Here is a 144,179-nt window from a genome sequence, read left to right as displayed (position 1 = left end):
CCAGACCTTTTTTCTTTAAATTATTTTTGTGTCTATGATGGATTATATTAATGGTTTCCATCTTTTGAAACTTCCTTGCATTCCTTTAATAAACTTCCTATGACAGAGTTAGCGATTCTCCTAGAATTGTACTGAACTTACTTTCTCTTTCAGTTTTCTTGATTATCTGCCCCAAGGAAGATTACTCAGAATATTGTAGAATACATAAGAGGTACTCATTAAGTGCTAGTTGAATAGATGACTATCTTAATACGTTAGTTTTCTTTTTCTTATTTTAGTAATACGTCAGCTCTTTAATGTCAGCTTTAGGTAAAAAGACATTATTATTATTGAAAATACATTTAGTTTAAAATGACCCATTTAATTTAAAATGAAATAAACCATTTAGTTTAAAATAAAAGAACTTGGGCAATGTATTTCTTGAAACTTCCAAAACAAAATATAGGGGAAGAGCTTCTTGGCATTGGCCTTGGCAATGATTTCTTAGGTATGACAGACACCAAAAGTGCAGGTAACAAAAGCAAAAACAGACAAATGAAACTATATCAAACTAAAAAGCTTCTGCACAGTGAAGGAAAAATCAGAAGAATGAAAAGGTAACCTACAGAATGGAAGAAAGTAGTTGTAAACCATATCTCAGATGAGTAATTAATATCCAAAGTATACATTGAACTGCTACAACTCAATAGCAAAAAAACCCTGCAAATAATCCTGTTTTAAAAGGAGCAAAGGACTTGAATAGGCATTTCTCCAAAGAAGACATATAAACTTGCCAGAGGTAAATAAAAATGTTCTCAACATCACTCATCATCAGGGAAATGCAAGTCAAAACCATGATGAGACAGCATCTCATACCCATTAGGATGGCCATTCTCAAAAAAACCAAGATAAGAAGTGTTAACCTGAATGTGGAGAAATCAAAATCCTTGTACACTATTGGTGGGAATGAAAATAGTGCAGCCACTATGGAAAACAGTATGTAGGTTCCTCAAAAAATTAAAAGTAGAACTACCATATTATCCAGCAATCCCATGCCTGGGGGTAAATCCAATAGAATTGAAATCAGGATTTTGAAGAGCTATTTGCACACTCATATGCATAGCAGCATTATTCACAATAGCCAAGACATGCAAACAACTAAATGTCCATCAAAGGATCACTGGATAAAGAAAATTTGTTATATAAATACAATGGAATATTATTCAGCCTTAAAAAAGAAGAAAACTCTGTCATATGCAACAACATGGATGAACATGGAGGTCATTATGCTAAGTCAATTAAGCCGTCACAGAAGGACAAATACTGCATGATTCTATTTGCATGAGAGAGCTCAAAGAGGAAAAATCATAGAAAGACAGTAAAATGGTGGTTGCCAGGAGCTGGGTGAAATGGGAAATGGGGTGTTGTTCAATGGGTTTCAGTTTCAGTTATGCAAGATGAATAAGTTCTAGAGATCTTCCATGGAATAATGTGCACATAGTTAACATTTCAGTATTGTACACTTAGAAATTTGTTAGGCGGCTAGATTTCATGTATTCTTACCACACACACACACACACACACAAAGTCAAAGGGGCAGGAGAAAACTTTTCAAGGTGATGGATATGTTTATTAACTTGATTGTGGTGATGGTTTCACTAGGGTAGGCGTATCTTCATACTCATCAAATTGTATACATTAAATATGTCCAGTTTTTGTACATCAATTATAGGTCAATAATGCTGTTTTAAAAAAATAAAGATTATCTGAATGAATAAAAATAAGTAATTTATGGGCATCCATTATTAATTTTTGGTAAACTTTAGGTTCAGTAAACTCCCAATATAAAGAATAGTAATTTTTCAAAGACATTTATTGAGGACAAACTTATGTATTTGAGATTCTGATTCACATCATTGATTGATAGATATATCATCTATCTATCTATCTATCTATCTATCTATCTATCATCTATCTTCCTATCTCCCTATCTTAATCTATTTTTACAAATAAAAGGATTTCTTTCCATTTTAACAAAATTCACCACGAGTTTGGGGAACAGAGAGTAATTCAGAAGGATGGAACCCTATTGCAGTGTGCAGACTCATCCCTCATTTTTACTCTGTTTCTCCTACAGACCACATTCTGTTCATTTTCAAAATGTATTTTTCAGTTGATGTGCCATGCTTGCTGACAGGTTTATGCTCTTTCTTCTACCTGTTGTTTTCTTCCTGACATATGTCATCATCTGACAAACTGCTGATCAGTCATCAAAAATGAGTTCAAATATAGTATTCCTGGTGACTCTTTCTCATGTTACACCCAGATATTGTCACTCTTTCCTTTGTTTACCTACTGTTTATGAAAATCTTATAATTTAACCTTTTACCTCTCCTATAAGAATGTGAACCCCTCAAGGAATAGAATGACAATAATTTTCATCTTTATTTTCCTTGATTATGGGTGACAACAGAAATACACACATGCATACACAAATGAGCCATATGATACTTCAAAATGAAAGTAAGAACTTGCATTAGGTCTTCTATATATAGCATATTACTCTGCGCATAGTGTTTGTTCCTCTGTCATTCTCCTATTCCTGTGTTCTCAAACATTCACACATCTTTGAATTACCTGCAGACCTCTTAAACCATGGATACTTCTTGTCTTTACCATGAAGGATTAAATTGTGCATTTTAAACAGGCACCCTACATTATTGTGACACAGACAATCCACAGATAACCCTTTGAGAAGCACAGGTGGCCTACACTAAAAAAATTGAATACATGCAGGTCTCCATTGAAGCATAAGATAAAATAGGTCATGCATGTTAAACCAAGATAGGGTCAGATTAATTTAGACCACATTTTTAATGGAGCTTTTGTGGCAAGGCTCTTTCACCACTAGGTGTCATTGTTAATAATGTCTCATTGACTTTGTGATAAGCGACAGGTGAAGTTTTTCTTTCTCCTTGTATATAGACTTCAAATTCATGAAAGTGAATAATTAATCTTATAATACTGCAAGGAGCAGGCAGAAATTTTTTCACATACATATGTACTTTTCTGAAGTCTTATTTTTCCAGTAAGCCTCAAATTCCTTTGTTCCTATTTGAGTGAGTTTTGATGTCTCTGAAACCAAATCTGCCAAATTAGGGAACTGTGACTACAGGTGACGCTGTCTACCTCTGTGACATATCAGGCTGAAAGCCTTCCTGCCTGTCTATCGATCTACACATTTAGATGGCTTTAACAAGCATGATATTTTAGCAAGAAACAATACAAAAAGGGGAAAAAATATCCTTCATTGTATTTAAGCCTCAGGCTTCTCAGGGTTTCAGCCTGAGGGAATTGCATTCTTCTTCATAGGATGCAATTGTTGTCTGGGCTGAAATTTCCAATAGACTGAGAATTATTTTCAATTACATTGAGTTAGACCTGACCTCAAGGTAGAATTTTACATTAAGTGGATAAGTGATGTAGTTATTACAGGAAAAAAGACACACAAGCAATAGGAATAGCAAATAAAATGAGTTGAATAGAGAAATTGAACTATTATCTGACATTCAAAATAAGGGGGTATTCTACATGCCACTTTCTTTGGAGCACTTTGGTCCCCTTTTGCAGTGAGCAGTACAGAGCTGGAAAAAGAAAAAGATTCTGATGGTTTCATTTTCTTAAAAGTGCATTTGTTTATGGATTTATATGTTAGTGACTTGATGCTCAGTTTTGATTGGCAATCTTTTCATATTTTTATCATAGCACTGCTTTCAAAACTTTAAAACCTTGCATTATCTTAAAACTGCTTTTAAAACTGATTGCTAAACTAAAGCTTTATATGCTCTGGCAAATTATAAAGCTCTTCATTTCCTGGAATTTTTATTCATTCTTTATTAATTTTTCAAATATTTATTATTCCATAGATATTTTTATAGCATCAGAAGTATTGTGGATTATTATAGTTACTTATTTTTTGCTACTAATACGTCCCATGTCATATAATTTATCTCTATAACTTTATTGAAGAATCACGTATAACTCAATCCAATGTCTTATAGTAAAGTTTTAGAAAAATTATTTTAATTAATCATAAAATGTCTAAATAATTGGTAAAAGATAGTTTTAGCTCTGTAGATATAGAAGTCTAACTCAAATATTTGGGAATTTAATTTTATGATAATTAAGATTTGGTTGGCTAAAAACAGTTCTCTGTATCTGTAATCCTTTTCAGTCATTCAAGGCAATGTCTTACTATTTATGTCAAAAAATTGTTTCCAAAAAGATTAATAATTCCAAGTTCTGTTCCATTATCAATCCATTAAAAGTAGTATAATTGCTTTGTAAATGAGTACTGCTATAGAGATAAATATTTCAGAAATACTTTTTACTCTGAAGTTTTGACAGAAACACATTTTTTTTCCATTTTATATATAGAATCCAAATAAATAGTCTATTTTCTGAAAAACAATAAAAACTCCTGTTGAATTTATTCAAATTTGTGTACACTTCAAGAGAGAGATGGATAATGCATTTTAACATGTATTATTTATTTATACATTTCTTCAGAATATAATTCAGTAATTTACTTAGTTTAGTTGTTATCATTGTTACACTTGTAAAAAAAACACATTTCATCTCATGAATTAATCAGTCATAAAATTTCATATCTATGTGTTTTAAAAATAAGCTAATTCTTAAAATTAAGTTCATTTTCCTAAGCAAAATTGATAAAATATGAATATTAAATAAGGAGGACTGCATTACACTTCTGTTTCTTCTCATGATTCACTATTTCACTGATTATGCAGTATCAGATAATTGAAAGGAGTGACAAGGATTCAGAGGTTTATGCTCATATAAAGCTCTAATAAATGTAAATGATAAGACACAATGATACCGACCAGGGTTCTTGGCCTTACCCAATCAATAGAAATTGACTAAAGGCCAGACAAGAAATTCAGGCAAGGCTTTGTTGTGGCCCCTGCTGCAGCAGAGGGGAGTGAGAACAAGTAATAAGTTCCCTTGCTCACTTGCTCCCTGAGGGGGGGACAAGCTTGTTCCTTATATGGGGTGAGGGTAGGGGTGTGTCCAGGGCTCAGGCTGGAGGGGTGGCTTAGGTGATTTGCCCACCCCTTAGGTGGTGTTGTGTGAAGGGGGCATGTGCAGTACTTTGCTTTTGCTCCCTATCCCCTGCTTTTGCTCCAGGCTCTTCAAAAGTGGCAGTTGAGTTTTTGGTCTCTTTGTATCTTTTGTCCAGAATTTACTCTAACTGCCACATGCATGCAGTTATTTTTAGTCCCATATAGTTTCTTTGTATTTTGTGGCTAGAGGAGGGGTTTGTCCAGGTGCAAGCACTGCAGCACTACAGCAAAGGGTCCCAGGTCCAGCCTGTCTCAACAAGAAGAGAAAGAAAATGCAGTCATGGAGATGCCTGAATATTTGTGGGTACAGAAGCTAGTGTACTTTCTTAGTCACAAGGAACACATGTTGGATTCTGAACCTCAAGAAATATGCAACGTATTTCAGTTTCAGGGAGCTCAGGCATGAGTTTATTGAGGTATATATTATACCTCATTGGTCAAGAAGCTATAAAGCCCTTCTTTGTAAGTGGTTGAACCAGGTGCAAACCATCCATCTAAATTCCAGGGGAGTTTCAAACTTTTAACAATGGTTCATTATAAATCACTAGCTAGGGCACCTCATCCTTATCTCTTCCAGGGGTAAGTACCAGTTATCCAGGCATATTCATAGATAAACATAGAGCTATCCTAGTTCCAGCTGTAAAATAACTCCATTCTTAAGCACAGCTTAAGCTGAGCAAGCCATTTAAGATCTCTGTGACTTAATATCCTCAGTATTTATATTTTAATATCATAATGATAAATAAGTCAAGTTTGCCAACATACAGTTAAGAGAATAAGCTTCTATTAGCAACTAGCAATTTCTACTTATGCTTTGTGGCTTTCTCAGTAACCCCAAATGAACTCTTTCCACTTGGATAAAATCAGAAGTGTTCTTCCTTGCCCTCGAAGCTGAGCTTTTGGAAATCTACCTATAAAAAGTCAAAAATACTTCTCTAAAGACAACCATTCCAACTTTATTCCTATCCATTTTCTTGTGTTGTAGACACAAATAGACTCTCTCCTCTTTCTCCTTCCTTCTCATATGCCATATCTATTTCTTGCCTTTAAATGCCTAGAGGCTGAGTAAAGTAGGTGTTGCATATATTTTTAAATAATATGAAATGGAGACTCGGGCAAAAAAAATAAGTTGATATTTTCAATATATGTTGCTTTCCTTTTTATCTTTTTTGACAGTATACAAAGTATTTTGCTCCTACTATTGCAAGGTTAGCAGTCATTACAATATTTTTTTTCCTCTGTATAAACTAAATATTTTTTCTAAACTGTCCAAATGTATATACTAGATTTCAGTTTGGCAATTGCTAATATTTAAGCTTAAATCATTACTGACTTTAAGCTGACAATTATTTTAATAAACGAAGGAATAAAAATTTATGTGATAGAAAATATATGTATAAATGATGTGATAGAGATTATGTATGAGTTCCTGTGATAATTTTTGACTGAAATATTCTAAAATAAAAATTAAAACATTTGAAAATAAAAGTATATATTATTTTAATAATATTAGGTTGACCTTGATTTATATTCATGTAAAGGGTATGTAGTTAGATTAGATAAAAACAAAGAAATTGTAACAAAAATAGCTGATAAAAAGATTCTTTTGCAAAGATCTTATGTATAAAACTTATACAAATACATCCATAGTGTTCCTTCTTATTTTTTAAATCTTCTTTCAAAATTCTATTTTCTTTCTTTTTTGAGTCATAGTTCTGTCATCCAGAATGTATGAGTGGTATATTTACACACATAATTCAAGACATATGTGTATTTGCTATTTAAAAAATAGCATTTTTACTTCTGTCAGAATATCTCTCTTAGTCATGATAGTAATTTAACATGGTCTCTTAATAACTTCACCAAAAAATGTTAAGGAAATAAAAGCAGCTAAAATATAAACGGTTAAAACTTTGAACTTAATGACTGCAAAATAGAACAACACTTTTAACAAGCAATCCAGATTATCATATTTATGATATTCATTTTTACCCTTATAATAATAAAGGTTGGTATGTTGACTTTTCAATGAAGAAAGTTATATATACTGTAATGTTAGGTGCAAAAAGTAATTTTAACTTACCTAAACTGAAATGCCCTATGTTTTGAGCAAATAAACATGGGAGTGAGGGTAGATACTATTCAGAGTTGAGGAAACAAGCAACTCCAAAGGCCCAGATTTGCATTTCAAGAACTGAGTATTACTGGAGTTTCTGGAGTACACTGGGTAAAGGAAAAGTAGAATAAGGTTAATTTGAAGAGAAAGCTATAGACCAAAATATGCAAAATCTTGCAGGCCATAACAAGAATGTGGAAGTTTTCCAAGTGTGGTGAAGAGAGCTAGATGTAAGGAAAACAGGAAGGAAGCAATCACAATAGTCCAAACAAGATATAATGTGACTTGAACTACCTTAGTCACCTCCATTTTGTAAATCTTCATATCAGAAAATCAGTATCTTATACCTATTCATTTATATTGTATGTTTATTCTATTGACCTTAGCAATGTTTTAATGACATGTATATTATATATTTTTATTATTCTGTATAATTTAACGATATACACTTTGGATGTTTTTAGTATTTTTTAGGGGAATATTGGATATACTTAGATTTAAAACATATTTTCCTAAGACATATGCTTTCCAGGAAATATCAAATATCAAAATCCAAATGCTCAAATGTTGGAGTACAGCTTAGGCTGCTAGACTCTCCTCTCACATTGAGGGAACCTATTATTATTATTACTTCATACTTTTCTAAGGTAAGTGAATTGTGTCTGATCTTGAGTATTCCTGATAAAAAGTGTGGAGCAAATAATATTTTAAAGTTCTAGAAAAGGAATTGAGTTATAAACAATCAGAATTTTGAAGATGAGAAAATGTTTCAAAGAATTTTTAGCTGAGAAGTTTCCCATTCACAGATTAATGAAAAATAAAATGAGTGTAAAAGGATTAAAAGTATAACAGAGTGAGCTTGATACCTAGTAACAGTTTAGTAAATATAAAATGGAGTAAATGAGGGAATTCCCTGGTGGTCCAGTGGTTGGGACTTAGCGTTTTCATTGTTGGCGGCCTGGGGTTTGATCCCTGGTGGGGGAACTAAGATCCCGCAAGTCATGTGGTACAGCCAAAGAATAAAATAAAATAAAATGAAATCAAATGAAATGAAATAAAATAAAATAGTAAATTATTATAAACTATTTTTACTAAACACAAAAGAGAAAATAAAATGTAATTAATTGGAAACATCAGCATATTGGTTTATCTGTGGAGTACAATTTTTAAGAGTGGGAATTTTTAGAAGGTTAGTTTGTAGAGAAAATGCTAGTGTGAGGATATAAAGGATTCAATAGAAAAACACTTAACATTATTTTAGTTAAATACTGTGTATAAATGTCAAGAATTGGAGAAATAGAACTAAAATTGTAGAATTGGTTAAATAGTGATAGATTTTTTCTGAATTCTAGTGCCTAGCAAAATGTCTGAATTCTAATAGGCATTCAATATTTGTTGAATTTATGATTCAATTCAATGTCTGCAGTTGACAGTATTGTACACAGAGAAAAGAAAAGTGACGCAAGAGAAAAATGAATATCTACTTGATATTCAAGAGGTTTCAAAATTGCTGCAGCCTTAGATATCCTATAATACAAGAACAAATTAGATATACATGTTGTTATCTAGCATTTATGTATCTAACTTTCTCAAAGAGCTCTGCAGTCATTTTTAAAATGTATGCTGTAATCATGCTAGCACGATGAGTTTATCACTAGGAGACAAGGAATCAACACAATTTCATGCTTTGCTATCTGTGCATGAACTTATTAACAGATGCAGAGTGACCAACTACCTACAGAATTGGAAAAAATTACATTATTGGTAACTGATCCTGATGTTCATCTGTTATTTACATAATGATCTGTGGAATGTAGAACTAGCAGGAAAGTTTGTTCTTTATGTACTTACTCACAGTTAATGAATTGTTAAAAGATGAACTGAGGCACTTTAAAATTTTTAATAGTTGATTTGAGCAAAAATTGAATCCAGTTGGGCAGTGCCAAACCAGGAAATGGTTAGGAGTGATGTGCCAACAAGAGCCAAGGGAAAGACATATAGAGAAGGTGCAGAAGCAAAGAAAGGAAGTTATTTGGTTGGCTCTAGCTTAAAGCCTACTTGGCTGTTTGTTATTGGTTGTCCTTAGCATTTTGATTTCAAAACTTTGAGGCATTTACAAGCTTAGATATTAGTTGGCTTATGTAAGCTGTCCCCATATTAGAGCCCCCTACGTTAAATGGCCTCCTAGTTTAATTAATTAATTTAACAGTAAAAGTTAAAATGTGAACTGCTCGTTGAGGAACTATTGTTCGTGAGATAAGCCTTGGTAACTGAAATTCGAACATGTCTGAATCTTGCAAAATGAAGACTTCCAGTATTAAAAATTTAAGCTTAATTTTAGATTTATTCCTCCAATAAGCTGTTCTCTATGACATAACTCCAGTCCTATTTGTGAGATGCCTCCGTTTTGTGAGTTTTGGTGTCATCCTTTAGAAACTAAATGTAACCACAAAGTAATTACCTCACCTGGCATGATGTCAGCTGAGACATATATATGTGAACCAAGATTGACCAAATGGACGCTTCCAAGAAGGATTTGTAACCAGAAGGAGTGACTCGAAGGTTCATATCAACTGGAAGTTATTCGAGGCTGTCATGTTTTCCACGAGTAGCAGTGGAAAGCATCCAGTGAGGGCTGTGAAGTCTTTTGTGGCAAAGCCACTGTTACCGAGGTCCAAAGGAGGTGTCTTGAGCAGGCGAGGCCCATGGTGTGAGTGACTGTATTCTCCACGGTCTCTCTTCCTTGGGTTGTGCCCATTTTCTGGGGTTGAATCTTCTGGACTTCTCTTTATCCTGTGAGCTTCCTTGCATCTTTCCAATCCTCTTTTCTTCTTAATAGATCCAGAATCATTATCAGTAATTGCCAGAAAGCTGCATATGTCAAATCCTCTCTGCTTTAGCCTTGCTCTTTCTTACCTCCTCATTTTGCAGCCCAATAATGTTGAACAATTTGTATATTTGTTGTTTTCAAACCAGTTCCTTTGTGCATTTCACTCTTTCCATCTATAATCTGTTTTTCTTTCTTTCCTTCCATTTTTAGTACCTCAACTTTTCATTAAGTGTTTATTGTTTTCCATTAAAGGAAATCCTGAGAACATCTTCTTTTCTGGAAAGCTGTTTCTGAAGCCCCAAGCAAAATGGCTTTCAGTTTTAAAATATTTTCTCTTCTTGTTTCAATGTCCTCCATAAAATGGATCAATGTAAGTAAATATTGGCAGTATTAATGTTATATATTCAAAGTGGTCAGGAGTTCCTGGCAAACAGTACATACTCAGTAAATGGCAATTATTATTATTTTTATTATTATTATTATTATTATTATTAAATGTATATGCAGGTTTAGAAATCAATACCTCACATTTAAAGAAGTTTCTTGTTCTATAGAAGCATTTCCCCACATGAATGCAATGGCCAATACATGACGTGACCCCATATATTTTTCATGATTCTCCTAATTATTTTTTATTTCATTTCCTTCCCATTGCCAGTCACCATCTAAGAGATCTTTCAGCTGTATATACAAAGTTTTTCAAATCCATGTAACTTCCCCAGAAATATACTGTAGATTGACACATTTAAGGCAGTAAAATATCAAAAATTCTGGGCCAGGACCTTACAATAGTATACAGTGGTTTTCATATTTTTATGTTGTGGAATGACTATAGGCTTAAATTACTGGGATACTCTACCCAAGGGGTAAAACAACAATTCAAGGACTCTAATGCGATTGTTGGTAGAAGATAATGAACAGTGGAAAAACACCCTTGGCAAAATAAATTAAAACCTCCAAGGACTGATCCCAGCTTGTGATTTTGCCTGAGGCCAGTTTTGTTTCAATGCTACTCTACATATATTAGCAACTGGGTCCCTGTTTTATCCCTAACTATGGGAACCATTGGTAATGGTAAAGCAAATATTAACTAAAAGTTCCGTTAACCTGTGAATGTTTTCCTGGGGTGATTTCTATTATTTTTCTAGACAATGTAAGACAGTGAGGTGAAAAGACAAACCTGAAAGCAGAAGAGTGACTTTTATTTTTATGTTCATTTTGACTTCTATCTTATCTCTAGATTTTTGTTTTGTTTTGTTTGTTTTGTTTTGTCATTGGGAATTTAAATTAGTCTTCATTTCTGAATGTAAATTAAGAAAATTAGATTAGATGTTCTCTCAATTCACAACTCCCTTTCCCAAATTTGTCTGACATTCTATATTGACCTATATGCCAAAGAAAAAGGTAATAGCATGAGATCAAAAAGTTCACAACAAACTGCAGAGGTGGTTACGGGGAACAGTATTCTGAAATGTGTACATTTAAGAGCATATACTTTTTAAAATATATAAATTCATATCTCTTCAAATGTTCTTCTCAATCAAAAACATCTCAATTCCACCTCTCCTCAACCCTAAACCTAAAAGAGAACTATAGTCCTGTATTCCTCTAACCCTGTAAAATAAAATACCCTTAAAGTTCATTAGGTTACATAATCACAGAGAATGTTACACTTAATGGATCTAGTCCACCCCTGCAAGTGGGTTTAGAAATATTTCTTCTATTTCTAGGTCTTTTAGAAAATCTGATGAGACTATGAATCCTGCTGCTCAGAAAAGTACATGTACCCAGAGAATAGACATGTTGTAGTTGATCTCATGGGGTGAGGTAGAGGGGTTCTGAAGGATCCATGCCCCACGGTAGCGATAGGACAGGCAATTTTGAATTCAAATATACCATTTGTTATTTCTAGCCACTCATTGTTTGGCACAATTTCAAAAGTCTATTGTTAATGCACTTACATCTTTGTTTTCCTAATTAATTTCTAACTTTCAGTTAAACAAAATTGAATACAATATGCTATGCAAATGGAAGTTAATAATTATCTTATTCTATAAGCAATAATAAATGACCTTTGAAAAGATAATTGAAAATTGATTCAATCATATATCATCAATAAATCAAATAATGGATTATTGCATTAGTGAAGTTATTTATGACATACATATTTCTTTACCATATTAACATACATGTTTCCTCTTACTGTACTCCTTCAAGTTGAAGCAATTAAGATAAAATTCTGCACATAATTAAACCTCCCTTTTTTCTTCTGAAAATGTTGTTACACACAGAATACAAATGGTAAAGGATAGATATAGAAAATTTTTCACTATTTTTTTAATTAAAACTTTTCATTTTCGTGAATTGTAACTTGAAATTTCTCAGCTGTTCATTGACATGGATTCAGGACAACTGTTTGTTGTCATAGATTGCAACTTGAAATGTTGTCAAGCCTTACGTCAAATATTTAAAAGTTTCAAATCAACATGAATCTAATAACTTACATTTACAATAAAATCAGCATGGTTTAATGTGTAGATGGAGACACTATATTAAATAGAATTTCATGTCGACTTGGAAAAGTTAAGCCTCCAAACTTATCATGGAACATTATATAATTTATAGATTCCTTGACATAGTACTAAAATTTCTCAATAATTTTTAATAGGATGCAAATTATGAGTATGTTTCAATGCATATGAAAACATATTTAATATGTATATCACAATAAAATTTTCTGGCAAAAATTTAAAAATTCCCTTTCAATATTACTTAAAATGCATAAAACTTATTTTCATGACCTGCAGATTTAAGATTCAAAATTGGGAAGAGTTTGTATATTCCAATTTAGAGATTGCGTGAGTGTATAACTAAAAGCATTGCAAATAAAAGTGAGGAATATCAATTTTGATAGTATTTTAACATTTCCTTTCCATTTTAAACACAAAAGGAAAACGTAATATTAAGAATGAAGATCTGACAAGCAACAGGGTTACATTTTTAAAAGGAGCTTCTTGCAACACTTTAATTCTTCAGTTTTCCTGATCACACTTACCACACAAGATATATTTTATAACAGATTTGAACAAAATGATCACTTTCATACAAACTGTAAAACACACTAAATTTGAAATGTGTTAAATAATCTTTGAAAATGATTTTTCATACATTGTTAGGCAATTTTTAGTTATAACACCCAAGGATTTTTTTTTTTTTTTTAGAAATAACATCTATTAATATGCTCATCAGTTAAGATTTAAATTAATTATAAAACTTTGGAAAATGCCAATTTTCCCATATTTATAGATATGTTTGAGAAAATAACTTTACATTTCAAGTTATGTATTATGCAAACTAGTGATAATGAGGACTTATGGTTACTATGGCAAAAAAAACTGAATTAGAAGGAAGGGTTCTCTTATTAAAAACACATAAAATGCTAGATACTTTCTAACACCACATAATATAGAAAGAGAAAAAATAGATAAGAACATCCCAGCTGCCAAAAATCATATTAAATGACCACAAACTGAAGCTGAGCAACTCACAAAATATCAAAAGGCAATAAGACACTGATTGTGGAGTTGAGATTTTAATTACATTGTGATGACAGGAGAAAATTCGTAGAATCCTGCCAAAAGGGAAAGCTAAAACTGAGTTTGAAACTGATCTAATTGTATAAAGTAGATCTGCAAATCACTGTCACATCTGTGAAACAGGGATTATAAATGCTCCACCCACAATCCTTGGGAAACTGCAAATAACCTTCTTATTGATCATAGGCTCAGAAGTAGGCTGGGAAGTCTTTTATTCTCCAAAAAGTAAATACAGAGCAGACTTCAGTAAACATATATGCTGTACCCAAAATCTTACTAAATGCTTAGTTTAGTAATTTCAACCAAAAGCATCAATCTTAAAATGACATCAAGACTAGATATCCCATACATGTCTACACAACACAACACAGATTGGCATTCCATCAAAACAAACTGTTTGAAGTTGAGTCAAGAAAAACAAATTAAAAATTAACTAAGGAAAGAAAACCTCAAGAGATGAAGTCAGCTGACATAAAATTTGGATAATTTTCTTACCAAACATAAGAAACAACATAGAGGTTTGAAAGAGTTTCCAAAATAAGAATGTTTAAAATATACATAACACAAATAAAGTAAGAGAAATCATAAGGTAATTGCATAATAGTAGAGAAAAGAATAGGCATGTTGGAATAAAAAAAATAATTATTTGAATGGGAAATTATGATAGACATATTAGCAGTTAGACTAATTTTATCTTAAAAAGAATTTGTTTTTAGAACATAGATCAAAGAAAAGTACACACACCAGAGCAAAAGTTTCAGAGGTGTAAATTATGAAAGAGAATTTGGTAAAATAGAAAATAAAAATAAAGATAAATTGAAAATGGGGAAAAAAACAATATTTAAAATCCAATAGTAAATAATTTCTCATGATTGAAAAGTCATGAGTCATCTCCAAAGGATTAAAATACATAATAATAAGCATGCATAATAATAATAAAGGTGCATAATAGTAAAAATGCAGATTACTCCTCCCAAAAATAAAATCTCAAAAGCTATTAGAAACAAAACAAAATTGATTACTTGTGAAAAATGACTTTTCATCAGCAACCTTAACTACCATAAGTAAAGGGAAAATATCTCCAACTAGCATTAATGAATGAGGGTGATGATATTTTCAGAAATGAAAATTCAAATTAACCACTGGAAGACCTACTATGTTAGTGAAAATAAATTGTAAGATAGTTCATGTATAAATATTGGGTAAAAATCTATATATTAATGTTTAAGTTTTGTGGTTTGACACTACAAAAGGAGTACATGAGAGGGTAGAATTTGGTGTTAAATGACTTTAAATATTTTTAAATATTTGAGTTACAAGAATAAAATGATTGAATTTTTTAATACATGTTTAGAATGAATGTCAACATTTATAATATTAACTAAACTAAAAATAAAAATTAAATAATGTCAATCTCAAAACAAGTTGGGAAAAAATCAAAAATGAAAAACAACTAAACCCCTTAAATATAATAGAAGGAAAGAAGGAAGAAAACAAGACTTAAAAAAGAAAGGTATGACAAAAAAATATTAAAAACATAAGGATATATCAGTAATCAAAATATGGAACTTACTATTAAAAAAGAGAGGAACATTCTATCTTAAATTCCTATACAAATATTTTAAAGGAAATATGTTGTCATTTGATATTTTTAAGTACATCTCTGAACACATGAGAAAAAAAGTAAGTGAAAGATAATGGAATAAAGCACGTTTGAGAAAAAAAATTTCTGGGTGGGAACAGAGAAGAGGGTATTTTTAAAACTTAATAAGAAAGAATTGTAAACTTGGGGTCCATTTTCTTCTGGAGACTTCATGACTCCCTTGAAATTAAACACTTGTGTAATCTTTATGAATACATTTATTTGGGTTTTTTTTGAGTGTGAGTCCACAGCTTTTGTCAGGTTGTCTCAAAAATTGTGACTTTGACTAAAAACAATGATTGGTATAAATGCAATATTTGAAAAATCAGTTATTAATCTGAGACATTTAACATTTAACTAAAAGGAGATGGTGCCAGGTTATAACAAATAGATTTCTGCATACCAGTGCTTCTTAAATGTTAAAGGCTTAAAGATGGCGGAAGAGTAAAACGTGAAGATCACCTTCCTCCCCACAAATACATCAGAAATACATCTACATGTGGAACAACTCCTACGGAACACCTACTGAATGCTGGCAGAAGACCTCAGACCTCCCAAAAGGCAAGAAACTCTCCACGTACCTGGGTAAGGCAAAAGAAAAAAGAAAAAACAGAGACAAAAGGAATAGGGATGGGACCTGCATCAGTGGGAGGGAGCTGTGAAGGAGGAAAGGTTTCCACACACTAGGAAGGCCCTTCATGGGCGGAGACTGCGGGTGGTGGAGGGGGGAAGCTTCAGAGCCACGGAGGAGAGCTCAGCAACAGGGGTGCAGAGGGCAAAGCGGAGAGATTCCCGCACAGAGGATCAGTGTCGACCAGCACTCACCAGCCCGAGAAGCTTCTCTGCTCACCTGCCAGGGCAGGCGTGGGCTGGGAGCTGAGGTTCGGGCTTCGATTGGATAGCAGGGAGAGTACTGGGGTTGGCTGCATGAACACAGCCTGAAGGGGGCTAGTGAGCCACACCTAGCCGGGAGGGAGTCCGGGAAAAAGTCTGGAGCTGCCGAAGAGGCAAGAGACTTTCTTGCCTCTTTGTTTCCTGGTGCACGAGGAGAGAGGATTAAGAGCATCGCTTAAAGGAGCTCCAGAGACGGACGTGAGCAGCAGCTAGCAGCATGGACCGCAGAGACGGGCATGAGATGCTAAGGCTGCTGCTGCTGCCACCAAGAAACCTGTGTGCAGGCACAGGTCACTCTCCACACCTCCCCTCCTGGGAGCCTGTGCAGCCCGCCACTGCCAGGGTCCCGTGATCCAGGAACAACTTACCCAGGAGGACACATGGTGCACCACAGGCTATTGCAATGTCATGCCTACCTCTGCCACTGCAGGCTCGCCCCGCACTCTGTACCCCTCCCTCCCCATGGCCTGAGTGAGCCAGAGCCCCCGAAGCAGCTGCTCCTTTAACCCCATCCTGTCTGAGCGAAGAACAGACGCCCCCAGGTGACCTACATGCAGAGGCGGGGCCAAATCCAAAGCTGAATCCCAGGAACTGTGCTAACAAAGAAGAGAAAGGGAAATCTCTCCCAGCAGCCTCAGGAGCAGCGGATTAAAGCTCCACAAACAACTTAATGTACCCTGCATCTGTGAAATACCTGAACAGACAGCGAATCATCCCAAACTGAGGAGGTGGACTTTGGGAGCAACGATATATATATATATTTTCCCTTTTCCTCTTTTGGTGAGTGTGTATGTGTATGATTCTGTGTGTGATTTTGTCTGTATAGCTTTGCTTTTACCATTTGTCCTAGGGTTCTGTCTGTCCGTTTTTTTTGTTTGTTTGTTTCTTTGTTTTAGTATAGTTTTCAGTGCTTGTTAACAATGGTGGATTTATTTTTTGGTTTGGTTGTTCTCTTCTTTGTTTCTTTTTTTTAAATTATTTAAAAAAATTTCTTTAATAATTTTTTTGTTTTTTATTTAATAACTATTTTATTTTATTTTATTTTTCTTTCTTTCTTTCTTTCTCCCTTTTATTCTGAGCTGTGTGGATGACAGGGTTTTAGTGCTGCAGCCAGGTGTCAGGGCTGTGCCTCTGAGTTGGGAGAGCCAAGTTCAGGAAATTGGTCCACCAGAGACCTCCCAGCTCCATGTAATATCAAATGGCGAAAATGTCCCAGAGATCTCCATCTCAACACCAAGACCCAGCTCCACTCAATGACCAGCAAGCTAAAGTGCTGGGCACCCTATGCCAAACAACTAGCAAGACAGGAACACAACCCCATCCATTAACAGAGAGGCTGCCTAAAATCATAATAAGGCCACAGACACCACAAAACACATCACCGGATGTGGATGTGCCCACCAGAAAGACAAGATCCAGCCTCATCCACCAGAAAACAGGCACTAGTCCCCTCCACCAGGAAGCCTAAACAACCCACTGAACGAACCTTAGCCACTTGGGACAGATACCAAAAACAAAAGGAACTACAAACCTGCAGCCTGCAAAAGGGAGACATTTAACAGGGACCTAGAAGAATTAAAGAGTAAACAAGCAATGATGAACAACACAATAAATGAAATTAAAAATACTCTAGAAGGGATCAAGAGCAGAATAACTGAGGCAGAAGAACGGATAAGTGACCTGGAAGATAAAATGGTGGAAATAACTACTGCAGAGCAGAATAAAGAAAAAAGAATGAAAAGAACTGAGGACAGTCTCAGAGACCTCTGGGACAACATTAAATGCACCAACATTAGAATTATAGGGGCCCCAGAAGAAGAGAAAAAGAAAGGGACTGAGAAAATATTTGAAGAGATCATACTTGAAAACTTTCCTAATATGGGAAAGGAAATAGTTAATCAAGTCCAGGAGGAACAGACTCCCATACAGGATAAATCCAAGGAAAAACATGCCAAGACAAATATTAATCAAACTATCAAAAATTAAATACAAAGAAAAAATATTAAAAGCAGCAAGGGAAAAACAAAAAAATAACATACAAGGGAATCTCCATAAGGTTAAGAGCTGACCTTTCAGCAGAAACTCTGCAAGTCAGAAGGGAGTGGCAGGACATATTAAAAGTGACGAAAGGGAAAAAACTACAATCAAGATTACTCTATCGAGTAAGGATCTCATTCAGATTTGATGGAGAAGTTAAAACCTTTACAGACAAGCAAAAGCTAAGATAATGAAGCACCACAAACCAGCTTTACAACAAATGCTAAAGGAACTTGTCTAAGCAGGAAACACAAGAGAAGGAAAAGATCTACAATAACAAACCCAAAACAATTTAGAAAATGGTAATAGGAGCATACATATCGATAATTACCTTAAATGTAAATGGATTAAATGTTCCCACCAAAAGACACAGACTGGCTGAATGGATACAAAAACAAGACCCATATATATGCTGTATACAAGAGACCCACTTCAGACCTAAGGACACATACAGACTGAACGTGAGGGGATAGAAAAGGATATTCCATGCAAATGGAAATCAAAAGAAAGCTGGAGTAGCAATTCTCATATCAGAGAAAATAGACTTTAAAACAAACACTATTACAAGAGACAAAGAAAGGCACTACTTAATGATAAAGGGATCAATCCAAGAAGAAGATATAAGAATTGTAAATATTTATGCACCCAACATAGGAGTACCTCAATACATAAGACAAATACTAACACCAACAAAAGGGGAAATAGATAGTAACACAATCATAGTAGGGGACTTTAACACCCCACTTTCACCAATGGACAGATCATCCAAAATGAAAATAAATAAGGAAACACAAGCTTTAAATGATACATTAAACAAGATGGACTTAATTGATATTTATAGGACATTCCACCCAAAAACAACAGAATACACGTTTTTCTCAACTGCTCATGGAACATTCTCCAGGATAGATCATATCTTGGGTCACAAATCAAGCCTTGGTAAATTTAAGAAAATTGAACTCATATCAAGTATCTTTTCTGACCACAAAACTATGAGACTAGATATCAATTACAGGAAAATATCTGGAAAAAATACAAACACATGAAGGCTAAACAATACACTATTTAATAAACAAGAAATCACTGAAGATATCAAAGAGGAAATCAAAAATGCCGAGAAACAAATGACAATGAAAACACGATGACCCAAAACCTATGGGATGCAGCAAAAGCAGTTCTAAGAGGGAAGTATATAGCAATACAATTCTAACTTAAGAAACAAGAAACATCTCAAATAAACAACCTAAACTTACACCTAAAGCAATTAGAGAAAGAAGAACAAAAAAATCCCAAAATAAGCAGAAGGAAAGAAATCATAAAGATCAGATCAGAAATAAATGAAAAAGAAATGAAGGAAATGTTAGCAAAGATAAATATAACTAAAAGCTGGTTCTTTGAGAAGATAAACAAAATTGATAAACCATTAGCCAGACTCATCAAGAAAACAGGGAGAAGACACAAATCAATAGAATTAGAAATGAAAAAGGAGAAGTAAGAACTGACACTGCAGAAATACAAAGGATCATGAGAGATACTACAAGCAACTATATGTCAATAAAATGGACAACCTGGAAGAAATGGACAAATTCTTAGAAATGCACAACCTGCCGAGACTGAACCAGAAAGAAATAGAAAATAAAAACAGACCAGTCACAAGCACTGAAATTGAGACTGTGATTAAAAATCTTTCAACAAATGAAAGCCCAGGACCAGATGCCTTCACAGGTGATTTCTATCAATTAGAGAAGAGCTAACACCTATCCTTCTCAAACTCTTCCAAAATATAGCAGAGGGAGGAACACTCCCAAACTCATTCTATCAGGCCACCATCACCCTGATCCCAAAACCAGACACAGGTGTCACAAAGAAAGAAAACTACAGGCCAATATCACTGATGAACATAGATGCAAAAATCCTCAACAAAATACTAGTAAACAGAATCCAACAGCAAATTAAAAGGATCATACACAATGATCAAGTGGGTTTATTCCAGGAATGCAAGGATTCTTCAATATACGCAAATCAATCAATGTGATACACCATATTAACAAACTGAAGGAGAAAATCCATATGATCTTCTCAATAGATGCAGAGAAAGCTTTCGACAAAATTCAACACCCATTTATGATAAAAACGCTCCAGAATGTAAGCATAGAGGGAACTTACCTCAACATAAGAAAGGCCATATATGACAAACCCACAGCCAACATCATCCTCAATGGTGAAAAACTGAAACCATTTCCACTAAGATGAGGAACAAGACAAGGTTGCCCACACTCACCACTATTATTCAGCATAGTTTTGGAAGTTTTAGCCACAGCAATCAGAGAAGAAAAAGAAATAAAAGGAATCCGAACTGGAAAATAAGAAGTAAAGCTGTCACTGCAGATGACATGATACTATACATAGAGAATCCTAAAGATGCTACCAGAAAACTACTAGAGCTAATCAATGAATTTGGTAAAGTAGCAGGATACAAATTAATGCACAGAAATCTCTTGCATTCCTTACACTAATGATGAAATATCTGAAAGTGAAATTAAGAAAACACTCTCATTTACCATTGCAACAAAAAGAATAAAATACCTAGGAGTAAACCTACCTAAGGAGAAAAAAGACCTGTAGGCAGAGAACTATAAGACACTGATGAAAGAAATTAAAGATGATACAAAAAGATGGAGAGATATACCATGTTCTTGGATTGGAAGAATCAACATTGTGAAAATGACTGTACTACCTAAAGCAATCTGCAGATTCAATGCAATCCCTATCAAACTACCACTGGCATTTTTCACAGAGCTAGAGCAAAAAATTTCACAATTTGTATGGAAACACAAAAGACCCTGAATAGCCAAAGCAATCTTGAGAACGAAAAACAGAGCTGGAGGAATCAGGCTCCTGGGCTTCAGACTATGCTACAAAGGTACAGTAATCAAGACAGTATGGTACTGGCACAAAAACAGACATATAGATCAGTGGAACAGGATAGAAAACCCAGAGATAAACCCACGCACGTATGGTCACCTTATCTTTGGTAAAGCAGGCTAGAATATACAATGGAGAAAAGAGAGCTTCTTCAATAAGTGGTGCTGGGAAAACTGGATAGCTACATGTAAAAGAATGAAATTAGAATACTCCCTAACACCATACACAAAATAAACTCAAAATGGATTAAAGGCCTAAATGTAAGGCCAGATGCTATAAAACTCTTAAAGGAAAACATAAGCAGAACACTCTATGACATAAATCACAGCAAGATCCTTTTTGACCCACCTCCTAGAGAAATGGAAATAAAAACAAAAATAAACAAATGGGACCTAATTAAACTTAAAAGCTTTTGCACAGCAAAGGAAACCATAAACAAGACGAAAAGACAACCCTCAGAATGGGAGAGAATGTTTGCAAATGAAGCAACTGACAAAGGATTAATCTCCAAAATTTACAAGCAGCTTATGCAGCTCAATATCAAAAAAACAAACAACCCAATCCAGAAATAGGGAGAAGACCTAAACAGACATTTCTCCAAAGAAGATATGCAGATTGCCATCAAGCACATGAAAGAATGCTCAACATCCTTAATCATTAGAGAAATGCAAATCAAAACTACAATGCAATATCTTCTCACACCAGTCAGAATGGTCATCATCAAAAAATCTAGAAACAATAAATGCTGGAGAGGGTGTGGAGAAAAGGCAACCCTCTTGCAGTGTTGGTGGGAATGTAAATTGACACAGCCACTATGGAGAACAGTATGGAGGTTCCTTAAACAACTAGGAATAGAATTACTATATGACCCAGCAATCCCACTACTGGTCATTTACCCTGAGAAAACCATAATTCAAAAAGAGTCATGTACCAAAATGTTCATTGCAGCTCTATTTACAATAGCCAGGACATGGAAGCCACCGAAGTGTCCATCGACAGATGAAAGGATAAAGAGGATGTGGCACTTATATACAATGGAATATTACTCTGCCATAAAAGGAAACGAAATTGAGTTATTTGTAGTGAGGTGGATGGACATAGAGTCTGTCATACAGAGTGAACTAAGTCAGAAAGAGAAAAAGAAATTCTGTATGCTAACACATATATATGGAATCTAAAAAAAAAAAAAAAAAAGGTCATGAAGAACCTAGGGACAAACGAGAATAAAGACGCAGACCTACTAGAGAATGGACTTGAGGACATTGTGAGGGGAAGGGTAAGCTGGGACAAAGTGAGAGAGTGGTAGTGTATATATGGATATATATACACTACCAAATGTAAAATAGATAGCTAGTGGGAAGCAGTCGCATAGCACAGGGAGATTAGCTCGGTGGTTTGTGACCAGCTAGAAGGGTGGGATAGGGAGGGTGGGAGGGAGGGAGACACAAGAGGGAAGAGATGTGGGGATATATGTTTATGTATAACTGATTCACTTTGTTATAAAGCAGACACTAACACACCATTGTAAAGCAATTATATTCCAATAAAAATGTTAATAAAAAAGAAGTTAAATGCTTAGAATATTCATGTTTAATGCATTCCCCAGTTATAATTATTTAGGTTGTTTGCAGACCAAGCTTTAAATTTAGTGTTTTAGAGTCTCCGAGGGTTAATTGGTTATCTTTTGGTATAATTTAAGTGTCCAGAAGATGCCTTACAATAGTTTTACGTAAATTCTATGGCAGTCAGAGAAGTATGGACAAAAACAACTGCCAGAATGTGAGAATTCTGATCTGTTTTTCTTCTGCTGCTGCTGTTAGATGAGCTACCAAAAGAGCAGATAAGAAAGAGTATATATACATCTTGATGTTCACTTTGTGTTTATTTATCTAGTTAATAAAACTTTATTGAGACACTTCTAAAACTTTATTGAGACACTCTGAGATGCCAAGGATAGATATGAGTGAACAAAATCATAAAGCTCTCCTGCTTCCATTTGTATATAGTAAGAAAGACAGATATTGCAATTTTAAGTAGAAGTCTGGTAACTCTGTAGTTGTTTACTCATCCAATGCATAGTTATTGCATAGTTAAGGTTATAATTCCTTGGAGCTGTAAGTTTCAAAGTTATTTCTCCCTGCGCTAATGTCTCAATTTATAAGTATAATTTTGCCTCTCCTCACAGTCCTGGAAGACATTCATGGACAAATCTTGGGTTTTGTTATTTATGTCCCTCAGACCAGAATGCAGAATTGAACAGGATTCACATGGGAGAAAGTGGGATGAGAAATTTTCTTTGACTCAGAGAATAACAATAATAGATATTACTGACACTTGTTGATCACTTAGTGATGTCAGGCACAGAGCTAAATGCCACACGTACATCATGAGAGGGACACAGGTAAACAACCACCCAGTGTAACATAGAAAAGAAGAGGACACCTGGGATCTGATCTTTGGAAATTAACACCAGGGCCTCTGTTCCTCAGAACTCTGCCAGACTGAGAGAGGAAAATTAACTAGTGAACAGCTACCTGCCTTATAAGCAGGAAGGGTTTTTTTGTTTGTTTGCTTGTTTTTTAATTTACAGTTTTCTGACCCATAGATATTTTAGTAAAATTAAAATAAATGTAAAACACTAGAAAAATAAAACTAAAAATATACAAAATAAAAGCCCAATATCTTTTATATTTATGAGAAATACTTTTACTCTATTCAAAGGCTGTACAAGTGAATCATAATTTATCTACATTTTTCAAATAATATAGCATTTAAATATATCTCGTCAAGGACCTGCAACAAATAATTTGCAAATCAACACCAGTCCAGAGCTGTACCTTTGAGTAGCACTGCAATAAATCCATCTCATGGTGATTTAGATTTTTTTACTATATATATTTTATTTCCCCATTGGAGATAAGCTGAGAGTTGGGAATCAAGAAAACACATGTAAAATAGTATAAGCCTAATCTGTATGTGGATATTTTACTAATTACAAGGAGTTGATATTTTCTGCAATGATTTCCTTTTTATCACATTTAGCTTTAAATAACAATTTGGAAAAAGTCAATCAATACTAAGCTAAGAAGAATAAAGGAAAGGGTTATTTTTAGTGCTGCTTTATACTGGCTCCTATCTATATCTACACTTGAGACAAAGTTATAAGGACTGAGAAACTTACTCTTCTAACCAGACAGTGTGGTGGGAGAGGCAAATCCAAATGAATATTCCAAGTGAAAAGTCAGGTTCAGAGAAACTACCACTATGAATTTTTTACCGTATTATATTTACTCTCTGGAAAAAAGTGTGTTTGCTTTTAACAAGTGTAGACAATCTCTTGCAATACATTTATAATACATCATATCTTTGTAAACCAAGGGCTCTAAAATGTCATCTTTAGTAACCTTCTGGATGGTCTTCCTCACCAATGGTGGGACCTGTAGTGACATGAAAACATATTATTGTTGCTTTCTGGCATCAAACATCATTTACCAAATAGTCTGTTTTGTGCCTATATTGGTATTAGAATTTTTTAATTTTTACTTTAATCTTGGGAAGAGCATGCCCTAATATGTTTATAATTACAAAATATGAGCAGCTATATATGAATGCTATTGCAGTTTTACAAGAAGCAGGCATTTTTTTCTGGATTGATAATTTATATAAGATTAGTAGAGGAGAAAATTTAGCAGTTGTCCTTGAAAATATAATTCAGATTTTATTAATCCATAATTTGCAGACAGAAATACACTGAAGATGATATAGTTTCCTTCAAAACTGATGAAATGATGAGTAATTTTGATTAAAAAATAAGTTAATTCATATAAAGCAAGCTTTAGAAGGGAACTTTCTAAATGGAACCCAAGAAATAAGTATATTAAATTACTAGTAGCAGAAAAAGAAGTATGAAATAAAACTCCTTTCAAAGTTTTTATCAAAATTATTATGTTAATAATAGTTTTAGGCAATGTATTTTATATTTATCTAAGTATAATTTTATCCCAAGTGATATACAGCAAATATTTAGGATATATCTAATACCGTTTTAAGGAAATGAATGGTAATAGTAATAACATGAAACAACTGGGTAACATAAAAAGATTGTGATAATTTTTTTTTTACTGTAGAGATTTTATTTTTTTAAACAGTTTTAAGTTTACATAAAATTTGAGTTAAATGTAAAGGTTTTTCCATATACCCTCCTCGACTCCTCACCACCCAGTTACCCCTATTATTAGCATATTGTATTTATGGTAGTACAGTTGTTATAATCAATTGATATTTTACTATTAACTAAATGTCCTAGTTTGCAGTGGTGTTCATTCCTTGTCTTGTACAGTTCTATGGGATGTCTTGTATCCATCATTATGGTATCACACAGAACAGTTTCAGTGCACCTAAAACTCTCTCATGCTCCACCCACATATTTTTCCCCAGCCTGGCAATCACCCATCTTTCTACCATCTCCGTAGTTTTGCCTTTTCCAGAATTGCATTTAGCTGGAATGATCAACACTGCCTTAACATTCTCCTCAGCTTAATTAAACTGTAGACAGGTTTCTTTCTGACTATAAACCCCTAACATTCGTTTTCTTAGAGCATTTACTTTAGAAAACTTATAATTGTAAACTCTTTCTCTGCCCCTTTGAAATGTATGGACGTTTTCTCCCAGCCTCTAGCCAGTTTTACAATCCCAGAAAATGATTTTATTAATGATCAGGGAACCATTTCTTTGAAATGTAAACATGGAAGGAGATAGCAACCCTATCTTCCAGTCTCTGTTCCATGGCTGGGGCATAACTTACATGGGCACCAATTAGCAAACACAGATGGCCTAATTAAAGAGAAAAACTTTTGTTCAGGAATAACATTTACTCAGGAGTAACTCAATGTGTTGGACACACTCATTGATCAACCTTTCCTCTAATTTCCTCCAGTAATTTTCCACTAGACAGCCCCTGTGCTTAAAAATCCTCCTGAATTTTGTTTCAGTGGGGTTGAGTTCAGTCTCTCTCCTCCACTGCAATAGTCTCAATAAGTCTTCCCTGCCTGTTTAACTTTGTCCAGTGCAAATTTTACATTGACAGAAACATACAGTATGCAGACTTTCAGACTTTTCACTTTTACTTAGTAATATACATTGACGGCTCTTCCCTGTCTTTCTGTGACTTGATTTCCTTTGATTATATTTTTTATATGAATGTATCATTTTTTTATCTATTTACTTAGTCAAGGACATTTTGGTTGCCTCCAATTTTTGTCAATTAAGAATAAAGCTGCAATAAACATTCATGTGGAGGCTGTAGCTGGGTATTTCCCTTTCCCAGGTTGATTAGGCTCTTGTGAAACCTAAGTCAATTAAGCTCTGTCAAAATAGTTTTCCTTGAGGGAAGAGCTTTGTAAAGGAGAAGGAAACATTATGGGCTTATTTTAAAATGGTTACTTCTCCACTTTACCTGCAGGAAATACTGGGAATTTTTCTATGTTCTTTACCCTGAGAATTTAATAGGGTTTGTGGTAGTAAAACCTACAAAAGTGTGAGTTTTTAGCTTTCAAGCTAGGCCATAGTTTATAGCATTCACCCAATTACCCTTTCGGTGTTCCTCTCAATTTCTGGCTCCAGCAACAGATTCTGGTCCTGGTGAGCTGTGATTCTTTATATACAGTAGTCTTCCTTATCTATAGGGGATACATTCCAAGAGCTCTGGTGGATGCCTGAAACCACAGAAAACACCAAACCCTATGTACACTATGCTTTTTTCTTATACATACATAACTATGATAAAGTTTAATTTATAAATTAGGCACAGTAAGAGAATATCCAAATCTCTAGCATTGTTACCCTTGTGCTTTGGGACCTTTAATAAGTAAATAAGGGTTACTTGAACAGAAGCACTGCAATACCACAACAGCCAATCTGATAACCAAGACACTAAGTGACTAAGTGCTAAGTGACTAAGGTGAGGGTGGTGCGTACAGCACGGATACAATGCACAAAGGGCAGGATAGAGCAAGACAGCTTGAGATTTCATTATGTACTCAGAATGGCACACGATTTAAAACTTATGAATTGTTTATTTCTGGAGTTTTTCATTTAATATTTTTGGACCAAGTTTGACCACAGCTAACTAAAACCACAGAAAGTGAAACTGTGGATAAGGAGGGACTACTGCATTTGCCTATCTGTCCAGTTTTCAGGGCAGCAGGTTGCACTGTAACTTCAGTTCTCTGATGTATCTAAGAAGAACTGATTTCCAGTTTGTTCAGTGTTTTTCTTGTTGTGAGGAAGGAAGGGATTATTCCAAATTTGTTACATGTCTGACCAGAAACTAGAAGTCCTGATGACATTTTTAAAATAACAACAACAGCAACAAAAAAACAACTGTAAAAATTACTTAAACTCTTCTTGTATCTCATATACATATTAACAAGTAAATGAAATCAGTTCATAATACAAAATGCTATTCTGAATGATTAGCTAGGTTTTTACTAAGAATATATTAATCAACTACAAGGACCATTTCTAAACAGAAAATATGCTTCCATGGAAATCAGAACACCTTGTTGATACTTATCAATCTACCAAGGAACTAGTTATGTGACCTTTAGCTCTCTGATCATGGATTTTTTTTCCTATAAAATCAAGGGAAATAGTTTAGACTGCATCTTCTCTAAATCTGTGGTAAATGCTAATGGTCCATTATCTTCTGCAAGTGATAGTCTTATATGCTGTCATTTAAGAAGACAGCCTATCTATGAATTTGTACTACTTCACTACAAAATACTGTTTTAAGAATGACTACAAACAGTTAAAATGATTTCCTTTATTTCCTTGATTTTCAGGTCCATTTTATTTTCTTCATTCTCCTTTGAGATAGTTCAGTCAGCACTTTTACTATTTACAGACCAAGCTAAATATAGATGGATAAAAAAGGTTAACACAGAAAAGCAAAACATTTAGAAGAAAAATAGATCAGACATTTAAACTCATAGCTAAGGAAACTACATGAAGCCCTTGGGTTATATACAAAGGAAATGAAAAGAAAAAATAAGAGCACAGTGAATCTCATAACCACAATACCTTTAGACCCCAAATATTTGTCTAGGGAATAATGACCCTAAATAAATTTTAATTTTTATAGCCCTTGACCTAACCTATATGATTCATAGACACTTAAACCACTTTTTTTTTTTTGGAGCGTCTACTTGCCTCAGGAAATCAGTGGCAGAGGATAGTGGTACTGATACACTCTTTTAGAACTAGGTCTACTCTCAAATATATTTTATCTCAGTCTGTTTCTTTTTCTTTTTTCTTTTTTTATTTGTTTTAGGTTTGGGCTGTTTGGAGGGAGCACTGCTATTTAGACCATTTTAGAAATTGCTAAAAAACTTATTGATAATAGAACTAAAATTGAACACTGTGTAGAAAGGCAACTTTCAGACTCCTTTTGCACAGCAAAATTACAAACTGCATTGTAGATTTCAGTTTCATACACAAATCACGCAATATAAAATTCAAATTCACACTTGTAATACTCATATTGGAAAAAAATCTATTTTTTTCAGACTATACAATCAACTAACAGTCTTTGTGCTCTATTATTTGTGCACTTTAGGCAGTTTTCAAATACCAAACATGGTATATTAGAAATTATTGTTATTCTCTCTGGCAAGTTTAAGGAGTTAGAAAAATTCAGCACCTTAAAGGACCAACCATTTTCTCCCCTTTAATCTGTTTTCTCTTGATTTAAATATCACTTATATTGTGAAGAGAGTCATTAACTGCCACTTCTCATATTTTAAAAGAAAAAAAGCAGTAATGATTTAAGGAAAAGAGCAGCAAATTTGAATTTTAAATTGAGATTGAATGTTAAATAGTGGGAGTATAGGACATTTCAAATCTAGCTAACAATAAACCTTTACTAAGATTTTATTTGGTAGTAAGGGAAATTGCTAGCTTAGACTGTACACACATGGCATCAAAATCTTGATTTTACGTTGTTAGTTGAGTTCTTTGGATTTATATATCCTTCCTTAACAATGCTTGAAGGGATTTGTTAGCTTGCTACTTTGGGACTGTCTTATAAAAGAAAATAAAATAAGCAAAGAAACATTCTAACAAATGTTATATTCTTAACCAGAATTTTGGAATGAATGATATAAAATGTGCTAGATAGTATATCTAAATAGCAACATTTAGATATAGTAAACAGAATAATTACCTATATATTACCTATATAAAAACTTAATTTTTTAAAAAAAGCATGGTCCTCACATTTACTTTTAGCATCTTTTTAGGGCACATTACTCAGCTTTTGCTCAAGTAATAAAAAAATCAACAAATCTCAGAGGTTTAAAGCACTGAACATTTATTCCTTGGGTTCATTACATCAGTTTGCCTGTAGCTCTACTGGGCTTGCCTGGGATTTCATGGCCACATTTGGTTGAACCTGACTCAGTTCTACATGTCTTCTCATCCTATTATCACAGCAGAAACCCAACATTCAAGTATGGATTCAGGAAGAAGTGAGTAATCAAACCATGTAATGATATTTAAAATTATAGTTTAAACATGTCCTATGTCACATCCATTTACATGCCATTGTCTAAAGCCAATTATGTGGTTAGCCCAGAATCAGTGACTTGGTAAAATATATTCTTCCTGCAGAGACTCATGACAGCAGTGAGTAGGGAACTTAAAAGTGTGAACAAAATGCGAGCAAGTAGAAACAAGAATTGGTACATCATAGTTTGGTGTAAGACAGTTCTTACATATATGTATATAATATTGGTGTTATATTATGCAATTATTCTCTCTTACAGGTTATTCTATTTTATGTAAAAATGTTTTTTTTTTCTACTGATTTTGTCTATTTTTAAAAATCCAAATAGCAGACTTCTCAGTCTCTCATCTGTGGTTCTAAGATTTCTTTGATTAATACATGAAACTCCCTCTACTCCTGTCCCCAAAGTGTTCAGATATCCACATGTGCATATGTGCATACATAGGTGCACACACACATAAAACACACACAATTCTGAAATATAAGATAATTTGATCTTTTAAAAAATTCTCTGAGTTGTCCAAAGTATTGACAAAAGCTGAATAATCTACCCTTTCTTTTTGGCAAGATAAAAAGTTGCTTTCCAATAAGAATATAGCAAGAAAAAATTCCTCCATTGTACAAAAGTAATTAACTTTATTATACTACATGTGGAATAATATTAAATTCTTTCTTTGATTGTAATTTCCTGTTTACCTATTTTATAACCATCTTGATTTGAAACAAAAAAGTAATCCATTGTATCTAGATAGAGCTTTGCAGAACCAGAGAGCTAGCTTGTTAGTTAAATAAGATCCAGGGGAGATTAGTGGGCTGATAAAAGCATCCACTGGAGAGGTCCATGACCCTTAGGTAGGATGAATTGTTAAAAGACAGAACATTGTGCGGTAAGGTAGAATGGGGACTTAACCTATTGTAACATGCACAATAAGGTTAATGTAACCTCATTAAGTCACATTAACTGTGTATCCTAAATATGTCACAGGCTGCTGTGTTTCAGTTATACCAGATATTCAAGGTAAAGGCCAATATGCTGGTGTTAAAAATCTTACAAAGTTCTTATTTTTGCACAGGGATTGCTTATAAAATGTCCAGAGAAGACATAACAAAAATTACTAAGATAGCATGTTTGTTAGTTTTCTGGGAACAGGCATCAACCTTATCCTTTGTAAAATGCATTCAGGCACATGTATTACATTCAAATTAGGCAATTTTGTCTGAAAAATTAAAGCTACTTTGATCATTACCATTCTACGCACATAGCTCTTAACATTTGGCCTTATCTGAATCTTTAGCTTATTTGCTTTGCTCACCTTGTAGGAGTGTCTAGTATATCTAACTATCTATTTGTGTAATGCAAAGTATATATTCACATATGTATAATGGTATATGTATGTATACCTTTCTTGATTTCCCTTAATAACATGATATTATACCATGATCCTAATTTACATCATGTTGCATATTGATATAGTTAAGAGATTTATCAGTACCATGGTCTGAATGTTTTGTGTACCCAAAAAATCTATATGTGAAAACTAATTCCCACTGTGATGGTATTAGGAGGTGGGCCTTTGGGATGTGCTTAAGTCATGAGGGAGAAACTTTCTTGAGTAAGATTAGTGCTTTTATATAAAAGACCCTACAGAGCTCCCTACACCTTTCCACCATGTGAGGAAACAGTGAGAAAGAACTGGCTATGAACCAGGACAAGAACACTCAACTGACAATGCTGGCACCCTGATCTTGGACTTCCTGGCTTCCAGAACACAACAATTTCTGTTGTTTATAAGCTATCCAACCTCTTTGGATATTTTGTTATAGCAGCCATAACAGACTAAGACAAACAGTTAAATAATCTTAGGGATAGTGAAATAATTGTTGAAAGGCAGAACGTTATTGAATTTCAAAGATGAACTGCATTTAATTTCATGAGATAAATAGAATCTATCTTAATACATAGATTTATGCCTATGGACCCTTACACATTCTATAACAGCAGGCCTGGAAGTTGCTTGGCCATTTGCCAGTTAATGATTCTTTATTCATCGCTTAACAAAAGAAATTATTAAACCATTATTAGATGACACAACACAGATACAAGGTTTGAGTCTTTTCCTTACCATGAGAAGATTTAAATTTTCCAGAGAGAGAGAGAGAGAGGAGAAAGTGACCGAGACAGATAAACTAAGAGCATAAAGTGCTCCTATCTTGTTATATCTTTTTTTTTGTTTGAAATTACAGCTTCACTGAGGTAAAACTGACAACACTAATGTCATATATAAAGTGTACAACTTGATACATTTTTATATATGTACACATTCATGAAACATTTACCACAGTCAAGAAAACAAATATAACCATTATCTCCAAAAGTTTTCTTGTGTGTCTTTGTAATCTCTTTCCCCCTCCCTCCCTGATGCCTAGACACGGTCCACAAACAAACCATTGATATGATTTGTATCACTATAGATTAGTTTGCATTTTCTAGAAATTTATATGAATGGAATAATCTATTCTCTGGCTTCTTCTACTCAGCATTTTTATTCAGAAATTCACCCATGTAGTTAGAATGTCTGTATTCATTCCTTTTCATTGCTGTTATATTTCACTGTATGGTTATACAAACATCTATTCCCTAGTTCACAGATATTTGTATTGATTTCAGTTATTGGGTATCACAAACAAAGCTGCTGTAAACAGTCATGTAAGAGTCTTTGCACAAATGTTTTTATTTCTATTGGGTAAAAAAACTAGTGCTGTAGTGACTTCATCGTATAGTAAGTATATTTTTAACTTTTTAAGCAACAGTCAACTATTTTCCAAAGAAATTATATCATTTTTCATTCCACCAGTAGTGTTGCTTCATATGCTTGCCAACACTTGCTATGGCCAGTCTTTTAATTTTAGTCATTCTAATGTGTTTAGCAGTATCTCATTTTGGTTTTAACTTACACTTTCCAAATCTTTAGTAAAGCTGAGCATCATTTTTTTGAGCATTTTCCTTGTGATTATTTGTCATCCATATAGTTCCTTTTGTGAATTGTCTATTTAACTATTGTGCCCATTTAAGAAAAAAAGGATTTTTTTAATTGAGTTTTGAGGGTTCTTTATGGATGGAAACCTTTCCCACTCTGTGGCCTGGTTCTTCCTTTCTTTAACAGTGTTGTAGAAAGAGCAAAAGTCCTTCATTTTGATAAAGTTTAATTTATCAGTTTTTCCTTTAATGGATTGTGCTTTAGGTGTGCTGAGTTATCTTCTTAACTAAGAAATCCTTGTCAAACTTAAGGTCATTAAGATTTCCTAATGTATCTTGCAAAATTTATAGTTTCAGTTATTATATTTAGGAATATGATAAATACCAAACCACTTCTTATATCAGGTGGAATATGAGGGAAAAGATTAATTATTATTTTTCATATTGCTATCCAGTAGATCTAGAACCAGTGAATTACCTTGGCATATTTTTCAAACTAAACTGAACGTGTGGGTTTACATCTGGATTTACTATTCTCTTCCTTTCCTAAAATTAGTAATTTCTATCTTTTTTCCTAATCATTCTGGTTGGAATTTTACTCCTTTGATTAATCACAAATAATCAAATTTTGATTATATTAATTTTCTATATTCTGCTTCTCTGTTTTCTATTTATTGCTTTCTGTTCTTATTATTTCATAAATACTACTTACTTTGGATTATTTGTTCTTTTCTGAGTTTCATCACATGCAATCTAAGGTCATTAAGAACTTTCTAATCTTTAATATGTGTTTAGTGATATAAGTACCTCAACAAACACTGCTTAGCTATACTCCACAATTCTATGTTCTATTATATTTGAATTCAAAATAAAATAATTGCTCTAAATAATTTCTTATTCCCATTTTTTTATTTGGCTCATGAGTTATTTATATTTATTATATTTATTTTCCATAAAATGAGGATTTTCCAGACATCTTTCTATTACTTATTTCTAATATGGTTCCATAATGATCAGAAGCATATTGTATCACTTGAATTTTTAAAAATTTGTCAAAGCTTGTTGCATGGTTCATATTATGGTATGTTGTTAAATTTCTGATGTTCACCCTGAAATACATGTGCATTCTGCTGTATTGGATGGAATCTCACATAAATGTTAATTAGGTCAAGTTGATGAACAGTCATCTTCTATATTCTTTAAAGTTTCTCTGAAATTTGTTCTATGATTTATAGAGAGGAGATGTTGGATCTGACTATAGTTGAGGTTTATCTGCTTTTCTTTGACGTTCTATCAATTTTTTGCTTTCTATGTTATGTACTCTTGAGTAATTGACAACAGTATCCTTATGAAATTACTTTTTAATTCCTTGTCTGATTTAAATATTGTGCCTCCAGATTTCTTTTGATTGATGTATGTTACATTTTTTGCCCAGCATTTTTTTGAAAATACATTTTTTTTTTATATTTAAAGAGGATTTCTTTAGATAACATAATGAGTATTTTTTCCCCAGGGTGATAATCCCTGCCTTTTAATTGGAGTATTTACATCATTTCTATTTCATTTGATTATTAATATTATTTGGTTTTTCAGCCCTTCTTGGATTGTTTGGTATGATATGATAATGTCCTTTATCAGGTTATTAGATTAACACTTTGTTCTGTTTTTCTATTTTTTTATAGGTTTGAGAAACTTGATTATGATGTAGCTGGAAGTTTTCTTCATGTTCTTTTTATACTGTATAGGCATAATTGAGCTTGTTGGATCAGTTTATAGTTTTCATCAAACTTGAAATGTTTTCAGGCATTATTTCTTTACATAATTTTTCTTCTTTCTCTCCTCTCCTTTAAGGACTCAATTACATATAGATTAGACTGCTTGAAATTTTCCCACAGCTGTTTGATGCTTTGCTCTTTATCTCTTAGGTTTGCTTATTATTTATTTATTTATTTATTTAGGAGTCTTTATTTTGGAAATTTTTTATTGTGTTGATTTCAACTTCAACTAACATTTTACTCTTCATTGTATAATCTGCCGTAAACCCCACCCAGTTCATCATTTTTCATTGTCCAGTGTATCCTTTCTTGTTCTATCTTGTATTGCACTGCAGTAATTTTTGTGTACTTGCCTGTTGAAAATAGAGAAGGCTCACACATAGATGCCACAAACAAGAACACAAAAATATCATTGGTATTACTACAGTATGTTATGGTTTCTAAAGATTTGAAGATGATCACAAATGAAGAAACCATTCATAGAGCAGCTTCTTTTATGATGTGGGAGACATTTTTTTTCCCTGTCTTCTTTTATGAGAAAATGATGGAAGAAAGGAGAAAACGCAACTCTAGTGATGCTCAGAATGTTTAAAGATTTCAAGAAAAGATTACTTATGTCCACCTTAAAAATTATGCAATATATATGATTATTCTTAATATTATAAGTTAAAATATTTCATACCAATTTTTTTTCTTGGAATGTTGTACCTTTTGCTCACTGCTTTCTAGAACATGAACTTTTAATTATCTTAAGATCTGACAAGATTAAAGACTTCTCATTTATCTATGGCCATATGAATAATTTAAATAATAAATTCAATAATTTAAACTGACAGCAGTTGGGGTTTGTATTCCACATCACTCAGAAAAAAAATATCACTGAGGAAATGAAACACCACATGCTTTGAGAAAACCTCCAGTTCAAAATATCTAAAATTATAGAACATATATACTTTCTAGAAAAACTTTCTTATGCAAATTAATAATAAACATGCAGGGAATCTCATACAGATAAAAAACTTGAAAAATTACATTTTTTAAAGGAATGTATTGGCTCTGAATGTGACTTTTGCTTTACACTGCTAAATCTGGTAGTTTAGAGCTCCTGCTTTTGCAATCCACACATGGCAGGAAGGTGACAAAGGCTTGTTCCCTTGTAAAGTGGGAAGTTGAATCAGAGACACTACAAATAAAACAGAAACCTCTAAAAGATGAAGACATCAAACCTTGAAGTTATAGTTGGTGGGTATAAAGAGAAAATAAAAAGATTTCTGAGAATTCCTAACTAAAAGGTTATCCTCCAGTGAGGAAAATACCAGAATTCAAACTTCCTGTGTGCAAATAAGTCTAAATATGCCAAGCTTGGTATTGTATTTAAATAAATCTGCGTTAGTGCACATAGTGTCCTGTCGTAGGATTTTGAAATGCTTCTAGAGGAATGCACCTTATATACAAGCAACAAATAATTTTTACTAATTGAGAAAAAATTAAGTTCACAATAAAAGAAAAAATGAGAGACAATCCAGTCAAACACAAAATACCATCCAAAAATATAAAATTGAGGAGTCTAATTAAAAATTGGAAATATTGAAATAATCTGATTCAAGGTATAGCTATTCATGCTTAATGTAATTAAAGACATATAGGACAGTGTCAAAATATTCTAAAGAGTCAATAGCTTTTCAGAGATGATAAATGAAGTTTTAAGAACAACCAAATTGAAAATTTAAAAAAAAAAGTATGTAGCTGCTATTGAGAAATTAATTAATGGTTTTGTTAATATTAGAGAGAAAGTAGAAGTGGTGAAGTAGATGATTATCCTGAAAAGATATAAATGAAGAATGAAAAAAGAAAGGAAATTATGAAAGGAAAACTTAGCAGATATGTGGATTGAAAAGAACCAAACCTAAGTAGTTCTGGAAAAGGGTGTTTTGACTGGAAATTGTAATGCTAAAGACCAAAATAACTGTTGGTGAGTATGTTTTACATATGAACATGAGTTAAGAATTCTGAGAGTATTTAAGATGCATTATAGAGTTGAACAAATAAACAAATGAACTGCAGGTAATGATAGCCAAGTTTTTCACTCTCAGAGAAAGAAATTACAAATAGCAATGTGGGGGAAAAAGCTAGAATTAAACATGTGGTGGTGAATTAGAGTTGGAGACACACACATACACTTGCCAATATATACATGTTCACATATATAACTATGTCTATCAATCAATCAATCAATCATCTATCATTTATCTATCATTTATCTTTCTATCATTTATCTACCTACCCTGACTATCTTTGAGTTCACAGCAGCACCTCTAATTCCAATTCAACATCCAAGGAGTTTTATCCTTTGTATGTATTATGCTGTTTGTTTTTCCCAGTCTTCTCTTTTTCTATATTTGTAAAGTCTTTCTTTGACAATGAGAAATTTAATTTCCATCAACCCCAATATATTTATTTATTTGCTAAATAACCTTATATATCCCAACCTAGCTAGTCACTTCCTTGATTTCTGGTTCCACCATTGATTCCTGATGCTAATGTGGTCTTTTTTATGGCCCCACCATTTCTTTGGTCTCTAGCTATGCTGCCACCTCCAAGGGGAGAGAAGAAAATAAGTATTAGGACAAAGGAAAGAAATGATTGGAGAAGCAGGAGAGAATATCCAGGTTTTATATACCTATAAAAAAATTTTTTAAATTATCTTATTTTTCTAAGTTTCACAATCTATTCTGGTTCTATATTAATATGGCTCACAGAAAGTAAAACTTCATTATAATAAGAGGGTTTACCTCATTCTCCATAAAGAGTAGAATGTAGAATGTCCCAATTATATAGTCTGGAAAATGCAGACAATATTCTCTATCTTTAGTCTGTGCTGATTATAATGACATGGCCCTTGCATAGCATACCTGGTCTTTCTAAGACAAAGGACTAGGCTTTTGTTTTTCCAAATTTGAAACACAGGAGTCATGGCCAAGACTGGGAGCCTATGTTTCAACTGTTTTCAAGTGTTTCAGCCCCATGGATGCACCATGCAGTCAATTAAGTTCTGTTGAAGGAACCTGCAAATTCCTCTTTTTTCCTGATTTCTGGAAGCTCTCAAAAACTTTTCTGATTATCACATATACCTTTTGCTTCTGTCTCTGAGGAACTTCTCAACCTAATAATCAAATTATTTTTTTTCTCTATAAACCTACAAATTCCAAAATAAAGCTTTCGATATGATTTTTTTTTTTTTTTTTTCCCTAGGAGTCTGGAAACTTTAATGTAAGCTCTGAATAGCACTAATATAACAAAAGTCATTTACGGAAATGGAGATGTAGAAGGGATTGGCTAATTGCTTGGGATCAGAAATCATTAAGTATTCCAAAACAAACGTACATATTACAGATAAACATAAATTAATATCTAAATACATATTCTAGAATTTGCTCTTACTTTTTTTTTTTTTTTTTTGGTAGGGAAGTGAATATTAGTGACAGTCCTAATATTGTAGGGTATTTTTTGTGTTTGGAATAGAAGAACTATTAAGCAAAAACACAGTCCACTATATGACGAAGACAAACTTGCAGTAACAACCAGGTATAAGAGTTAGGTATTTACATAAAAGTAACTGAAATTAATCTGAACATATACCAGAGATGTAATACAAGATGGGAGCAGTGAATAGAATTCAAAACAAAGAAAGCAGTCATAAGTGAAATATTAGTAATTCTGTCTGAGATTCACTCTTTTACCTAAACCACTTTTTTTTTTTTTTGAGTATATGCTTCTTGGAACTCACAAAATTATTTTTTATTTTAATCCATTTTACATTTTAGTTTAACTCTAGGCTTTTGTTTTTATTTGAAAGAGGATTTCCTTGGGAAGAATAATAATAAAGAAAATAATGTAACATTTACAAAACTCACAGTTCTAGAAGCTTTTAAGAATGTCTGGCATTTTATTTGAATGCTATATACAGTGCCAAAGATCTAACAAAATATAGTAATTTACATAAGTTCTCAATATTAACAAAATTATTTTTAAATCAACTGACATAAAGCTTTGTTATGATTTTTTCATAATTAGTTTGCATATTTTTAGTTATTTTATTTTCAAATTATTAATATGTTTTGAAATGCCTTAAATGGGTATTAAATGGATAATGTGCAGAATTTGATGTCTTATGGACTCAATTTTTTTAGCATATTTAAAAATATTTTAATTTTATATGACCATTGAGACTGATTTTGGGGAAAATTGATGAATCAGATGCATTTATAGTTATTCACCCCCTGAGAGTGTCCTTTAAAATCTTCTATGAATAGAAGTAGTGAGATGGTGAATGCATTGAATTGGATTTTTAAATATAGTGTTGTTTCTGTTGTTGATTTTTCTTATGACAGTGAAACTTTACTTTTAGATATGCATCAAACCGATCATACATAAAGTGAAATCATGTATAAAGTGAAAATCATATATAAAGTGAAGCTTTCTACCTTATTTTTAATTAATCTTCAATATTTCTGATAATATCAATATATATATAATTCTGCTTATTATATATGGAATGATGACTTTGTTCTTATTTTACTTTGATTAATATTTCAAGTAGTAAAGTGGTTCTTGGGCTTTAATTCATAGTGAAGGACCTAAATTATCTGTAATAAATCAACACCTTTAAGACCTGATTCTTGTAGCAACTGCAACTTATATATACTAAATATATATTTTAGTAGCTTGATTTTCAGATCAGTGAAATACTATCTCTTAGCTACTGTGTCTAATATTCCTGGGCTAACTAAGAGACTTTCTAAAATGTCATGCACCATGCACAGGCTAAAGAAAGAGCTGCTTTAGCTATTCCTTTTTTTTTTTTTTTTTCTAAATTGCAGTACAGTTGACTTACTATTTTCATTTCAGGTGTACAAAATAGTGATTCAACATTTAAATACCTTATGAAATGATCACTTCTATAAATCTAATAAACATCTGTCCCCACATGAAGTCATTAAAATACTATTGAACATATTCCTTACACTGTATATTACGTCCCTGTGACTTATTTATTTTATAACTGGAGGTTTTTACCTCTTAATCCCCTTCACCTACTTTGCCACTACCCCATCCCCTTCCTTTCTGTATCTATGAATCTGTTTTCATTTTCTTTTGTTTGTTTGTTCATTTTGGTTTTTAGATTCCACTAAAGTGAGTGTAAGTGAGATCATGCAGTATTTGTCTTTCTCTGTCTGACTTATAGATAAAAACCCTGTCTCCACATTCTGAGGTACTGGGGGTTATGACTTAACATGTGAATTGGGGGGGGGCATAATTCAGCCCACAACACCTCCTAGGTCTAATCACTTTCTCATTGTCATCTGTACCCTCTTTTCTATCTGGTCATCCTCCTCACCTCTCTTGAACTGACAACCTGTGCAGGACTGCTGTCCCCTCTCTTGGATAATTTCATCACTCTGATGTGCTCTGACACCTTGCAAGAGGCCAGCCTTTTACATGTAAACTCTCCAAACTATCTGAGCTCTAACATCCTGTACTAGGCTACACCTTGATGTGCATGCCCTCTTTATTCCACTTCAGGTTGGTCTCCCCAATACAGTAACCCTCCAAATCCATTTTAGGTTTGACACTCCCTGCCAGGGAATTCTTTGTTTTAAGTATTGACAAAGAAATTCAAAGGTTGACTAACAATACCCTTGTTGACTCTTGAACTGCTAAAGTAATTCAAATATTCCTGAACCATACTCAAGAAGTGAATTTCCAAAGAAGTTTAGTCTCCAAGAGGACAATCCTCTCATTCCTAAATCGGATGTGTTCATGGAAAAAAATGAATATAATAGCACTTACCAGATTTTCAACCCAGAGGCTGCCAAATGAAGTAGCTTCCCAAGGAAACAGTATCCACTGTCAGGTCAGGTGTTCCTTGTGATTTCTGGCCCTCAGGAAGTCATGTAAGCTTTGGTAGCATCTTTATTACACACACCTACACTAACACAAGATTGAGTAGATAATTCCAGTTTTTAGTTTTTATCCTTTCTTTTTCCATGAAAGGTATCTTATTGTAATTGCCAGGTTGTCTGTTGCAGGTAAATAAATTTTCTATTTCATGTGAGTCGTTACACTTTATATTATGAATCCTGAATTTGGAGCTGGAAGCAACAACTGGAGGTAGTTTTGGTTTATCTCCCTTTTGTGTGAAGTACATTTTGAGTAGCAGTGGTCAATACTGATAATGTGTGCACAGAGAGTCCAAAATGGGCCCCATCTGCTAGGGGCTTTGTCATCTGACTCTGTGGTAGGGAGGATACAGGAACCAAAACACTTGAATGGTTACTGAAAATATTTGTCACCAAGTAAATAAAACAATGAAACTTACTTGACATGTGGACTCCTGATAATATGATATATTTGCTTCATTATTTAACTTGAGGTTTATATTATTAACTGATTAAGGATATCCCGGCAATATTGTAATCTTCAATAAAATATAGCCATAAGTGAACAAAACTCACCCAAATAATAGAGCTTGTCAGGAGATTTTAGTACCTTTCTCCATTAAAAAAAAAAATCTTTAAAAATTTTTTTTTGTAAAAAATAACATGCAAACATAAATATGCACAGACACAATAGTATAGTTTTCCAGCTATTTCTGCCTTTTGACATACTATGTTGTAGCTTTCAACTTTTTGGATATTATGTATAGAATGCATGCTGTGTATTCTCTGGTGTCTAAATATTTTCAGCTTGCACGATGTTCGTGATATTCATGTATACTGGTACTGGTTCATGGCATTTTAGGAACCGGGCCACACAGCAGGAGGTGAGTGGCAGGCGAGCAAGTGAAACTTCATCTGTATTTACAGCTGCTCCCCATCATTCGCATTACCACCTGAGCTCCACCTCCTGTCAAATCAGCTTCGGCATTAGATTCTCATAGGAGCGTGAACCCTACTGTGAACTACACATGCGAGGGATCTAGGTTGCACTCTCCTTATGAGAATCTAATACCTGATGATCTGAGGTGGAACTGAGGTACTGGGGAGTGGCTGCAAATAAAGATTATCATTAGCAGAGATGTCTGACTGCACAGAGACCATAATAAATCAACTTCTTGCAGACTCATATCAAAACCCTATCAGTGAGTAGCAAGTGAAAAGGAGCTCAGGGCTCCCACTGATTCTGCATTATAGTGAGATGTATAATTATTTCATCATATATTACAACATAATAATAATAGAAATAAAGTGCACAATAAATGTAATGTGCTGGAATCATCCTAAAACCATCCCCCCACCTCTGGTCCATGGAAAAATTGTCTTGCACGAAACTGGTCCCTGGTGCCAAAAAGGTTGGGGACTGCTGATGTATACAATTCCAAATATTTGTAGCTCATTATTTTTATTGTATAAATGGATCACATTTTTTTTTCTTATATGTGTGATGGACATTTGAGTTGTGTGCGGTTTTTGGTTTTAACTGATAATGCTGTTTTGCATATTTTGTGTATATACATGCCATGTTCTACTGGAGATACACTCCAGAAGAAAAAACAGGGTCAGAACAGGTGCATATTTTCAACTTGTTTTTCAATGAGACCTATTGGAACTTTGTTTTTTTCTGGGAAAATAATCTCTGAGCAGGAATCTTGAGAAGCCAGAATCATAGTGAAGAATGCATTAAGAGCCCTATTTTGTACTCTTAGTGCATCAGATTAGGGGGAGATGTGCATAACCAGACCGTATATTATATGGACAAGAACTTCTGAAGCATGTGGAAGTATATACATATGGAAGTAATGAATTGACACTTGACTACTTAAGCCATTTCTGATTTTATAACTTTAGAAAGCTTAACCTGCTATCGTCCATAAGGCATGAAAATTATTTTCAAATTTTCAAATTTAAAGAGCTAGGCTTTTGATCCTTTGATTCATTGTCATGGCGTTTTATAGGTGACAATGAATCCATAAAAGGTATGTTATGAATCTTGCAAGATAACAAAGGGTTTTAAATTACTTCAGTCTTTGTGTCATTTTAAATGAATTTGTACAGCTTTTAGAATATATTGCATGTTGTACTGAAATGGCAACTGGGATGTGTATCTACTAAGAAAAAGTGCAGTCTAGAAAACTAGTTCAAATGATAAAAATTAGTATAGCTCAGTGCCATTGGTCAACATGTTTCAAGTTCTAAGATCAGAAAGAAACACAAAAATGTCTCCTCTTTCTCCTCATAAACCTTTTGAAAATATAGATCTTATGTAAATAGCCACAGCAAATAAAATAAATTTACAGCTATGATTTATTTAATTCTTTTGACTCCAGACTTGCTTGGATTGAATATTTCCATTGATGCAACATACTATGTTAAAACACATATTATGAAATTAAAATTTATTAGTACAAACAAATTTTTAAGAGGAAACATCCCTCTCATAGAGTCAACATTTAACTTGAGATATTGACATAATTGAGTTGACTTTGCTAATCTTTCAAAAATTGATTAGTTCTGTATTTTTTTTTTTTTATAAATTTATTTATTTATTTTTGGCTGTGTTGGGTCTGCGTTTCTGTGCGAGGGCTTTCTCTAATTGCGGCGAGCGGGAGCCACTCTTCATGGCGGTGCGCAGCCCACTCACTGTCGCGGCCTCTCATTGCGGAGCACAGGCTCCAGACGCGCAGGCTCAGTAGCTGTGGCTCACAGGCCCAGTTGCTACATGGCATGTGGGATCCCCCCAGACCAGGGCTCGAACCCGTGTCCCCTGCATTGGCAGGCAGATTCCCAACCACTGCACCATCAGGGAAGCCCCTAGTTCTGTACTTTTTATCTTAATGTATCAGAGAAGTTATAAGCAAAATTAATCAGGTGTCATTATATTGTACATATGTTCTAAACACTTGGGAAACTTTTCAAACTATATACTCCTAAGCAGCTCTGACCATCAAAATTCCAGGTGAAATCTATTTTAAATATACAAAACATCTCTATGCAGTTCTAAGGCCACTTAGTAACTATATTTGGAGTAATGTTAAACAATAAAATAAAAGGAAAGATTTTGACATAGACTCAGTATTCCATACATTAATTGAATGAATAAACTAAGAAAACCTTGATTCTAACTATTCTTTTCTTATCTCACTTGTCTAAAAACTATGGATATTTGATTTTTTTCTAACATCTTTATTGGAGTATAATTGCTTTACAGTGTGGTGTTAGTTTCTGCTGTATAACAAAGTGAATCAGCTATATTTATACATATATCCCCATATCCCCTCCCTCTTGCACCTCCCTCCCACCCTCCCTATCCAACCCATTTAGGTACTTTGTGGATATTTGATTTTAATATTTCTGTGCCTCAATTTTCCTATGTCCAAAATGAAGTTTTTGAGCCTAGACATAGAATAGTAGCAGTTGTACTGAAAATTTACCAATAGATCCCGATAAATTTTTGACATTATTGTTAACCTTAAAATTGCCATTGCCTTAGTCATTCACTCATTCATTCAGAAATATTAATTACATATTTACTATGTGAAAGCACAGTAAAATCTTCAAAGAATACAGTTTGAAAAAGACAACTTCCTGCCTCCAGGATCGCATGGTCTGTCAGAGACAAACAGAAGTTCCCCAAATTGCAATATTGTATATACAATACTGCAATATAAAATTGCAATATTGTATATACAATATTGCAATACAAAATTGCAATACAATATTATATAAGGATATTGAGTGAACATAGATTATGAGGCCCATGAACATGTCGTATTTGTGTTCTGATTTTAATATCTTCCCTGATAATAAAACTAGTGCATATATATCAATCCACGTGGAATAATCAACATGTTGCACAGTGCCTGGCACAGAGTGAGAAAGTGGTGATTTTTGTTGCAAGAATAAACTTTAGTTAACATTTATTTCGTAGTTACTATGTTCACATTAACATTTTAAGAGATTTTATATATATTAACCAATTTTATTTTTACAACATTCTTATGCAACTTTTTCCATTTTATGATTAACGAAATCAAGACATAAGGATAATAAGCTATGCTTCTAGTATGTAGAATAAGGAATAGAAACTAGGTGAGTTAATTATAAAATGTGAAATTTATAAAAAGACACTCTGAAACTTAGTATCTTTAAACAACCATTATTTTGCATAATATGTTGTGGATCTGGAGATTTGGATGGGGTTTGGCAGTCATATCTGATGAACTGTGAGCCTGCAGTGGCTGGAAGACCCACTTTCAAGATTGTTTCATCAAGCACATGTCACACTGAGGTGCTCCCTGGATACTCTTTCTGTGACATGTCATCTTCTGGGGAAATTCTGTGAGGCTTGGGATTCCGACAGAAGAGTGGTTTCAGAATATTTACACTTATGACATGGCAATTAACTTCTAAGAGGCAGGGAAAGGAAGCTGCCAAGCCGGTTAAGTGTTACACATCTTTTCTGTCACATTATATTGATCAAAGCAATCATAAAACCCATGCAGTCTCAAGGAGCTGGAGAAATAGAGAGTCCTCCTTGAAGGGACAGTAGAAAGGTCACACTGCAGGAGAGCCTGTGGTATAGGGAATAATTTTGAGGCCATCTTTGGAAAAACATCTTCCAACACCAGGAATGTGATTATAATATCTTTATTCACAATATTCGAAGATGCTGTATTAAATTTATGAACTCATTCACATACTCTCCTTGGAGTTCACCAAGTCTTGAACATAATTTTGAAGGTGTTTTCTGGGACAGTGGTGCAGGCAAATAGTATTAACAGCAAAGAGAAAAATATGGGCAATGCAAAGAGAAGCAGAATATATGGCCTGAGGTTTTGCAGCATTTTTGTTTTGTTTTGTTTTGTTTTGTTTTATGCTTTGCTATTGTTGTTTTGGAGGAGGTTCTGAAAAAAAACCAAACCCAACAAAAACACAATGACTTTAAATGACCAAATGTGTTTTTTCTTTTCAAATGGATTTGATAATTACTCACTGATATTTATGCTAGCTCTCCTCAGTGAATTCTTCCTTGTAGCTAAATTAAATTTGTTATAATTACATTTCAATGTTTTATTTATCACAGATTTAAAATAAAGGAAACTGTCAAATATGTTACATTTTTAAAAGCTGACATTGAGTTATATGTGTGGTTTGAAAAAATTTTCTATTATCCTTAAAAACCCTTATAGTTCTGAATTACCCTTCTATAAGTTTGACTTTATAAATCTGACATAATTAAGGAAATACAATAAAAAGTTCAATTTTATTTTATTTTTTTATTAACAAAGTCCACTTAATGTCTTAAAAGTCATGCCAACATGTAAGTACTACAGGGAAAAGGATCTTTGGAACAGGGATAGATTCTGCATGGCACAAAGTAGTACTTAAAATATGTGTATAGAATAACTGAACCTGATTTATTTTCTCTGCCATGGAAAAAGGTAGACTTGGAGAATGATGTGAATGTTGACTTACACTCAGTAGGAAGACAGAAACTAGGAGATGGTGACCATTGCAGATTCTACAACAATATAATATAATATATAACATTATATTATTATAATCTAATATATTATATATAACATCAATATTATATAGTATATAGTATATTAATATTATATTATATATTATAGAATATTAATGTTATATTGTATATTATATTAATATTATATAACATTATTATATTAATTGTTAATAATATAATATATTATTAATGTAATACATATGTATTACAATATAATACATATAAAACATATAATACATATATACATAGTAAACATTTAACAAAAGTAGCATTCGTTACTAAAGACATATCTACTCAATATATTCTATTCTCCAGACATTTTGATAAGTTCACATTAAAAAAAAGAAAGGAGGTTTTTGGGGGGTTTTTTGAGGTTAATATTTTAATTTTATAAAATTCTCAAATATTTGAGTGATTACATAATTTCAGTTTTGGAGAAAGCATAGGGAGATGAGTACTTGCACATATTGCTAATGGGATTATAAATTGCTACAGCCTCTCTAGAAAATGATTTGGGAACAACTGTCAAAAGCCTTAAAACCACATATAACATTTACCAAGCAATTCCACAACTAGGAATTTATCTTAACGAAATAATTAGGGATATGGGTGAAAATTTTACTGTGAAGAGAGTTTATCTCAGAACTGTTTATAATAGTAAAAAAAAGTCATAAAAGTAGGTGAATATTAATTTAAGGTGAAAGATGTGCTGTTAAGTAAACAAAACCTGTTACCACAGAGCATATACAGTATAATCCCATTATGTGTGTATATTCATGTGTATATATAACCATATTTTACTACAAACTACATCTGGATGCTGGGATTGTATGAGTATGTGTCTGTGCATTTTTAATTCTCTTTTGCTTAGCTGTATTTTTAAGTGTTCTATACTTCATTGATATTACTTTTTTTGAAAGGAGGTTTAACAGTTAAACATTTGTAAAGTTTATATGAGAGCCTAGTTGAATATATGTATATTCATAATCACAAAATACATTTAAGTGTTGAATTATAATTAGTTACAAGGAAAACATTAAGAAAAATATATGTGGTGATGAGGTAGTAAAGTGGGAAAACAATATTTAACTTGAGACTTGTAGGCTGAGTTGGAATAAACTAAGTGCCACTGTGTATGGGACAGGGATAAGGGGAGATGTGTTACCAGTAAGAGCATTCTAGAAAGAGAACAATGTACAAAATCATTGAGCCAAGAAAGAACTTGCTGTTTAATTAAATACATGCTGATAATGAAAGGGTTTTCTTAAATTTCATTCTTATATTTTAAAATTTATATTTCCCCTTTACAAAGAACAAAAACCACTACATGAGAATAAATTCACTTTAGCAGTTTTTTTCTTTATAACATATCTATCTATAATATCCTACTTTCTAATTCTTTAAGCTATTTATAACTAACTTTTTATGAAACTTTTGCATTACACATTAATTGCAGAGTCCAATTTTCACATAACAATGGGAAAGGAATTAGGTATTATTTACCTGCATTAGTTCTCTCTAACCTATTTATATGATAAATATAACATATGATTCATATATTATATGTATTTATAGTAATATAATATTAATATATATTATTACACATATAATTATATAATAAATATTAAATTATAACATAGTGATTAACAGTGCTACCTGTGTTCAAATACTGGTTTTGCCACTTAGTAATTTTGTCCATTTTGGAAAGCTTCTAAGCTTCAACATGCTTTTTATATTACCATAAAATGATAATAATAAAGATGATAATAATGATGTTTATGTCTAGCTATAAGATGGTTGTGAAGTTTTAGTGAGTTAATGGGTCTAAGAAGTGACTTGCGCTTAATGAATACTGAAAAATTATAGCTATTATTGTTTTTTTATTGACATTTGTGATGATATATTTCCTTGTTATTTTGAAAATAAAATAAATACTGAGTATCCTAAAATCAATAAACTGTAACTCTTAAATATCCAGAAATTTTGAAGCAACATGTTTGTTGTAGCAAGTTAACAATGGTAATGATACCAAAAGTTATCAAGATTTTTTTGAAAACAAAAGTTGCAACTTCAATATCTAAATTATAATCTAAGATTAATAAAATTTATTTTGTCACATATTTATTAATTCAGTTTTTTAAAATGTAAAATGTCTGCTATGTAATATAACTTTGATGGTTTTAGATACTAAAATAGAAGTAAAAAAAGGTCAAATGTGATTCATCATTATGACTATCCATAAATAAAAATAATTTTTAAATAAAATATAGTCAATATTGGACACGTATAAAATATAGCCAATACTTTATAATAACTATAAATGGAATATAAGCTTTAAAAATTGTGATTTTTGTACAGATATTGTATTTTATTTGATTTTTGTACAGATATTGTATATCTGTAACTTACATAATGTCGTACAGGAGCTATACTTCAATAAAAAATAAATAAATAAAAATTGTTTTAAAATTTTAAGAGGCAAGGGAAATTTTAAAATCTTTGCCATCTGAATGCAAATAGTGGTATATCTGGGGCAAAGATTTAAGTACTTTTTCAATATTCCACAGTTATGAACAGTTAAAATTATGAATTTATATAATGAATAATGTTTTACCTTTGTCGATTGAGAAGCTATTATCAGGATTATTCGGGAATAATGAATTATACATTTAAGCATTGAAGGAATGTTATAACTAATGCTCAATTTTGTAAGTTTGACCTTCATACAACGTCAGAGTCTGGAGTTTTAAGAGTGTTCCTAAAGCTGAGTTTCAATTATTGATCAATTAATTTTTGGTCATTATTTGATCAATTAATGTTTTGTCATTTCATGGAGGAAAATGCCTGCTGGCCATTAGCTTACTTTTCATAACTTGTACAGGTTTTATTTTTTCTGTAGAACAATGTAATTAAATTGTTTTTAATTTAATTGTACGTCTATTTTATTTAACTTTAGATTTAACAACTTCTAAATCTAAAACTGAATATTAAAATTGTTGCTTCTAGTGATAACACATGTGGATTTCACAAACTAATATAGGAAGAAAATCTTTAGATATTCTAGATTGTAAATTGTGAGAAGAATCAGATGCTTAGGTGGACCAAAGATAGTCAATGGTATGTTTAATTTTAAGAAAAATAACAAATTAAACAAAAATATTTCAGAAAACATATTGCTGAAGATCCTGTCTTAAAAGTGAAGTAATATATTGAAATTCTCTGGGAATAGAACCCCTGCTTTCTCAATGTCACATTCTGGTTCAAGTTTCACACATTCAATGTTTATACACATTTGTGGAGTGCATTACATACAGAAGTAGGAAAGTACACTTCAAAATATCTGAGAGATACTTTTTGAAGGTCTGGAAAACTGAATGAAAATTATTTTTATCAACTGAAAATAAAGAGAAAGCTGCAAGAAATGATAGGGCCAAATACATTCTGTATCATATTTTTTGCCTTCATTGACTCAAAAAAGGTGGAGATTAGGCTCTTAACTAAGCCTGTACCCTGAGTCACTAAGCTGATGTTGAATGTTGAAGTATACTCTAATTTTAAACTATCCGAGCCTGAAGAAATCAATTGCTTCAATAATTCTATTTAATTTGTAAAACACAGATGATTAGTCTATGATCTCCCTTTCTAAACCCCACCTGCTTCCTCCTGCCATTATTTTCCTGCCAACAACACAGATTTGACACATTCCTAATGTGCTTTGATTATTAAAATAATTTTGCAAACTCTCCTCTCATACTGTTGCACAACCTCTCCTTAACTACACCCCAACTGTCCCTTCATCTAATTTTTGAGCAGACTACTTTATCTTGTTTAAAAACTACACACTTCCAAAGCAGGTGCACATTTCCTGTATAATAACTTAAGAACATTGATATTATATTTATTTTAATGTAGATTCCTAGGAATGCAATTAGTATACAGGGTATTTGACCAAATGTAGGTACCCTGATAGAAAGAATATTAACAACCATTTTTTTTCTTTTTTATCCATACATTAATAGATATTATTGCTAAAATGTTTGAAACAATACAAAATTATACAAAGAAAAGCAAATTAATTATTTTACTTTCATATTTGTAACATAGTGATATTATTTTGATCTTTTAAAACATAAATATGTTTAAAATTTTGTTCATTCTGTTTTACATAAGACATACTTATAAAATGTACCTATATATACCTATACATGTTACTTTTATTAGAACAAATATCACATCTGATTTTATATATTTTTTTAACATCTTTATTGGAGTATAATTTCTTTACCATGGTGTGTTAGTTTCTGCTTTATACCAAAGTGAATCAGCTATACATATACATATATCCCTGTAACTCCTGCCTCTTGCATTCCCCTCCCACCATCCCTATCCCACCCCTCTAGGGGTTCACAAAGCACTGAGCTTATCTCCCTGTGCTATGTGGCTGCTTCCAACCAGCTATCTATTTTATATTTGGTAGTATATATAAGTCCATGCCACGCCCTCATTTCATCCCAGCTTACCCTTCCCCCACCCCGTGTCCTCAAGTCCATTCTCTGCATGTGCGTCTTTATTCCTGTCCTGTCCCTAGGTCCTTCAGAACCTTTTTCTTTAGATTCCATATATATGTGTTAGCATACGGTATTTATTTTTCTCCTTCTGACTTACTTCACTCTGTATGACAGCCTGTAAGTCCATCCACCTCACTAGAAATTTCTCAATTTTGTTTCTTCTTATGGCTGAGTAATATTCCATTGCATATATGTGCCACATCTTCTTTATCCATTCATCTGTCCATGGACAATTAGGTTGCTTCCTTGTGCTGGCTATTGTAAATAGTGCTGCAATGAACATTGTGTTACATGACTCTTTTTGAATTATGGTTTTCTCGGAGCATATGCCCAGTAGTGGGATTGCTGGGTCATATGGTAATTCTATTTCTAGTTTTTAAAGGAACCTCCATACTGTTCTCCATAGTGGATGTATCAATTTATATTCCCACCAAAAATGCAAGAGGGTTCCCTTTTCTCCACACACCCTCCAGCATTTATTGTTGCTAGATATTTTCATGATGGCTATTCTGACTGGTGTGAGGTGATAACTCATTGTAGTTTTGATTTGCTTTTCTCTAATGATTAGTGATGTTGAGCATCCTTTCATGTGATTGTTCGCAATCTGTATATCTGCTTTGGAGAATGTCTATTTAGGTCTTCTGCTCATTTTTGTATTGGGTTGTTTGTTTTTTTGATATTCAGCTGCATGAGCTGCTTATAAATTTTGGAGATTAATCCTTTGTCAGTTGCTTCATTTGCAAATATTTCTACCATTCTGAGGGTTGCCTTTTCTACTTGTTTATGGTTTCATTTGCTGTGCAAAAGCTTTTAAGTTTCATTAGGTCCCATTTGCTTATTTTTGTTTTTATTACCATTTCTCTAGGAGGTGGGTCAAAACGGATGTTGCTGTGATTTATGAAATAGAATGTTCTGCCTATGTTTTCCTCTAAGAGTTTCATAGTGTCTGGCCTTACACTTAGGTCTTTAATCCATTTTGAGTTTATTTTTGTGTATGGTGTTATGGAGTGTTCTAATTTCATTGTTTAACATGTAGCTGTCCAGTTTTCCCAGCACCACTTATTGAAGAGGCTGTCATTTCTCCATTGTATATTCTTGCCTCCTTTATCAAAAATAAGGTGACCATATGTGCGTGGGTTTATCTCTGGGCTTTCTATCCTGTTCCATTGATCTTTATTTCTGTTTTAGTGCCAGTACCATACTGTCTTGATTATTATAGCTTTGTAGTATAGTCTGTAGTCAGGGAGTCTGATTCTTCCAGCTCCGTTATTCTTTCTCAACATTGCTTTGGCTATTCAGGGTCTTTCGTGTCTCCATACATATTATGAAATTTTTGGTTATAGTTCTGTGAAAAATGCCATTGGTAGTTTGATAGGGATTGCATTGAATCTGTAGATTGCTTTGTGTGGTATAGTCATTTTCACAATGTTGATTCTTCCAGTCCAAGAACATGGTATATCTCTCCATCTGTTTGTATCATCTTTAATTTCTTTCATCAATATCTTATAGTTTTTTGCATACAGGTCTTTCGTCTACTTAGGTAGGTTTATTCCTAGGTATTTTATTCTTTTTGTTGCAATGGTAAACGGGAGTGTTTTCTTAATTTCACTTTCAGATTTTTCATCATTAGTGTAGAGGAATGCAAGAGATTTCTGTGCATTAATTTTGTATCCTGATACTTTACCAAATTCATTGATTAGCTCTAGTTTTCTGGTAGAGTCTTTAGGATTCTCTATGTATACTATCGTGTCATCTGTAAACACTGACAGGTTTACTTCTTCTTTTCCAATTTGGATTCTTTTTTTTTTTTTTTTTCCTTCTCTGATTGCTGTGGCTAAAACTTCCAAAACTATGCTGAATAAAAGTGGTGAGAGTGGCAACCTTGTCTTGTTCCTGATCTTAGTGGACATGGTTTCAGTTTTTCACCATTGAGGACGATGATGGCTGTGGGTTTGTAGATATGGCTTTTATTATGTTGAGGAAAGTTCCCTCTATGCCTACTTTCTGGAGGGTTTTTATCATAAATGTGTGTTGAATTTTGTAGAAAGCTTTATCTGCATCTATTGAGATGAACATACGGTTTTTCTCCTTCAAATTGTTAATATGGTGTATCACATGGGTTGATTTGCGTATATTGAAGAATCCTTGCATTCCCGGGATAAACCCCGCTTGATCATGGTGTAGGATCCTTTGAATGTGCTCTTGGATTCTGTTTGCTAGGATTTTGTTGAGGATTTTTGAATCTGTGTTCATCAGTGATATTTGCCTGTAGTTTTCTTTCTTTGTGATATCTTTGTCTGGTTTTGGTATCAGGGTGATGGTGGCCTCGTAGAATGAGTTTGGGAGTGTTACTCCCTCTGCTATATTTTGGAAGAGTTTGAGAAGGATAGGTGTTAGCTCTTCTCTAAACGTTTGATAGAATTCACCTGTGAAGCCATCTGGTCCTGGGCTTTTGTTTGTTGCAAGATTTTTAACCATAGTCTCAATTTCAGTGCTTGTGATTGGTCTGTTCATATTTTGTATTTCTTCCTGATTCAGTCTTGGAAGGCTGTGCATTTCTAAGAAATTGTCCATTTCTTCCAGTTGTCCATTTTATTGGCATGTAGTTGCTTGTAGTAATCTCTCATGATCCTTTGTATTTCTGCAGTGTCAGTTGTTACTTCTCCTTTTTCATTTCTAATTCTATTGATTTGAGTTTCCTCCCTTTTTTTCTTGATGAGTCTGGCTAATGGTTTATCAATTTTGTTTATGGTCTCAAAGAACCAGCTTTTACTTTTATTGATCTTTGCTATCATTTCCTTCATTTCTTTTTCATTTATTTCTGATCTGATCTTTATGATTTCTTTCCCTCTGCTAACTTTGGGGGTTTTTTGTTCTTCTTTCTCTAATTGCTTTAGGTGTAAGGTTAGGTTGTTTATTTGAGATGTTTCTTGTTTCTTTAGGTAGGATTATATTGCTATAATCTTCCCTCTTAAAACTGCTTGTGTGCATCCCATAGGTTTTGGGTCATCATGTTTTCATTGTCATTTGTTTCTAGGTATTTTTTGATTTCCTCTTTGCTTTCTTCAGTGATCTCTTGGTTATTAAGTAGTGTACTGTTTAGCCTCCATGTGTTTGTATTTTTTAAAGATTTTTTCCTGTAATTGATATGTAGTCTCATAGTCTTGTTGTCGGAAAAGATACTTGATACAATTTCAATTTTCTTAAATTCACCAAGGCTTGATTTGTGATCCAAGGTATTATCTATCCTTCAGAATGTTCCATGAGCACTTGAGAAGAATGTGTATTCTATTGTTTTTGATTGGAATGTCCTATAAATATCAATTAAGTCCATGTTGTTTAATGTATCATTTAAAGCTTGTGTTTCCTTATTTATTTTCATTTTGGATGATCTTTCCATTGGTGAACGTGGGGTGGTAAAAGTCCCCTACTATGATTGTGTTACTGTTGATTTCCCCTTTTATGGGTGTCAGTATTTGCCTTATGTATTGAGGTGCTCCTATGTTGGGTGCATAAATATTTACAATTGTTATATCTTCTTCTTGGATTGATCCCTTGATCATTATGTAGTGTCCTTCTTTGTCTCTTGTAATAGTCTTTGTTTTAAAGTATATTTTTTCTGATATGAGAATTGCTACTCAAGCGTTCTTTTGATTTCCATTTGCATGGAATATCTTTCTCCATCCCCTCTCTTTCAGTCTGTATGTGTCCCTAGGTGTTTTGTATCCATTCAGCCAGTCTATTTCTTTTGGTGGGAGCACTTAATCCATTTATATTTAAGGTAATTATCAAAATGTATGGTCCTAGTACCATTTTCTTAATTGTTTTGGGTTTGTTATTGTAGGTCTTTCCTTCTCTTTTGTTTCCCACCTAGAGAAGTTCCTTTAGCCTTTGTTGTAAAGCTGGCTTGGTGGTGCTGAACTCTCTTAGTTTTTGTTTGTCTGTAAAGGTTTTATTTTCTCAGTCAAATCTGAATGAGATCCTTGCTGAGCAGAGTAATCTTGGTTGTAGTTTTTTTTCCTTTTATCACTTTAAATATGTCTTGCCACTCCCTTCTGACTTGCAGAGTTTCTCCTGAAAGATCAGCTGTTAACCTTATAGCAATTCCCTTGTATGTTATTTGTTCCTTTTCCTTTCCTGCTTTTAATATTTTTTCCTTTTATTTAAGTTTTGATAGTTTGATTAATATGTGTCTTGGCATGTTTCTCCTTGGATTTATACTGTGTGATACTCTGCACTTCCTAGATTTGGTTCACTATTTCCTTTCCCATATTAGGGAAGTTTTTAACTATAATCTCTCAAATATTTTCTCAGTCCCTTTCTTTTTATCTTCTTCTTCTGCGATACGTATAATTCGAATGTCAGTGCATTTAATGTTATCCCAGAGGTCTCTGAGAGTGTCCTCAAGTCTTTCCATTCCTTTTTCTTTATTCTGCTTTGCCATAGTTATTTCCACTATTTTATCTTCCAGGTCACTTATCCATTCTTCTTCCTCAGTTACTCTGCTATTGATTTCTTCTAGAGAAATTTTAATTTCATTTATTGTGTTTTTCATCATGGGTTGTTTCCTCTTTAGTTCTTCTCGGTCCTTCTTAAACATTTCGTGCATTTTCTCCATTCTATTTCAAAGATTTTGGATCATCTTTACTATCATTACTCTGAATTCTTTTTCAAGTAGACTGCCTATTTCCTCTTCATCTGTTTGGTTTGGTGGGTTTTTACCTTGCTCCTTCATCTGCTGTGTTTCTCTGTCTTCTCATTTTGCTTAACTTACTGTGTTTGGGGTTTCCTTTTTCAGGCTGCAGGTTCGTAGTTCCCATTGTTTTTGTTGTCTGCCCCCAGTGTGTGTAAGGTTGGTTCAGTGGGTTGTGTAGGTTTCCTGGTGGAGGGGACTTTTGCCTGTGTTCTGGTGGATGTGGCTATATCTAGTCTTCCTTGTGGGCAGGACCACGTCCGGTGGTGTGTTTTGTGGTGTCTGTGACCTTATTATGATTTTAGGCAGCCTCTCTGCTAATGGGAGGGCTTGTGTTCCTGTCTTGCTAGTTGTTTGGCATATGGTGTCAAGCACTGTAGCTTGCTGGTCATTGAGTGGAGCTGGGTCTTAGAGTTGAGATAGAGATCTCTGGGAGAGTTTTCGCTGTTTGATATTACATGGAGCCGAGTTGTCTCTGGTGGACCAATGTCTTGAACTCATCTCTCCCCCCTCAGAGGCACGGGCCTGACACACGGCTGGAGCACCAAGATCCTGTCAGCCTCACGCCAAACTAAAAGTTACCATGACCCACAGAAGCAAACAGTGCAAAGGACTCAAGTGCAGGAATCTCATTTGATTCCGGAGGTTCAAGTGGTTGGTGCGTTCAGATCTCTTATGACACCATGTAATGTCAACCTCATCAGAAAGCCTACAAGTGGTGTGGGAGAGAACTCAGAGCATAGCCTCTGTTTGATTTTATATTCTATGTTTTCTCCTTTATTACCTTATTAACTATACTTTTATCTTGTTTCCCTAGGTTTTACAATATGCATTGTTAAATAATCATGCTCTACCTTCAAATAATATAACATATCACATCTAGTATAAAACCATGCAACTACTTATGTCTGTTTCTCCTCTCCCAGCATTTGTGTAATTCTTGTTGATTTTACTTCTGTAGGTAATATATACACTACAATAGATTATTTTTGTTTTTAGTGAATCAAATAACCACTTGAAAAGATTAAAATAATGAAAAAATATTTTAAATGTACCCACATATTTAATGTTTCTAGGTTTCTGTATTCCTTTGTATCTGTTCATCTGCTATCATTTTTCATCTGCCTGTAGGACTTTCTTTAATGTATAGTGTAGTTATTGTTTTTTAATGCTGGTTTCTCACTAAAACAAGTTTGTTTTTACCTTCATTCTTAAATTATAGAAGTTTTTTAAGATATAAAATTTTAAGTCATCAAGAAATTTGCCATCTGCCTATGTTTGTTCATCTTGATATAATGCGTCTACTTTTCAGATTTTATTTTTATCTCTTATTTTGAAAATGGTGATTATGATGTATTTTAGGTAGTTTTTCATATTTCTTTTGCTTTGGATTCATTGATTTTTTTCCTTATTTCTTGTCTTATTGAACAAAATATGACACCCATTATTATATGGAACAAGAATTGTAAGAGTACATGCCTGGCTCTTGAACCTAAGGCATTCAGTTTCTCACTATTATTTATGGTTTAGCTATAGGTCTTTTGTGTATCCTATTTAATAGATCAGGAAAAAATGTTCCTGTAGAGTTTTTCATAAATAGGGGCTAAAATGTTGAATGGTTTTGTAGTTTCATCTCACAATATTATGGACTGCATAAATTGTTTTATGAATATTAAATCAGCCTTATTATATTCCTGGAAGAAGCCCTACTTTTTTCTGATATTACCATTTTATTGTTTACTGGGTTTAATTTGTTAATATTTTGTTGATGATTTTCTATTGATGTTCATGAGAGATATATTTCTGTGGTTTTCTTTTCCTGTAATGTCTTCAGTTTGGTAGTAGAGTAATATGGGCTTCATAAAGAGTTTGGAACTATTTTCTTATTTTCTATTGTATAGAAAGAGATTTTATAGAATTGGTATTATGTCATCCATAATATGTTAGTCAAATTCACCGGTTAAAGCATTTGGATATATATTTTTTTCCTTTATCTAAAAAGTTTAGTTAATAATTTGATTTCTTTTTCAGAGGTAAAATATTCAGGTTAACTATCTTTTCCTGAGTAAATTTATGTGGTCTATGTTCATGGAATTTGTTCGCCTCATCTAGAATACCAAATTTATGGGCATAGAGTTGTCTGTAGTGTTCCCTCTTATTTTTTCATATCTGTGAGATCATTAGCATCCTTTTAAAAATTGTGTCAAAATACATGTAACATAAAATTTTCATTCTTAACCATGTTATATGTACAGTTCAGTGGCATTAATTACACTCACTTCATTGTGCAAGCATCACCACTATCCATCTCCATCACTCATTTTATTTTGCAAAACTGAAACTCTATTTCTATTAAACAGCTTTGCATTTTTCTCTCTCCCCATCCTCATAACCATTGTTCTATTTTCTGTTTCCATGAATTTGACTACTTTAGATACTGCATATAAGTGGAATTATATAGTATTTGTCACTTTGTGGATTTATTTTCTTTTAAATGTTCTTAAGTTGTGTTTTAAGATCTGCAATGTGGTCTCTCTTAGTAAATGTTATTGAGATGAATGTGTATTTTACTATTCAATGGAGTATTTTATCAATGTCAACTAGATCAATGTGTTGATACCATTGTTCCTTTAATTTATATCTTTGGAGATTTTTGCCTGCTTGGGTTTTCAATTATTGGGAGAGATGTGTTGAATTCTCTTAAACTCGTACAGTAAGTTTGTCTATTGCTCCTTTCAATTCTAATTTTTTGCCTTACATATGTTGATGCTTCATTGTTAGATACATATATGTTTAAGATTGTTATGTCTTCTCACAGAAATGACTTCTTTATCATTATGTAATTACTACCTTATCTCTGATAATCTTTCTTGTTCTGAACTCACTTTGAAATTAATATAGCTATTCCAGTTTTCTTTTAAGTGGGGAATAACTTGGTATATATTTCATCATATCTTTATTTCTAACCTGAGTCTTTATATTTAAAATGTGTTTCTTGTAAACAGAATATAGTTGGATCTTGCATTTTTAATCCAATCTGATAATCTCTGTCTTTTAACTCATATTTATGCTGTTCATTTTTAAGGGATTATAGATATAGTTGGAGTAAAATCTACCATCTTTGTAACTCTTTTCTATTCATTCATTTGGTCTTTTTTCCACCTCTACTTTCTGTGCACTCTGATTTTATTTGATTACATTTTGTCTCCTCCTTGACATGTCATGCCATTTATCTGGTTTTTTTTAACTTTTTGTGTTTGTCCCAGGATTCAGACAAACCATAACACCATAGACAAACAGATAACATCATACTCTTTTATTTGGAGTTCAGTTATTTCATAAGAGCTACCACTCTTTTGTCTATTGTATATTTTATAAGAGCTAATGATTCATTTTATGGTGAGATACAACACAGTGACACTTGGATAGATGAAATGCTGAACTCTTTGTTATTTACAGATCTCAAACATAGAAGGCTGCCACACAAGGTCACTTAGAAGTTTGCAACTAAGGACAGTGTAACCAGCAAGCTTAGCTGTAGGGGGCAGTTTATATATACAAGTGGTTAGGGGTACTATATTTCACTAGGCTTCCTGAAGACTGGATAATTTGAATGATTTCATGATCTCCAGGGTAGAAAGTCTGTCCTTAGCTGTTTGGTACTTTGTCTCAGAATGTGGGATCCTGATAAGTGAGGCAGTTGCTGTGTATTCATTGTAGCTCCAGAGAATAGAAGCCTGGTAAAGGGAGTGTTTGTTGTTGGGGAGTGGCACATTTTGAAGGGGAATTAAAAGTTTTTAACCATGACTTCAAAACTAGGTCAAGACAGTACTTGTGAAATATTATATTACAATTGACACCTTGATGTCTTGACATCAGTTTTGAACTCAATGATTTGAGGTACTTGACTGGCCTGAATAGTAGAGGAGACCTCCAGAGAGTAGGGCATGAGTTGTCCTAAACAGCATAGAAAACATTTTGTTACTGCGGTAAAAAGAACCTAGTAGAACATGAGGAATTCTTGAAGCTTCTTTATTTGTGTGGTGTTAGTCTCTCCATTTGTTTGGTGTTAAGAAGGGGAGAAAAATCATTCATGACAGGAACCTCTAGGAATATTTTAGTTGAATTATGAAATGTGCTAAAGGTGTGGGTTATTTATTTTTTTGATGAAAGTGATTTCATGGTTCACATTTTTTGTTAGACTAGCCACTTGACAGATAGATGTTGTCAATCCATATGCAAGTATTAATATTAAAAACACTGTCTTGATTAACTAATAAATGATCAAAGGCCACTCTATTGTTAAAAAACTATTTTTACCAGGTTTCCCTGGCTTTGTTTAAGTAGGTTTGATACATGAGGTATTTTAAAATATGAGATATTTGAGTTTTAGACATGTGTCAGTTAGTGTCAATGCTTTTTCTCCCCCCCCCTATTTTATTTAATTTTTTTAGTGTCAATGCTTTTTAACAGTTGGGTTAAAGCTATGGTTTCTGCAGCCATTCATGCAAGTCCCAAAGTGGTGGCAGATACCAATATTATCGGTATGAATGTGGTATATTGATGACATTTGGCCAGGGTGGGGGAAGAATGATTAACATATATATAAATGGAAAGGCTAAGAGAGACTGGAATGTATCCATGTGATTTGAGGCTTAAGGGTAGTGGAAGGGAAAAATAGAGAAGATGAACACAGGGTCAAAATATAGACTTGTAGACTTTAGGTTGGGAAATTGCAATTTGTTTTACACATTTGGAATTACTAAAGAATAGGACTGGAGGGAGATATTGGCGTTTGAGAGGCATATGGTGAGGAGGTAGAATTAATTGTCCACTAGGTTTCTCCTCTGTGCGGCATATTGAGGAGATATGACAGCAGTAGCCACTTGAGGATACTGCTTGGGTGTCACAAGAGGAGACACCCAAGAAATAAGCAAAGGTAACAGTTTGAAAGGGGTCTTAATTTCCCAATATCTATCTATCTCACAGTGGGATAAATGTGTGGTATGGGATATGTGGAAGCAGGCTGATGGCAAATTCAATAATTATGGAGAGTCAAAGCATGAGAGGCTGGCTCAGTTAAAGGTATGTAATGTCTGTATAAAAATCTAAGGGGCTGGGGAAATGGGTTTGGATTTTCTTTGCCATGTAATCTTTTGGAGGGCAACAGATTAGACACTGTTAGCATAGGAAAGTTGGCAAGAGGAGATGGATATTGGATAATATGGAAAAGGGAGAGGAAAAGGAGAGAGAAGAATAAGTGGTTTGACCACTGAGAAACCAATAAATTCTGTTATACCGAGAAGAAAACACAGGATTGATATTTTGATAAAGTCACCTGTTAGGCAGGAATGATGAATGATACTAGCAAAATTTTAGCCTTGGACATATTGCAGAAGCATCGCATAAGGGCTTAAAATTATATGTTTGAATTATAGGGGTCAGACTTTACAGTTTTACAGGTAACACAAGAAAAGATTGAATTGTGGAGAAAGCAAACTTAATGTCTGGAAAATCACTCTAGTTTGCGGTTGGTTCCACCTTTTAAAATAGGACTCAGCAGTGCAATTCGTCCCTAGAGAACTGAGGGTATCTGAGAGTATCTTGGCTAGAGCAACTTGAGGCTGGAATATCCTTCCCAGGTAGACACCAGCTAGAATTGATGTGGTCATATATTAGTAGTTCTATAATATTATAATGAGGCTGCTCTGCTTATAGAGTATGGAGGCAACTTAGGTATGTGAACTTGACTTCAAAATACATGTTAAATCAAGATGTTTTGGGGGTATACTGTTAGCAAACGTAATGATGGCATCTTTGATACTGCCATAAATGGACCAAAGGACAATGACCCAATAGCCACCATTAAAGTACCAATTAAGAGTGGATGAATCTAAAAGCTCCTAACACAGCAAGGTTTTGTTCAGATTAGTGATGAGAGGGGTTCTGATACAAATAGATTTAAGATCACAGGGCCCGATTTTCGTGTATGTGATTAATAGGGTGTCAGGATGTTTGCCAATTAAAATATCCAAGGTTGAGGCTGGGGCCACAGCATTAATCTGTAGGCAGGTCCTCAATTTTAGCCATTATTGTGGACCTTTTATTTCAGTTGTTGGTTTGGTTAGTGAAGAGCAAGCTAGTGAGGTCTTTGGGCTGTAAGGCTTGCATTAGCCAAACTCAGTGGTTTGTGGGCTTTTGCATTTGCCCTGTTTGGTTCAAATAATGGCTTATTTGGAGAGTTTGAGTCTCCAGATCATAAACCAATGAAAACACTCAGATCAATAATAATAAGACCAAGAGCCAACAGAATAGTGTGGCAATGCATCTTATAGGGATTTTGTTGTTGATGTTTCTTTCTCTCCAGCATGAATTATTACCAAAGAGGGATTGTCTAGTTTTATTTTGGTGGAATAAGGTCTTATTTCCATAATTATTTTTGAATGTGATTTTAATTTGCCAAGTGGGGTTGCTTATCTCCCTTCTTGATTGTCATGCTGTCTGTAGAAATGACCTTGGAGCAATAATTCCTACTTTCTGAAGAGAATCAGAGAAGGAGGCCAGATTAATCATCCATCCTTTATAGCATGAAGAATGTGGAAGATTTTTCAATGGTGAAAATTTAGGTTCAAATGGGTTCCATAGCAAGTGGGGCAAATGCCAGGCCTGTAGGACAATCTCTCATTATTGGGTGTCATAAAAATATCTGTCCTTGATCTGGCTTACAGCTCCTGGGGAATGGAGCAAGACTGGCAACTTATATTCATTGAGAGAGGTTTTCTTAAAACGCCTTTTGTAAAGAATCTTCCTAAACATAAAGATGAGACCTGTCCCCCTTTAAATATAGAAAAGCTTGATAGGAAGTTGTGTAAAAATTAGCATGTGGCATAAGTCTGCCCAAAGGTCTGGAATTAAGAGAAATTAGGGCCTGGTGTAAAACTGAGACTCATTTAAGAGTACATTTCCAGACTGAAGTTTAAAAAGCAGTTGTTCAACTGGTTTAATTAAACCAGTTGCCCTGGGGCAATATGCCAGATGGAAATTTTATTGAATACCCTGTTCCAGGGTCAGTTGTTTCACGGTATGTGCTATAAAATGAGAACCCTGATCTGAATCAATAATGTTAGAATCCCAAAGGGGAGAAGAATGGTTTTAATATGGCCGGTTATTGTGGTTTCAGCCATTGCATGCCTAGTATGAAAGGCCAGTAGGAGGCCAGTATAGTTATCTACCATAGTTTGAGCATAACGCATGACTTCTGCTGAAGGGGAAAGCAGTCTGATATCACCTAGTTGCAATCTCCTGTAGGGAATATTTCCCCAGGGAATTATTATTTTTTTATCTCATGAATTGCCAATGACAGATTTGATGACAGTGTGTACATTTATTAATAGTTTAATTTGCCAGGGTTGTATTAGAGAAAGTCCTGTAGCTTTGTCCCAATCTGTCAGAGAAAAGACTACCCAGTGGCTAAATGTCTCATGGGTTCAGACTCCCCATGGTAACAAAAATAAGGAAGATTGAGCAAGGGCAATATTGGCCTGTTTATCAACTTGATTATGGAAGAGAGCCTTGGGAGTATTGGCCTTGGTATGAACAGAGAAATGAGCCACCCAAAGGGAATACTCCTCAGTTGCTGCCAAATGGACTATCCTCATAGTTCTTTACCCTGCATGAAGAAGTTGTCCATTTCCCATTGACTGGAACAAACAGCAAGTCTGTTAGCTAGTCCCCAGGAATCTGTAAAAAGGTGAACCATTGATAACTTGGGCATGGTCTCTAATTCTTCTAATTAGGCCAAGCCAAGGGTGCTATCCCATGTGAAGGAATAGTCAAGGGGAATGCAGTGCCCTCTAGGGAGCTCCATCACATGTGAAGTTGGTAATGCCATCAGTGACTCTCTTTTCTCTTCAGATAGTTGGTCCCAAGGCGCTCCTGATTTTACAGTGGGGTTGAAGATGGGGGAAGCCACCTCCTCCTATAGTGTGGAAAGACCTTCGATGTTGGGTTTAGCCTTATCCTGAATAGTGAGGATTCTGTGGCCATGTTGAGCCATATAGGTGGTAAGTTTTTAACCCACTGAATTATGGGCACTGAAGTATGCAGAGGAACATATTAGGGCCCTGTAGTGGTTTTTGTTTCCAGGAGTGTCCAGTGTATTGGGGCGTGTTGCCCCCCAATGTGTACCAGGTGTCTGTCACATGCAGTCACCAGGTTCAAAATCCCGTAGACTGTCTCTGTCCCTAGGCTTCAAGAGACATAGTCCTTGGTGACCAGGCCCCCACTCAAAAGTTAGACCCCAGCAATTCCAAAGGCAAGTCCTGTGGAGTGGCCAACTGGGCAAGCTCCCAGGCACATAATAGTTGAATAATGTATGGGTAATCTGATAGATGGACCTTATTATGATAGACAAATAAAGAATATGTTTTCTCTAAAACCCAACGAGACCCAGCAGATGTAGGGCCTGTTTTAAGATAGTTGGGGCTTTTAGTATCAACTGTTGATGCTTAATTCCCTCAGGAATCTGTCATCCACCTACTGACCAGATAATGCTCTCAAATTCAACAGAAAATACTGACTTTTGGATTTTATGCGGATCTGTAACCCAACCTCTGGTTTGAGGTCCTGCCACCATCACATCCAAACTGGACTGGATGACCCCTAGTTATCTGGGTTTTAAAAGAATATTATTTATATAATATCAGCAGAGCAAAAGTCAAAATAGGTATATCTTCCAGTTTTTGGAGACAAAGATTATGGGCCGCAGCAGGGGTATTTAAATATCCTGTAGGCAAACAGGTAAAGGTATATCTTCTTCAATGGAGAAGGCAAATTTCAACGGCGAAATTGTAGTAATAGGGACAAGATAAGACATACTGACTAAGTCAATGATGGAAAAATACTTCTTAGAGACTTTTGAATGTCTTCATTCATTTCAATAATATTGAATATGGGAGCTTTGATGGGAGGAACTACAGCATTTAGATTACCACAATATTCAGTGGTGAGCTTCCATTTATTTTTATCTGCCTTAAGGACAGGCCAAATTGGGCTATTAAAAGGATAAATTGCGGATATTATGACCCCTTCTTTCAATAAATGTTGTATGTCTGGCCACAGTTTTTCTGGTTCTTGTTTCAACTGGTAGTTTGAGATGTTAGCTATTTTAACCAGCATAGGTAAATCAGTAGGTTTCCATTCAGCATGGCCTACCAATAAGGCTACAGATTTCTTTTTTTCCAATCAGTGGATTTCCCTGAGATGACATCTATTCCAATTATGGGGAATTTCAGTTTAAGAAGAACGGTAACCATGGCAACATTTCTCAATCAAATTATTCTAATTTTGACATCCTATTTAGTTAACTGGACTAAGACTTTAAAGCTAGTGACCCCCTGTAAGTTGAAAAGAGATGCTTTATATTTAGAGAGATCCCTGGGCAAGATAGTTATTCGGGGTTCTGTACTTAGGAGAGTCAGGAAATGCTGGGAATTTTTTGATTCCAATGGACCACCAAGGTAGTGTAGGGGCAATTGTCCTCTGACAGCTATAGAGGTCCAAAAGGTGTATTGAATTCCTATGGGAGGGGCCGACTTGGTTTCCTTGGGGCAAGTCAGTGGAGGGGCTTCAGCTTCAGCTGATGAGACCAGGGCTCTGGTGACCCTTGGGGTTGTGGCTAGGAGAACTTCTAAGGATGAGGCACAGTAATGGAATTTAGTATGTCTTGTCATTGCTGGGGTTGAGTGCTTCTGAAATTAAATCATTTGGCACTCCTAAATGCTTTAGATGCCTTAATTGCTAATAGAAGGCTTCCTGGGGATTTTGAGATGATGGGAAGTAGAGGGAAGCTCAGGAGGCTGGGTAGAATTAAATTCACTGGACGGTTTCTTTGGAAGATGTTTTAATTGTCCTATTAGTAGTTAAAGTTGGGAAATTAAGAGAGCCATCTCCATTGTGGGTTAACATCTCTATGCTATCTAATTCTTCTTTAACTGTATAAATAAGATTTATTAAAGAGAGTAGAGAGGCCTGATAATGAGTAGGGCTCCCTTGTAAAAAGAGTTATTTTGCTAACTCAACATTGTAAATCAACTATACTCAACAAAAATTTTTAAAAATTTATTTTGTTTCAACTCAAAAAAAGAGTTGCTTCAGGTGTAGTTATAGGCTTCTCTCTCTCTAGATGTTCTGCAAAGTGATATACCCATTATACCATGCAGATTTAGGTAGCAAGGTATGAGCCTCCTCCAAAATTTCCCAAGGGTGTTAGCCTTAGAGATATAGAAGGGTGGACAACTTTTCAGGCCATAAAGACCCCATAATAAGGGCAGAGGATCTTGGGGTCAGGCCTCATCAGAGGAAGCAGGGTGCTTTATTTCTGAATTAAGTCTTTTTTAACTCTGGTGGCCTCTCACTATCATGGGCAGTTTGAGTCTTTAAGGTAGTTGGATCTCTTAACAAATCATAGATTTTTGGATCTCTAGACAAACCAGCTGTCTTATTTCCACTGCAGTAAGTAGTAACTCCCACGGTACATTATATAGACCTAATAGCCAGCTGGTTGCTTTTTCATTATTATTTTGGACAAAGTCACTAAATATACTGTGTGTTTCTAATCTAGTAAAATTGCAGCTTTCTGATGTGGTTTCTATTTGCTGCCGACTGTTGGGACCTTCTGGGTGATGAGAGGAAAAACCTCAGCATTTCAATGAGGTCCTGGTAGCACTCCTCATAGGTAGCTGCTTCTCATTGCAAGGTCTGCCAGCCACCTCCCAGCCACGCATAATATCTGGGGCTTTTACACTCTTTGAGTAATAGACTCACTTTAGCAGGTATTTGGTCTGGGGTGGGGGCAGCTACAAGAAGAAGGTAATTATTCCTCTGTCCCCTTTGATTTAAATGTTAAGCCAGTGGCCTCCTCAATCGCAATCCACAACACTTCTGGTGGGCTGGGGACATTTAAGTTAGTTGGTGATAACAACAAAGTATGAAACAGCAAAGATGAGTGAGGGGTTTACCCCCACTGGAGTAACCTAGACAACACGGTACCATATTACTACTACCCAGAAGTTTTGCTTTTTGTATATTGAAGATGCATTATAAGGTGCACAGAATTTGGAATGACTGGATTATTGAGTCTTTCATCATTACAAAATATGCTTATTTAAAAGGATTTTTTGGGATTAATTTATCTGATACTATTACAGCTACACTATCTTCCTCTTGTTTAGTTTATGGATGGCATATTTTCCCTATTCTTTTGCATTCACCTTCTATGAATCTTTATATTTAAAGTGTGGTTATTTTATTAATAGTATATATTTATTTGCTTATTTGTTTTTATTCATTCTAACTTTATCTTTGGTTTGAATTATTGGTCAATTTATGTTTAATGCAATTATTAATAAATTCATGTTTAAATTTATCATTTTTCAATTTGATTTTAATTTAGACTACTTTCTTTATACTTCTCTTGTCTTCCATTTTGCCTACTATTGTGTTAGATATGATTTCCCTGTTTTTTGAATTTACCCTAAATGTTTCAACTTACATTATTGACTAATTAAAGTCTAGTATAAAATAGTCCCTATACTACTTCATGGAAAATGAAAGGACATTTAAACACATTAAATCCATTTATTTTACATCCAGTTATATATTTCCCAGGTATTATTCCGATCATGCATTTTAATCCTCTCTTTGGGAGTATTTAATCATATGGTAAAATCATCTATTGAATCTGAAGGGTCATTTGTTATATTCTCTGATTCAATAATTCCTCGCTATAGTCCCCTACTCCCTCCTCCTTCTCCTTATAGTTCTCTGCTGAGATTTTCAGCCTGTAACATATTATCTGGCACACATAAATCAGTTATTTTAAACGCCTTTTTAATTTCTCAGATATCTGCATCTCCAGAGAGTCTTATTCTATTTTATATTTTTATTTTGCCTAAACCCACTTGATTATATCTCCTGATAATATTTTAATGAATACTGAATGGTGTGTATTAAAAATTAGAAAGATATTTTAAAACTTGCTATATGGTAATAGGAACATACATATCGATAATTATTAAAATGTAAATGGATTGGGCTTCCCTGGTGGCGCAGTGGTTGAGAGTCTGCCTGCAAATGCAGGGGACATGGGTTCGAGCCGTGGTCTGGGAAGATCCCACGTGCTGTGGAGCAGCTGGGCCCGTGAGCCACAATTACTGAGCCTGCACATCTGGAGCCTGTGCTCCACAACAAGAGAGGCCACGATAGTGAGAGGCCCACGCACCACAATGAAGAGTGGTCCCCGCTTGCCACAACAAGAGAAAGCCCTCGCACAGAAACGAAGACCCAACACAGCCATAAATAAATAAATAAATAAATAAATACTTTAAAAAATGTAAATGGATTAAATGCTCCAACCAAAAGGCATAGACTGGCTGAATGAATACAAAAACAAGACTCGTATATACGCCGTCTACAAGAGACCTACTTCATACCTAGGGACACATACAGACTGAACGTGAGGGGATGGAAAAAGATACTCCATGCAAATGGAAATCAGAAGAAAACTGGAATAGCAATTCTCATATGACAAAAAATAGACATTAAAACAAAGGCTATTACAAGAGACAAAGAAGGACACTACATAATGATCAAGGGATGAATCCAAGAGGAAGATATAACAATTGTAAATATTTATGCACCAAACATAGGAGAACCTCAATACATAAGGCAAATTCTAACAGCCATAAAGGGGAAATCGACAGTAACACAATCATAGTAGGGGACTTTAACACCCCACTTTCACCAATGGACAGATCATCCAAAATGAAAATAAATAAGGAAACACAAGCTTTAAATGATACATTAAACAAGATGGACTTAATTGATATTTATAGGACATTCCACCCAAAAACAACAGAATACACTTTCTTCTCAAGTGCTCATGAACATTCTCCAGGATAGATCATATCTTGGGTCACAAATCAAGCCTTGGTAAATTTAAGAAAATTGAAATTGTATCAAGTATCTTTTCCGACCAAAACGCTATGAGACTAGATATCAATTACAGGAAAAAATCTGCAAGGAATACAAACACATGGAGGCTAAACAACACACTACTTAATAACCAAGAGATCATTGAAGAAATCAAAGATGAAATCAAAAAATACCTAGAAAAAAATGAGAATGAAAACACGATGACCCAAAACCTATGGGATGCAGCAAAAGCAGTTCTAAGAGGGAAGTTTATAGTTATACAAGCCTACCTTAAGAAACAAGAAACATCTCAAATAAACAACCTAACCTTACACCTAAAGCAATTAGAGAAAGAAGAACAAAAAACCCCCAAAGTTAGCAGAGGGAAAGAAATCATAAAGATCAGATCAGAAATAAATGAAAAAGAAATGAAGGAAATGATAGCAAAGATCAATAAAAGTAAAAGCTGGTTCTTTGAGACCATAAACAAAATTGATAAACCATTAGCCAGACTTATCAAGAAAAAAAGGGAGAAGACTCAAATCAATAGAATTAGAAATAAAAAAGGAGAAGTAACAACTGACACTGCAGAAATGCAAAGGATCATGAGAGATTACTACAAGCAACTACATGCCGATAAAATGGACAACCTGGAAGAAATGGACAAATTCTTAGAAATGCACAATGTTCCGAGACTGAACGAGAAAGAAATAGAAAATATGAACAGACCAATCACAAGCACTGAAATTGAAACTGTGATTAAAAATCTTCCAACAAACAAAAGCCCAGGACCAGATGGCTTCACTGGCGAACTCTATCACACATTTAGAGAAGAGCTAACACCTATGCTTCTCAAACTCTTCCAAAATATAGTAGAGGGAGGAACACTCCCAAACTCATCCTACGAGGCCACCATCACTCTGATACCAAAACCAGACAGAGCTGTCACAAAGAAAGAAAACTACAGGCCAATATCACTGATGAACATAGATGCAATAATCCTCAACAAAATACAATGAAACAGAAATCAACAGCACATTAAAAGGATCATATACTATGATCAAGTGGGGTTTATCCCAGGAATGCAATGATTCTTCAGTATATGCAAATCAATCAACCTGATACACCATATTACCCTAATTGAAGGAGAAAAACTATATGATCATTTCAATAGATGCAGAGAAAGCTTTTGACAAAATTCAACACCCATTTATGATAAAAACCCTCCAGAAAGTGAGCATAGAGGGAACTTTCCTCAACATAATAAAGGCCATATATGACAAACCCACAGCCAACATCGTCCCCAATGGTGAAAAACTGAAACCATGTCCACTAAGATCAGGAACAAGAAAAGGTTGCCCACTCTCACCACTATTATTCAACATAGTTTTGGAAGTGTTAACCACAGCAATCAGAGAAGAAAAAGAAATAAAAGGAATCAAAATTGGAAAAGAAGAAGTAAAGCTGTCACTGTTTGCAGATGACATGATGCTATACATAGAGAATCCAAAAGGTGCTATCAGAAAACTACTATAGCTAATCAATGAATTTGGTAAAGTTGCAGGATACAAAATTAATGCACAGAAATCTCTTACATTCCTATACACTAATGATGAAAAATCTGAAAGTGAAATTAAGAAAACACTCCCATTTACCATTGCAACAAAAAGAATAAAATATCTAGGAATAAACCTACCTAAGGAGAAAAAACACTTGCATGCAGAAAATTATAAGACACTGATGACAGAAAGTAGAGGCGATACAAATAGATGGAGAGATATACTATGTTCTTGGATTGGAAGAATCAACATTGTGAAAATGACTCTACTACCCAAAGCAATCTACAGATTCAATGCAATCCTTATCAAACTACCACTGGCATTTTTCATAGGCCTAGAACAAAAAATCTCACAATTTGTGTGGAAACACAAAAGACCCCAAATAGCCAAAGCTATCTTGAGAAAGAAAAATGGAGCTGGAGGAATCAGGCTCCCTGTCTTCAGACTATACTACAAAGCTACAGTAATCAAGACAGTATAGTACTGGCACAAAAACAAAAATATAGATCAATGGAACATGATAGAAAGCCCAGAGATAAATTCACACACATATCATAGTGTTATCTTTGATAAAGGAGGAGAGAATATACAGTGGAGGAAAGATAACCTCTTCAATAAGTGGTTCTGGGAAAACTGGACAGGTATATGTAAAAGTATGAAGTTAGAACACTCCATAACACCATACACAAAAATAAACTCAAAATGGATTAAAGACCTAAATGTAAGGCTGGACACTATCAAACTCTTAGGGGAAAACAGAGGCAGAACACTGTATGTCATAAATCACAGCAAGATCCTTTTTGACCCACCACCTAGAGAAATGATAATAAAAACAAAAATAAAAAAAATGGGACCTAATGAAACTTAAAAGCTTTTGCACAGCAAAGGAAACCATAAACAAGACGAAAAGACAACCCTCAGAATGGGAGAAAATATTTGCAAACGAAGCAACTGACAAAGGATTAATCTCCAAAGCATACAAGCAACTCATGCAGCTCAATATCAAAAAAACAAACAACCCAATACATAAATGGGCAGAAGACCTAAACAGACATTTCTCCAAAGAAGATATGCAGATTGCCAACAAACACATGAAGAATGCTCAACATCATTAATCATTAGAGAAATACAAATCAAAACGACCATGAGATATCATCTCACACCAGTCAGAATGGCCATCATCAAAAAATCTACAAACAGTAAATGCTGTAGAGTATGTGGAGGAAAGGGAACCCTCTTGCAGTGTTGGTGGGAATGTAAATTGTTACAGCCACTATGGAGAACAGTATGGAGGTTCCTTAAAAAACTAAAAATAGAACTACCATATGACCCAGCAATCCCATTACTGGGTATATACCCTGAGAAAACCATAATTCAAAGAGAGACATGTACCACAATGTTCATTGCAGCACTATTTACAATAGCCAGGACATGGAAGCAACCTAAGTGTCCATCAACAGATGAATGGATAAAGAAGATGTGGCACATATATACAATGGAATATTACTCAGCCATAAAAAGGAACGAAACTGAGTTGTTTGTAGTGAGGTGGATGGACATAGAGACTGTCATACAGAGTGAAGTAAGTCACAAACAGAAAAACATATACTTTATGCTAACATATATATGGAATCTAAAAAAAAAAAAAAAAGGTCAGAAAAACCTAGGGGCAAGACGGAAATAAAGATGCAGACCTACTAGAGAATGGACTTGAGGATACGGGGAGGGGGAACGGTAAGCTGGGCCAAAGTGAGAGAGTGGCATGGGCATATATACACTACCAAATGTAAAATAGATAGCTAGTGGGAAGCAGCCGTATAGCAGAGGGCGATCAGCTCGGTGCTTTGTGACCACCTAGAGGGGTGGGATAGGGAGGGTGGGAGGGAGGGAGATAGATACAATAGGGAAGAGATATGGGGACATATGTATATGTATAACTGATTCACTTTGTTATAAAGCAGAAACTAACACGCATTTTAAAGCAATTATACTCTAATAAAGATGTTAAAAAAAAAAAACTTGCTATAATATTTTCCTCCAATATGGCAGCCCTCTAAGTCCAATCTGAGATTGTGCTTATTCAAGACAGGGTTTTAAGTCTTTCGAGGGTTTTTCTATTCCAGGATTCCTTTTACTTAAAAGTTGTCCCCGTTTATGACTGCATTATAAAGACTGAATATTTATAGCTCTCTTGTGTCTTGGTGGACACCTCTATATTCCCAACTCTGTGAGATTGCTAAAAGTTTATCTTGACTGCCCAACTTCTTGACCAATAATTTGATTTGGAATTTTAATCCAATCAGACATTCTGATATATGTGGGTGAACTTCAATCTTTGTAAGACCCAGTTTTTTTACGTTAGAATTGATTCTTGGGAGTAGCCTTTCAAGGATTCAGATTGAAACTACTGGGTGTTTAACATGACCCTTTCATATTTGAGTCTTGAACCCTATTTTTTGTCTACTTAATCCTGTAGGACAGTCTGATAATTTTTACTGGGTTTTGCTCACTATAGAATTAAGAATATGAGGCATAACTTTAGCGAAGTTCAAGGAAAAACTTCAAACTTTATCTCTGAGAACTTCAAACTATACTTTCATAAGTAGAACACACAGTTTTTTTTGAAAAACCCACTGAAAGTTGAAATAGTTACTTTAAAACCACCCACTCCCTATACTGCAAACAGACTGCTCTTGCCCATCTGCTTACATTTGAATTAATGTCATGCTATTCTCTGCCTGCCTGCATACCTAGACGCAGGATTTCAGAAACAGTATATCCTGAGATTTCAAGAAGCAAGAGAGAAAGGAAAGGGATAAAAATATATACACACACATTTTCCTCTCCCTTTCATTTCTTTCTTGCTCTTTAGAAATAACCTTGCAATATCTCTCAAAGTGCTTTGTTCCTATTTATATTTGTGTATAAATATATGTATATTTGTATAGATATCTGTGTATATATATATTTAAGGCCACATTTCACTTACCATGATATTTAAATAGATCCTTAACCTGGTTTTCTGGGGAAACTCTTTTTCCCTTTCTTATCCATTTTATTCTAATGCTTTCATTTCATTCTTCCAGGACTACTTCTCTAATTAGGTCACTCCAATGATAAACATTGTTGTTAGCTCTGTTTTTTATAAAGAATAATGTCCACTATTCTTAGATAATCATTCAATGCCTATGTAATACAATCCCAATTTACCTTTTTAATTATATTTCTCACAGTCTTCAGGATATTTACTGAAAAATTGCACAACTAATATTTTCAATTGATATTTGAAGCTCACATAATCTAGTATTTTATTTGACTACCTTTATAAAAATGTCTTCATCAACTCTCTCATCAGGTTTCCCTTCAAACATGTATTTTGTATCCATAACTTTTTTCTCCATGTGTCTTCTGGAATTCCCTTCTATCTTATTGTATGGTTGTTTACTTATGCATTTTATCTCCTCAACTAATTTCTATATTTTTCAGAAAGCAACTTTTATATATGTTTAATACTTGTTTGCTCACATTATTCAACATAGTGCCTTAAATCTTGCTGGCACACAAAATCAATTTGTTGAATGAATGTATTGATTTTCTATTATTAAGTAACAAATCACCACAATTTTAAAATTCTATCACTTATTATTTAATAGTTCTATAGGTCAGAAATTCCAGGCAAGTTCAACTGAGTTTCTGTTTAGTATTCCAAGGCTGAAATTAAGGTGTTGGCTGGGCTGGGATTTTATGGGGAGTCTCTGGGGTAGAATATGATTCCAAGATCATCAGATGGTTAGCAAAATTCATTTCCAAGATGTTGTAGGCTGAGGTCCCTGTTTTCTTGTTTACTTTCATCCATGGACTACTCTCAGTTTCTAGAAGCTGCTGAAAATCTTTGTCATATGCTTCTCCCCCAACTCCAGTCTTCAAGTCAACCACAATATGTCAAATCTTCCCCATATTTTGATTCTTTCTGATATCCCTTTTCTATCAGCCAGGGAAATCTCTTTACTTTTAAAGGGTTCACCTGGTTGTGTCAGGTCCACTGAGATAATCTCATCTTAACTTGAGACCTCAATTACATCTACAAAAGAATCAACAAACTGATTAGGTATATCCTTAGAATTATGCCAACCTCAATGAATAAAAAAAGAATTCTCATCATTATGTATCACATTCAAAATGTTCAATATTTGACTACAGAGGACTTTCTGCACTGAAGTTTAGGAAAATTTTAAGCAGCATTGTTGTGATTCTTTTTATATTATTTTTATAATACTATAAAAATTCAATGTTCCAGGTGTTCAATATTCGAAGTCTCTGCTTTTTTAGAGTTTTTCTTATTCTATGAGTTCCAATATGTTTTTATTCAGCAAGACATTTTTAAAGTCTTGTATTTAACTCATGAACTACTAATAATTAATTCTAAGAAATATTTAACTTCCTGGGAAATACATTTGTGGGAAATAATGCAATTTTTATTGCCAGGTATAGGATGTGTTTGGTTTCTCTCTCTGAGATGTTAGAAGTAGTATATGATTGTCAGAAAAATAATCATAGAATTTTACAAAGTACTGTTACATGCTAGATTCTTTGAACAAAGCTTGAAAGAAAGTTTCGTATTTTCATTGTGTACAGTAATAAATGGTGTTTAAGTGTCCAAAGCTATATGATAGGTAAGTGCCATAGTTAAAACTTGGAAACTGGGTCTTATTTTACATTCAGTGCTTTTTCCACTGAATAACAACTATGAGGTATCACTTCTTATACGTATAAACCTATATGACACATAATTTTATTTCTTTGTAGGTAATTTCCCCAAGGCATATGCTTTGGGTTAAATTCTCAATGGAACAGTAGCTATTTTAGTACACTTTTCATCAATTTTTTTTCAGTTAAAGTTACCTTAAGATTATGAAATATATTCTGGTCACAAATCATATGTTAAAATTTACCCTTTTATAGCCAAAAGTGTACCTTCCAATGAAATAAAAATAGATTAGGAGATAGATGAAAGAACATTTCCATTTTAATTAAGAAGGTCTTCAGAATAAACTGGGTTTTTAAAGAGAATAACGTTTTTATGCCAATAAATATGTATAATAAGAAATACAAGGGACACTCAGGGAATATACAATTTCATACTCTTCAGTATGGCTGAACTGTCTCTACAATAATTTAGTGTTTAAATGATTTACATTTTTTAAAATATCTTTATTGGAGTATAATTGCTTTGCAATGGTGTGTTAGTTTCTGCTTTATAACAAAGTGAATCATCTATACGTATACGTATATCACCATATGTCCTCCCTCTTGCGTCTCCCTCCCACCGTCCCTATCCCACTCCTCTAGGTGGTCACAAAGCACCAAGCTAATCTCCCTGTGCTATGCAGCTGCTTCCCACTATCTATTTTACATTTTGATCATCATAGCAGCTAGGAATCTTATAGCAAGAAAAGACCTAATCTAACGCAAACTTATTTCTTACTTCTTCCAAAATTTACTGTTAATTATTGTATATTTTCTTTAGTAATTTTCCACCCAAAACTTTCTACAATATTTTAAAGTAATTTCAGTTTTCTAACAGTATCTGAGTTTCATCTCCTAGTCATTGTTTTCTCCCTGTTTTCCAAGGCAACCATAATACTAACTAGGTACATTCTCAGAACACATCTCCCCAGTGACATTAGTGATTATAGAATTTTTTCTTTTTCTTTAGTAAGGTACAGACACTTCTGCACAATAACTATATAAATACAATGGACTTTTTGAAAGGTGGTGCACCTATCTCCTGAGGTTTCACTCTAGTCACTGACATAAGACATCTCCTGTCTGCTCTATACTGTTACTTCTTCATGAACTATGGAGAATTGAAAGAGAAAAATAACGCAAAAACACACAAAATCTCTGGTTTTATAATATCAAGACATATTGATACAATATATATTATTTGAAAACAAATATATTTTCAGCAGTCTGGGCAGTTATCTATATGTGGGTTTTAACTAGATTAAGTCATATAATAAGTTAAGTGCTTTAGACCATAATCATGAGGACACAATCAATGTATCCTTCCAATTTGACTTTAAATACTTAAGGTGATATTTAAACTATTAGTTTTATAATTAAATGTATAAATGTATATAAGTTTTATAATTAAATGTATAAAACTACCAGTTTTATAATTAAATGTACAGAAATTATTCTCTCTCTCTCAACTGAAGGTGGAAAAATTATCTTGTTCATACTGGTCAGTTCAAAGCACATTGTCCAATATCATCATTGGTCCTTGCAAGTTCCTGTTTTTGTTTTATTGTTTATTTATACACACCATTTTATCCACATATCTCATTCATATTCTCCACCCTAGTAGCAAACTTTGATTGAATGTGCCTTTCCAACATGAGTATTTTTATTTGATTATGTAAATATTTAAACTACATAAATTTTAATAAGAAATGTATGTGTATCCATATATATACACACATATGCATATATAAGTGTGTGTACAATGATGTGTTGGTAAATATTTAAGTGCACTCTGGAAAAAAAGAAGACAATTTGTGGTGTTCATTCATTTCTGTAGAATAGACACACCCAGCATAGCTGAGTTCAAGCTACCAACATGAGGTCATTGAATGCAGAGCTGGTTAACAGTGTGCAATAGCAAGCTTTATAAAATATTTTTACCATATGTATATGGTACATATAAATAAATATCACAAAAGCTGAAATAATAGTAAAATGTTGTGAAATAATTAGGTAAAGGTGAGATTTGGATATTTATTAGCTTTGTTTTTTTTTTTACAGCTTATTCAATATGTCTGTGAAGCTTAATTTTAGTAACAGTTGTATTTAACAATTATTTAATAAAATTCATGAAAATGTCACAATATTCTCATAGACTTGTATGAGCTGTCAACACACCACTAATTCTAAGAATGAACAATTTTCCTGAAAGAGAAATTTGAGCTCACTTTACCTCCTTTTTCTACTTTATGTAATAAGGCATTTGCCCAGAAGTTTCTGATCTGGAAGAAGTTGAGAGATTTCCTAAGATTCATGAAATTAGTTATCCATGTCCTTTGTCTAAGCATGAAATGGCAAAATTTTTCACTTTGAATGAAAATCATAACTTTGTATATATTTTTTCTTTATTTCTGTATATTTATTTCTGTAGTCTTGTCAGTAATACTTTTATCATCCTTGAGTACAATTAAATTAAATAAATTATGAAGTTATAAAGTAATCAGTCTATATGGAGAGAACAGTAGCTCTTGGAAAGATAAAATAAAACTTGAATACATAGAGAACTAGTTTGGGGGTAAGGATATAAAGGCAAGCTGTGATAGTATGTCAAATAGTTCTAATTTAGAGTATGGTTCTCAAATAGTTCTATTTTTTTTTTTTAAGCTGACAGTGCTCTTTAAAGCTGAGAGATCTCTTACTTAGAGATTTGCATTATAATGAAATGATACTGTGAATAAGCTACAAATTTGGAAAAGTCAATTTTATAATTGCAATTAAAATTTTATAATGTATTATAACTTATTAAGACCTCTAAAATATTTATGAAATTTCATCCAGAAAACCCAATTTTATGACACTTTTAATAAAAGAAAAATATTTTTAGATATACACAGGATTTTTATTTATGAGGACACAATGAGAAAAAATGTCAAGCAAATTGGGAATAACAGAATTTTTTTTTCTCACATCTTTATTGGAGTATAACTGCTTTACAATGGTGTGTTAGTTTCTGCTGTATAACAAAGTGAATCAGCTATGTGTATACATGATACCCATACCCCTCCCTCTTGCATCTCCCTCCCACCCTCCCTATCCCACCCCTCTAGGTGGTCACAAAGCACCAAGTTGATCTCTCTGTGCTATGCAGTTGCTTCCCACTAGCTATCTATTTTACATTTGGTAGTGTATATATGCCAGTGTTACTCTCTCACTACATCCCAGCTTCACCTTGTCCCCTCACTGTGTCCTCAAGTCCATTCCCTACTTCTGCATCTTTATTCTTGTCTTGCCACTATGTAGAGCAGAATGATTTTTTTTTTTTTTTTTTAGATTCCATATAGATGTGTTAGTATACGGTATTTGTTTTTCTCTTTCTGACTTACTTCACTCTGAATGACAGACTCTAGGCCCATCCACCTCACTACAAATAACTCAGTTTCATTTCTTTTTATGGCTGAGTAATATTCCATTGTATATATGTGCCACATCTTCTTTATACATTAATCAGTCAATGAACATTTAGGTTGCTTCCATGTCCTGGCTATTGTAAATAGTGCTGCAATGAACATTGTGGTACATGTCTCTCTTTGAATTATGGTTTTCTCAGGGTACATGTCCAGTAATGGGATTGCTGGGTCATATGGTAGTTCTATTTTTAGTCTTTTAAGGAACAATCATACTTTTCTCCACAGTGGCTGTATCAATTTACATTCCCACCAACAGTGCAAGAGAGTTCCCTTTTCTCCACACCCTCTTCAGCATTTATTGTTTGTAGATATTTTGATGGTGGACATTCTGACTGGTGTGAGTTGATACCTCACTGTAGTTTTGATTTGCATTTCGCTAATGATTAGTGATGTTAACCATCCTTTCATGAGTTTGTTGGAAATCTGTATATCTTCTTTGGAGAAATGTCTATTTAGGTCTTCTGCTCATTTTTGGATTGGGTTGTTTGTTTTTTTTTGATATTGAACTGCATTCTCCTTTTGCTATGTAAGTGTTTACTGAATGACAGATAGATAGATGGTAGATAGATCAATATAGATATATCTAAAATAAACTAATCAAAATCAGATTAAAATAGCTCACTGTTACATGATGAAAATTGAGCCTTATATTTCTGAATGAAACTTGAATGAAACTAAATGCATATGAAAAATGCGTATAGTCCTGCTTGGAATAACAAAAATTAATCTGTTTTAACTATTGAGTACATTGAATTAGTATGCAATTTCAAGCCTAATTCAATAGATAATTACTTTAAAACTTTTTGAAAAATCTATATAAATATTTACACAACTATCAAGAAAAAAACTGCATAGTAGGTAAATTTTGTTTTGAACAATAATACCATATAATAGTTTTTCAGTAAAATTTACAAAAGTCTCTGGTTCTCATTCAAACAGAGTGCAAAGAATTTTTGATGACATGAGTAGAAACAAAGATCATTTATCATTCTAAAATAATATTCATTCAGAATACAAATTTTTAAAAATTAAAGTTAATTCCTCTGTACAATTTTCAGCAACTAAAAAGCAAGGGAACACACAAATCTTGTGGCAAAATTAAGTAAGTTTCAAAGATAGGATAGGTCCATCTGTTTAAGTGAAGTAATTTCATATTTACAGGACACCATGTCCTATGGATATTAAATATTATGAAAGATCATTTTATTTATAAATGAACAATTTATATCAGTGCAAAAGGAGCTCTGAGCCTATGCCTCTTATTATCTCCATCAAATTCTCAAAAATGATCAAAATTTAATATCAGTGATATAAATCATGGTAAGATTCCATTCATACAACAGAAGATTCAAATACATTTTGCAGTTGTATTGCATGGGTAAATCTGGGTTAATTTAAGTGCTAATGAAACCATGACTAACTAGATGTGAGGAATAAGACCAAAACCACATAAACGTAAGGATGCCTAAGTCAATCCGTGCTTATTTAGGCAACAGGAGATATTACTGTTCTAAGGAGAAGGAGGATAATGTGTGTGATCACACAGGTACACCTAAAACTCCAAAGAATGGAAAAGCCCTTTGTATTCACATGTCTGTACATACAGCTTTACCTCATTGATTTTAGTGGCTTCAAAGTATGACATGGTAAGTTTATATTAAAACCATTTCCTTATTTAGAAACAATTTTTTTTCAGTAGATTATATTCGTAGAGGAAATTGAAACGAAAAGAACATCCTTGAAATTTTACTCTATGTAAGCAGTTAAGATTTGTTTATAAGAAGGAATTGTAGACTCTACTGCCTGGGTTTGAAAACTGTCTTTGCCACTTAAGAGTTGTGAATTTCTGGGCAAATTACCTAAGTTCTTTGCCTCAGTTTTCTTACCTATAAAATGAGAATAATAATATTGATATCTAAATAACAGAATGCATATGAGAAATAAATACATAAATACATGTAAGGTTCATAGATAACAAGTGCTATGTGATGATTTGCTATTTTTATTATACATTATATATTTGCATTTATTTGACATGCCCAGAATGATTGTCTTTTGTAAACTAGGTTTTGTGCTACATTGTGGGACATAATGAGATTTGCTAGTTGCCTCCTAAGCTTTTTTTCTCCCTTTCCACTCAGCCAAATGATTTTGGTAGGATTGCCTCACTCCAAGAATAGGAATGGACCTTGATTCACTTTAAAATACTCAAGTCCATGATCACAGAATTTTTTCAGTTTATTCATGGTCTACTTCAGGTCAGTGGGATGTGCTATGTGTTAACTGATGGTTTCAGAGAATGAAGCTCACTGTTTTTCTCCAGTTAGATGTAAATGACCAAGGCTTTTGCAATCAGTAGCCTTCATGTAACACTAAAGAAGATAGTCTTCAAATGATAATGCTGCTCTTACTGTGGAAGTCAGAAGGAGGAGATGAAAACATTCTAACAAATTCATTTGCTAATATTGGTAACATAGTTCGAACTTATAAATGATAAGAATAAAAATAAATTTTTAAGCTAAAATTATATTCAGTTCAAATGAATAAGATACATTTGAAAACGTCAAGATATGTGGTGGTCAGATCAGCTCTACGTCTTCTAGGAATATTTTTCTGGAATAATCAGGCACAAAGAATAAATATCCAAAGACATCCAACTTGGAAAGTGGACAGCAAAGTCCCAGTAAATAAGATTGGAATGCCGTTGGTCTCAGTTGTCTTCTCTTCTTAATTTTCTCTGAAAACTCTCTTACTTGATTTTTTCTTTTCTTTTTTTTTTTCTTTTTTCTTTTTATGGTGAGAACACCAGTTCTACTCTCAGCAAATTTCAATCATGCAGTACAATACATTATTATCAACTATCCTCACCATATTATACATAGATCCTCTGACATTATTCATCTTATAATTGAAAGTTTGTACCCTCTTATCAGGCTCTCACTATTTCCACACAGCCCTCAGTCTCTGACAACTATCATTCTATTCTCTGATTCTGTAAGTTTGACATTTTTTATTCTACATATAAGTGATAACATGCATTATTTGTTTTTGTCTAGCTTATTTCACTCAGCACAATTCCCTCCGGGTTCATCCTTGTTGTCACAAATGGTAGGATATCCTTCTTTTTAAGTGTAATAATAGTCCATTGTGTATGTATACCACATTTTCTTTATACATTCATCTTTTAAAAGACATTTCAATTGCTTCCATACCTTGGCTATTATGAATAGTACTGCAATGAACATGGGAGTACAGCTATCTCTTCAACATAGTGGTTTAAATTCCTTTGGATATATATTCAGAAATGGGATTGCTGGACCACATGGTAATTCTATTTTTAATTTTTTGAGGAAACGTCATACTGTTTTCCATAGTGGCTATACAAGTTTACATTCTCATCAACAGTGTACAAGGATTTTCTTTTCTCTATAACCTCATCAAAATTTGTTATCTCTTGTCTTTTTGACAAGATATACTAATAGGTGTGAGGTGATACTTCATTTTGGCTTTGATTTCAATTTTCCTGATGATTAATGATGTTGAGCACCTTTTCATATATATTTTGGCCACCCTTATGTCTTCTTTGGAAAAATGTCTTCTCAGATCCTTTGCCCAATTTTTTGCTATTGAGTTGTTTGAGTTACTTATATATTTTAGATATTAACCCCTTTGGGATATGTGATTTACAAATATTTTCTCCCATTTCATAGGTTGCCTTATCATTTTGTTGGCTTCCTTTGCTATGCAGAAGCATTTTAGTTTAATGTAGTCCAATTTGTTTATTTTTGCTTTTGTTGTCTTTGCTTTTGGTGTCAAATCCACAATCATTGCCAAGACTAATGTCAAGGAGTATGCTCTTTGTTTTCTTCTAGGAATATTATGGTTTCAAGTCTTATTTTTAAGTCTTCAATCATTTTGAATTGATGTTTGTATATGATGTATGATAGGGATTCAGTTTCATTCTTTTACATGTGGATATACAGTTTTTGCAGCACCATTTATTGAAGAGACTATTCTTTCCCCATAGTAAATTCTAGGTTTTTTGTCAAAAATTAATTGATCAAATATGAATGGGTTTATTTCTTGGTTCTCTATTCTGTCCCATTGGTCTGTGTGTTCTGTTTCAATTATTGTAACTTTGTAATATAGTTTAAAATCATGAAGTGTGATACCACAAGCTTTGTCATTTCTCAAGATCATTTTGACCATTCTGGGTCTTTGGTGATTCCATACAAAATTTAGGATTGATTTTCCTATTTCTGTAAAAAATGCTATTGGACTTTTGATAGGGATTGGAATTGAATCTGTAGATTGCTTTAGGTAGTATGGAAATTTTAACAATATTAATTCTTTCAGTCTATGAATATGGAATATCTGTACATTTATTTGTTTTTTCTTCAGTTTCTTTCAACAGTGTTTTATAGTTTTCAGTGCACAGATATTTCACTTCTTTGGTTAAAGTTACTCCTAAGCATTTTATTCTTTTTGATGATATTATGAATGGGATTGTTTTCTGACAGTTCATTGTTAGTGTAAAGAAACCCAACTATCCTTTGTATATTGATTTTGTGTCCTGCAAATTTACTAAATTTATTAGTTCTAACAAGTTTTTGTGGAATCTTTACGATTTTCTATATATGTTATCAGTTCATCTTCAAATAGAGAGAATTTTTCTTCTTCCTCTCCAATCTGGATGCCTTTCATGTCTTTCTCTTGTTTAATTGCTCTGGCTAGGAATTCCAGTGCTGTGTTAAGTAAAAGCGTCAAAAGTGAGCCTCCTTGCCTTGTCTTTGATCTTAAATGAAAAGCTTTCAACTTCTCATCTTTGAATATAATGTTAGTTGTGGCTTCTTATATGGTCTTTGTTACGTTAAGGTACGATTCTTCTGTATCCAGCTTGTTGAGAGTTTTAATCATAAAAAGATACTAAATGTTATCAAATGCTTTTTCTGCATCTGTTGAGAAGGTCATATGATTTTTAGCCTTCATTTTTTTAATATGGTGTATGAGGTTAATTGATTTGTGTATGTTAAAACACCCTTGTATCTATGGAATAAATCCTACTTAATCATAGTGTATGATCCTTTTAATGTACCGCTGAGTTTGGTTTGCCAATATTTTTGCATCTGTGTTCATCAGAGATAATTGTCTGTAATTCTCTTTCTTTCTTTCTTTCTCCTTTTTTTTTTTTTTTTTTTTTTTTAGTGTTTTTATGTGTCTTTGGCTTCAGTGTAATGCTGGCCTCCTAAAATGAGTTGGTAGTGTGGCTTCCTATTCTATTTTTGGGAATACTTCAAAAAGCAGTGGCCTTATTTTTTCTTTAAGTGTTTGGGAGACTTTACTAGTGAAAACTGTCTGTCCGTAGATTTTCCTTTGTTAGGAGGCTTTTTGATTACTGGTCTAATCTCCTATTACTGTTTTAATTTCCTTAACAGTAATGGGTCTGTTCATATTTTCTACTTCTTCATGATTTGATTTTGGTAATTTGTATGTTTCTAAGGATTTAACTTATTTTTCTAGTTTATCTAATTTGTTGGCATATAATTTGTTCATATAGCATCTTATGATTTTCAGTATTTCTGTGTTATGAGTTAAAATGTCTCTTCTTTCATTCCTGATTTATTTATTTGAGATTTCCCTCTTTTTTTTCTTTGTCTAGCTTAAGGTTTTCAAGTTTGTTTATCTCTTCAAAAAGACAACTTAGTTTCACTGATTTTTTTCTACAGTTTTTAATTCTCTATTTTATTTTTTTCTGCTCTGGTCTTTGTTATTTCTTTTTCTATTTACTTGAGGTGTAAAGGTAAGTCATTTATTTGAGATTTTTTTTTAATGCAAGTATTTTTTACTATAAACTTCCAACTTAGGACTATTTTTGCTGTATTCCAAAAGTTTAGTATGCTGTATTTCTATTTGCATTTTCTTAAGATGTTTTTATTTATCCTTCAAGTTTTTCTTTGACATATTGGCTTTTCAGGAGCACACATTTAATCTCCACACATTTGTGAATTTTCCAGTTTTCTTCTTGTACTTGATTTCTGCTTTCATATTGTTGTGGTCAGAAAAGATTCTTGATATGACTTCAGTCTTTTAAAATTTACTAAGACGTTTTTGTGCCCTAACATAATGATCTATCCTAGAGAATATTCATGTGCTCTTGAGGATAATGTATATTCTGATGCTGTTCTATGGAAAGTATGCACATGTCTGTTAAGTTTGGGGTTCCCATCTGATTGTATGGTGCTGTGCTGTGGGTGGTATTTATGGCAAGAGTGTGTCTCAACCTTTCCTACCTATTTGGATGTGGGTGGTCTCTAAATGCTATGTCTGAGAGAAGGTCTGATCATGTAAATGACAAGTGCACAGAAAGTTTTACTTTAGACTATTTGGCAAGGGAATAGTGTACCAAGCTGTCATCTAATCCAAGGGTCCTCCCTTCCCCTCAAACCATAAGATAAAATAATGAAATTATCACAGGTTTCTGTACATGATTTTAGGGTTAAGAGAAGAATCAGATTGGAGGGCATAACATTTCTTAACAGAAATTCTTCAAGTCTGTTTTCAGATAATTGCCTCAGGGTCAAAATAAGAACAGTGAAACTGCATTGTTGTATCACCATCAAATATCTCCTATGATGATTTCAATATGAAAGCGTCAGGAGACACTCTGAGCTAGTGCTATAGGCCAAATTGTTGTGTCTCTCCAAAATTCATATGCTGAAATCCTAGTCCCCAGTGTAACAGTATTTGGAGATGAGGACTTTGGGAAGTGATTAGGTCATGAGGGTGGGAGCTCATTAATAGGATTAGTGCCCTTATACAAGAGACCCCCAAAGAGCTACCCCTTCTACCATGTGAAGACACAGTGAGAAGAAAGATTGTTTATAAACTAGGAAACAGGCTCTCCCTCACCACACACTGAATGTGACGGTGCCTTTATCTTGGACTTTCCAGATTTCAGAGCTGTGTTTACTGTTAAGCCACTCAGGTTATGGGTATTTTTTTTATAGCAGCTAGAATGTACTCAAGACAGATGATAGAAAATGAAATATTTGAGGAACGAGGTGATATAGCCATATAGTACAAGAGTTTGATGGAAGAGAAAATAACATAGGTGAAAGGTGAGATGCAAGCAGTATGAATATTTATGCCATAAATAGTGGTGAATTACAGTATCCAGTTCTAAAACTAGGGATACTGGAAAATAATTTCTGAGGAAAAAAAAAACAATTAATTCAATTTACTTTATGTTCTGATCAGAGATGTCATATAGCACTCCAATGCCCAAATCCAAGATATATAATTGTTTAGCTCATGAGAAATGGAGATAGATTTGAAATGTAGAATTGTAGTTATTAGCATATAGAACATTGAGTCAGGGAGTGGATCACCCTGACAGGAAGAGTAGGTACAGAGAGAAGAGAAATGAAATAAAGGCAAAAATCCTGGCAAAGTCAGCTTTTAACATTTCAGTGCAGCTTGTGACCTTCAGAAAGACTGAGAAGAAATAGTCAGGGAAGTAGGAGAATAGTGTCAAGTGAGTCAAGAGAAGAGAGAACTCTAGGTGGGGAAGCAATACTAAACAATGAAAAATACAGCTGAGTTGCAATAAGAAAAAAATGTGCATGCTTATAAAATTTAGTAACAAAAGTGTCATTAGTGACCTTGGCAACTAAAGTTCAATAGATGGATAGGATTGAAGTAATAATTCAACGAGTAAAGGAAAGGTAGGTGTTGAATACAGATGCTTAAGTAAATGCATATAAAAGCATTTTATAGAAAATGTGCTTGAATATGCTGAAGCAGGTGGAGATAATAAAAAGGGAGCAAGAGATCTAGTCTAAACAACAAAGAAATGGATCCATTTTAGAAAAGGAGTTGACACCATTCAGTGGGTGCATGGAAAATATATCAGAGAGGAAAGGAAATCTGGGAGGTCCACCAAATATTTTCTAATTTGTCAGTGAGAAAGTCACTAAATCTTATTTTATGACTGTATAGATTAAAGATTATGGAATATACATTTTAGTCAATTTCCATCTATAGAAATAATTTATATTATCTTAATAATATAAATTCATTTTGCATTAATACTTTTATTAATATAAATTCTATATAACTTATAATTATTAAAATAATATGGCTTATGTTATTGGAATTGTCTAATTAAAAGAACATTTGAGTAAACAATTCACTTCATCTCCTGACATGACTACATAAGAGTTTGCTTTTCCTGATATGAGAAAATCAAGCTTTTACTCTTTTCTTCTTCTTTTTTTTGTTCCCAACAAATCAAAGTATTAAACTACAGCAGTTGGCTTATAGAAGCTCAGGTCAGAGGAAAGTGGATTGCTCTGGATTGCTGATGTTTCAAAAGTTTTATTCAGTCTTTGAGAGATAAGGAAATGATCTCAAATAAAACTTTTCACAACCCTATTGTACTTTATCTTCTAAATAGAGCCCCTTGTCAGCCTTTGATCCTACTCCACTAAAGTTTCCAGTAATTCAGTTGTCCCAGAGTGATATGTTCTACAACATTTCTGTAATTGCAAACCAGCTGGTAGAACTTCAAGAGACCAACAAAAATATCTTAAAAGACTATTTTTAAAACTATTAGTTGTTAAATTACACTCGTTTCCCTCACCATTTGAAGTATTCTGCACATTAAATATGTCTGGGATTACCTAATTAAAATAAAGAAGAAAAAATGTCCTTGCAATTTACCGTTAAGCAAAAGCGTATTTTTATAATAACCCTGCAGCTGCATTTTTCTCTCTAGTGCTTTTTCCTAACAAGATGTATGCCATATTCAGTAATCCTTTCACCTGTAGGTCTATTGGGCACTGCTAATAATAACTAGAACTTTTCTATTTGTAGAGAAAGTAGCCCAGTGGAAATGGGGTCAGGAAAATCTCTTTTTCAATGGATGCACAGCTTCCTAGAAAAGGAAGGAATGTATGTAAGGTTGTCTTCCCAATATATAGAAACATAATTTCTAACAATTTAAATTCTATTCAATAATTTTTATACAAATAAATATATTTTATAACTTTACAATTACATTATGGAGAATCATGTTTCAAACAATTATTTAGATATAAAGGTTTGTTTAAAATATGTGTGGTAATTTCTTTATTAACATCATGTAAAGGATCTTTAATTTTATGCTTTTACTTAAGTTAAACTTTTCTTTCCTCACTGAAGTTTTAAGTTAATGTTACATTAATGGCAGTTAGAATATAGTATGATTTTAACCTGAGGGAGGGTGGGGTACAATTTGATACTCTGATGATATTTCTCTGTAAAATTTTCTGATGATATGTTTTTTTTTTCAACTTAAAAAAATGTTTTAAACATTTCATAATGCAAATGTATGACATTGGTGTGAATTTCAGGGTCTGATGAACAATTAGGTCTGAACTAAAAGGACTGATCAAGTCAAGCTCAACCTCAGAAACTTTCATCTATTTGAAGCATTATTCTTCCCATCTCTGTATATTTACATATGTACTATGTAAACATACATTTTAGACAAATATAATTTTAGCTAAGTCACATTCTTAAAACTTCAGGTAACTCTTGCTCAATTAAGTGGACAGTTTAACAATTTTATGAGAAATTTGAGCAATGCAAATAAAATTTCATTGTCCTTAAATATACTTTTTCTTAAAGGCAGATTTCTTTCACATGCATTTGTCAGATGATTTCTCAATTTCTTCCTTGGATATTCTTTAAGAGTACTGAAATGTTAGCTTTGGAGATAAGCAATTTGTGTCATAAAAAGGACTGGAAAAACTAATAATTTACTTCAATAAGAACAAAAATTAATTTTTAGCACACATTTTATTATGATACTTAGATTAACATCCATCACAACTCTGTTGGCCAAATATGAGTAAATAGGGGTCAAGAATATAAATATAGAAGTTAAATAGCTCTAGATTCCAATTCAACATCACACAGAAAACATAGCTTACTACAGAACCTCTCACATGATATGAAAAATTGTATGGTGATTATTTTCCAAATCAATGCTGAATGAAAAGGTGAAGAGGTTATGATCTTTGTTATCATTGAGCTCAGGAAATTAAACCTACATATGTGAGCCAAAGTTATTAGTTGAGCTATTTTTGATTACCTTTTATAGGCAACCAAAGATTTCTAATGTCATTAGACAACTAAAATTGCAAATGTGTCTCTGTGCCCTGTTTAGCATCTTGTACAAATAAATGAGGGAAAATTTGGAGCATCCACCAAGTTCCTCTCTTCTCTCTCGCTTTTCTTTTAATTTTGTTTTTCTTTTTCTTTCTTTCTTGACTCTTTCTTTTTTCCTTTTAATTTTGAGACTACCATGAAAATGAAAGGGTTATGGCTTTTTACAACACCCCCTTGAGAAAATGGTCATGGAGTAAAAAGGACTAACCTGTAGTCCTTGAAGAGAGAAAAACAAAAACAGATGGATTCAGAAAATAATAATACAGACAACCCTCTGTATATGCAGGTTCTGCATTGTGGATTCATCCAACCAAGTATCAAAAATATTTTTAAAAATTCCAGAAATTTCCAAAAGGCAAAACTTGAATTTACAACTATTTATATAGCTTTTACATGGTATTAAATATTATAAGTAATATAGAGATGATTTAAAGTATATGGGAGGATATGTGTAAATTACATGCAAATACTAAGACTTTTTATATGAGGGAATTAAGCATCCACAGATTTTGGTGTCCAAGAGGGAATGCTGAAACCAGTCCCCCATGTATGCTGAAAAACGACTGTAATGTTCCATTTGGGATAAGTGGTCTTACTTCTCTTGCATATTTCAAAGAGATCTTGAGCACATTCTTTGGAAGATACATGATTAAATATCTTATTTTTTAAATTTTTAACAAAGAACCTGCTATGAACTTTGCAGTAGATAGGGGATTTTGTGTGTGTGTGTTTGTGAAACAATGAATTTTACCATTAAAGAAGAATTCAAGGATAAAGAGCTAAATTGGAATGTAAATATAAGCACATGGACAGAATGTTAAATGATCAGTTTATTACAAAATCTACTGGGTAGTTATAATGATGCCAACAAGAATAACTGCTTGGATAGCTAAAACAAGGAGATCCACCATTCATTGTATCAATGATTTTTTGCTGGTTTGTTAGATTTCATCACATAAATTTAATTTCAGAGCAGGTGGGTTTGAGTGGGTATCTATTCAGTTTCAGTCTAGAGACATTAACCTTCCTTTAAGTGTTCAAAATATGTGTGTATTTTTTAGCATTTGTACTTACATAGACCTTTCTTCATACCTCAAATACTATAGTCAACACCTAGATTTCATTTTTTTTTTCTTCTCCTTTCCCTTGCCCTTTCTCTTCCTCTTCTACCTCCTCCTCCTCCTCCTATGTCACTTCCTCTCCCTCTCTCTCGGGAGTGAGTCTGGTAAGGATAAGGGACTGAGCAGAGATAGAATTTGTGCACAGTGCTGGGTATGCTGAAAATAAGACCAGTGACAGAATACGTTAAGAGCTAAAAACTTTAGTCAGCTTTAATGCATTTTGCCTCTATATTAAGAGGAATGAGAAGCCCTGATGGCTTTAAGCTGGGAGAGTAAAGTACTCTGACTTGTATTTCAAGAGATCTTTCATACAGTAAAGAAAATGAGCACCAGACAGAGAGGCAGAGCAGACTAGTGTAGACTAGTTAGGAGGCTATTTTTGTGGTCCAGAAGACTGATGATAGCTTATTCAGAGGTATAAATATAAGTTGTATAAGTGAAGAAAAGTAAAAGATGAAAAATGTTCATCATAAAAGCCATTGCTATTTGCTGATAAACTGAAAAAGGGCCAGACATAAGGAGTTTTATTTAAGAATGTTGCCATTTGGCTCCTTCAGACTCAAGCCTACTAGAAAAGGGAATTTAATACTATCCTTTCAACATTCATGAGAAGGACTTCAGTGTTCAAAATTCAGGCATCTCTATGTTGTTAAAATTGTGTTTTATATTTTTATATAGCCTTAACTTCTCATTACAAAGCCTCATGGGATCTATTACAAAATAGCATTGATAAAACATGATTTGGCAGGTGAAATTAACATCAACATTTAGTGATTAGATATGGATTCAAATTAGTAAGTGCTTCAAGGATGATCCCTCGACATGTGACCCCACCAGTAGAGTGGAAGATCAAGATTAAAGAGATTTTATGTTTATTTTAGAGTCCTTAGGATGCTTTTGAAGCATGTGATATGACCTTATTATGGGAAAACATGAACTCTCTTTCATCAGGCTTTCATATGAAACAATCAAAAATATATCACTTCAGGATTCTGTTCATCCCTTCATTCATTTCTAAGAGAAGAGGTATGATTTAACTGATTTATGTGTTTGTGAAAAAGAAAAAGTATAGATTACAAACATTACATATCCTCTTTTGCATATATCTGCCTGCAGAAGTGTTGAATTCTGGTCTACTTTCCCAGCCTGCTGACAAGGGCCAGCCTCTCTTTGGTGCAGCACATGGTTTTCCTTACATAGTCATGTTTGAGTATTTAAATGTGTCTTGTACACTGATCAAGAATGAGTAACACTACTACTTGCCCATGTCCTCCATGCTAGATTTTCCTTTTTTTTAAATTTTGAAATATTTCAAACATATAGAAAGGTTGAAAGAAGTGTATGAAGAATGCTCATATATCCACTATCTAGATGCAACAAATGCAAGGGTGGTTTAATATTAGCTTATGACTCAACAATGTTGCTTAGAGGTAACTACCCAAAATAAATGAGTATATGTGGCCAAAAAAAGATATGCATAAGAATGTACATACGAATTCTATCTGTAATTTCCCCAAACTACTACAACACAATTATCCATCAAAAAGACAATTAATAAACATACTTCATTTTATTTGCTCAATGAAATACCACACAGAAAAGCAAACTACTGATACATACAATAGCGTGAAAAAAAACTTATAGACCTAACTTTGAGCAAAAGAAGCCAACTTCAAAAGAGTACATACACTATGATTTTATTTACATAAAATTTTAGAAGAGGCAAAACTAATCAAGGTGATAGAAGAGTGGTTTACATTGAGAAGGGCAGATGATGGGACGGGACACAAGTTAACCTTCTTTCATTTGTGTAAAAATGTTATAGGTTTCCCTGTTTACACTGTGGTAACTTTCTTTGATTTTTTATCACTCAGTTCATTTTATGCACTTTATGCACATGACCACATCAATAAACAAGTTAAGAGAAAGAGGAAGAAAGGAAATATAAGAAAATGTCTAACACATTGCAAAATAACCCATAAAATTTGACATTTCTTATGTAATCTTCATTTGGTTCGGGACCTAATTATTATGGGATATGTGGTATCTTGACTTTTGTTCTTTGCTTCAGCTTCTGGTAAGCAGTCCACCCTCTTACCCTTTTCCCACAAATAAAAACCGATTGATTTTAGGCAGGAGAGAACTTTGTTAAACTCAAAATATAATGAGACAATAGTGTAAAAGCTGCTGCATTTCAATATTAAGCTGATAATATGCCCTTTGGCCTAGTATTTTAAAAATGCTACAGCCAGAATCAGTTCTAAATGAAAATTGGTAAACAGATCACTGACAGTTTACTTTGTTTTCAGCAGAATCTGCAGGCCAAGATGGATTTTGCAGTGAAAAGTGAGTTAAGTTCCATGTGTACCACAGAGCCCTAATGCATAAGGTTTGATTTCAGTTATTGTTGCCAGACTTGGGTAGACAGCATAAAAATTCATACAACAATTTCAGTAATTGCATTCAAGGCAATTGAACTGGAAGGATTAACTTCTCTAGAGGCATTTCCATATATCGGGTCTCATTTGGCTCTGGATAGGTTCATTTTATAAACTGAAAAATGTATGAAAGTAATAAAAATGCCTGGGCCAAGAGTACTCTGTCTCCAGGAATAAAGGATGCTTGGGACATCAAGGAGAACCTGTTATTATTAGTCATATGTTTGGGAGGAATAACCTAGGACCTAGGTCCAAATGGTAAACAAAGTGACAATAACAACAATAACAAAGAGACAAATAGGAAATAGTAAATGCTTTTTTTCATTTATCATGCTTCCATGTAAAGTAATCACAATAAAATAGCACTCCTGGACGTATAAACTTCCTAATTTACTCTTTCACAGGAAAGAAAGAGAGACTTGTCTAAATTTTGAGTAGCTTATGATCCAGATTTCAAAGATACTTGTTAAAGAAGAGGATCCATTTGCAAAACTCAAGATCATTTGCCTATATATCTAATCTTGTTCCTACAACCTGGCATGGTCAGAAATAAAGATGACATTTAAATTTCCATTTACCTGGATTTTTATCTATTTATTAATTTATTCACAACTCAATGGCTACAAAAGGGATATTCTTTTTCTTATCCTTTGAAAACCATAACAGAGGATATAACTAGAAAATTGAATATGGGAATCTGGACTCAAAAGGAGAAGCTCAGAGTAACAATGTACATTTTTTCAATAATCACAAAATTATAGTCAATAAACAGAATGCTGTAAGGTTCAGAGTGAGAAGGGAAAAGCCTTGGATGATTCCAACTTTTAAATACCATTAAAATTAATCTGTTCAATAAATGGGAAATAGAAGCACTGCTTAAACAGTAGGTAGAAAATGAGAATAGAGTCTGCTCTCCATATCTGTGGGTTCTGCATCCAACAATTCATGGAAGCAGAACCCACAGATACAGAGTATTGAGAGTACTATGTCATTTTATGTAAGGGACTTGAACACCTGCAGATTTTGATGCCAAGGGAAGACATACTATTTTGTCCCTGAATTGAGAGAATGTGACAGTGTCAAGGAGGGAAAGATTACCATTGTGTTCATTCTGCTGAGAGGTCAAATAAGATGGCTCTGTTATGCATTAGAATTTGAACTTTATTGTTAGATTAGTGAGTGCTCATTTGGGGGAAAGTTGTTGGTAGTCATTGGATAGATTTATTTGAGAAGTTAGTGGAAATGAGGAGATGGAGATAGCCAGTATAGAAAACTCCCTTAATAAGTTTGACTGTATTTTTACATTCCACATATAAGTAAAATCATACTGTATTTGTCTTTCTCCATCTGACTTTAATTTAACATAATACGCTAAAGGTCCATCAATGTTGTTGCAAATGGCAAGACTTCATCTTTTTTTCTGGATGAGTAATATTCCATTGTATATACATACACCACATCTTCTTTATCTGTTTATCTGTTGGTGGGCACTTGGATTGTTTCCATATCTTGGCTATTGTAAATGCTACAATGAACACACACCAATAAAAAGCAAACCAAAAAAACAAAAATAAATGAACAAACTAAACCAAACAAAACCAAACACAAAGATATTGAGAACAAAGTAATGGTTACCAGAGGGGAAGGGGGTGGGGAAAACGGTGAAGGGGATCAACTACATGGTGACAGATGGAAACTAAATTTTTGGTGGTAAGCATGCTGTTTTATATACAGAAGTAGAAATATAATGTTGTACAGATGAAACATACACAAGGTTGTAAACCAATGTTACCTCAATAAAAATAAATTTAAATACTTTTTAGGGACTTCCCTGGCAGTCCAGTCGTTAGAACTCTGAGCTTCCACTGCAGGCAGCATGGATTCGATCCCTGGACATGGAACTCAGATCCCACATGCCATGTGGTGCACGGCCAAAACATCTTAAATTAAAAAATGTGTGATTGTAAAGGGAGGAAAGAATGAAATTAATTTAAATGAAATTTAGATGAATTGGGATATGGTAACAGAGATTGCATTTTTTTTTTTAATGGAGAAATATGAACGTGTTTACTAACCAATGAAAAGGATCCAATAGGAAGGAAATAGTTGAATATACAGGTAATAAAAAGGACACTTTAATCATTAGGCACAACTTTGCCTTTAGACTTCTCAGTATCTTTAAGCAAGTTCATAAATATCATGGAAAAAGTAAAGTATTATTTAATAGACATCTTCAAATTTTTAGTCTTCTTAAAACACAAGATTGTTTTTTCATTAAAATATTAAATATTAAAAAATATTCTAGAATTACTTGGGTAAATATATGGATTTTCTTCTTGGGTCTGATAAAATTCTGTAGTGTTGATATTTATAGCATGGACTTTAGACTCAAGCAGGCTAGATTTGGTTCCTTATAGTACTTAGTAGCTGCATGACCTTGAGGTCTTTACTTGTCTGTGTCTGATCCCATCTAGTCCAAACACTTCACTAGGAAGATATTTACTTTCTGTTTACTCACACTCTTTGTCCAACTTTACGGGTAGTTTTTTTTCTTTTTATCTCCTTGATTAAAAAAATTCTCTATAACAGTTTCCCTATCATATTCTACCAGATAGTGTTGCCTTATAATTATTTTGTTTGATAAATATAGTAACAAAACATTTTTATAGATATGTGTGCATCACTCACTATAATTTCTTCCCATAATTTTATTCTTATAAAAACTTCCTCATCCCAGTGAATCTCTTATATATTCTTGAAACAATTAAACACTGAAATTTATTCTGACATTGATCTCATGATTAATTTTGCCAGGTATTGGCAATTTGAGAACTCAGATGTTTATTTAGCTTAGAAAAATGTTAATTTACTATGTTCCTGATCCATGTATTTCTGTACCTTTTTAAAAATTAAAAGAATAATCATAAAATGTACATAAGGAATAAAGAATGAGAACAGAGAGAGTACACAGTACTCAAAATCCACCTCAAGGAAAAGAACATTTCCATTGTTTTTGAGGTCTCTATGTGTCCCTTTAAATACTATTAAAATCTTCTACCTTCAAACGTATTTTCTATCCAGAATTTTGTTTGTAAAATTCCCTTGTTGCTTTTGACAGTTTTATAACCCTAGTTGGAATCCTTAAATATGTGTACTTTTACATAGTTTAGAATTTTGAGATTGGAATGTACTACACATATTTTTCAATACCTTTTGTTTTTTTACATATCGCATTACTAAAATTCAATTATATAACTGCATGTAACTATAATTGATTTTTACTGTTATAATATACATTATGATTATATTGAATTATGACTGTACTACAATTTATTGATCCATTGATTATCAGGGAACACTGGTAGAAATTTGAGTTGTACCTTTTTTTTTGTTTGTTTCTCTTGCAAACAATTCATGCTTTACATGTCTGCTTTTACATGTTTATGGGTGAACATATGTAAGGTATGCTATAAGATATACACCTAGAAGTAAATTGCTGTATTTGAATTTTCAACTTTATTAGGTAAATCAATCTTTCCTCAAAGTAGTGGCCATTTATATTTTCATCTGAAGGGCTTGAAAATAGAAGTATAAAGACAATTCTTTCAAGAGATATTTTCATTAAAAAATGGAACAAATATGCATGGTAGCAGCTGGTCAAAAAAAAATTATGAAAACTTTTTTTTAAACTTTGTATATGATAGAAGAAATAATGCCAAGTACATAAGCTAATTCAACCCCTCCACCCCCCCCCCCAGAGCTTTTAACATGATGATAAAGGAGTAAAGGTAAAAAAAATTTCTGGCTTATTGATCTTTTATAGATGAAAGGGTTATAGTTTAGTGAATACCTGGTGGGACTAGCTCTAGTTAAGAGTATGGACATTTCACCCAGAATAAGAGGATGGAAAATAGAGTGTGTGGGTACAGATTCTGCTTAGGTGGGCAGAAATCACATAAGAGGTCTGTAGAATTCAATCAACTCCTTCTTTTTGGCCCCAGTTAGGTAGTAAGCAAGATCATTAGCTGAAATTTTATAGGCCTGTTTTCTTTAAGTTAAAATAAAACAGTATCAGTGATTAACCTCCTTAACTTTTACTTTTGCTATGATTAACTTTATCACCAAATCTCAGCTCCCTCTTTAGTTTCTCGGAGATAACTACGAATGTGTCTGGTTTCTTATCAGCCACCATGAAAAAAAAATTACCAACATGTAGGAATATAAGTATGTGTTATGTGTTTCTATATACAATATTTTTATATAACACTTTAAAATATTTATAATTGAGATTCTATGAGTAACATTCTTCCATTTATTAATGTTATACAAATGTGTGTGTGTGTGTGTGTGTATGTGTGTGAAGATGTCACTGAGTCCAAGCACATACTTCTTACTGCATGACAGGCCAATAAATCCAGAGATAAGTCCTTGGGGCAAGGAACTGTGACTTTATTCAGAAAGCCAGCAGACCGAGAAGATGGAGGACTAGTGTCCCAAAGAACAGTCCTACCTGAGTTAGAATTCAGGCTTCTTTTATATTAAAAGGAGAGGGAGTGTGGCTGGTTGTTACAAACTTCTTGGTAACAGAATCCTTTGTTCTTGCAACTGTCCACATAAGTCTGGTTACAATGTTCCTTATAAAACTCCAACAAGACAATTGTTATTTTCTGTTCCACAATTTTTTATTATACCTTTAAAGGTCAAGCCTGGGAGACAGAGCCTTGAGAATGTTATCATATGTATTTTAGGCTACCGGCAACATTCTTTTACAAAGGTGCCCCAGCATGACTAAACACAGGCAACACAGCACAAGGGTTAGAGCTAAGGGAATAGAGCCAATATGGAGTCAGGTTTGTTCTTCTCTATTACAAACATAGCACAATGGTTGAGAGCAATTAAGATCCAAACTGCTTGGGTCTGGATTTCAGCTCCAACTTTTAATAATTCTGTGACCCTAGCCATGTTTCATAAACTTCCTGATGAAGTTTTCTCATCTATAAGTGAGGATAGAAGTGTACCTATCTCATAAGGTTATCAGTATTAAACATGTTAATATTTGTAAAGTGCTTAGAAGACTGTCTAACAAATATTAGATACTATTTAAGTAATTATTAAATAAATATACAAATGTATGAATATTGCTGCATGTAATTTCTGGTTATTAATTTAACTGCAATATAGTATTCCATCATAGGTATGTATTTAACCTGTCCCCTTTGATGGCTGTTCAAGTAATTTCTTATTACATTTCTCTACAAACAGAAGTATGTAAAAATTCCTCTTGCTTGTCCCTTTGTATACCTGTGCTAGTTTTTATTTAGACTCAATATCAGAAATTAGAACTGCCTAAGTAACTATATTGGATGAATATTTCCAGTTTTAATAAAGATTTGATCTTAGGGTAATTGTTTTAATATGTGTACTTTCTTGCAATGCGGACCCTTTTCATGACATTCTCACTAATATAGGATATTGTCAAACAAACTTTTGCCATCCTATGCCAGCTTAATTCATATAAATATGTTCTTATCATAACATACATTCTCCTGATTACCACTTAGATAGATTACTTCATTTAATGAATATCTATGTAGTCTATATCATTTGCCAGATATTATTCTAGGCACTGTGTGTACAGCAGTGACAGAACTTTCACTGAACATTTAGGGCTCATTTTTTACCTCTGTGGATGGTGGAAAGGAGTTGAAATTGGTGATTATTTTACAAGTGTGCGGATAATTGTTTTATATATTTATTATCCATTATCATTTCCTCTTACATGAATTGTCTAATCATATATTTTGCCATTTCCACTATTGATTTTTTATGGGTATGTAGGATTTTATTACTATTATTTTTAAATCTGTAAACTATGTGCCAATACTTTTTGCTCATTTTAGTTAAAATATCATTCTCAGTTTGTTGTTTTACTCATTTTCACTTGTGTTTTAACTTTGTTTATCATGCTTTTAAAAACTTTTTGTTTTGAGGTATTGTATTATAGATTCACATAAAGTTGTAAAATATAGAAGACATCTTATGTAACCTCCAGCCAGTTTCTTCCAATAATAACAACTTGTATAACTGTAGTTCAGGAAATTAATATTGATATTGTCCATCAATCTTATTCACATTTTGCACATTTTATCTCAAATCAGTTGTTTGTATGAGTGTGTATTTACTTCCACAATTTCTTTTTTCACTTGTGCACATTCATGAAACCACCACTATAGTGAAAATACAGACGGTATCATCACAGGGATCCCTTATGCTGCCCTTTTATGGGCAGGCCCACCTGCCTTCCTCCCCTCTTCCCTAATGCCTGCCAACAATTGATCTGTTCTGTATCTTTATAATTTTATAACATTAAAATGTTACATAAATAAAACCATAAGGTACGTAAACTTTTGAGACAGACTTTTTAAAACCAGTATCCTCTTTCACAGATTTTCCCCTTGTTTTCCTGTTTACAATTCTATTGATTATTTAAAGATTTATCCTACTTTTTTTCCCTTCTACTTGCTTTCCTTTGTGTTTGTTCTTTTTTTTTTTGTCTGTTGAAGTTGGAAGTTAAATTATTGATTTGAGAACATTCCTCTTATCAAACATAAGAACTTAATGCTATAAATATCCTTCTCAGTGTTGCTTTAAGTTGGGTCACATATATTTTTGACATGCTACATTTTCATTTTCATTCAATGCTATGAATGTTTTGTTTCCTTTCAAATTTCATCTCTGATTTATGGATTATTTAGCAGTGTGGTTTTAAATTGCCAAATACTTAGGGATGTTACTTATGTGTTTCTGTTATTTATTTCTAGTTTGATTCCATTAGGAACAAAAAAAATCTACTCCACATAATATTGTTTCTTTTAAATTTACTGAGGTTTATATTATTTCTCAGGATATGAAGTAGTTTGACAAAGGTTTTATTTTTTTAAAATGTGTCTTCCTGCTGGATAGAGTGTTCTATATATGTCAATTAAATCCTGTAGGTTGACTATGTTTTTCAGATCTCTATATTCGTGCTGATTTTCTGTCTCATAGTAATCTCAGTTGCAGAGAGTAGGGTATGGAAGTCTACAAATATATTGTGCATCTGTCAATTTTTTATCAACTCTTTCAGTTTTTTGCTTTATATATTTTGAGGATCTGTTGTTTACTGCTTACCCATGTCAGATTATTATGTGTTCCTGGTGGATTGATAATGTAATGTCCCTTTTTGCTTGTAGTAATTTTCTTTGCCCTGAAGTCTACTTTATCTGATATTAATATAGTCATGTGTGTTTTCTCTTGCAATTAATGTTTTCATGGTATATCATTTTCATTCTTTTATGTTAAACCTACATACGTTGTTAAATTTGAAATGATCTTGTAAGCAACAAGATGATGTGGGTTTTTGTTTGTTTATTTTTTAACCCATTCTGTCCATCTCTGCCTTTTAATTGCTATTTGGTCCATTTATGTTTAGTATAATTGTTTATTTGTTTGGGTTTCTGCCTACCATTTTGTTAATTATTTTTGTTTTGTTTCCTTCATTTCTCTTTTCATGTCTTCTTATGGTTTATTTGAAGATTTTTTAGAATTCCATTTGATATATTTATAGTGTTTTTAAGTGTATTTTTGTACAGTTTTTTTAGTGGTTCATCTATGTATTACAATACACATATGTGGTTTATTATAGTCTACTGGTATCAGTGTTTTATCATGTTGTGTGAAGTGTGGGAACTTGGATTCAATTTAAGTCCCTTTAATTTTCCAAGTTGTTCAATATTATTTTGTCTAATATATGATGTTATAATTGCTACCTCAATTATCAACATTTATTTTAAAAAATATATTTCTTCCTGATGATTCAAGATTTTCTCATAGCTTCCTTTCTACTTGAAGAATTTGTTTAGCTATTCTTCAAGAACTTCTTTTAACCTTTCTGTTGTTGACAAATGGTGGCCAATTGTTTTAGTTCACTTTTATCTCTGAATATTTTGTATCCTTTTTATCGTTGAAGGATAATTTTGCTACTGTCATAGTTCATTCAAGCTGCTATAACACATACCACAGACTGGATAGCTTTAAAAAACCAGAAATTTATTTCTCACTGTTCTGGAGGCTGGAAGTCCAAGATCAGAGTGCCAGTGTAGTTGAGTTTTTAAAATTTGTTCAAGAGAATTTTTAAGTACTTGTTGAATTATTTTTATAATAACTGCTTTAAAATCCTTGTCTGATAAATCCAATATCTGATGTATCTCTGGTTTCATGTCATTCAATCATCTCTCCTCATTCAAATTGTGATCTTTCAGTTCTTTTTTTTTTTTTTATGATGGGTGAATTTCAGTTGTATTCAGGACATTTTGGCTAACATTTTAGGAGATTCTGGGTAAAATTTGTTGCATTTTAGAAGGCTGTCATCCAACTTAGTTTTATCACACAGATGATGGCCAGCGTTTTTGGGCTGTGGATCCAATAACAATTTGATTTTCAAAACGTTCCCTGTGCTGTTTTGGTATTCTTGATTGCGCTATTTCATCTGCAGTGTCCATTTTTTCCCATTTCTGCTTTTTGATGCAATAAAAGGAGTTGTCCCAAGTCCTGATGTTTAGTGGCTTTGGGTGGGAGGAATTTTGTGGTTTGTGAGGACAAAGAGTACATCCTAGACCTGGTGCCATTGGGAAGGAATCAGCCATGTCTGGATCCTTTGGATGACTGTTTACTCTCATTGATGGAAAGTGTTATTTGTCCTATCTAGATGAAGACTAGATCCCAGGCTTGATCACCTGTTCTGGGGTATCTTAACTACCAGTCTTGTCAGGCTACTTACTAGCTCTAGCTGGATGACAGGATTCTATGGTCCATGGGAACAAAGAACATTTCCCAGCCTTGGCCTCTTGTTGTAGTAGATTCCTTCTATTGAAGTTGCCTAACTGCTTCTTTGTCTCTAGTTGGGAGAAAGGGCTATTTGATTCACAAACAGGAAGAGCACTTCCTAGCTAGGCACTTATTGTGGTGTAATTTCCCTTGCTGGTGTTTCCTGGTCATCACCATCTGATGTTTAGGTTGAAGAGTATGCTTGTGGCTGCTTTGTGTTAGCTGCACTTGTGACTGATACTTCTTAGTGGTATCCCTGGGCTTACGAGAACATCCATTAAACCTGATGGTGGAATGAGCCTAACTAGGCCAACTTCGGTTGCTAGATTTGGAGTAAGGAGACACTGGACCTTCTGCTTTTGGATGATGGATTATAAGAGGCTCTGTCTAAATGTTGTTCCTCCAGTCTTAGGGTCAATCACCAATGTGTCTTTCTCCTCGTACTTTACAGAATACTTGTTTGGCTGCATTTGGCCTTATTTGCATACTGTTTACAGCAGTACATGTTGGGATAGATAAATCTATATGCCAATCTGTCTAGACTGACTTTTTGATTAGACTTCTCAATTCTTTTGCTTTATCTTTGCTTATATATTTTATATCAAAGCAGTGTTTTTTATAATTTTGAAAACATATGTCATATTTTGACATTCATTATTCTAAAACAGAGCTATAATTCTCTTTACATTCTTTATCTCTTGACACAGTAATTACTAAATGACTCTCCTAATCATTTAGGTAACAGTGGAGGTTTCACGTGCTCTAAATAGACAAAGTAAATATCTCACATGCTGCTCATTAAAAAATCTAGTTCTTCATATTTTCTTCTTTTATATAGTTTGTCTTGCAAACATATCTCCAATTAAATTATGTCCTAATATATTGCTTTTAAATTGCTTCACTGCAATCGCCCCTACTGTTTTCATAGCTTTACTTGGTAATTTTAGTGATAAAATATAGTGTCTGTGTGCCCTTTGCACTTTGTGAATATTTAACATTCTACGTCATAAGATTTTCCTCTATGTAATTTATCAATCAATTTGACAATCTATTTATTTTTGGATTTATTACCTGACAGATGTCTGTATAGTTAGAGATCCATATGAATACTGTATCGTGAGGCTTACAATGCATTTCAGGTGATCAATGATGGCTAAGACTAAAAGACTTTTAGTGTAGAAGATAATTTAGTGAGAGATTAACTCTAGTTGGTGGAGTAGAAGGACATGAGCTCACTCCATTCTTATGAAAACACCAAAATCACAACTAATTGCTGAACAACCATTGACAAAATAATGCTGGAACCTACCAAAAAAAATTACCCTACATCCAAAGACAAAAAAGAAACTACAATGAGATGTAGGAAGGGTGCAACAACAATAAAATCAAACCTCATACCCATTGGGTGAGCGACCCACAAACTTGGAAAAAAATAATACCACATAGGTTATCCCACAGGAGTGAAAGTTCTGAACCCCAAGTCAGGCTTCCCAGCGTGGGGGTCCAGCAATGGGAGGAGGAATTCCCTGGCCTTCTGACTTTGAAAGCCAGTGGGATTTTATTCTGGGACTTCCACAGGACTGGGAGAAAGACAAACTCCACTCTTGGAGAGTGCACACAAAGTCTAATGCTCACAGGACCCAGGTGAAGGAAGCAGTGACTCCATAAGAGGCTGTGCCAGACTTATTAGTAATGGAAGTTCTACTACAGAGGAGAGCAGCATCTGTGGCTCACTGTGGGGACAAAGACATGAGCAGCATCAGTTCTGGGAAGTACTCATTGGTGTGAGCCTTCCCAGAGGCTGCCATTAAGCCCCACCAAACAGCCTGTAGGCTCCAGTGCTGAGTCACCTGAGGCTAAACAACCAACAGGGTAGGAACATAGCTCCCATCAGGAAGCCTGCACAAGCCTCTTAAACAGACTCATCCACCAGAGGGAGACAGCAGAAGCAAGAACTACAATCCTGCAGCCTGCTGATCAGAAACCAAAATCACAGAAAGTTAGACAAAATGAGATGGCAGAGGAATATGTCCCAGATGAAGGAACAAGATGAAACCCCAGAAGAACAACTAAGTGAAGTGGAGATAGCCAACCTACTGGAAAAAGAATTCAGAAACATGTAAGTGAATATGATCCCAGATCTCAGAAAAAGAATGAAGGCAAGGACTGAGAAAATGCAAGAAATGTTTAACAAAGATCTAGAACAGATAAAGAACAAACAAACAGAGATGACCAACACAATAACTGAAAAGGAAAATACACTAGAAGGAATCAATAGCAGAATAAGTGAGGAAGAAGAACGGGAAAGTGACCTGTAAGACAGAATGGTGGAAATCACTGCCATGGAACAGAATAAAGAAAAAAGAATGAAAAAATATGAAGACAGTCTAAGAGACCACTGAGACAACATTAAACACACCAACATTCACATTATAGAGGTCCCAGAAGGAGAAGAGAGATATAAAGGATCTGAGAAAATATTTGAAGAGATAAAAGGTGAAATCTTCTATAACATGGGGAAAAGAACAGTCACCCAAGTCCAGGAAGCACAGAGAATTCCAGACAGGATAAACCCAAAGAGGAACATGCTGAGACACATAGTAATCAAACAGACAAAAATTAAAGACAAAGAATAAATATTAAAAGAAACAAGGGAAAAGCGACAAACAATATACAAGAGAACTCCCATAAGTTTATCAGCTGATTTCTCAGCAGAAACTTTGCAGATCAAAAGGGAGTGGCATAATATATTTAAACTGATGAAAGGAAATAACCGACAACCAAGAAAACTCTACCCAGCAAGACTCTCATTCAGATTTGAAGGAGAAATCAAAAGCCTTACAGACAAGAAGCGCTAAGAGAATTCAACACAACCAGACCAGCTTTGTAACAAATGAAAAAGGAACTTCTCTAAGCAGGAAAGAGACCAGCAACTTAAAACAAATTTCTACATATAGAGACTGCTGTATCAAAACCTCATAGGAACAGCAAACACAACAACTACAATAGATACACACACAAATAAGAAAAGGCAAACCAAACACAGCACTAAAGATGGTCATCAAACTACAAGAGAAGAGACCAAAGAGGAAGGGAAGAAAAAAGACTTACAAAACCAAATTCAAAACAATTAAGGAAATGCCAATAGGAACATATATATCAATAATTACCTTAAATATAAATGGATTAAATGCTTCAATCAAAAGGCATAGGCTGGCTGAATGCATACAAAAACAAGACCCATGTATACACTGTCTACAAGAGACCCATTTCAGACCTAGGGACACATACAGACTGAAAGTGAGGGGATGGAAAAAGATATTCCACACAAATGGAAATCAAAAAAAAACTAGAGTAGCAATACTTATATGAGACAAAATAGACTTTAAAAAAGACTGTCATAAGAGACAAGGACACTACCTAATGTTCAAGGGATCAATCCAAGAAGAAGATATAAGAATTGTAAACATATGTGCACCCAATATAAGAGCACCTCAATATATAAGGCAAATACTAACAGCCGTAAAGGGGGAAATCAACAGTAACACAATAATAGTGGGGGACTTTAACACCCCACTTTTGGATGATCAATGGACAGATCATCCAGACAGAAAATCAATAAGGAAACACAGGAATTAAATGACACCTTAGACCAGATGGACTTAATTGATACTTATAGAGCATTCCACCCAAAAGCAGCAGAATACACATTCTTCTCATGTGTACATGGAACATTCTCCATGACTGACCATGTGCTGGGCCACAAAGTGAGGCTCGGTAAATTTAAGAAAACTGAAATCATATCAAGCATCTTTTCCTACTACAATGTTATGAGATTAGAAATCAAGTACAAGAAAAAAAAAAACTATAAAAAAACACAAACACATGGAGACTAAATAATATGCTTCTAAACAGCCAGTGGATCACTGAAGAAATCAAAGAGGAAATCAGAAAATACCTAGAGACAAATGAAAAAACACAATGATTCAAAACCTGTGGAAAGCAGAAAAAGCAGTTCTAAGAGTGAAGTTTAGAGCAATAAAATGTTACCTCAGGAAACAAAAAAAAATACCAAATAAACGACTAAACTTACACATAAAGCAACAAGAGAAACAAGAACAAATAAAACCTAAAGTTAGTACAGGAAAGAAATCATAAATTTCAGAGCAGAAATAAATGAAATAGAGATGAAGAAAACAGTGGAAAAAATCAGTGAAACTAAGAGCTGGTTATTTGAAAAGACAAACAAAATTAATAAACCTTTAGCCAGACTCATCAAGAAAAAAAGGGAGAGGGCTCAAATCAATAAAATTAGAAATGGAAGAGGAGAAGTTACAACTGACACCACAGAAATATAAAGGATCAAAAGAGACTACTACAAGCAACTGTATGCCAATAACATGGACAACTTGGAAGAAATGGACAAATTCTTAGAAAGGTACAAGCACCCAAGACTGAACCAGGAAGAAATAGGAAATATTAACAGACCAATCACATATAATGAAATGGAAACTGTGATTTAAAAACCCCCAACAGGGGTTTCCCTGGTGGAGCAGTGGTTAAGAATCTGTCTGCCAATGCAGGGGACACGGGTTCAAGCCCTGGTCTGGGAAGATCCCACATGCCACAGAGCAACTAAGCCTGTGCACCACAACAACTGAGCCTGCGTGCCACAACTACTGAAGCCCATGTGCCACAACTACTGAAGCCCATGTGCCTAGAGCCCATGCTCCACAACGAGAGAAGCTGCTACAATAAGAAGCCCGCACACCCCAACAAAGAGTATCCCCTGCTCACCACAACTAGAGAAAGCCCGCATGAAGCAACAAAGACCCAACACAGCCAAAAATAAATTAAAAATTAATTATTTTTTAAAAAAATTTAAAAAATAAAAATAAAAAATAAAAACCCCCAACAAACTGATGTCAAAGACCAGATGACTTCACAGGCAAATTCTATTAAATATTTAGAGAAAAGTTAGCACCTATCCTTCTGAAACTGTTCCAAAAAATTGCAGAGGAAGGAATACTCCTAAACTCATTCTACATGGCCACCACCAGTCTGATACCAAAACCAGACAAAGACACCACAAAAAAAGAAAATTACAGCCCAATATTATTGAGGAACGTAGAAGCAAAAATCATCAACAAAATACTAACAAACATAATCCAACAGCACATTAAAAGGATGATACACCATGATCAAGTGGGATTTATCCCAGGGATGCAAGGATTCTTCAATATACGCAAATCAATCAGTGTGATACACCATATTAACAAATTGAAGGAAAAAAAAACATATAATCATCTCAATAGATGCAGAAAAATCTTTCAACAAAATTCAGCACATATTTATGATAAAAACTCTCCAGAAAGTGAGCATAGAGGGAACCTACCTCAACATAATAAAGGCCATATATGACAAATCCACAACAAACATCATTCTCAATGGTGAAAAACTGGAAGCATTTCCTCTAAGATCAGGAACAAGACAAGGATGTCCACTCTCCCCACTATTATTCAACATAGTTTTGGAAGTCCTCACCATGGCAATCAGAGAAGAAAAAGGAATAAAAGGAATACAAATTGGAAAAGAAGAAGTAAAACTGTTTTCAGATGACATGATACTATACATAGAAAATCCTAAAGATGTCACTAGAGAACTACTAGAACTAATCAGTGAATTCAGTAAAGTTGCAAGATACAAAATTAATTCACAAAAATCTGTTGCATTTCTATACTCTATCAATGAAAGATCAAAAAGAGAAATTAAGGAAACAATCCCATTTACCATCACATCAAACAAAATAAAATACCTAAGAATAAACTACCTAAGGAGACAGAAGACCTATACTCCAAGAACTGTAAGACATTGATGAAAGAAATTGAAAATGACACAAAAAGATGGAAAAGTATACCATGTTCTTGGATTGGAAGAATGAACATTGTGAAAATGACTATACTACCCAAAGCAATCTACAGATTCAATGCAATCCCTATAAAATTACCAATGGCATATTTCACAGAACTAGAACAAAAAAATCTTAAAATTTGTTTGGTGACAAAAAGGACCTCGAATAGCCAAAGGTCTTGAGAAAGAGAAAAGGAGCTGGATGAATCAGGCTCCCTGACTTCAGACTATATGTCAAAACAATTGTCATCAAAACAGTACTGTACTCGCACAAAAATAGAAATATAGATCAATGGAACAGGATAGAAAGCCCAGAAATAAACCCATACACTTATGGACAATTAATCTACAGCAAAGGAGGCAAGACTATACAATGGAGAAAAAGCAGTCTCTTCAATAAATGGTGCTGGGAAAAGTAGACAACTACATGGAAAAAAATGAAATTAGAACACTTTTTAACACCACACACAAAAATAAACTCAAAACTGATTAAAGACCTAGAAATGTGACTGGACAGTATAAAACTCTTAGAGGAAAACATAGGCAGAACACTCTCTGACACAAATCACAGCAATATGTTTTTGGATCCGTCTCCCAGAGTAATGGAAATAAAAACAGAAATAAACAAAAGGGACCTAATTAAACTCAAAAGCTTTTCCGCAGCACAGAAAACCATAAACAAAATTAAAAGATAACCCACATGATGGGAGAAAATATTTGCAAACGTTGTGACTGACAAGGGATTAGTCTCCAAAATTTTCAAACAGCTCATGTGGATTAATATCATAAAAACAAACAACCCAATCAAAAAAAAAATGGGCAGAAAATCTAAATAGACATTTCTCCAAAGAAGACATACAGATGGCCAAGAGGCATATGAAAAGATGTTCAACATCACTAATTATTAGAGAAATGCAAATCAAAACTACGATGAGATATCATCTCACACCAGTCAGAATGGCTATCATCAAAAAATCCACTAATAATAAATGCTAGAGAGGGTGTGGAGAGAAGGAAACTCTCCTACACTGTTGCTGGGAATGTAAATTGGTACAGCCACTTTGGAGAACAGTATGGAGTTTCCTTATAAAACTAAAAATAGACCTACCATAAAATCTAGCAATCCCACTCCTGGGCATGTATCTGGAGAAAAACATGGGTCGAAAGAATACATGCACCCCAATGTGCATAACCAAGACATGGAAACAACCTAAATTTCCAGTGACAAATGAATGGATAAAGAAGATGTGGTACATATATACAATGGAATATTACTCAGCCATTAAAAAGAATGAAATAATGCTATTTGCAGCAAAGTAGATGGATATAGAGATTGTCATGCTGAGTGAGGTAAGTCAGACAGAGAAAAACGAATATTGTATGGTATCACTTATATGCAGAATCTTAAAAAAATGATAAAAAATGAAATTATTTACAAAACAGGAACAGACTCACAGATTTAGAGAACAAACTTATGGTTACCAGGGGAGAAGGATGAGGAGAAGGGATAGTTAGGGAGTTTGGGATTGACATGTACATGCTGCTATATTTAAAACAGATAACCAACAAGGATCTACTGTATAGCACAGGGCATTCTGCTCAATATAATGTAAAAACCTAAATGGGAAAAGAATTTGAAAAAGAATAGATACATGTATCTGTATAACCAAAACACTTTGCTGTGAAAAAAAGGAAAGAATAAGAGAAGGATATCCACTCTTCCCCTATCTATTCAGCATTATACTAATGAAATATAGGAAGAAAAGGAAAAATAAATAAAAGTCATATATTAGAAAGAAAACAATTGAATTAATTATGATCCTGAACACAGAAAATCCTTGATAGTCCACAATAAAAGCAATTAGAACTAATAAGTGAGTCTAGCAAGGTCATAGAATACAAGAGCAATGTACAAAAATCAATTATACGTTCATATACTATCAACAAACAGCTGGATATTGAAACTTACAGAAACAATGCCATTTATACTATTTAAAACATGAAATAATTAAGAATAAATATAACAAAGTTTGCATAAGATGTGCTGAAAATTCAATACCAGTTGACCTAAAAATTCTACCTCTAGATATACACCCAAGAGAAATTAAAACATATACCCACACCAAAACATGTACATGAACATTCATATATATATATCAGCATTATTCATAATAACCAAAAAGTGGGAACAACCCAAATACCCATCAACTGATGAATGGGTGAATAAAATAGGCTTATATCCATACAATGGAATATTATTCCACAACAAAAAAAATAAAGTACTGATATATGCTACAGTGTTGATGAACCTTGAAAATAGTATGCTAAGTGAAATTAACCAGTCACAAAAGATCACAGGATTTGAGTACATTTATATGAACTGTTCAAAACATGCAAATCTATAGAGACAGAAAGTAGCTTATTGTCTGCCTAGACTGGGAGGTATGAGAGATAACGTTGAATTGAGAACAGAGAATGACTGCTGATGGTTACAGGCTTTCTTTTAGGGTGAATGAAAATATTCTAAAATTAGATTGTGGTGACAGTTGCACAATCCTGTGAATATACTAAAATGTCATTGAATTGTACTTTACAGTCTGAATTGTATGGTATATAAGTTATATCTCAATAAAACTATTAATAATAAGAAGGCAATTTATCAAAATCACTAATAATGGTGAAATAACAATTGAGTTTTTGACATTATGTTGATGATTCTAAAACAAATTTATGTGTATGTATGCAGAGCTAAATTAAAGGAAAAAAGGTGTGTACAACTTTTTTATTATGACCTAAATTGATAAGTTTAAGTGATTGAGAGATTGGTTCAAGATGGCAGAGTAGAAGGACATGCTCTCACTCCCTTTTTTGAGAACACTGGAATCACAACTAACTTCTGAACAGTCATCAACATGAAGACACTGGAACTGACCAAAAAAGATACCCCACATGCAAAGACAAAGGAGAAGCCGCAATGAGACAGTAGGAGGGGCACAATCACAATAAAATCAAATCCCATAACTGCTGGGTGGGTGACACACAAACTTGAGAACACTTATACCACTGAAGTCCACCAACTGGAGTGAAGGTTCTGAGCCCCACGTCAGGCTTCCCAACCCGGGGGTCCGGCATCAGGAGGAGGAATTCCTAGAGAATCAGACTTTGAAGGCTAGCAGGATTTGATTGCAGGATTTTGACAGGACTGAGGGAAACAGAGACTCCACTCTTGGAAGGCAAACACAAATTAGTGTGTGCCTTGGGACCCAGGGGAAGGAGCAGTGACCCCATAGGACACTGAAGCAGACCTGCCTGCTAGTGTTGGAGGGTCTCCTGCAGAGGCGTGGGGTGGCTTTGCCTCACCGTGAGGACAAGGACACTGGCAGCAGAAGTTCTGCGAAGTATTCCTTAGCATGAGCCCTCTCAGAGTCCGCCATTAGCTCCATCAAGGAGCCCGGCTGTCTCCAGTGTTGGGTTGCCTCAGGCCAAGCAATCAACAGGGAGGGAACCCAGCCCCACCTATCAGCAGACAAGTGGATTAAAGTTTTACTAAGCTCTGCCCACCAGAGCAACAACCAGCTCTACCCACCATCAGTCCCTCCCATCAGGAAACTTGCATAAGCCTCTTAGATAGCCTCATCCACTAGAGGGCAGACAGCAGAAGCAAGAAGAACTACAATCCTGCAGCCTGTGGAAAAAAAACCACATTCACAAAAAGATAGACAAGATGAAAAGGCAGAGGACTATGTGCCAGATGAAGGAACAAGATAAAACAGAAGAAAAAAAAAACTAAACGAAACGGAGATAGGCAATCTTCCAGAAAGAGAATTCAGAATAATGATAGTGAAGATGATCCAGGACCTTGGAAAAGGAATGGAGGTAACGATCGAGAAGATGCAAGAAATGTTTAACAAAGATTTAGAAGACTTAAAGAACAAACAAACAGAGATGAACAATAAAATAACCGAAATGAAAAATACACTAGAAGGAATCAATAGCAGAATAACTGCGGCAGAAGAACGGATAAGTGACATGGAAGACAGAACGGTGGAATTCACTGCTGCAGAACAGAATAAAGAAAAAAGAATAAAAAGAAATGAAGACAGCCTAAGAGACCTCTGAGGCAATATTAAACACAACAACATTCACGTTATAGGGGTCCAAGAAGGAGAAGACAGAGAGAAAGGACCCGAGAAAATAATTTGAAGAGATTATAGTCAAAAAATTCCCTAACATGGGAAAGGAAATAGCCACCCAAGTCCAGGAAGCGCAGAGAGTCCCATACAGGATAAAACCAAGGAGAAACATGGTGAGACACATAGTAATCAAACTGGCAAAATTTAAAGACAAATAAAAATTATTGAAAACAACAAGGGAAAAATGACAAATAACACACAAGGGAACTCCCATAAGGTTAACAACTGATTTCTCAGCAGAAACTCTACAAGCCAGAAGAGAGTGGCATGATATACTTCAAGTGTTGAAAGGGAAGAACCTACAAGCAAGATTACTCTACCCAGCAAGGATCTCATTCAGATTCGATGGAGAAATCAAAAGCTTCACAGACAAGCAAAAGCTAAGAGAATTCAGCACCACGAAACCAGCTCTACAACAAATGCTAAAGGAACATCCCTAAGTGGGAAACACAAGCGAAGAAAAGGACCTACAAAAACAAACCCAAAAACATTAAGAAAATGGTCATAGGAACATACATATAGATAATTACCTTAAAGGTGAATATATTAAATGCTCCAACCAAAAGACACAGGCTTGCTGATTGGATACAAAAACAAGACCCATATATATGCTGTCTTCAAGAGACCCATTTTAGACATAGGGACATATACAGACTGAGTGAGGGGATGGAAAAAGATATTCCATGCAAATGGAAATCAAAAGAAAGCTGGAGTAGCAGTTCTCATATGAGACAAAATAGACTTTAAAATAAAGACTGTTACAAGAGACAAAGAAGGACACTCCATAATGATCAAGGGATCGATCCAAGAAGAAGATATAACAATTATAAATATATATGCACCCAACATAGGAGCACCTCAATACATAAGGCAACTGCTAACAGCTATAAAAGAGGAAATCGACAGTAACACAATAATAGTGGGGGATTTTAACACTTCACTTACACCAATGGACAGATCATCCAAAATGAAAATAAATAAGGAAGTAGAAGCTTTAAATGACACAATAGACCAGATAGATTTAATTGATTTTTATAGGACATTCCATCCAAAACAGCAGATTATATTTTCTTCTCAAGTGTGCACAGAACATTCTCCAGGATAGAGCACATCTTGGGTCACAAATCAAGCCTCAGTAAATTTAAGAAAATTGAAATCATATCAAGCATCTTTTCTGACCACAATGCTATGAGATTAGAAATCATTTACAGGGAAAAAAACGTAAAAAACACAAACACATGGAGGCTAAACAATACGTTACTAAATAACAAAGAGATCACTGAAGAAATCAAAGAGGAAATCAAAAAGTACCTAGAGACAAATGACAATGAAAACACGATGATCCAAAACCTATGGGATGCAGCAAAAGCATTTCTAAGAGGGAAGTTTATAGCTATACAAGTCTACCTCAAGAAACAAGAAACATCTCAAATAAACAATCTAAACTGACACTTAAAGGAGCTAGAGAAAGAAAAACTAACAAAACCCAAAGATATCAGAAGGAAAGAAATCATCAAGATCAGAGCAAAAATAAATGAAATAGAAACAAAGAAAACAATAGCAAAATCAATAAAACAAAAAGCTGGTTCTTTGAGAAGATAAACAAAATTGATAAACCATTAGCCAGACTATACAAGAAAAAGAGGGAGAGGACTCAAATCAATAATATTAGAAATGAAAAAGGAGAAGTTACAAAATACACTGAAACATAAAAAGCATCCTAAGAGACTACTGCAAGCAACTCTATGACAAAAAAATGGACAACCTGGAAGAAACGGACAAATTCTTAGAAAGGTATAACCTTCCGAGACTGAAACAGGAAAAAATAGAAAATATGAACAGACCAATCACAAGTAAGGAAATAGAAACTGTGATTAAAATTCTTCCAACAGAGAAAGTCCAGGACAAGACGGCTTCACAGGTGAATACTGTCAAACATTCAGAGAAGAGCTAACACCCATCCTTCTCAAACTCTTCCAAAAAAATTGCAGAGGAAGGAAAACTCCCAAACTCTTTCTATGAGGCCACCATCACCCTGATACCAAAACCAGTCAAAGATACTACAAAAAAAGAAAATTACAGACCAATATCACTGATTAATATAAATGCAAAAATCCTCAACAAAATACTGGCAAACAAAATCCAACAACACATTAAAAGGACCATACACCATGGTCAAGTGGGATTTATCCCAGGGATGCAAGGATTCTTCAATATACACAGATCAATCAATGTGATGCACCATATTAACAAACTGAAGAATAAAAGCCATATGATCATCTCAATAGATGCAGAAAAAGCTTTTGACAAAATTCAACACCTATTTATGATAAAAACTCTCCAGAAAGTGGGCATAGAGGGAACCTACCTCAACATAATAAAGGCCATATATGACAAATCCACAGCAAACATCATTCTCAATGGTGAAAAACTGAAAGCATTTCCTCTAAGATCAGGAACAAGACAAGGATGTCAGCTCTCACCACTATTATTCAACACAGTTTTGGAAGTCCTAGCCACAGCAATCAGAGAAGAAAAAGAAAAAAAAAGAATACAAATTGGAAAAGAAGAAGTAAAAGTGTCACTGTTTGCAATTGACATGATACTATACATAGAGAATCGTAAAGTTGCCACCAGAAAATTACTATAGCTCATCAATGAATTTGGTAAAGTTGCAGGATACAAAATTAATGCACAGAAATCTTTTGCATTCCTATACACTAATGATTAAAAGTCTCAAAGAGAAATTAAGGAAACACTCCCATTTACCATTGCAAAAAAAGAAAAAAAATACCTAGGAATAAACCTACCTAAGGAGACAAAAGACCTGTATGCAGAAAAATATAAGACACTGATGAAAGGAATTAAAGATGATACCAACAGATGGAGAAATATACCATGTTCTTGGATTGGAAGAATCAGTATTGTGAAAATGACTATACTACCCAAAGCAATCTACAGATTCAATGCAATCCGTATCAAACTACCACTGGCATTTTTTACAGAACTAGAACAAAAAATCTTAAAATTTTGTATGGAGACACAAAAGACCCCGAATAGCCAAGGCAGTCTTGAGGGAAAAAAAAAGGAGATGGAGGAATGAGACTCCCTGACTTCAGACTATACTACAAAGCTACAGTAATCAAGACAATACAGTACTGGCACAAAAACAGAAATATAGATCAATGGAATAGGATAGAAAGCTCAAAGATAAACCCATACACCTATGGTCAACTAATCTATGACAAAGGAGACAAGGATATACAATGGAGAAAACACAGTCTCTTCAATAAGTGGTGCTGGGAAAACTGGACAGCTACATGTAAAAGAATGAAATTAGAACACTCCCTAACACCATACACAAAAATAAACTCAAAATGAATTAGAAACCTAAATGTAGGCCCGGGCACTAAAAAACTCTTAGTGTAAAATATAGGAAGGCCACTCTTTGACATAAAGCACAGCAAGATCTTTTTTGATCCACTTCCTAGAGTAATGGAAATAAAAACGAAAATAAACAAATGGGACCTAATGAAACTTAAAAACTTTTGCACAGCAAAAGAAACCATAAACAAGATGAAAAGACAACCCTCAGAATGGGAGAAAATATTTGCAAACGAATCAACAGACAAAGGATTAATCTCCAAAATATATAAACAGCTCATGCAGCTCAATATTAAAAAAAAACCTCATCCAAAAATGGGCAGAAGACCTAAATAGACATTTCTCCAAAGAAGACATACAGATGGCCAAGAGGCACATGAAAAGTTTCTCAACATCACTAATTGTTAGAGAAATGCAAATGAAAACTACAGTGAGGTATCACTTCACACCAGTTAGAATGGGCATCATCAGAAAATCTACAAACAACAAATGCTGGAGAGGGTGTGGAGAAAAGGGAACCCTCTTGCACTGTTGGTGGGAATGTAAATTGATACAGCCACTATGGAGAACAGTATGGAGGTTCCTTAAAAAACTAATAATAGAATTACCATATGACCCAGCAATCTCACTACTGGGCATATACCCAGAGAAAACCGTAATTCAAAAAGACACATGCACCCGAATGTTCATTGCAGCACTATTTACAATAGCCAGGTCATGGAAGCAACCTAAATGCCCATCAACAGACGAATGGATAAAGAAGATGTGGTACATATATACAATGGAATATTACTCAGCCATAAAAAGAATGAAATTGGGTCATTTGTAGAGACGTGGATGCATTTAGAGACTGTAATACAGAGTGAAGTAAGTCAGAAAGAGAAAAACAAATATTGTATATTAATGCATGTATGTGAAACCTAGAAAATGGTAAAGATGAACTGGTTTGCAGAGCAGAAATTGAGACACAGAAGTAGAGGGAAAAAGTAAGGACTTTTGTGATTACATTGGGCCCACCTGGATAACCCAGGATAATCTCCCTATTTTACGGTCAGATGATTAACAAACTTAATTCCACCTACAATTGTAGTTCTCCTTTGCCATGTAACAGAACACATTCACAGGTTCCAGATATTAGAACATGGACATCTTTGGGGGATGGACATGTTATTCTGTCTGTCACACTTGGTAAGGCCAAAAGGCACCTCCTTGTTTTAATTTGCATTTCTTTTTTTGCCTACTGGTCTTTTTTTCCATTGCTATATTAAAATTTTTCTTATTTTGAATGGGTGCTTAATATATTTATGTGAATTATTTACCTGTTCTTGCCCTTATTTTGACAAATATTTTCTCCTGTTGGTCAATTTTGTTTTAAGCTTAACAATTTGTACACTGAACAGTTTGTAAGTGGTCAGATCAATTTTTCTTTTTATAATTTTCCTCTGCTTTTCATGCTTTAGAATAAAATTCCTATGTAGAAATCAGATAAATATTCCTACATATTGTTTTCGAACTAAATATTTAACCATTTAATTCATCTGAATTTATTTTGATGCATGATATAAAATGAGGATCTAAATTGATCTTTTCCTCCTAAATAGCCAGTTTGCCTGTGGTAGACACAATAAACTATCCCCCAGTGTCAAAAAAGGAAAAAAAAAAAGTTTAAATGATTGAGCAAGCACCTATTGTGTAGCTTCCTCTGTGGCTCTACATGCATTTTTATTATTAATAATAATTTAACATAATAATAGCAATGGCCTTCAGCGACTGAGTAACAAGAAGAGAGAGAGGATATATGTATACATAGAGCTGATTCACTTGATTGTACAGAAGAAATTAGCACAACATTGTAAAGCAACTATATTCCAATAAAAAAAATCAGTACTATATTTTATTTAAAAATATCGAAAATTTTAAATTTATGATAATTTTATTTGATGTTTTTCTTTTTAACTATCATCATGAAATTGTGTGATGGAGAAGCATACATTTTCAAAAGTTATTCAGAGTTAATGACCAAAACAATTTGAAAACCACTCAGGCACATTGTATCCTAGAAATGATTACCTGAGGAGGAATTATTGTGATTTTGTACAATATTTTGATCAAAATATTGCAATGACAAAATTGAGTTCACATGGAAAAAATAAGAATGTGATGGAGCAATGTATGAAAAGATTTATAGAAAAGGGGAAAAAAAGGACAAAACTGTAGAGATTAGAATAAGCAAGTTTAGGGAAACCTTTAGCAGAACCTGTTTCCTTACATAATGTTTGATTTATAATTTTTGAAGGGCAGTGTGAGGATTTTATCTGAACAATTATGTATGATGGAGGCTATGGAAGAAATTGGAATGCCAGATTACCAATAAATTAATGTTAAAATTTAAATGTTACATCTAAGAATTAAATTGTATAATTAATTTATAAAATGTATTGGATTTTATAACTAAGAATTAGAGAATAATTTATAGTCTATCAAGAAAGATACGAAGACATGGTAAAAATTTTTCTTTAAAATATTAATCTGGGACATTAGCAAGATGGCAAATAGGAGTCTTCAGACCCTCCTTCCTCCCATGGAGATATCTACTCAAGAACAATACACAGACCAGTTCTCTTTGTGAGAAATTCAGAAACAAGTTAAGAGGCTCCTCTGCCTCAGGCAAGTGCAAAACCAGCTCCATTGAAGCTAGCAGGAAAATGCATGGTAACTTGTCACCATAGTCCCTCCTTGCAACACAATTCCATGTGATCAGGGGGAAACTTCCACCTCCCAACTTAACCTTGGTGTTGGAAAGAAAAGACTGGTCAGTAAATATTCTGATGTTTTGGGAGGCTCCCTGAGGGGCTTGTTTCTGTATCATCTGTTTCAGAATGTGGACAGGACACAGCATACTGTAGGTGCTTGGGTGCCACTGAGAACAAAAAAAAAAAAGAGCTAGGTGGTGTGCTGCTGCTACAGAGCATTATGGTACAGCAGACAGGCACTAATGGAGCAAGACGTTATAAGCACCTGTCACTACTTTTATTAAATGTAATAGCACTGGAAGTCCTAGCCACAGCAATTATGATAAGAACAGAAATAAAAGGCATTCAAATCAGAAAGAAAGAATAAAATGATCTCTGTTCACAGATGACATGAACTAATATGTAGAAAAGCACTGAGTCCACAAAAAAGGAACTATAAGAACTAATAAACTTATTCAGTAAAGTTGTAGGATACAAAATCTGCATACAGAAATCATTGGCATATTTATACACTACCAACAAATTATCCACCTACAATAACATCAAAATGAACAAAATATTTAGGAATACACTTAACCAAGGAGCCAAAAAGCTTGTACATTGAAAACTACAAAATATTGCTGAAAGAAATTAAAGAACACACTGATAAATGAAAAGGTATCTTGTGTTCACTGATTGGTAGACTTAAAGTTTTTAAACTGTCCATACTACTCAGAGCAATCTGTAGATTCAATGCAGTTTCTATCATGATTTTATTTGCATTTTTCACAGAAAAATAAAAAGTAATCACAGACATCCATTCTCATATGGAACTAAAAAAAGACCCCCCAAAAGCAAAACAATCTTGAGGAAGAAGAACAAAGCTAGACGGCTTGCACTTCCTGCTTTTAAAACATATTACAAAACTACAGTAATTAAAGTAGTATGATACTGGCAAAATGATAGACATGTAGACCAATGAAACAAAATAGAGAGCCGGAAATAAACTCACACCTATATGGTCAACTGATTTTTGACAAGATTGCCACAATAGGAAGTACACAATGGGGAAAAGATAGTCTTTTCAACAAATGGCTTTGGGAAAACTGGATATCCACCAGACACAATTATCAAGTCAAAATAAAGACTTTAAGTAAGATGTGAAATTGTAAAATTCCTGGAAGAAAACATAGAGGAAAAGCTTCATGACATTGGTGATGGCAGTAATTTCTTGGATTTGACACCAAAAACATAGGCAACAAAAGCAAAAACAAACAATTGAGAATATATCAAATTTAAAAATTCTGCACAGCAAAGGAAATATCAACAGAATGAAAAGGCAACATATGAAATGGGAGAAAATATTTTCAAACCATACTCATGATAATAGGTTAATATTCAAGATATATCAGTCACTAATATAACTCAATAGCAAAATAAACAAATATCCAGATTAAAAATGGGCAAAGGATGACCTAGAGGTGTGGTATGGGGAGGGTGGGAGGGAGGCTTAAGATGGAGGGGATATAGGGACATGTGTATGCGTGTGGCTGATTTGCTTTGTTTGCTTTGTGCAACAGAAACTAACATAGTATTGTGAAGCAATTATACTCCAATAAAGATCTATTTTAAAAAATGGGCAAAGGACTTGAATCAGCATTTCCTCCAAGAAGACACACAAATGTCTAATAGGTATATGAAAAGATGCACAACTTCATTAATTATTAGGAAAATGCAAATCCAAGGCACAGTGAACACCTTACACCTGTTAGGATTGCCATTTGTCAAAAAACCAGAAAATAACTAATATTGGTGAGTGTGTGGAGAAATTGGAAATCTTATACATTGTTATGGGGAATGTAAAATGATTCAGCCCCTATGGAAAACAGCCTCAAAAAATTAGAAATGGAACTGTCATGTGATCTAGTAATCTCACATCTGGGTAATTAACCAAAAGAGTTAAAAATCACAATCTTGAAGAGATATTTGTATGTCCATGTTCATTGCACCATTATTCACAATAACCAAGAAGTGAAAACAACCCAGATGTCCATCAACAGATGATCAGATAAAGAAAATGTGGAATATACATATAATGGAATATTATTCAGTAATAAAATTTTGATATATGCTACAACATGGATGAATCTTGAGGACATTCTGCCAAGTGTAATAAACCAGACACAGAAGAACAGGCAAGTATTCATGATTCTACTTATAGGAGTTATCTATAATCAAACTCATTGAAGAAGAAAATAGAATGTTGGTTTCAAGCAGCTAAGGGGAAGAGAAATGGAAGCATTTGTTCAACTGAGTATAAAGTTTCAGGCATGAAAGAATAGAAATTTCTAGAAATGTACTGTACAATATTGAGTTTATAGTTAATGGTACTATACTTACTATACACTTCAAATTTTATTAAAGGGTAGATTTCATATTATGTGCTTTTTTACTACAATATTTATCTGAAATGTAAGTGGTGAGCAGATTGAAGAAAGGAGTTGGGATAGTTAGTAGGACATCTGAGAAATACAGAAAGAAATGAAAAAGACCAATCTAGGATGGTAACAAATAAAAAAAAAATCATTTGTCTTAGCACTGAGAGAAAGAGTAATTGCTATTCTACTGTAGATGCATGATAAATGTAGAAAAAAATGAAAGAAGGAGAATACCAATAACAGAGAAAGTTTTCAGGTGAAAAGAGAAATGAGACAAATGTAAAAATAATGAAAGAAAAATTGCAGAATTTTAAGTCTGTTTTGCCATCTACTGTCTACTAGAATTTGGTAATTTTGTATCATTGGCATTTTAAAGATAGGTAATATTTGACAAATAATAAGTGTATATTTTTAGATATACATTTTATGAAGTACTACTATAAAATATTAGGGCATTTTGGAAGAGTTCATTCATTTGAGGTATTAAGACACTTATTTTTAAAAGTAGAATATAATATTTATCCTTTTGTTCTATCTCTACTCTTCAAACCCTTTTTCCTTTTTTTTGCCCTAAAATACAAAGAATTAAAAACAAACAATAATACCAAAGTTTAGAAATAGATATTTCTAAAAATCTTCCCAAAGAAAAAAACAGAACAAAAAAGTCTGAACAGATCAAAAAAGATATTTAAGATTCAATATGGAAAAGGGACACAAAAAGTTTCTCAACATAATTTTCCTTAGGGAGGTGCTAATTAAAAACATCAAGAATTTCCTGCTACCCTCCTATTATAATGGCTAAAACCCTAAACACTGAAAATAACAAATGTTGGTGATTATGTAGAGCAACAGGAACTCTCATTCATTGTAGGTGATAATTAAAATTGGTACAGCCACTTTGGAAGTCAGTTTGGCAGTTTCTTACCAAGTTAAACATAGACACAGCATATGATCCAGGATTCACACAATGAAGTATTTATCTAACGGATTTGAAAATTTATGACCACATAAAAATCTGTGAATGAATATTTATTGTAGCTTACAGAGATTACTATTATTTATAATCAACAAAAATACAAGCACCAAAGATGTTTTCAATAGGTGAAAGGAATTTAAAAATAGGTACAAACTATTGGGTATAAGACAGGCTCAAGAATGTGTTGCACAATGTGTGGAATATAGCCAATATTTTGTGATAACTGCAAATGGAAGGTAACCTTTAAAAATTATATTAAAAAATTAAAAAATAAAAACAACTGTAGTACATACATTCAATGGAATAATATTATTCAGTGATTAAAGTAAATGTATGGTTAATCCACCCAACAACATCAATGAATCGAATGCATGTTGGTAAGTGAAAGAAACCAAATCTAAAAGGCTATATACATACTGTAACACCATTCATTTGACATTATTGAGAAAGCAAAAGGATAGGAATGAAAAACAGATCAGTTGCCAGTCTTGGGAAAGAGTAGTGTTTGAAGAGGAGAAGAACAGGGGAAGAACTTGAGAGCAGTGCAACTAATCAGTACGTTATTGCAGTGGCAGATAAATGATGCTATGCGTTTGTCAAAACCCATACAAATTTACAACACAAATAGTGAAACTTATAAATTATAAAAAATAAACAGGAGGTAGGAGAACCTCAGGATAGAATGCAGAATGACGAAAATATTTAACTAAATTAACAATGTACATCATATTCTCACTGGACAGCTTCTGTTAAAACTGCTGACTTAAGTACCTTTGGAAAAAGATGTTTTGACAGGAAACTGTAAAACTAAAGACAAAAGAACTACACATAAACGTTGTACGTTAGTTGCTAAAGTTGTTTCTCACAAGGATATGAATTAACAATTCTGAAATTTCTATACATACATAATGGAATTTAAAAAATAATAAGTGAATGTAGGATAGTGAAAGTCAGTTGTCTTACTGTTGGAGGAGGAGGTTACAGACAAGTAAGTGGGGAGGAGACGTTCGTATGACTCGTGGTACTGGATTAGAGTGGGAGGCATAAATATGAACTCAATATTTAGCATATATAGATGCATCTAATTGCATTAATAGTTATAGGTGTGTATACATATGGGTTAGTAGACACGCATGTATTCCCTACCCCTGCTCCCTGAGAGGGTCTAGAAATAAGCACACCCAATACCTAGAATTTGGTTTCTAATGGCATTCTTCGACGAAAGGAACCAGAGCTTCTTGGGGGTAATGGTTGATTCTAGGGCTGGGCAGAAAATATGCAAGATGAGCCTGGAACATCTTGTAGCGGAAAGTAAGGGGATATTCAAATGCAAAAAAATAAGATAACGTCAAAGGATACCAACTGTTAGAGCTCCCAATGGCCAAAACTGCAGCAATTTGAGCACCAAGATAAATAACATTATATTTGATTATAACCCAAATTATACAATGGATATAAGTCCATATTGATATAAATAAATGATTGATACAGGAGAGACAAATCTTTCATACAGAAATCCCAGTAATTTATGTAGATACTTTCCCAATAGGTGTTTTCAAGCTAAAATGGTGTTTAAGAGATGCCTTGAATTGAAAAGAGAGGATAGAGCCATTGCATTTCCCCATTAATAAGTCACTGGTTATAGAGTGGCCCTGGATATTAAGCATGACCTTAGGGGAGGTAGCTCCTTGTGATAGACCATAATTCTCAGAAAGGGATGTAACTGCAAGCCGCAAGCAGCAAACATTCCTGGAAGTATGGAAAATACATTCCTTAGTCATTAAGATGGACTCTATCCTGGAGGCAAGCCAAATTATCAACTAACTCTTGTTTTCCTCTTTACAGCTGTGGGTCTCTTCCCTGATTGAGAATAGTAGGTGGATTGGTGGGTTTTGTCAGAGATTTTGTATGTCCTTATTCCATGTTTTCCTAGTTAATTATCCATATATATATGTATATACACACTCATATATATTCATTTGCCACGATATTAAGTATTACATAAACTTTTCTTAGTAAAATAATGATATAATTACTGTAACTTCATTTTGTTAGGTTGTGGTTCCAAATAGGTCATTGAAGTAAGGCATATATTAATGGAATCTTAGTCACTTGCAAGGAAGTTCACTGATTTTAGACAATTTTATTTTAAAAACTCCACTTGTGGATTCTGGTTAATGAATTTATTAAATCTCTTCTTAGGTTTTAATTTTTCCCTCTACAAATTCCTTCATATTACCAACTTGCTTTTTGTGTCTTTTTTAAGTCAGATCTTGTACTGTTGGTGCCAAAAAGAAAAGGAAATATTTGACAATTTACTCTACATACCTTTATAATCCAATATTGTGACAAGTATGTTTTCCACTCTTTGACAAAATACATGTGTTACGTGTTCCCTCTATAGTTGGGAAGATTTTCCCTTTTGAGATAATTTATGAGAAAGCACAGTTCCAATGTCTGATGCCCTTCATGAAGTCAGTCATAATTCCTGATTCCATGACTGTCAAAGGTTTACATGACTCAGTTCAAGAGAGCAGGAAACATGTTATTAAATCTAATCTCCATATTCTTGTTTTCCTCTATAAATTGTGCAATAGAAATCATTTGTATGCAACTTCTGATAGGTTCCCACTCCCCCATATTTGTAATTCTTAAGCTATGAAATAATGTGTGATATATTTCACAATATTAAATATTTGCAAAAGAAAAAAAAGTAAATAACACAAGAACACAAGAGCATTGTAGAAGTCTCTTCTACTTCCCCATTTAGTGTCAGCCAAAGGTACTCACTTAGAGTGAATCCACAATCCTAACAGTGGCCTAGAAGTATTCAATATTCCTTAGGCTGCATGTAGGTTTTAATTGTATATCTTGACATTATATGCCTTATCTCTTAAAGAAATCTTTGTTCTCCACATCTTTTTGCTGATATCCTTTACATCTCTAATAGGAGCTTAACTTCTTGTCATGCATAGGCAACTTGTAATATTCAAAAGTAAAGTCTTGGTCATGTCTCCAAGAAATATTAAGATTTGTTAATCATAGGGATAAGGATGTCTGAAAAATAAACATTAAAATACCAAACCTCCTCCTCTACTCCTTTATGTACATAAGGAGATTGGTTAATGGTAATTGTAAAGTCTAGAATATAATATATATCTTTAAATGAACTTGAAATATCACATTAATCACTCTGTTTTAGCCCTTATCTTAAAGTTACTACTAACCAACTAGTTTAGCTAGGGACACAGAGATGATCTCAATTTCTTGGAGAAGGTGAATAAGAACAGTAAATACAAGATAATATAACATAATAATAAACATTAGTATTATATTGGTTAGATATTGTGTATATGAAATATATACCATCAACAAATACATGTATAAAATACACACTCATATATGTAAAATATGTCTCATACAATTCCAGGTCAAACTTTTATCTATTTTTGCTTTTATTAGAAACTAATAAAATTTTCTAATTTTCTGTTTGAGATGTGAAACATACACAGATTTATTCACACATTAAGCAGAACTGTTCAACAGCAGAATACCTTCTGGAAAAATCAGATAATCACGTCCATTTTTCCTATATAATTCTCTAGGAAATAACACTGTATATTACTTATTTTTTGAGTGTTAAATATATTGGTTTTAAAATGATATATTTAAAAGTATTTAGGGGGGAAGGATCAGGATTAAAATAATATTTATGGAAGAAAAATAAATTTTATGAAATGATGAAACAATAGTTCTGTATTTTTGGAAAGGCTCTCCACATATTATAATTCATTCCATTCCAGTAGTTTTTGAAAATATTATTTTCCTTATACACAGAAAAAGTGTTATCAATGGTTGCAGTTTTATTATAGGAAATTATGGTGTAACAAGTAGTGTGGATTTAGTAATGTTATAAGGGAATAGGCCTTGGTTAATTTAGGTGGTGTGGGATTTTCAGTGTCTTCAAAATGCTGACAAAAGCAAACAGCTTGTCTCTGTCTGACCTTCTTTACTCAAACAGCACAATTAATTGCATTTCTGCATGATAGACTGTTACATTCTCTTTATCTAAACATGAATTTGCCTTATAGTGCATTTGACTTTGAAATGTTTTTGACACTTGTATACTGAAACTGTAGTGTCATACTAGTACTTCATTATCAGTCTCAGGGACATAATTAGAACCACAATGGGCAGGATGGAGGCTTTGAATACCTTATAGAATGAGCTCATTTGCATCAATATATTCAAGACGGTTTCCTGCTTTTTGCTTTTCACATTATCACACTTATAGTTTGTGTGTGAGTGTGTGTGAGAGAGAAAGACAGAGAGAAAGAGCAAAAGAAATCAAGAGAGACAGAGACAGAAAGAGAGAACAGGAGAGAGAGATAGGGAGAGAGACTTCATGGGAAAAAGACTAGAAAGAATTTAAGGATTTAAATAATTTTTTGGTGAGTGCTTGCTTGAAAAATGTCATAACATTTTCTTAGTTCTACTGCTCTCTTTGTACAGATGTGATGATATAATATCTAGTAGAAATTAGACTACGTGTATATATTTGAAATTATAATTCATATATCATTGATGGAGGTATTCTTGTTCTGAGAGCAATAAATGATAAGGAATGGATCTCTCCCCTACATTAGGGAGATAAATTTGTAGAATTAAATGATGAAAATGTCAGCTAAACTGGTCAAACACAACAGTTTTCCCAATAACTCACTGTAGGACCTAACCAATAAAGTAGAATGCTTAAAATAACTACTTAGTTCCAGAAAATATTCTGACAAAAAACGTGGGTTAAGAGAAAGTCTTAAAATTTTTTACACTGGAGTAGGGATTGCAAGCTTTCACACCTTCAACATTCTCTGGATTTAATTTTGTTCAAATGCCAGGCTGCCAGGATCCCTACATATTTATCAATTTTTAAAAAGAGAGAGAGGGAAAAACAGTATCACATATATTTATAGTGTAATTTATATTCTCCACCTATTCCACCAAAGGTTTTTTTTGTTTGTTTGTTTCACCAAAAAATCATTTAAACTGACTTAGTAGAGAGAGGAAATGTGAAGTCAGTTTCTATAGTGAATGGGATTTCATATCATAGTTCAAAAGCATGAAATAAAGTTTCAGGCCTTATATATATATTTGTATATATATGGAAAATACTACTCAAATTGGTTCTGAAATTCAATTTCCGTAAAATGCTTGGTACTTAATTGTTCAAGAACTCTCTGTTGCTTTTGGTAAAAAGTGCATTTGCAGCTCTATAGTCCGTCATATGTGTCAGCAATTTACATTTAAAATAATAGTAATGGTGCCTTCAAGTATCTTTGAACACATAATATGTCCTACAGTGTGAGCTAAGGACTTTACATGTCTTCTGTCATTTAATCTTCTCAACTCTCACATGTGAGGAAGCTGAGGTGTTGAAGAGTTAAGTAATTTAATGGAAGTCTCACAGTTACCAAATGGTTTATTTCAAAACTGAAGCTGGGTTCTCTGAACTTGAAGCTCATGTTCTTAACCATTCTGTTATTTAATAATTACTCAACTCTAAATATCTGTGAACAAAACAAGTAAGAAATCATTTTAGGAGGAGTTCAAATTAAAAAAATGACATCATTTTAATTGGTATTGCGTTTTAAATAGATGGTTTTGCATTAAAAAATGCACACCCCTTTTTAATACAGATACAGTTCTGAAAGTTATGGAAGTACAACTTTTTTAATGGGCATAAGGTTAAGTATACTTCAAAACCTAGCAGTAGGGACTTCCCTGGTGGCGCAGTGGTTGAGAATCTGCCTGCTAATGCAGGGGACACGGGTTCGAGCCCTGGTCTGGGAAGATCCCACATGCCACGGAGCAGCTAGACCCGTGAGCCACAACTACTGAGCCTGCGCGTCTGGAGCCTGTGCTCCGCAACAAGAGAGGTCGCAATAGTGAGAGGCCCGCGCACCGCGATGAAGAGTGGCCCCCGCTTGCCACAACTGGAGAAAGCCCTCGCACAGAAACAAAGACCCAGCACAGCCATAAATAAATAAATAAAATTTAAAAAAAAAAAAAAAAAAAAAAAAACTAGCAGTAAGCCTTTTGTTCTATAAATTATCAAATTGTATACATTTGATTTTCAAACACTATGGTAACTTTGTTTAAAAGCAGGATAAAAGGCATCTAAAACATTATTATTTCCAGACTGTAAACATGGGAAGTATAGGGAAGAAATAAAGTTCGTGGAGTACAAAATCAAAAATTAGGGGGATTTCATCAAATAACGAATGTTAATTCGGTTGTGGTTTGTTTTATGCAAAAATACATGTCATTCATATCACTGGAAAATGTTTTTAAAAGTAACAGACTCTTTAGACTTAGAGCTTCCTAAAGAGTAAGTTGAAAAATTTTTTAAATATTTCTCCTGACAATAGCTCAGTGGATAGAAAAGTTACATTATTTTCAATTATCATCTGTGAGCAATGAATTTACTAGAAACGTCTCTTTCCTTTCTATTTACTTGATGTATAAAAGGCAAGAACAGTTATTTATGGAAGAGAGGAATAAGGATCAGTGGGAGTAGCTAAGGTCCATCCAAGAACACTTGCAACTGGGAATACTTGCAGGACCCTCGTAAAGCGAGAGTTTTAAGTAACTTTCTTTCCCCCTGGAGATTCTACAAGGCAGGAGCAATGGGAACAGGATTTTTCTTGACAGTTTCATAGCGATTAGATGCACAATGAAAAAGTGTTCTGTGGGGAGACTATCTGTTAAAATACAAATTATTCTCCAGTTATTTGATTGCTGGAGCTGTGTTTTCTTCTTTTCTCTCCCTTTCTTTCTGTCCCTGTTTTCCCCTCTACTTCTTTCACTTCCTTCTTTTCTTTTGCTTACTCTCTGTTAGTATTAACTTCATACCAGCTTTTGTAAGAAAAATTAACATTTTTCATTTTATATATTGGGTGAATTTCTGGTTATTGAGGGATTAGTCAAGAGTGTAGAGAAAGGGAATTTATGTCAATCAAATGTTCAAAGTAATGTCAGGATTGCCTCCATCTGAGAAAAGTTTATCATAGATTTTTTTTAGCACAGTGGCCATCACTGAGCTCAATTCTTCCCTTTATTCCCCAAAGACAGTTAGCTATACAGTCAGACAATGATGACATTATCATTCAAAAAATATGTAATAGCTATACATATAGGCATTTTTAAATATTATAAAAATCATGATGTAGAATGTCTTAATAAATTATTGATCTGTATAATTAATTTATAGTAATGTTAAATTTTATAGATGAAATTTATAATGTTTTTAATATTATGTTACAACCTTTAAACTAAAGAAGTTATAATAAATATTTATAAAGGTGATTGCAGACTTCTGTCCATGTCCCATTTTCAGAAAAAAAGGCCTTTATTTGTTCATTTCTCTCCATAATAGATACATTTAATTTCATTTATATAGATTTTTTCACTACATCTCATTTTAATAAATATAAGATGAAAACTACATTTTTAACATTAACAGATATTTAATTTTAAAAACAATTTCAAAATGAAGTACGTCCATACATCTGTAAGAGTAACTGTTTAGTAGAATAAAGTTACGTAGTCTAAAATTAATTAATTTGCATTTGTAATGTAATTCTGGAAAATAAATATATAATTATAAATGTAATTCCTTTAAAAATAAATAGCTTTTATTTAGGAGATAGGAATGAACCTTATTTTTTTCTATATCTCACATCTGTGACATTTCTAGAAAAAATGTTCATATTCTTCTATAAATCAGGAAACAGAAATATTTCACTATTTGCTGACAAAGGGTGACAGAATATGCCACTGCAAAATATGCCACTTTGACATAAGGATTATTTTGAGTTAAAGGCACTTGAAAAACAGCAAGTGCAAGAAAAACACTCTGACCTTTCTTCTTTTTCTTAAAAGAAAAATGTCCTCCCTATACCAGAAGAAAAGTAACATTCTTATCATCAAGGACAAAAAGTTGAGACAGAGAGAATTTTATACAAAGAATTCTATACAAAAAGAACCTGTTAAAATAATTCTTATCTTCCTTTAGCCTCCCCACATAGACAGTTTAGTTACTTTTCCATAATTCTCTCTTTTTGTTCAACCTACTATAAAAGTATATTGGTTCTACCATTTCTTTAGGTCTTCATCTCTTATGAGGGCTCTGTGTCATGCAAAAGTTGTATGAATTTTTATGCATTTCTTCTGCTCATCTGTCTTATGTCAGTTTAATTCTCAGGTCCAGCTGAAAAACCCTAAGAGCGTAAGGGTAAAATTTTGCCTCCTCTACTCTAATAAGGTATTATTTTATTACTATTATATATATATTTATATCAGTCATCAATATTTTCTAGTTTCTTTTAAAATCCTCCAGTATTAAAGAAAATGGTGTTTAATTGAAGTTCACACTGTGCTCACAAATTGGAAGAAACAGTCTTTTATATCACCATGTTTATAGAGTATCTGTAAAAAAAAATAAGGCGTTCTCAAAATGTGTAGAAACATATTGCTGAAATATTTAAGGCTTGTAAAGCTTTAGAGACTGTTACTCTCACTCTTCTGAAGTTAGTAGAAATCATCATGAAAAGGTATCAGGAGAAGACAAAGAATGGTGTGGAATCAGACAATCACATAGCTTATAAGAGCTTTCTACTTTATCTGGCAAAAATTCTAATAACATTTATTCATAATATTTTATGATCCCATATATTTTCATGGATTGGAATGTCAATATTTATATTGATACACCACTCTTAAATGAATAATAATTTTTTTCTTACTAAAAATAAATTGAAAACAAGTTTACAACTGTAAAGGGTTTTTGAATCTTAGACTTCCTGTGATATAATTTCTTGCATAGGCAATGAGACAATTTTATTCTTTTGTGAGGTGATACAAGTAATTTTTTGTTTAAATAATCAATTTCAATTTTTGACATATTTACATTATCATGAAAGTTAAAGTAAAATATAATAGAGGAAATAATATAAAATTCCTTTCCACAAAATCATTGCTGGAAAAACATTCTGTCATTCTACATTGCAGTGATAACAGCTCATGATTTGTTTAGGTAACTACAAATTGCCAGCATAATATTTGCAGTTAAATATGGATGGTGATATCTGTCTGATGAAAAGTCTAAATAATTGACATACTTACTGAAGGATAATGAACTCCTAGGGTGCTTTTATTTATTTCGTATTCCAGATTTTTAATTAAGCTAAAAGTTTAAGACTAGAAGAGAGATCGTATCCAGAAAAATAAACAAGAACTTATTAATAATACAAAAATATTTTTTAAATGCTTACTGGTACTGTCTATGATCCTTTAGATAACAAGAGTTCAAATTATTAAAATGATGTTTTTTGGGATAACATTATCAATGTCCATTAGAAAGCTAAGTTCATTTATTTTCTTAAAGTGAAGATTTTAATTTGGAATTATTTAAAATTTTTGGAAAAGCTGCAAAGATTGTGTAATGAATTCCAGTATATCTATTACCCAGTTTCATATAAAGTTATTATTCTATATAACCTGGATACAATTATCAAAACAAAGAAAGATTTTTTCCTAAGTTACGATTTACTACACTCAAATATTTATTGTGATTTTACCAAGTTTTCTCATTATAGTCCTTTTTCTGTTCCAGGATCCCATCCAGGGTTCCATGTTCATTGAGGAATCTGTTGTCTTTGTTTCCACTGGTTTATGAAAGATTCCCAGTCCCCTTGTTTCTTACAATCTTTATAGTTTTGAAGAGAACTGGTCAAGTGTTTTATAGAATGCCCCTCAGTATGGGTCTGTTTTTTGTTGTTGTTGTTGTTGTTCTTCTTCTTCTTGGCTGTGTCAGATCTTAGTTGTGGCACGCGGGCTCTTCGTTGTGGCATATGAGTTTCCCTCCAGTGGTGTGTGGGTATTTTTTTCTCTCTCTAGTTGTGGTGCATGGGCTCAAGGGCATGTGGGATCTGTAGTTGTGGCGCGCAGGGTCCAGAGTGCGTGGGATCTGTAGTTTGCAGCACATGGGCACTCTTATTGAGGCTCCCGAGCTCAGTAGTTGTGGCACATGGGTTTAGTTGCCCTGGGGCATGTGGGATCCTAGTTCCCTGACCAGGGATGGAACTCATGTCCCCTGCATTGGAAGGCAGATTCTTTAGCACTGGACCACGAGTGAAGTCCGAGTATGAGTTTGTTTATTGTGTTTTCATGCTTAGATAGAGGTTATGGATTTTTGGAAATAATACCACAGAAGTGCAGTGTTCTCATCACATTTTATGAGGATTTACATGATACAGAAGGTAATTGGTAACATGAATCCTGGTCACTTGGTTAAGGTAGTGTTTGCTTGGTTTTTCCACTAAAAGGTTACTATTTTTCCATTTCTGTATTCTTTGGAATCCAATCACTAAGTCAAGCCTGCATTTAAAGAGAGAGAAGTAACTACCTATATTATCTGAAATTCTTCTGTAAGTTTTGTTTCATCTCTCTCATTTGTTTATTTATGCAATCCTGTATCCATATAAGTATGGACTTTTGCTTATTTATTTAATTTTGCTTTATAATCCAAGACTATGTTATGTATTGTTTGTTCAAATTCTTTCATGCTTGACACAGAGTTCTCTTAGAGTATGGCACTTGAGTGTTTTGACATGCCCCACTTTTTTGTGCTTTGAGCACTTCATTTTTTCCCCAGCTTTATTGAAGTATAATTGACAAATGAAAGTTGTATACAGTTAAGGTGTAAAACGTGATGGGTTGATAGCACTTCCTTATTTCTGACATGACAAGATTCTCTAGGATCTTCTTATGGTTTCTCTACCTCACCCTAGAATCAGCCATTTAGCCAAAGATCAACTTATATCTTTTTAGTGTATTTATTTTGAGCATGATTTCTAGAAAAAAAACAAATATGACATATGACAAAATCCACAGAGGCTGAAAAATATGTAATGACATTTATTTAATATTTAGTGACTTTAATTTAAATACCCCCAAATTACTCAAAGTATTTTCCTAAGTTTAGGTTAGAAAGCTTGTATTGATTTTTTTGTTACCAAAGCCGGTAGGATTTCCCACCTGAATTTCTGCCTGGTAGAGCGACTTGCTGACCTCCTTCAACAGTTTCACTTGTCTCAAAGTCATGCATACTTCGTACCTACCCTATCATTTATATTACTTTATCTTTGTTTAGCATGTCTTTCAAGTGATATTACTTGCTTTTATGTTTTTATATAACCAGTGTTTCAATGATTCTGTTTGTTTTAACAGCTTATTCATTAATTGCAAATTTATATTCATTTAACACATAATTAAAAATTTTTATCCTGTGTATCATTTCATGTATTATTTTAGCTACTTTTAAATTTTGTAAGTTACTTTAAACATATTGTATTTATTCTTTTAAAAAAATTGCTTCCCAAAGCATATTCCCAGAAACAATTTCCTTGAAATAATAATTTTAAGCAGGAAATAAATCTTTGTTTGATAAAAAATGGCTAAAATAAATACAGTAGTTTCTTTACTTCAAGACTTATTAGCACCTTCACTATGTCTAGTAGGCCTAATAGTGGTGCTCCAAATATGTCCACATCCTAATTCCTAGAACATTTGAATATCTTACCTTACACTGTATAAGGGACTTTGCTGATGTGATTAAGTTCATTATATTGAGATGAAGAAATGATCTGGTTCTCCAGGTAAGCCCAAATGTAACCATATGTATGCTTATAAGAAGAAGCAAGAGGGTCATAGGCAGAGAATGAGATGTCAAAATGGAAAGACATGGAATGATGCAGGATCATGAACCAAGAAATGTGGACAGTCTTTAGATGCTGGAAAAGGCAAGTAAACAATTTTTCCCCTAGAGTCTCCAGAAGAAACCCAATCCTGCTAATATCTTGATTTTCACTCAGTGACCTCATTTCAAACATCTTACCTCCAGACATGTAAGGTAATAAATTCATGCTCTTTCAAGTGACTAAGTTTGTGCTAATTTGTTATCACAGCAATCTGAAAAAAATACACTATATTTATATTCATTTTAAGTTTCTAAGTGTTAAATGGCATCAATGAGGAGCATAGTTAAAATAATGTTGTTAGCTTGTTTTATATTATTTTTTTTTCAATATTTCCACCTTCAAAGGTTTAAAAAAATTGAAAATAAAAGAAACTTTCAATGGAATTACAAGCAGTGTATATACAGTGATAATCTGCTGAAGTATCCTACAACTGATCTCCTGTTGTTCATGTAGATGAATGTTTTCAACACAACTTATTCAGATTAGTACAAAGGGACCCAAATGTCACAAGTGATTTTCTACAAACTGACTCATCCTGTTATGAGACAGAAAATATTGAGTAGTATAGAAGCTGAAAGAGTCCTCCAAATATGAACAGACTTTAAAGTCCTACAGAAGACAGCATAAAGCTGAATTTAAACAAAAATTAATTTTAGATGACATACATCATGTCAATTATATTAAGAACACTAGTTTTTACATGTTTAATTTAATATTTTAAAACCTCTTTATTAAGGTATGAAGTTAACAATATTGTATTATAGGGTCAAAAGATTTCTAAGAGGTTAGACCTTATAAATGTTTTTATCACACACACAAACTAATTTACTTTATTTTATTTTATTTAATATCTTTATTGGAGTATAATTGCTTTACAATGGTGTGTTAGTTTCTGCTTTATAACAAAGTGAATCAGTTATACATATACATATGTCCCCATATCTCTTCCCTCTTGCATCTCCCTCCTTCCCATCCTCCCTATCCCACCCCTCTAGGTGGTCATAAAGCACCGAGCTGATCCCCCTATGCTACGCGACTGCTTCCCACTAGCTATCTATTTTACGTTTGGTAGTGTATATATGCCCATGCCACTCTCTCACTTTGTCCCAGCTTATCCTTCCCCCTCCCCATATGCTCAAGTCCATTCTCTAGTAGGTCTGTGTCTTTATTCCCGTCTTGCCCCTAGGTTCTTCTGACCATTTATTTTTTTTCTTTTTAAGATTCCACATATATGTGTTAGCATACGGTATTTGTTTTTCTCTTTCTGACTTACTTCACTCTGTATGACAGACTCTATGTCCATCCACCTCACGACAAATAACTCAGTTTCATTCCTTTTTATGGCTGAGTAATATTCCATTGTATATATGTGCCACATCTTCTTTATCCACTCATCTGAACATGGACACTTAGGTTGCTTCCATGTCCTGACTATTATAAATAGAGCTTCAATGAACATTGTGGTACATGACTCTTTTTGAATTATGGTTTTCTCAGGGTGTATGCCCAGTAGTGGAATTGCTGGGTCGTATGGTAGTTCTATTTGTAGTTTTTTAAGGAACCTCCATACTGTTCTCCATAGTGGCTGTATCAATTTACATTCCCACCAACAGTGCAAGAGGGTTCCATTTTCTCCATACCCTCTCCAGCATTTATTGTTTGTAGATTTTCTGATGATGGCCATTCTGAATAGTGTGAGATGATATCTCATTGTAGTTTTGATTTGCATTTCTCGAATGATTAATGATGTAGAGCATTCTTTCATGTGTTTGTTGGCAATCTGTATATCTTCTATGGAGAAATGTCTATTTAGGTCTTCTGCTCATTTTTAGATTGGGTTGTTTTTTTTTTTTTCATATTGATCTGCATGAGCTGCTTGTAAATTTTGGAAATTAATCCTTTGTCAGTTGCTTCAGTTGCAAATATATTCTCCCATTCTGAGTGTTGTCTTTTTGTGTTGTTTATAGTTTCCTTCGCTGTGTAAAAGTTTTTAAGTTTCATTAGGTCCCATTTGTTTATTTTTGTTTTTATTTCCATTTCTCTAGGAGGTGGGTCAAAAAGGATCTTGCTGTGATATGTCATAGAGTGTTCTGTCTATGTTTTCCTCTAGGAGTTTGATGGTGTCAGGCATTACATTTAGGTGTTTAATCCATTTTGAGTTTATTTTTGTGTATGGTGTTAGGGAGTGTCCTAATTTCATTCTTTTACATAGAGCTGTCCAGTTTTCCCAGCACCACTAATTGAAGAGGCTGTCTTTTCTCCATTGTATATTCTTGCCTCCTTTATCAAAGATAAGGTGACCATATGTGCATGGATTTATCTCTGGGCTTTCTATCATGTTGCATTGATCTACATTTCTGTTTTGGTGCTAGTAACATACTGTCTTGATTACTGTAGCTTTGTAGTATAGTCTGAAGTCAGGGAGCCTGATTCCTCCAGCTCCGTTTTTCTTTCTCAAGATTGCTTTGGCTATACGGGGTCTTTTGTGTTTCCATACAAATTGTGAAATTTTTTGTTCTAGTTGTATGAAAAATGCCTGTGATAGTTTGATAGGGATTGCATTGAATCTGTAGATTGTTTTGGGTAGTACAGTCATTTTCACAATGTTGATTCTTCCAGTCCAAGAATATGGTATATCTCTCCATCTATTTATATCACCTTTAATTTCTTTCATGAATGTCATAATTTTCTGCATACAGGTCTTTTGTCTCCTTATGTAGGTTTATTCCCAGATATTTTATCCTTTTTGTTGCAATGATAAATGGGAGTGCTTCCTTAATTTCTCTTTCAGATTTTTCATCCTTAGTGTATAGCAAAGCAAGATATTTCTGTGCATTAATTTGGTATCCTGCAACTTTACCAAATTCATTGATTAGCTCTAATAGTTTTCTGGTAGCATCTTTAGGAGTCTCTACATATAGTATCATGTCGTCTGCAAACAATGACAGCTTTATTTCTTCTTTTCCAATTTGGATTCCTTTTATTTCTATTTCTTCTCTGATTGCTGTGGTTAAAACTTCCAAAACTATGTTGAATAACAGTGGTGACTGTGGGCAACATTGTCTTTTTCCTGATGTTAGTGGAAATGATTTCAGTTATTCACCATCGAGGACAATGTTGGCTAAGGGTTTGTCACATATGGCCTTTATTATGTTGAGGAAAATTCCCTCTATGCCTACTTTCTGGAGGGTTTTTATCATAAATCGGTGTTGAATTTTGTCTCAAACTTTCTCTGCAGCTACTGAGGGGATCATACGGCTTTTCTCTTTCAATTTGTTAATATGGTGTATCACGTTGATTGATTTGTGTATATTGAAGAATCCTTGCATTCCTGGGATAAAACCTACTTGATCATGCTGAGTGATCCTTTTAATGTGTTGTTGGATTCTGTTTTCTAGTATTTTGTTGAGGATTTTTGCATCTATGTTCATCAGTGATATTGGCCTGTAGTTTCCTTTCTTTGTGACATCTTTGTCTGCTTTTGGTATCAGAGTGATGATGACCTCGTAGGATGAGTTTGGGAGTGTTCCTCCCTCTACTATATTTTAGGAGAGTTTGAGAAGCATAGGTGTTAGCTCTTCTCTAAATGTTTGATAGAATTCTCCTGTGAAGCCATATGGTCCTGGGCTTTTCTTTGTATGAAGATTTTTAATCACAGTTTCAATTTCAGTGCTTTTGAGTGGTCTGTTCATATTTTCTGTTTCTTCCTGGTTCAGTCCCGGAAGGTTGTGCATTTCTAAGAATTTGTCCATTTCTTCCAGGTTGTTCATTTTATTGACGTATAGTTGCTTGTAGTAATCTCTCATGATCCTTTGTATTTCTGCAGTGTCAGTTGTTACTTCTCCTTTTTCATTTCTAATTCTATTGATTCGAGTCTTCTCCCTTTTTTTCTTGATAATTCTGCCTAATGGTTTATCAATTTTGTTTATCTTCTCAAGGAACCAGCTTTTAGTTTTATTGATCTTTGCTATCGTTTCCTTCATTTCTTTTTCATTTATTTCTGATCTGATCTTCATGATTTCTTTCCTTCTGCTAACTTTGGGGTTTTTTTGTTCTTCTTTCTCTAGTTGCTTTATGTGTAAGGTTAGGTTGTTTATTTAAGATGTTTCTTGTTTCTTAAGTTAGGATTGTATTGCTGTAAACTTCCCTCTTAGAACTGTTTTTGCTGCATCCTATAGGTTTTGGGTCATCATGTTTTCATTGTCATTTGTTTCTTGGTATTTTTTGATTTCATCTTTGATTTCTTTAGTGATATCTTGGTTAGTAAGTAGTGTGTTCTTTAGCCGCCATGTGTTTGTATTTCTTACAGATTTTTTCCTGTAATTGATATCTAGTTTCATAGCATTGTGGTCGGAAAAGATACTTGATACGATTTCAATTTTCTTATATTTACCAAGGCTTGATTTGTGACCCAAGAAATGATCTATCCTGGAGAATATTCCATGAGTACTTGAGAAGAATGTGTATTTTGTTGTTTTTGGATGGAATGTCCTATAAATATCAATTAAGTCCATCCATGTTGTTTAATGTATCATTTAAAGCTTGTGCTTCCTTATTTATTTTCATTTTGGATGATCTGTCCATTGGTGAAAGTGGGGTGTTAAAGTCCCCTACTATGATTGTGTTACTGTTGATTTCCCCTTTTATTGGTGTTAGTATCTGTCTTATGTGTTGAGGTGCTCCTATGTTGGGTGCATAAATATTTACAATTGTTATATCTTCCTCTTGGATTGATCCCTTGATCATTATGTAGTGTTCTTCTTTGTCTCTTATAATAGTATTTGTTTTAATGTCTATTTTGTCTCATGTGAGAATTGCTACTCCAGCTTTCTTTTGATTTCCATTTTCATGGAATATCTTTCTCCATCCCCTCACTTTCAGTCTTTATGTGTCCGTACGTCTGAAGTGGGTCTCTTGTAGACAACATATATACTAGTCTTGTTTTGGTATCCATTCAGCCAATGAATGTCTTTTGGTTGGAGCATATAATCCATTTACATTTAAGGTAATTATCAATATTTATGTTCCTATTACCATTTTCTTAATTGTTTTGGGTTTATTATTGTAGGTCTTTTCCTTCTCTTGTATTTCCTGTCTAGAGAAGTTCCTTTAGCATTTTTTGTAAAGCTGGTTTGGTGGTGCTGAATTCTCTTAGCTTTTGCTTGTCTGTAAAGTTTTTAATTTCTCTGTTAAATCTGAATGAGATCCGCGCTGGATAAAGTAATCTTGGTTGTAGGTTTTTCCCCTTCAACACTTTAAATATATCCTGCCACACCCTTCTAGCTTGCAGAGTTTCTGCTGAAAGATGAGCTGTTAACCTTTTGGGGATTCCCTTATGTGTTTTTTGTTGTTTTTCCCTTGCTGCTTTTAATATTTGTTCTTTGTATTTAGTTTTTGATAGTTTGATTAATATGTGTCTTGGCATGTTTCTCCTTGGATTTATCCTGTATGGGACTCTTGTGCTTCCAGGACTTGATTAACTATTTCGTTTCCCATATTAGGGAAATTTTCAACTATAATCTCTTCAAATATTTTCTCAGTCCCTTTCTTTTTCTCTTCTTCTTCTGGGACCCCTAGAATTCTAATGTTGGTGTGTTTAATGTTGTCCCAGAGGTCTCTGAGACTGTCCTCAATTCTTTTCATTCTTTTTTCTTTATTCTGCTCTGCAGTAGTTATTTCCACTATTTTATCTTCCAGGTCACTTATCCGTTCTTCTGCCTCAGTTATTCTGCTATTGATCCCTTCTCGAGTATTTTTAATTTCATTTATTTTGTTGTTCATCACTATTTGTTTGCTCCTTAGTTCTTCTAGGTCTTTGTTAAATGTTTCTTCTATTTTCTCCATTCTATTTCCAAGATTTTGGATCATCTTTACTATCATTATTCTGAATTCTTTTTCAGGTATATTGCCTATTTCCTCTTCATTTGTTAGGTCTGGTGGGTTTTTGTCTTGCTCCTTCATCTGCTGTGTGTTTCTCTGTCTTCTCATTTTGCTTAACTTACTGTGTTTGGGGTCTCCTTTTTGCAGGCTGTAGGTCCGTAGTTCCTGTTGTTTTTGGTGTCTGTCCCCAGTGGCTAAGGTTGGTTCAATGGGTGGTTTAGGCTTCCTGGTAGAGGGGACTAGTGCCTGTGTTCTGGTGGATGAGGCTGGATCTTGTCTTTCTGGTGGGCAGGTCCACATCTGGTGGTGTGTTTTCGGGTGTCTGTGGCCTTATTATGATTTTAGGCAGCCTCTGTGTTAATGGATGGCTTTTTGTTTCTGTGTTGCTATTTGTTTGGCATAGGGTGTCCAGCACTGTAGCTTGCTTGTTGTTGAGTGGAGCTGGGTCTTGGCGTTGAGATGGAGATCTCTGGGAGTTTTTCACCATTTGATATTTCATGGAGCTGGAAGGTCTCTTGTGGACCAGTGTCCTGAACTAGGCTCTCCCACCTCAGTGGCACAGTCCTGATGCCTGGCTGGAGCACGAAGATCCTGTCCTCCACGTGGATCAGAATAAAAAGGAGGAAAAAAAGGAAAAGAAAGAAGAAGATAAAATAAAATAAAATAAAGTAAAATAAAATAAAATAAAGTTATTAAAATAAAAAATAAAAACTAATTATTAAGAAAAAAATTTTTAAGTAATAAAGATAAAAAAAACAAAGAAAAAAACGGACAGACAGAACCCTAGTATAAATGGTAAAAGCAAAGCTATACAGACAAAATCACACACAGAAGCATACACATACACACTCACAAAAAGAGAAAAAGGGAATATATATATATATATATATATCATAGTTCCCAAAGTCTACCTCCTCACTTTGGGATGATTTGTTGTCTATTCAGGTATTCCACAGATGCAGGGTACATCAAGTTGATTGTGGAGATTTAATCCGCTGCTCCTGAGGCTGCTGGGAGAGATTTCCCTTTCTCTTCTTTTTTCACAGAGCTACCAGGTTTCCTTTGGATTTGGACCCGCCTCTGCATGTAGGTCGCCTGAGGGCATCTGTTCTTCACTCAGACAGGACGGGGTTAAAGCAGCAGCTGATTTGTGGGCTCTGGCTCACTCAGGCCGGGGAGAGGGAGGGGTACAGATGCAGGGTGACCCTGCGGCGGCAGAGGCCGGAGTGACGTTGCACAAGCCTGAGGCGTGCTGTGCATTCTCCTGGGAAAGTTGTTCCTGGATCACGGGACCTTGGCAGTGGCAGGCTGCACAGGCTCCCAGGAGGGGAGGTGTGTATAGTGACTTGTGCTTACACACAGGCTTCTTGGTGGCAGCAGCAGCAGCCTTAGCATCTCATGCCCATCTCTGGGGTCCAAGCTGATAGCTGCGGCTCACGCCGTCTCTTCAGCTCCTTTATGAGATGCTCTTAATCCCCTCTCTTCATGCACCAGGAAACAAAGAGGCAAGATAAAGTTTCCTGCTTCTTCGGCAGCTCCAGACTTTTTTCCGGACTCCCTCCCGGCTAGCTGTGGCACATTAGCCCCTTCAGGCTGTGTTCATGCAGCCAACCCCAGTCCTCTTCCTGGTATCCAACCGAAGCCCGAGACTCAGCTCCCAGCCCCCACCCGTCCCGGCGGGTGAGTGCTGGTCATCACTGTTCCTCTGTGTGGGAATCTCTGTGCTTTGCCCTCCGCACCCCTGTTGCTGATCTCTCCTCCGTGGCTCTGAAGCTTCCCCCCTCTGCCACCCAGTCTCCGCCCGCAAAGGGGCTTCCTAATGTGTGGAAACCTTTCCTCCTTCACAGCTCCCTCCCACTGGTGCAAGTCCCGTCCCTATTCTTTTGTCTCTGTTTTTTTCTTTTTTGTTTTGCCCTACCCAGATACGTGGGAAGTTTCTTGCCTTTTGGGAGGTCTGAGGTCTTCTGCCAGCATTCAGTAAGTGTTCTGTAGACATTGTTCCACTTGTAGATGTGTTTCTGATGTATTTGTGGGAAGGAAGGTGATCTCCGCGTCTTACTCTTCTGCCATCTTGAAGCTCTCCTCTCTAATTTATTTTAAAAAATAAAATAATTATGCTTTTGTACTTGCAGGAAAATAACACATTAATATGCATAGAACTTTAAATGGGTTTACATTTGGCTCAAATCACTGGGGCCTATTGAAATATTCTAAGTACACAGTCTTTTTTCTTTACATAATTTGTCTCAAATATTCTGAGGATGTGTTCGTGAACAATTTTTTTTCTTATTGAGGTATAGTTGCTTTACAAGAATATATTAGGTTCAAGTGTACAACATAGTGATACAATATTTTTATAGATTATTCTCCATTTAAAGTTATTACAAAATAATGGCTATATTTCCTTGTGCTTTACATATATCCTTGTTATTTATTTCATAAATAATAGTTTATATCCCTTAATCTCAACTTCCTCCCCTTTATTTTCCCCACTGATAACCGTTAGTTTGTTCCCTATATCTGTGAGTCTGTTTAACAAATTTAAAAAAACAAATAGAAGAAGAAAACATTCTAAGGATTCTTTGGGATAATATCAAGTATAAGGGTCCCAGGAGGAGGAGAGAGAGAATGGTGTTAAAATGTGCTTAATGAAATTATGGCTGAAAACTTCCCAAGCTTGAAAAAGGAAAGAGATGTCCAGGTACAGTAAGAACAGGTTCCCCATAAGTTGAACCTAAACAGACCTACCCCAAGACATATCATAATTAAAATGGCAAAAGTTAAAGAGAGAATTATAAAACATTCAAAAGAAAAAAGAAAAAAGAGTTCATATCGAAGGGAATCCTCATAAAGCTATCAGATGATTTTTCTGCAGAAACTTTGCAGGGCAGAAGGGAGTGGCGTGATATATTTAAAGTGCTGAGAGTCAAAAACCTGCAACCTAGGATACTCTATCCAGCAGAACTGAAGGAGAGATAAAGAACTTCTCAGTCAAGCAAAAACTAGAGTCCATGAACAAATTTAAATTTATATAGTAGAACCAAGTCAAACCAGATATACTGAGTATCTACTTTTTATCTACTCCAATATTAAAGAGAAGGGTTTTATATTCATAGGTGGATGAAACAAGGAGAGGGTGGATATATTTTACAATCTAAATAAATTTACAAGATTTTTTTTTCAGTATTTGCAGACTTACTCAACCGTTAGAAATTTGAGACTGTAAGTTATTTATTTTTAATATTTTAGCTTGAAATATCAAGTATGATATGATGTATTCTTTAGTCAAACACAAATCCACATAAATGAGCATGTAGATCTCTGATATTTATTGCAGTTCTGCCTTTACTTGTAAGTGAGCACTGAGTTGATTATTATAATAGGAAAATATCTTCTGTAACATGGAGAACTGATGGAGATACTTTGTTTATTATTGAGAAGAATATAAATTAATGAGAAGGCAACTAATGGAGTTTAGTTATTGATCAGCATTTTGCCAACATTTTTAGAAAAAGAAATTATAAACCAATTTTTGAAGTATAGAAGTAATACTAATAGCAATAATACTGATGATGGTACATAATATAACAAAATGACAAATAATGACATTGAAAGTTGAAAAATCCAGTTTGGCAAAATAGATAAGTGTCATATTATTATGTAAGTGGTCTGATTATACACCTCTTAGTGAGATATTGTCCCCAGGAGGACAGATATTTTTGCATTGCTATTCATCTATTTATTATTTTACTTATTCAATAAATATATGGTAAGACTATGCTGTTAGCTGAGGATCTTACTATAAACAAACATGCCATGAACCCCTTTCACATTGAGCTTAAGTGGAGCTTAAGACAGAGAGTCAGAAAATAATAACTTAAATAAATACAAAATTTAAAATGGTATAAGTGAATTAGTGGCTATGTACATTTCCTAGTCAGGGAGATAAAGAAACCTGTCGGATAATGATTGACCTAATAGGTGACAGTGGAGAATGACTAACCCAACTTCACAGGAAAGATTTCCCTCAGGCAAAATAACAACAGCCTGGGGGTGGGGGTGAGGTACAGTAGTTTTTACAATTGGAAGGAAATTATATTATCTAGAGAATGAAGACATACGGTGCTGGATAAACGGAGAAGAAGGTTGGGTTGTGCAGGACCTGGTCTTCACCTTGAAAACATTTGGCTTTTCTTGATTCATTTTAATCTGGGAGGGCATAACCAATGGTTTTGACATAATAATTAGTTATACAGATGACTACAATTTAGAGGGAATGCAGAGAAGATAGAGTAAAACCGTTTAACAGACAATTGCACTTGTCTAAGGGAGGAGGTAGTTTACACTAGAGTAATATCAAGGAACAGGAAGAGTTTGATTCAGTCAAAAGTTATATAGAAGGTGGTCTAAATTTGGTGACAGCTTCATTATCGGAAGCTATGATATCAAGGATGACTCTTATGTCGTTATTCTTTGTAATAGGAAGGATGTTGGTACCATTAAAAAATGCAAGCTACTTCATTTTATCACTTCTCTGCCTACTTGTGGTTGGTAATCCTGTTAAAATCATTGCTTCCTGGAGAGTTTTCTTTCCCTGTTATCTTAGAAGAGGACTGCTATTAGGAGAGGTTGCTATTGTATTTGAATATTAGGAGAGGTTAGGAGAGGTTAGGGTTAGGAGAGGTTAGGAGAGGTTAGGGTTAGGAGAGGTTGCTATTGTATTTGAATATTAGGTTAGGAGGGTTAGGAGGGTTAGGAGAGGTTGCTTTTGTATTTGAATATTTTGACGTGAGCTAAATTTGTGCCCTCAAGTTAGGAGGGTTAGGAGAGGTTGTTATTGTATTTGAATATTTTGACGTGAGCTAAATTTGTGCCCTCAAGTGGAAGCATCAAGTATAAACATTTATATATAAACATGAAATTCACTGAAGGAATTTCAAATGTCTAGACTAGAGACAGTATATTTTATCTGGGAATGGTTTATGATACCTAGAGAGAGGACATAGAGTAAGAAAAGGAAAAGACATTTTATGAATCATGATTTATTTATATGACAGAAAATATTGATATCAAGATTTCAATCTTATCCTGGGACCAGAAAACAATTAATTTGTTCTCTGGTGGTGTTGTATATTTGATACAAATGTATAGGCATGAGGAACCTTGAAGAAGTTGGACTTTTACATAATGCAAAGTCTTTAAATTATCATCTGTATTATAATTCCTTGATATTTTCAGTGAATGTTCAGTACATCTCATAGTAAGAGATGCAATTATAGAAACTAAGGAAAGGATTGTGCCCTTATAGTGAGACCTAGAGTCATGGTGGGAGGGTCAGTCACCAGAGAAAAGGCAGATCTGCTCAAGAAGCAATTATTTCATCAGGACTACTAGCCACAAGTAAGCACAGAAGAGCTACATTGAAATTGTGTTTGATTTTCTTTTTAACTATAGTTTATGAGAAATTAGATTTTCTTGCAGCATTGCAAAACTTCAATATAGAACACAATTATTAGTTATCTAAGTAAGTTTATCTTTTTTTTTTTTTTTTAAAGAGGTCCTTTATTTATTTATTTTTGGCTGTGTTGGGTCTTCGTTTCTGTGCGAGGGCTTTCTCCAGTTGCGGCAAGCGGCGGCCACTCTTCATCGCGGTGCGCGGGCCTCTCACTGTCGCAGCCTCTCTTGTTGCAGAGCACAGGCTCCAGACGCGCAGGCTCAGTAGCTGTGGCTCACTGGCCTAGTTGCTCCGCGGCATGTGGGATCTTCCCAGACCAGGGCTCGAACCCGTGTCCCCTGCATTGGCAGGCAGATTCTCAACCACTGTGTCACCAGGGAAGCCCAATCCTTTTTTTTTTTTTTTTTCATTAGTCATATGATGTTTAATTATTTAGAAGTCCAGAGGGATCCCAGACTCTTGGAAAAGATTATCTACCCAACTGCCGTAAGTAGGAATCTAGAGTCCCATGTGCTCAGAGCAAGAAGGGCTTTCTGCTACTCTGTAAACACTTGCTAGCGGAGACTGTTCACTTCTGGCGAGACACCCCACACTTTTCTCCCTGAAACGCTAAAATTCTTTCCTTTAATATCTGCTATGATTAACAAAAGACTAAAGTAATCTTTCCCTTTATCATGGTTTATGTCAGTTTATTACAAACTTTTCTAGGAAACCTTAACCGGTAATGTGTCCTTGACCAAGTTCGGTCACCTC

The sequence above is a fragment of the Balaenoptera physalus genome, assembly GCF_965194825.1.
Source record: "Balaenoptera physalus genome assembly, chromosome: 18".
NCBI lineage: Eukaryota > Metazoa > Chordata > Mammalia > Artiodactyla > Balaenopteridae > Balaenoptera > Balaenoptera physalus.
This window is presented reverse-complemented; position numbering follows the sequence as displayed.